The sequence below is a fragment of the Botrytis sinoallii genome, assembly GCF_014898435.1.
Source record: "Botrytis sinoallii strain Bc 23 chromosome Unknown BSIN_002, whole genome shotgun sequence".
Classification (NCBI taxonomy): domain Eukaryota; kingdom Fungi; phylum Ascomycota; class Leotiomycetes; order Helotiales; family Sclerotiniaceae; genus Botrytis; species Botrytis sinoallii.
Window position 1 is genome coordinate 968618 of NW_024066029.1, and position 143474 is coordinate 1112091.

Here is a 143474-nt window from a genome sequence, read left to right on the forward strand (position 1 = left end):
TATGATCTCCTAGACGGGGCAGAAAATGTCTATATAACCTCAGACAATCTGAAGCACTCAACTCAACTAGGAGAATTAATTCTTTCCAGATATTCCCGAGCAGGGAAAGTCCATGTGTAATATGGATATGGGTGATAGAAGCTGGGCTAATCTCTAACCCTTCTTGGGGGAGAGGGCGCCGTCTTGTTTTGAAAGGTCGCTTCCAACTTTGATATTAATGACAATAAAAATGAAAAGATAACAGACACAATCGTTAGAGACAGTAAGAATACTGGCGGTAAACAGGTAATGGGGACGATACAAGAAAATTATACAATTTTCCGCTGGCATACATCCCCTGGGACAGTTAATCTACGCGGTATTAACAGTAAACTTTCGTTCTAGCTCTTGTCCCATCTGTCTATTTATTGGAAGCATCTAAATGCTGCTGTACTGTGTAAAGTCTTCGAGATGATTGATTTATATACTCAACAGTTGGAGTTTAAAAGCACCGTACCCCGATCAAAGACATCGCATTCACATTACTTTCGACTTCATAAGCCATTTCCTCGATTCACAGAGAAGCTGCCTACTTATTAGTAGTAGCTATCTCAATTCACCGTTTGCATTTACACATTCCTATATGTACGGGCTCAGAATGAATGGTTCCTATCTAAAACTGAGCCTCTCGGATTTTCCATTCCCAGGTCTATATAAGAGAGAGATACAAGGACACAACTCTTCATACCTAAGAAAGAAAGATAGCTAACAATGCCTTATTCATGATAATGAGGAGCGTAGCAATTCCAAATAGCTAGTCTGTTGGTTGGATCAATGCCATACCATTTGATTTCGCATATATTCCTTGAAAACTCGGGGATCTAATATATATGATCTAGGATAAAGAACAATCATACTTACTTAACGACAATGAATACTCCACATACTCAACGACAGCAAAAAAACAAAGTGAAGTCCGAAAAGAAAGATGAGCACAATCGTACGTGTCATTTTGCTGGATTCCTCTGTACCTCGATGATCAAATGGTAACTAGACTTGGATGTAATCCCCAAACAAGTCGAATTTACTTCCTCCATCTGGGTTATTCTGATCGTGAAGTGCTTCTTGCCGGGTACAATGCGAGAATTCCTGCGAATTATGTAGCAAGACAAGAAGTCTGAAAGCCTGGAGTATTCACCGTTCTCCTCTTCCAACACACTGTCACATATTCCGTCATCAATATCATGAACAGTGCTTCCCTGATTTCTTCTCTAGACCAATCATTCTCTCCGTTTCCCCATGTTACCCCTCGTATAACCTCTGCCCTTTCATACTCCTCACTGATGATTCACTCACTCATATACCTCGAGCACCCTTACCTCGCAGCGTTCCACTTTAACCCCCTTCCCCCATCTCCAATTTCCTCACCTGGTCATCATATAAATATCCTCCCATTCCTTTATCTTCTCATTTAAACAGCTTCCATATTACTGCATACCCTGACTAGGTGCCCGAAATCATCGACACAAATTCTACAATATGTTATCTTATCCAAAACCAGTAACTTCACCCTCCCAATTTGAAACGTAAAATAAGAGAGACTACAACGATCAGAAGCCATACGAATCGACCAAAATCCTATATTAAACGACAAAAACTTCACGAATAAACCAATATTTCTCTCTCAACACCACATTGAAGAGTCGTATTTGGATTTACACCGTGCTTCATCCTAGCTAACAAGAACTCAGCAAACCACTCTCCCGCCCTCACAAGTTTCTTTAACTATCTACATTTTCTCTCACAATCCAAAGGTTGCGAAAGAAGCAAGACTTTCAATAACGAGACAACAGGATTCTCGAAGCCGAATAGAAAGCGGAGAAGAGAGGGAAAGAAAGAGTGAATAGAACGAACACGATAGATCTCAAAGACTCCAAGAAATCGATCTACTTAAAGCGCACGAATCTCTCCTTTTTGAGAATATTGCAAGTTGAATAAAGTTTGCGACATGTTCACATATGGAAGAGTTAACATACGTGAACCAGATACGATATTCGTATCCTCAATTATGTGAAAGGGGAATAAAAGCATGCTTACAACTTCAACAAATGGGCAAGAGTGCGAATATCCATACACTCACGGTTTCGACACTGTCGTTTAGAGTTTCCATTGTCAATTTTGATTTTGATTTTTTTTCATAATCTTTATGTCTCTGTCAGAATATTCAATGTGATCTCATCTCATCTCACATACCCTCTATCTCCCCCTTCCCAAACTCCCATAACTCACCTCAAATAACACAAGTTTCTCCCTGCGGAACGCCATAAGCAGCGAATAGCAACAGCAACACGAAGTCCCAAGATCCATGATGTGCTTGCGTCAACATCCCTATACTGTTCTAGATTCGAGTATCCATACAGATATCTTAAATACCAACTCAACGAGATTTCAAGAACGAATCCCCCTCCCCCCTCTTTAAAAAAGACCACGCTAAGAGAAAGGAACCGAGTGAATCGCGATATAGATCATTGAAGAAGGCTATGCCATGGATATTGAATAGCCCAAGAGCTCGACCTCGAGCACTCGGCGATGAAACCACAATTCCCACAAACCCACCTACCTCATTCTCCATAAAAGGGCTTCCTTCCTCCATCCTCCAAATATGAAGCATTGTAAAACTCGCAGAATGAATTACATAATCATCAAACCTCTTCTTCCCTCTCCCTCTCCCACTCCACTCCCAAAACAGAACAGAACAGAACAGAACAGAACAGAACAGAACAGAACAGAACAGAACAGAACAGAACAGAACAGAACAGAACAGAACAGAACAAAAACTCAACACCACCACACTCACATACACAAATTACCAGATTCCCACACTCTCATATTCCCACATTCATTCTTCTATAACCTTCTATATTCTCAAACACAAAAATGCCAAGCTAATAATTGACTCCACGAGGAGGATATACATATACACAAGTATACCTACCTACCTACACACAAATATCAATAGCAACCAACACTCTCAGAATAGAATAAAACACAATACAAATAAAAACATCGAGAACCTCATATATTCAAACACATACGGCTGGAAAGCTTGAGAATGGGGATTGATTCATGTAAAAAATGTGAGGTTACATCTATCGAAATGGAGATGTGAAGGTATATTGTTGAATTCACGCATGTATAATAGTGATTAATGGTTTGTGTGAGATGATATGTATAAGATTTGTATTGTAAGTATATATTATGTTATGATTAAATATTAGTGTTTCTAGAGCAAGAGAGAAACGGCATCGAAACGGCGTCGAAACAGCGTTTGCCTGTAATTATCGAGCATCGAGCAAGAAAATCGAGCATCAAGTATCTTGCGAATAACAACATAGAAATACCGATGAAGCAACAAAAATATCATCCTCATGAAAACCCCACTAGAACGGACAATGACGCTCTCAAATCCAACATCATCCAACCACACCTCATATCCCCCCACCCCCTCCCTACTGAAAAACATTCTCATCTCAAAGACTTTCAGAAAACACGAAGCATCTACTAAAATATTCGTCCAGTTCACATCACACATCAAGTTCCTTTTTGAAACCCAACATAAGCTGTCCCTATCTGGATATTCATCATATAAGCCTTTGAGAATCGAATCGAATTCCATCCATCTGTATTTTCTTCTTCATCCCCATGAAGAAATAAAGTTTGCACTAAACTAGCAATCTGAGCATCTAGATGTGAAAGTCGGGTCCCTTGCCCCTCCTCCCTCAGCAGTTACTTATTCCTACCAGCCAGAAAACGAACCACTGGTTCCTGAGAAAGAAATGAACAATATGCGAGAGAAAAAAAAAGGTAAAAAAAAAGTGAAAGGTGGGGTGAAAAGAATCCTTCTCAACAAACACACACACACACCCCTCCTTCCCCATCAAACCATTTTCAAAAGTAAGATGAGCTGTATATTCTGCACGTGTGATTGACACATGCATGCAACCTTCTTTCTGCATCGCCAGAAAAACGTCCGCAGTTATGCAGCATACCTTGAACGGTGATTCAACACTGCACTACTCGAGCCCAAATGTGGAATCGGGTATAGGATTCTTTGCTGGAAATTTTCTACGCTGAAATGGATATCGAATATCGTGATTGAATATGTGATTACCATATCAGCAGTAAAATATTTTCCATGTCAGATTGTGGAGGGGTGTGTGTGAAAACTTTAATCCGGTCTGGACGCGTTCGCTGAAGATTCGGTGTAAACTCGTGAATTCGGAGTTCGTGATTGCCACAGAGCATTTGTCGTATTGATGTGCCGAGATCGAGTCGAGATAACAAGGTGGAAGTTCGAAAGTATGGCACACGTACCTGAGTATAGACGTTTGTTGGTTGCAGATGCAGTTGTCGCTGTAAGATAATCGATACTATGAGGGAATAAAATGATACTTGCAGCATCAATTGCAGTTGCAGAGGTAGTTGCATCATCGACAAACGCCAATAACGAACAATGCAATGCACTGCCCAAGTTTCAGTATTCAGCTGGCTGTTTCTTCTTTCCTTACTATTTAGTTTCGTGAATTGGGTAGTAGTACAGTAGGGCTGCGTGCCGTGTGCTGCATGCATCTCGTTCGTAGCTATGAGCGCTGGTGCGAATCGGACTGAACTGGACTGAACTGGATGGGACGGGCTCAATTGAATGTACTCGTACCAGCAGTTAATCTCATTCCCATGCCATTACGGAGGAACGCCTCCTGTGTTCTTCGTCTTCATCTTTGTTGTATATTCGTAAGAATTTATGGCTTTACGACGATGTAAAATTGGTGTAATGAGAGACATAGATTGTTTCCTTCAAAGAACACTATAAATGGTGATATCGTAATAAAGAGAAGGATATATCATCCTAAAGGAACAATGATGCTCAAAATTGAATCAATCATGAATACAAGAATGTAAAGAAGTGAAGAAAAAAAAAGAGTAGAAAAAAAAGTTAGATGACGAAAGAAAATTTTCTTTTTTTCTCTCTCTTTTCCCTCTCGCTCTCACTCCACAAAAGAAGAAAAAAGAAAGAATTTTTTTCCACTCAGGCACTGTTCATCCAGACTTCCACCGTGGCACCGATGATGCGAGTCATTTAGGGGCTTTTTCATTTCTTTTTCTTCTCTTCATCATCATTATGACCTACGGAGTGAGTATTTACGCAGTACCGGTAACTCTATAGGAATATCATTACAACTTTATAAAATTCCCAGATAAATATCTGAGTAATAAATAATTCATAAATTATACTCGTATATAAGGTATCTATCTTAGGGGAAAAAGCCCAATCTGTTTTATAGTTTAAACATAATTCATATTCTATAAATAATCTTAAAATTATAAATCTATATTATTATTTGGACGTTATATTTAGAGTATTATTTTAAACCTTAGTAATTGAAATTTTTGAATAATATTATATCTATTAGTTTTTAATAATTAATTTTTATTAAATTATAAGTTTTAAATAAATAAATAAAGATTTAAAATTCCAATTAAAAAATAATAGAGAAAGTAGAATGAGTCTTAAATATAATAGTTCTTTTTTTAATTTATTATTTTCTTTTATTTTTACTTTCATTTCAATTAAATTTAATTAAATATCTTTAAATTCAAGAATATATAAATAACTAAAAATTATTAATAGGTATTTAAAATATTTAAAATATTATTTAATTGATTTAATAGATTCAAATTCATTTTATATATTTATTTAAACAAATATATTATTATTGAATTATAGTATACTATAATCATATATATATAAACAATTAATTTAATATATATATTCAATTAAAGCTCTTATCAAAATCTAATAGGAATTTAGAATTCCGATAAATGAATAGTAAATGATTAGAATAGTAAATCAAAAGTTTTGATAAGTTAATTTAATTTGATATTAATGATTGATATCTAAAAAATAAAGTCTTATTGATAATTAGAGGTTTAGAAGATTATTTATAGTTGAATTAATGTGAATCCCACCCGGATTTTTCCCTCAAGGTAGGTAATGAATAGATAAATATTTCACAAGTGACGCCGCTCAGATAAATATAAATTTCATTCGATGATTCGAGTCAAAATCAATAATCCCCCTCCCCCCAAGAAAAAGGTACAAAGTACTCCGTACAAATAGATTACCTCCCGGCTTACCTACCTAGTAAAGAAAGACCCTGACCCACGCACGGTAATGACTGGCTAAAGTGGTATAATAAGCATTTCTTTCCCTTCCTTCTAGAAGATCACTATTAATAGATGAGGAATGAGAGTATGTAGTATTGTAGCATGTCCGGAGCAAGTGCTTCGTAGAATCTAGGTACTGACTTGGAGGTAGTTCAGTACCTACTTGGACGATTAGTTCCCTCAATACGGAGTAGAATAATATCAAGAGAATAGGGGTAAGGCTATAATCATCCTCTTCTGTTTCTTCAAGCGATACCAAGGAGCCAGCTAACCAGCGTACACTATTCACAAAATGCCATCAAAGAAGACTTAGTTGTATTACCTTACCTTACCTGTGCTATACATACATACATACAAACAGACATACACACACATACATACATATCTACCTGCCAACCTACCTCTCCCTAACTATCAACCACCAGGTGAACTAACCAACTCTTCAAACCCTCATCGCTAGCTAACCCCTGAACATGAATCGAAAACGCAAAGAATCCCCCCCAAAAAGCGAAACAGATCTCGTAAAATTATTTAACCTTTCCATAGGCACCTAGGTAATATTAAAAATTTCCATCAGATGACCTTTCTCTCAAGCTTGTAAGTTGTATCAAGCCATTCTCCTACCAAAGCTTCCACGGATATGGTTCAGGATTCCGACGGAAATCGACGTCTGACTCTCATTCCAGCTCACACCGCTACCTAGGAGGTACCTACTCCCAATACTACTCCGCAATCGGGTTATTGAATGAAAAAAAAGGTTTCCTCTGTAAAGTGTGGGAAAATTAAATTATATGAAAAGTGTGAGTAACTTAAGCAAAATAGGGGACTGAGATTTATTGGGTCACAAAGACCCTTCAAATCCTTAAAAAAAAAAGTGGTTTGATCTTCGAGAATTTCATCATGAATTTCAAAGATTGACGAATGAAATAAGTTTGAAGTGGGTGGCAAATTTATGGGTTGTTGTAAATTGTGAGATCAAAAAATGATTTGGTATCCATCAATCATCAGTCAATCATCAGTATGGCATCACTGCCTCCAGTTTTACCCAGTTGAGCCAGTCCACAATTCAAACTATTTCCTTCGTCCCTTCGTATAATGGATCCAGAAAGACTGGGCAGTGTCAATCCGTGTTTTGGATGTCTCGACTCTCAACAGTAGTCTTAACCGTAGTGCTAAACTCGGAATTGCATCAGATTTGTGACTTGTCCAACTAATAAGCTCCACTAGTTTCTGCTGTGATTGCTTGTTCAAAATATTATTTCCCATCTAGAAAATAAACGTGGCCCTTAGATGGCTTCTAGAAGAAACATTAAACTTTTTGGGGAAGTTTCTCAAATCTCAATGCTCAATGTGGTCCATAAATAATGTTTCAATTGTTGCTCGGTACCGGCAGGGGGCTTAATACACCTTGTAAGATAGAAGAAAGGCGGGGATCTTTGGGATCTATGGCTCGAACAGCCAAGTCCTTACTTCTCGCCCAAATTTCCACTCTGATGAGACACCATCAATCAAGAGAAACAAATACACCCACAAACAAGCTTTTCAAATCTCCCATACTGATACCATCAAAGTATGAATGGAGAGAGAGAGGAGGGTAAAGAAACATTTTTTTCCAGTTGTCAAAAGATCTTGCCACATCTCATCCATCCATCATTTTGCATACAGTTTGCAGCAATCGACAATCATGTACCTTGTAGCAATCTGCACCTTGTGGCAATCTGCGTATAAAGCACACCGCTTCATGCTTTCCCACACCATCTGTACGGTTTGTATGGATTCTGGGAGCATCGGAGACAAGTATCCTTCCAAACGGTCAATCATCCCCCACGTCTTTTCGAACTTATCATGCACCGCTATGCCAACCTTCTGCTGCACTACCTAGTCACCATCCTGGACATGCCAGCCAGTCTGATGGTCACCCACCGCCGCCACCATGGAAGCATTCCTCTCTGCATTGATGTTCTAGCAAATATCCCGGCACTATAATCCTGGTTCCGGGCACTTCAATAGCGTTTTGAGTGGGACAAACTATGCAAATCAGCACGGACTCTGAAGGGAAGCTACCCTGTCGAACCCTGATCTGTAAGCTTGGGAGAAAGAAAGCTTCGGGGAGGCGCCGACGGAATTAGAATAGAAGGAGAAAAAATAGTCTTTGGCTTTGCTTTAAAAGGTCTTTGACTCTTCCAAACTTTTATCTTATCTCCCTTTCATATCCCCTTGATACCATTCTAGAAGACTCAGATTCTCATCATTCTTCCAATCCTCTCTACACTGCTTGTTTTTGCCAGACATCATTTCTGCTTTATATTCACATAGATCCTTTCGTCGACTTTTTGCAAATTATAGACCACTGTTTTTTGTTCGTCACACACATCGATAAATCTTTGAAAGGAAAACCAAGAGCTGGATTCCTACATACACAGTCAGCATTATTTTCTTTCAGTATTCTCTTTCCCTTCTGTAATCTCACCAGTTACAAGAGAAGATAAGAATCATCTCCGGTCCGAGTTTCTTACAGCATAAGCAAGTTCTGGTGTTCATCTGTGAACTCCGAATTCTGTTCTGAGACTTGGACCCTTAATGATAAAGATATCTCTTGTGGGGATTCTATGAATCACCCAATTGTTCTTGCAGATTCGCATATCAAAAGGGGCAATCTTCCAACGCTCTTTCTTCCTAACAAGTTAGCAGATTTTTGAAACTTCAGCATACATATAGTTGATATTGTTTTTGACTTATCAAATATATCAAAAAGATCTGTTTCCAAAGGTTCGTTCCATATTCTCATCTAAAGAATTTCCTGTTTTTGGATTTTCCACTCCCCACACTTGGACCAGGAAGAAGAGAAGCAAGACAAGGAGAGGAAGAGAAGAGTGAATTGTAAGAAATAAATGGAACTTGGCCAGCTGGTCAATACCTACCTAGTATTCACTCTTCTTCACTCTTTCTTGACTCCTCGAATCATTGCATCATTCTCTATCAGTCATGGAATAGAAAATTTGGGTCTCGGTCATTCGGCTTTACTAGCTTAGTTTTGTAAGAATTCACGCTAAGATTTTCTACTTTATTACAGACCTCCTTCTCGAAACAACTTTTCAAAACCTCCATACTTCCTTCTACATATACACAACTTCGAAAAAGTCTTCTTCAAGAGACAATCATCCTTTCGTACTTCATATTGTGTTTCAAGTTACTTTAATTGTCTACAAAATATACAAACATGTCTGCTATTCGATCTTCCTTCATTCGGGCTGCCGCAAAGGCTGGTCGCAGAACCACTCCCTCCATCATCTCCAGACAAGCTGTTCGAGCTTTCACAACCACTCAACAAGCCAATGACTATGAGGCTATCCACGAGAAGGAGATTCCTGCTACAAAGTTCCAACCTGGTAAGTTCAATTATCACTCCCTAATATTAAGGTTACATGGAGATTTCAATGCTCCATGTAGTTTTGATCCCAACTTCCAACTTTTTTTCCCCAACAGACTCTCCGGTTGTCAGTCAAATACTGACTTCTGGATGTCATAGGTTCTGGAGCAGAGAGAGTAACAATTCCAGTTGAGGAAGCCGCATTGGCTGCTGCAGCTGCAAAGGAGGCTGTTGACGTTGTCACTCCCCTCACACAAAGCGCATACAAGGGCATGACCCCAACTATGCAAAAGATGAGTTTGATGGGCAAAGTTGTTGTTGTCACTGGGTAAGTTTCTCTCGCTTTTCTTTAATTCCAGATATGTTTTTGTTGGGTTCCCGATCTACAAGCACATCTCTAGCTCGCACACAAAATCAATTTTCAACAATTATTTCAAGATTTGACCCTTATCGGTCTTATCATCTGCATTAGTTGTTTTGGATTGATTTAGTTCGAGCAATATCTTGTTTCGAAAGTGAACATTCAGGACTAACACAAAGTTAAAACAGTGGTGCTCGAGGCTTAGGAAACCACATGGCACGTGCGTGTGTCGAGGCTGGAGCCAAGGCTCTCGTCATTTTCGATGCCAACCAAGAGTTGGGTGATGCCTCAGCTGCCGAACTTTACGAATTGACCGGAAACAAGATCCCCATCTCCTTCTTCAAGGTCGATGTTCGTGATGCCGATGCGATTGAGTCTGCTGTTGCCAGTGTTGTCGCAGAACATGGTGCTCCAGATGTTCTCATCAACTCTGCAGGTATTGCCGAGTAAGTACATACCATGATCAATCTGCCACATATTTGTACTAACAAAAATTTCAGTTCCAACATTCCCGCCGAGACTTATGACCACAACATGTTCAGACGTCTTATCGATATCAACCTTACTGGATCATTCCTCATGTCTCAAGCCGTTGGAAAGGCTATGATGGCCGCTGGCAAGCCAGGATCGATCGTTCTCGTCGCTTCCATGTCTGGCTCCATCGTCAACTACCCACAAGAACAATCCTGCTACAACGCCTCCAAGGCTGGTGTCGTTCAACTCGGAAAGTCCCTTGGTGCTGAATGGGCCAAGTACAACGTCCGTGTCAACATGATCTCCCCAGGTTACATGGACACCGCTCTCAACAACGTACCAGCCCTTGATGCTCAAAAGGTCATCTGGAAATCCCTCACCCCACAAAACCGCCTCGGTGCCGTTGATGACCTTAACGGTCTCGCCGTCTTCCTCGCTTCCGATGCTTCCGCATTCATGACCGGATCCAACGTCATCATTGACGGTGGTTACACTTTGTACTAAGTGATAATGAGGAGCTTACTTTCATGAGAGTTCATCAACGTCTGGATACTTCATATCTTGGGTAATACCCAAAAACCTACCTGGTCGTTGGATGGTGTCTCGGGAAAGGGCTTAATGACTTCTAATACTCTTTGCATAAAGATTTCATTTTTCCAAAAATCGATATGATGTTTCTTTGGTGCACGGCATGAAAAAGGATAGCAAACTTCTCTGTAATTACTTTTTTTCTACAAAGTGGGGCGACAGAGATGGTCTAAAGATTTGTACTCGGGTACTTTGGTTTGGGCTTGGGCAATCTTTGATTTATTCGGCGTTAATAATATAAAGGTTGCATAAAATATGATCTACATGATCATGATTTGAGCAAATGGGCTCAGTTTAGAGGGAGATGTTTCATCACACTTTTAGATAATGTTATGGCTGGCTATGTGTAATGGTTACAGCGTAGCATGGCATTGGCAATGATGCGATCAGCAATGCACATAATATTGATATATCGATGTCTTTGATGTTATACAGTGATGCATGAAGTGAATTGTATCTGCATTTTCAACCTGTCAGACTTCAATCACTTGTTGGTCCCTGTTTACGTCTATATACCTCCCTTCTCCGTGCATTCCCCTCTTTCATCCCTCTTTCATCCCTCTCCCCCCATCTGCCCCACCTTTTCAACTACATGAAGTAATCAATCGAAACCCCACGCATTCGACCCATCGCATCTCATCGAATCTCATTCACTAACTCGACTGCATTGCCTTATCCATACATATATGGCACTTTCCACACTCAGAATCCATAATCCAGAACTCGTGTTATCCATACGCTGATACATACACACTGCCGAATCAGACAAAGTGTGAGGAGAGTAATGGATAGACATACTTACAATTAATCAACAGGGAGTGAGTGAGAATTCATCTACTTGGAACCTGGGGGGATTTGGATGGTTAGATGTATATGTATTATATATGTATATACAGATGATTAGAGTATTACTTTTACCCATTAGCTCTATATCCTCTCTATTCAATGAAGAGAAGAGCAGGGGAATTGAGTGAAAAGCGGATTCATGGAATGTCCACGGGTATTTGTACTCGTCTATCTCATGTATGTATAAGATTTTTCTTCTTGATATTTCGGATGAGATGGTGCTTTGAGATTTTCACTTTCTTTCTTTTTTCTGATATCTGTATGAAATCTATATTAAGGCGAATGGGAATGGGAATATAAATACGAATGTGGATACTGGGAGATGGATGGATAGGTAGTTTTTACCACGTATCTATCTGGCTTTGTGATTTAAAAATTATTTATTTAGTGATTCTTTTCAATGTTTTTAGTTTTTGGTTGACTTTTTACATATATGTTTCTTATTTCGTAGTTATCTAAGTGATGATAAGTAAGATTACATTCGTCGCTTATTTCTATTTCTACTTCTGTAGGTATCTCCCCATTAGTACCTCATCACCTCATCACCTCTTCCCTTCTTCCGCTCCCCCATCTTTTTAATTTACATTTCCTATTTCCTTCCCATCCATCCCTTCCCATTCCTCACTCCACAGATTCTCAAACCCCTAGAATAATCAATCACCTCAACCACTCAATCTCATCTCTCTCTCTATTCCCGCCTCGATTCTCTATTTCCCAGCTTCCTTTACTATCATATCATTCCATTCCATTCTATCCTATCCTATCTACATCGCACTCATTCACAAACTCAAATATACTCCCAACACTATTGATCAATTCCTCACTCCTGTACCCACGATATTAATCTGCATCTCCATCTCCATCTCCATCCAAACTACAAGCCTCATCATCATCCTATTCTCTCCTCTTCCCCTTCTCCTTCCCCCTCCCCATCCCCTCAAACAACCCACCACCCAACTATTCCTCTTCAAACACTCCATCTTCCCCCTCTCTTATCCTTTCAACCTCTATCTACTCCTCTACTCCTCTACTCCTCTACTCCTCTACTCCCCCATCCCCCATCTCCCCATCTCCCCATCTCCCATCTCCCCTTCCTCCCCCCTTCCCCCCTTCCCCCACCCCAACAACTCTACTCATAATCCCCAGCAACCCGCAATCTATAAAATCTATACCTACTCCCACCACACCATTCAAACCACCATTTCAAACCATCCTTACATCCATCCCATCCCATCCGATCCCATCCCCATCCCCATCCCCAACTTCCTTCTCTCCTCCCTAAATAAAAAGAATCAAGAAATTTCGATAGTTAGATATCTGCCCACTAACATGAGACACAGTACATAATACACAACAAAGAGTCGAACCTGATGTCCTATTGTATCTAACTTCTCATTGCCCTTAAGTAGGACTACTGTTATCGGCAAGTCAACAGGTATTCCCATAAAACATCCAATTTTCACAGTCACATATATACACATACAATCACAGACACACGAGAAAACAGACTTTAAGTACTTTTCAGTCAAATGCATTCAAGTAACACCAACTCCCATGATTTCCCCACTAATATCTTTTTACGATACGAAACCTATATGTTCTTACTAACTTTCCATTTTCCATCCGCCCCATCACCCCCCAAATGCACCCAGAGACCGCCCATGAAAGAAACATTGGCTCCGCATAAAACATGATAAATGCCTCTACCTAAAAATTCTCATAATGAAACGTGTCAACTGTCTGCATCTCCTATAAATAAACCTCTACCACCAATATCCACACGTATTCACACCCTTTATCATGCTATCCATCCTTGTCTAATATGCAATTAATATCTATCACCACCACGAGCAGGTTTATTCTTTCCCTCAGCAACAGCTTGAAGAATCAACTCCTTAGCCTTCTCAATGCCCTCTTCACTACCAACAACCTCAATTGGATCAGTTCCCTGTCCACGAGGAACAGTGACGTCGCAGCCAGTGGCCTTACGAATACTGTTAACCTTGCTGCCATTCTTACCAACAATTGATCCATACAAGCTAGGATCAACAAGAGTAAGGTGTCCAACAAAGTTGTTTTTCGATGCTTGTTCAATGGCTTGAGCTAAGATGGACTTAGCTTGCGCAATATTTTCGGTGGAGCCACGCAAAACCCATGGAATGTCACCAGTCTCCCCAGATTCAGACTTGTTAAAGACGAACCATTCCTCAACGTCATCAGTTGTATCCTTTTCATCAGTGATCAAAGCATCCTTAGCGCTGGCTCCTGATGGTGGTGTGGCTCTTGCTGGCATTTTAGCGCCTGCATGATCAACTGTGACTTGGAGATCATTTCGCAACTTTCGGAAAAATTGGCCATTGTTCGAAATGTCGTGATGAAGCTTTCGTGGAACTTGGACAGTTTCACCTTCTTGGCCTTTAACAAGTTCAAGAATATGGGCCTTTGCCTTTTCGACATCAGCAGGAAGGCCAGTGACGGTGATTCCAGTTTGACCACTACCCTGTCTAGGGATATCGATCGAGACTTTGAAATTCTTCTCCATACCCTTTTTCGTCTCACCACCAGCACCGATCAAAGGACGATGCTTGTCAGTTGGAACATCCACAGTTTCAGTTGTTTGGCTGTCTCGTTCCTCAACAATCTTTTGAATGGCAGAAACAATGTTATCAACAAGCTGTCGGCTACCTTCAACCTTGATAGCATTGCCCTCAGATTCGGCCTTGGGGAATTGCACAACCCGAGCGAGCTCTCGGCGGTCACCAGATCCACCGGCATTGACAATGATGGCATGGATGTTTGCGCCTCCAGCGCCGATCAAAGCTCTATGATGCTTCTTGTCGACGTCCAAAGTCTCGGTGACTGTCGAATCGAAAACACTCTTCTTTTCCTCGATCAATTTCTTTGCCTTTGCGACTTGAGATGCAGTTCCCTTGATCTGAATCTCAACTCGTCCTGATGCGTCAGCACTGTCGCGAGAGTTTGGAACATCAATCTTGGCTCCAGTCAACTGTCTCAATTCTTCCATGCCAGCTCCACGTTGACCGATAAGGGAAGGAATCTGGCTTTGCTGAACACTGACAGTAGCGCTGTGGGAATTATCTTGGAGATATTGAAACAAAGAGAGGATTTCATCTCGGGCTTCATCAGCTCCCTTCTTGGGTCCCTTGATAGAGACTTCGTCTGGGGCTTGTTGACGTCGAGAACTTTGTTGACCAGCATCATTTTCAGCATGCTCTTCATCTGTAGGCCGACCCGAGCGTGGGAAATGAATTTGGACCTTGTAGCGAGTTTGCAATCTGTTGATCTGGGTTCCCTTGGCACCAATGAGCTCAGGGTGGAACTTGGGGTCGATCTTCAGGGTGTACGTGGTCTCGTCAGCCCATTGTCTGCCAAGAGCCGAGATATGAGATTTGGCAGCATCTGCTTTGGCCTTGGGTCCCTTCACTTCGACTTGGCCATCCTTGAGTTGAATGTCGACGTCGAACTTTTCACGCAACTCGTTCACGTACGAGCCTCCCTTACCAATGAGCTGGTTTGCATGCTTTTGAGGGAAGTCAAAAGAAAGTGTGTAACCACGCTCTTTTTCTTCCTCAATCGCCTGTGCGACAAATTCTCTGACCTTGACAGCCAACTTCTCCACAGTAGGTCTAGGTCCTTGAAGCGTGACAATAGTGCCGTTAGCAACAACGCGAGTAGGAATTTGGAAGGCCTTGTTTTCAGCGGTGATGAACTTCTTGAGTTTATCGTGGTAACTATGGTTGTCAGCATTCAATCAAATTAAACATTGTTTCAAAGACTTACATTCTTGGAACATCGATCGATTCGCTGGTAATCTCTGCTTGAGAACTAATGACATCAAGAATGTGCTTGCGAGCATCTGCTAAACCACGTTTGAATTCTGCGATATCATTTTTTGAAGGTTGACTACGAGGAATACTGTATTCCGGTTCTCTTCCAGCAGGTCCTTCGAAAACAAGGAGTACATCGCCGTTCGGCCCATCTGGCAACACGACGTGCACGCCATAATCATTCTTGACCCTTGGTGAGATATCTTGTTCAAGGTGCTTATGATAAAATGAGTTTACTGGGATGTTTGCCATACGTGAGTGAGGGTGAGCATCCATTATGTTCATCAATTGTCCCTGTACTTCAAACAAGGCATCCGTTTCCTCGGAGAAGATCTCCCAGATCGAGCCACTGCCAACATTTGGTGTGTAAATACGAGCATTGTGAAGTCTCTCGAGTTTTTCAAGCTCACTGCGCTGGCGCAGATATCGTGCAAGGTTGAAAGCATGCGCTTTGCTGTCTGGTGCTCCAGTGAAATGTTGACTAATATCAATATTGGCAGATTGCGATTTAGTCGATAGCCTTCTGGCTTCCCGCACAGCTTCCTGAATCTTGTCAACAGGGCCAACGACTGTGATGGTGTTATCTTGTTCGTATTTGTCTGGCACAAATAGGGCACATCCAGTTCTGGCAAAAAAGTCCTCTCCTGGATTACCTTGTTCACCAATAATAGATTGATGGCGACCCTTGCTGATTCCTCTCACTTCCTGGCGAGTGAGCTCTTCGTGCAACTGCTTGGCCCGACGCTCAATCTCCGCGCGTGCTGCTAGAACGGCAGCACGGTCACCATTAAGAGTAATGCAATTGTCAGCAGCAGCTGGAACGAAATCTGGGCCTTCAGGACCATGAGGGGGGGTTCGCCAGATGTAATTAGACGGGATTTCCAACTCGGACAAGTTGTGGGTATTTCTCAAGGAATCGGCATGAGTGTCATGGGGACCAGCAATGAAGCGGTAGAATTCCGATGGGATACCACGCAGCTTGGTCTTGGTTGTGCCTGCTTTCTCTCCCACAATTTTCTCGATTGCCTTCTTAGCTTCTGCGACCGCGACTGCATTGCCCACAATAGTGACATCTACTGTAGCATCTTCTTCATCGTCGACAGGGCCAGCCTTGTTGTCTTTGGGCATTTGAATTCTAGCACCAGTAGCTTCTTGCAACTCCTTAATCTTTGAACCTTGTTTTCCAATGATGAAGGCTCGTGCTTTGCTGGGGATAGTGACGTGGATTTCTTGCTGATGAGAGGGTTAGATTAAATAAAGGCAAAGAGTAACGATCAGCTTACCTTTGCACCAATTTGTTCCATCAAAGCCTTGATACCAGTACGAGAAGCTGCAGGAGGGCCATAAGCTGTGAAGGTCATCTTACCTTCCAGACCAGTTGTTTGAGTAATGTTAGATCTATACTTCTTGTTGATCTCTCTCAAGATTTCTGGCAAAGGCTTCTTCAACTGATCGCGCTTGAGAATATGATCTTTGGCTAATTCAATTCTTTCTTGATGTTGTTGACCTGGTTGGTTGACCTTTGGTCGATTGACAGAAGACAATGGGGTTGCTGCGCCTGAGATGGGAGTAGAAGCTCGGGATGCTCCATTGGTTGGAGTTCCATTGGCATTGGCTGGCGATTTTCCGCCGCCCCAAATACCTTGAGCTTGAGGCTTAGGTTGGGAAGTGGCTCCGAGAGCTGGGAATAACTCGTGAGATTGTGTATCAATTGAGGGCTCCTTGCGGACATCCTCCTTCTGTTTTCCTGCAGCTTTTGTGGACACAGTGGGGATCCATCCTGGAGCGGTAGAGTCTCCATTGGCGTCCTCGAGCACGCTGGTAGAGGTAGGTTGTTCACCATGCTTCAAATCTTCTTCATCGGGGACTTCCTCAATACTGGGTTGATGTTCATGATCGTGTTGTTGCATGAGCTTCTGAGCCCGAGTGAGTTCAGGCCCATTGCCGTTAGCTTCGGCATGGCCATTTGGCACAGCAGTATCGACGGCAGACATGGTTGGAATGATTTAATGTTAAGATTGTAGAATATGGACGAGGTTGAGGTTGAAATCGAGTAGGAATTCTATGACATGGCAAGTACATTAGTATATGACGCAGTGAATAGTATGCTTCCCACAACAATCACAATCGAACAGAAATCAGAACCTACCTGAAGAATTGCTGAGGGATTGAGGGCAGGGTGAACGCAGATCAATTGAACCGGGAAGATAAGGACAAGTAAGGCCACGCAGACAAATTATGGGAGAATGAGCTCCAGGGTCTAGAAGACTGGCATAAGGGGCGATGCAGTAACAATGTGGGAAGGTCTGTAGAAATTGATGAAATGCAGAGCTCTTCTAGATTGAATAGGCTCTGTAAGTACAAGTTTCTTCTGTTTTCTGAAAATGTTATGTGCAACGACGTTGAAAGTTGTCAAGATGTAGAAAGTTGTACCGTGGGTGGAACGTATTATGGAACTTTCTTGAACACTTAATCAGAAGCTTGGGCGATAAAGTGAACCTGGTAAGCGAACCCCGATCTAGCCAAGTTGTCTTGGCATCCCGTGACCTTGCAAGGCCTCGAGTCCTCGAGTTATCCGAAGGAACATTGAATGAGTGAATGAAGCTGTTATCAAAATCTGCTTTTGAATTCCCACTGGTTCGGGTCAATGACATCAAACTCTGAAAATCATATGAAAGTCTTCTGTCCCTAGTTTATGAAGGAATCAACTAACAACGATCACAAAGAAACTTCAAATCCGTACTAAATCATAAAAGCTTGCATGTTGGATTCTAGTATTGCACTGAATTCACCAGGTTTAGCAATAAGGAATACATAAATATGACCTAGCAATGGTGTTGGTTCTACTCAATCGTCCCCACTGGTTTCCAATGCCAATGCAATTGAGGGGTATATCCACATACAAATTTCCTCTCCGCATACGATTGATGTATGAGACTAGATCAGACAACACTCGAAAGGGCCGACGATGATGCACCTGATGCTTTTGAGAAGGTAAAGCTGGAGTGGCTTCATCATGGAGAGAGCACTTGGGTATACATACATGTACTTACATGATATTCGAATGGGCAAGTAAAGTACCCTGAGACTCGAAGATATCTGCCAAGGCGAGAGCTTCTTGATGAATTTCTGTGCCAAGTGGCTATGCTTCATTCCTGTCTTGAGGAGAGGATTTTGAGTTCTGAGCGTTCCTTCTATGGTTTGTCACATAGTTGAATGGACATGGACTTCGAGTCCAGTTAGAAATTCGATTGAGGATCACCCCTCCTGTTGTGTAGCAGATGTGGTGTTTCGAAGTTTCTCGGAGTCAGCCCACCCACCTGCTCCAGGTAACATGTTACCACTTCATACAGAACAGTACAAGAGGTCCGCTGCACTATTGTATATCATGAGCAGGTACTATACAACATTGTAACGGTGCTTTCCTTTTGTCTATTTTGAAGTTACAGAACAGATAATGGTTACTTCGGCAACCAGGAGTATGACCCCACTATCTCAAGAGCGGGCGTAGATGAAGCTATCTCGTTTGAGATTTCGGGGATAAGAGAACGATTTGTATCAAGACTCAGTTGAAAGTTGCATTCAAAGGATAAGAATGATTCGGGCTGGTTGTAGAGAAAAGTGATAGTATGCTGTACCAGTATAATTGCATACAACGGCTGAGGATATCTCCTTATGTAGAAGCGAGAAAGATCCCGATGAATGATAAAAAAAAAATTGGCGATTGTAGATTGTTGTACCACATCGTGACTTTGAAATTTGAATCTATGAGTAAGGATAAGGAGGTGAAAGATCCTTGCTCTCGGAATCAGGGATACAGCTTCATATGTCTTTTCCCGGTGGTATCTGTTAACTTCATTCTTCTTAGTCCTATGATAATATTGTCACTATCGCTCAGGTGGGGAGGAAAATACGATGATCTTCAAGGGATCAAAAATCTAGAAGCCGGAAGCATGAAAGCTATGGGGGTTTTGATTCATTGCACCAACGGGGTTCAACAGTTTCCTACTGGGGACTTATTATCAGTTACGTACTTTGTACACTAATGAATATGAAGTTGTGGTATCGGATGTTGACAACCTCTGTAGGCATTTTGTCCGAACAAACCGTGGAACAAAGTGATGGTGTGGGTTGTTCTTTGGGGTGAGCTACGAGATAGCATCGCTGGGAAATACATGTGTAAATTAGTAGATAGACAGTCTCGAGACAGTTTAGATAGGGAATACAAGTGACGAAAGAAAATTCAATATAGAAGGATTAACCAACGAATTCATTCTGATTCGGCCAGCCAACGAGCGAAGTTCTAGATGAATAGCAATCAGGCAAGCAAGTAGGCAAGCAAGTAAGTAACACCTTTTGGAGAGTAGTAACAGTAACCTACTATAAGAAGCCATTCAGGGTCTTTGCATGAACCTTAGAAGGCGTTCAAGTACAAATATGATTGTTTGCAAGATAATTGGACAAGTAATGTCGTTGAAAGATAGTATATAGATCACTAGACATGCCAGTGAGAAAATGGGCTGCAGAGTTTTGGTAGGGCAACTTGATCAAACGCCGTGGCTTAAAGACCTTCAAATACAAATCATTACCTTTCTAGGTGTGATTACCTCCCTATTAAATACGTACTGTCGATGTACATTAGTGTCATGTCATGTATATGTTGTGGTAGTGAGGCTTATTTGAAAAGCTGTACGAAAAATGGAGCGACTCACTGGCAGTAATTACTGGCATTGGCATTAGTTAGTAGGTACCTAGGTAGGTAGGCTATTCGTAGGAGAAAACGGAATTGACCACTGGCGAAAGCCTTCCACGATCCAAAGGTTCGATTTCAATTCAGATAATGAAAAGTTTCAGCAGATGGTATGATGTATGATAACTGAAGGCTATCCAAAGGTTTGTTTGGCATTATTAAGTCTCATAAATTTATTTGTGGTTGATTTATTATAAGATTTATTGAGCTGATCAATTTAGACATCTATTTCTCCAACATAGGCAGAGAATGGGAGGTGGTATCAGAGAAAGAGATGGTGGTAGATACGACATCATCCCTTGGTAGATAGATAGATATGTGCAATAGTTTTGGTCATGAATATAGTACTTAGATATCGCTCGTCCATGAGTACCTACTACATAGCAAGTATGTCGATATAAAAAGTCGTTACAATGCCAATATCTCTGCCCTTCCTCTCTCTTCTCTCTCGTCCTAATCGTCTCCAAAATTGATTCACGTTCTGGTGTATGGGGGTTGAATGCCATCCATTGATTGATATACTCCAGACTCCTTCTTACCCTCACCCGGCTACCTCCCCTCCTTATATTCCATCTACCAGAATTCATTCAACCTATCCTATTCTTTCATTAAAAACCTGACTCAAATTACTCCATCTTTATATTACTTCTTCCCATTCCTTTCCTTCTAGAACCCATGGATCATTCCTTTCCCAAGATTTCATCACGATTCCAATTTACAAGCCAATTTCTGACCCCGTCATCCTCGCTCTATACCCAGTCACATCGGTTAAACTGACAGCGCCGACAGCGAAAAGGGTCGAAAAAAGGTCGGGCAGTGGAGAAAATCGAAAGTCTTTTCCGAATCCAAGTTCAAGTCCTTCAAAGTCAACAGGGAATGTAATCAAGGAATTTTAATCCTCTTGGTACCTTCCCTACCTTCCCTACCTTCCCTACTTTCCCTACCAGCCGAGCGGCCTACCCAGGACCTAGTACGGTCTGTACCTAGGTAGGAATCGGAATTATTGAAGGTTTTGTCTCCTGCCACACATTGGCACATCGCTCATCGCTCATCGCTGAGTCTCGGTCTGGCAACTACCGCCGTTGAAGCCACCGTATCATACACGGATCATTGGGCTCAAAGATTTCATAGATTCCAAAGATCGATAAAAAAGGTATTGAGAATTGGGGCAGAGAAGAGATGTCCATCGTCAGTTACCCTTTTGGAGAGGATCACAGTAATTCATTCATTCATCCGAGGAATGAAAATTACCATCAATCATTTTATATCGTATCAAATCAGATACCACATACATACACATCCACATCCACATCCACATACAACAAACATATCAGCAGCAGCACCACTCGTTCATATCATATTATACCTATCTAATCTATCATCCTCACTCATCCCATACCCCTCCCAGTCCCTCCCCTCTTTTTGAATAATCTCCCTCCCCTTCAATACCTACCTACCTAGTCCCCTCCTGTCCTCCTGTCCTCCTGTCCTCCTGCCCTCCTACCCACCTAGGTATCGCATTCATCACAAGCAACTGAAGAACCCAAGAATCTCTCGTGCGTCCCAAGCCACTCAAGAAGTCAAGAATCCCCCGTCATAGATTGATTCACCTCCATTCATCTCACAAAGATATTATTGTGGCCGCCAATTTTATCTACGAACCACCCTCCGATCATATATAGTGTTTTGGCTGCACTGTTCAACGAGTAGACACTCCGTACCCATACAGATTCTCTGGTAATTCCCGCCCGCTACCAAATAACAACAAGAACCATTACCTTGCCCTCTTCCCCCTTCATTGAGCGAAAATTGGGCTACACTCCCTCCCAGTACTACTTTCCTGTACCAATATTTATTTGACTTACACAAAGGAGATACAGAACAGACAGTGAACCCCGTCACTCGTTACCCTGTACCAATTTGATATTGCATGCAGATTTCATTTTTTGATTGGCTCAAGTGTCACGGCAATTTACGAAACACTCATCCTCCACTCAAAGCGGCGGACCTCCCAAAGTTCAAACGAAGGTCTGAGCAGTGACCAAAGATATGGATCGGGAAATCAAAACAACCAGCCGCAGGTTAACTAAGTTAACTAAAAGGCCACCACCATCCAAAGCTATAGCTTCATTCGAGGCAAGACAAACCGACAGCTCATCTTTTTCCTTCCACACTTCTTTACGAAGTCAGCGTAGCTCTGGAAGCTTACAGCGAGCCCCATCGGCACCTTCTTACCCCAGATCTTACTACGCTCCAGGTCATACCCGAAAACTTACCTCTCCCCATCCCGCATCCAGTAATTCGTCTCTGGAGCATCAATATTCAAACACCTCTCCAGTATTGGCCGGCTCAGAATTCGTGCTTCAGCCCATGGGCATGGGAGGAGCGAATGATAATCGCCGTTCCATTCCATCGCGACCAATAAGTGAGAAGAGTTCCGAAGACTTTATCGGTGCTCCCTTTGATAGTTCTGGTTTATTTAGTCACATCGATTCAACAAAGTCTTCTAGTACCCCAAATACCTTGCGGCGACCGCCACCACCACAGTTATCGCATACGAGTCCGGCATATATGCTAAGTCCACAGTTACGGCAATTCGCAAGTTTTACCGCAGGCGATAAGATGAGCGAAAAAGCCCCTCCACGCGTGGGTGAAAACCAGCTCATCAGTCCCAAGAGATACTCGGATGAGACCAAGGAGCCTAAATCTGGAATGCTAAGAAAAAAATCGGGCTTCTCTGGTTTCATGAGCAGCATAGGTGTTGGCTCACCTAGAGGGGTCAAGATCTCCGCACCTGAGAATCCTGTACATGTTACTCACGTTGGATACGATAACACAACTGGTCAGTTTACTGTAAGTACAATTAATGACGAATTGCCCCGCCCCAAAGGATTCTTCCGTATCTGACAAATTCTTAGGGGTTGCCGAAAGAATGGCAGCGAATGATCAACGAAAGTGGAATCACGAAAAAGGAACAAGAGCAGCATCCGCAAACAATTGTCGATATCGTCGGTTTCTATAAAGAGAACACGGATAAAGGTGGTGAAGAGATATTTGACAAATTTGATCATGCAAAGGTACCAGAGATGACGATGGCGCGCACTGCGCCGGCGCCATTGCCATTGTCCCCGAGCTTCAATACCCCGAATTATGGTTCAATGACACCGATGATGAGTCCTCCAGCTAGTCCTCGATTTCCCTCAAATAACGAGATGAATTTCGAGAACCCAAGATCCCCGCCTCCAATTCCGCGCGGAACTCAAGGTGTGGGTTCTCAGCCCAAGCCTGAGCTCAACGGGCTCGTTCCCAACAGGCCAGCCCCTAGGCCACCTATGTCGATGCAAGGGCCTACTCGAGTTGCACCACCGCCACCTGCCGCTGGTAAAGATTCTGGAATTGGAATGACCCGTCAAAGTGATGATTTACCGGCATTGGCATACGTCCCTCCAACTGTACAGGACAATGGCCCCATGCTTCCAGAAGAACACAGGTCAAGATCGAGATCAAATTCAAAAGTAAACGGCACACCACCATATGCAACTCCAGTACCAGCATCTCCACAGGTTTACCAACAACAGATTTTGCACCATCAAGAGCAGGCAATGCAACAGGCTCAACAGGCAATGAGCCGATCGATCAGCGTCAAGAAGCCCACTCAGCAAGCCACCCCGCCTACTCCTCAAGGTCAATTCCCAGCGAATGGTGTTTCACACCCAAGCCAACAAGCTAGACAAGTACCAGGTCCACGTCCCAGGCAACGAGCACGACAAAGCACTGGTTTTGATATCGTCACCAGGTTAAAGCAAATTTGCACAGAGGGTGACCCTCGCGATATCTACAGGGAGCTCACTAAGATTGGACAAGGTGCATCTGGTGGTGTCTACACTGGTTATGAACGAGGGACAAATCAATTGGTAGCCATCAAACAGATGAATCTCGAACAACAGCCAAAGAAAGATTTGATCATCAACGAAATTCTTGTAATGAAAGACAGCTCTCATCCGAATATAGTCAATTTTATTGATAGTTTTTTGGTTACTGGAGAACTTTGGGTAATTATGGAATACATGGAGGGTGGAAGTTTGACGGATGTTGTTACTTTCAATATTATGTCAGAAGGTCAAATTGCGGCAGTTTGTCGGGAGACTTTGAAGGGTTTACAACATCTGCATTCCAAAGGAGTCATTCATCGTGATATTAAGTCGGATAACATTCTGTTGTCTATGGACGGGAACATTAAACTCAGTAAGTTTGCTACCTTCCGAATATGTAACACTAATCCTAACATCTCTTGCAGCTGATTTCGGCTTCTGTGCCCAAATTAACGAGGCTCACAATAAACGTACTACCATGGTTGGTACACCATACTGGATGGCACCCGAAGTTGTCACACGCAAAGAATATGGACGCAAAGTTGATATCTGGTCTCTTGGTATTATGGCGATTGAAATGATTGAAGGAGAGCCTCCCTACCTCACCGAATCACCCCTGAGAGCTTTATACTTAATCGCAACGAATGGCACTCCTGCTATCAAGAACGAACAGGAATTGAGCGTTGTCTTCCGGGATTTCCTTTACTTTGCTCTTAAGGTCGACCCAGAAAAGCGAGCTAGTGCTCATGATTTGTTAAGGGTAAATACTTTCCTTCACCACATCAATATTGACCGAGGCTAATAAATCATCTTTTGTAGCACGATTTCATGAAACAATGCACAGACCTCATACAATTGGCACCTTTAGTACGATCTGCACGCAATGCCCGAGCACAAGAAAAGGCTCAGAAGGCACTATCATGATCTTCACAAAGTTGAATCATGAACGAATAATGAACTCAAAACATGATGTTGGCGCCGCAATCTTTGCATGGAGCAAAGAAATTGGCTTTATTCTCTTGGCGTTTTGGGTGAACATGGCAAGAAATGACCTTTTCTGCTGGTCGCATATGTTTGCTTTCGTTGATAGAGCACATGGAACCATTATATCACCTCTACTTTGGAATACATGTTCTTCTTTGAATTTGGGGGCTTTTCATAGATTAATGCACACACCTGGATATATGGTGTGCAAAGCAAAGCACAGCAAGAATTTCTGAATCGTTGAGCGCTTTTTGACCGCATCATATGTCAGCATTTGCAGCAAGCAAAGGTTGGTATTTGCGAATTGCGACCTTTGGCTATTTTGTTCTTCTATATTTTGAGCCATAGCACAACCCTTCTTTTTTTCAATTTACTTTTTTCTCTTCTCTCAGGTTAGGTGGAGATGGAAAAACTTCTTTACATATATGAGATGTAGGGCTCTCCGTGGAGGAGATTGGGAGGATTTGGTATCACTATTGGATTTGATAAGGATATCATGGAACACATTAGAAGAGTTGATGGGCGGTCGATGAATGGTTGGCGAATATATGATATCCTGATTGACTTCAAAAAATTTGCTTTTTCGCCTTTTACCCTTTATGTTTGGAGGATTGGATAGGCAATTAGAAGTTGAGGGTGATGGAACGGGATAGGGCATTTGTATTAATGATGGAGCCTTGTTCGGCCCCCCTCGCGGACTTTTTTTTTCTCTTGAGTGTTGGTTGGGGTGGGTTTTCTTCTTTAGGGTGGCATTTTGAGTGGGTGATATGGAAGGGTGGCGATGAGATTTAACTTTGGGGAGGGGAGAATGGATTAGATGTTGAATGAGTACAGTTGATAGTAGTTCAAAACGAAGAGGGATTTCACTTCATTTTCGTCTGATTTATTGGCTGATGTGTAGATGTGTGAATATGATGTGATTAATTGTCTTGATGAGAGGTAAGAAGGGCAAATGCAAGTGCTTTGCTTCTGTCTGTGTATTATTCCCTTTTCGTATCGTTTGCGGAAGTGTCGATAGGACTCGAGAATGCAATGAATGATGTGAAGAATCGCTATTGTACAGAACAGAGTAGCTTTCGAGTTGGAGGATTCGATAGTTTGTTCAAATACCTAGGTATATAGTAGTTGAATTAATGATAGATGATAATAGATTATAATAGATTATTATAACAAATTCCTATATAAAGCAATTAGATGAAATATTCAGCTTTTTTGAGATGATTTGTTTTATTTTGGAAATGGGAAATTTTGAAATGTTTTTGGATTTTGGATTTTGGATTTTGGATTTTGGATTTTGGATTTTGGATTTTGGATTTTGGATTTTGGATTGCTTTTATGATGTTTTTATGATGTTTGAAAGCTTGTGTTGTTTTTGGGGGGGGGGGGGGGGGGGGGGTATTGTTTGGTCTTGGGATTGGGAAAGGGAAAGGGAAGAAGATGTGGTGAGGGTGGAGGTTTGGAAAACTGGATGATTTGATGGTTTGATAAAGGGTAGGTTAATGGTGTATGTAGTTTTGTAGTGGTTATAGTTTTGTGGTGGTTGTAGTTGTGGTTTGGTTGTGAGTATAGGTGTGTTGTTCGGATTTGTGAGGCGCTTTTGGTTTTGAGGGAAGAGTTGGGGGCTGTGGTATGGTTGTGGTGGGGAGAAAGGTTGAGAGAATGGGGGGTAGGTACTAGGTAGCTTTTGTATTGCGTAAGTGCAGTGTGGAAGTTTTGGATGGGGGGAGGGGGGATGGAGGGATGGAGGGATTCGAGGGATTGGTGTTGTGGGTATGAATGGAATGCTGATGTGAAAGGAGTGAGGGTGGGACTTGAGGGGTCTGAGGAGTTGTTATAGGGAGAGAGAAAGAGAGACTTTTGTGGAAAGAATATTGAAGGGAAGAGCTAAAGATAGCACGCTGGTAAGGGGACGAAAAGCGATGGCTTGGGTCTGATTGTAGTTCTACACTTGAGAGAAGTGGGGGCGGGGAGGGAGGTTTATTGGATATCGTAGGGTAGATGGTCAGATTGTTGTATGTGGATACTATAGGTCGATATGTACTGTTGTCTTTTCAAGGATAATTGAGAAACAGTGCTGTGTATAGAATTCAATATATCAAGGTAGTAAGTAGTGTGTACGCTGAGTGTGTATGTGCTAGCGATTGAATGGGTTTTAACTACATACTGATCTTGGTGTTCGGTTCTCCGTGTATACGAATGCTATTTTGTGAAGATGATTATGTATGAGGTGCCTATGTAGGCTTAGTTTACTATATATGGTCTTGGCTTCGCTTTCTTGCAACCCTTTACATAGGGTTGAAGATGGTGGCTTATATATACTTACTTACGCTTAATATGTTAATCCCCACGACTGGGGTCATCCGGTGGTTAGTTGGAATTCACTCTTTAACAGATGACTCTGACTTGTACCACTATACCAAATGTGAAGATATATAAGTCGCCTTACTTCTCTCCATCTTTTTCTCTTCTGTGCCCCATCTGCAGGTCCCTGTTCAAGAATGAACAACAAGGGCATTCGGCAGTTGGTATCTTTTGAGATAAACCTGGGTATGTATAGTTCGGAGAATATTAAGTAAGTAGTCTTTCCGTAAAGCTGGTGGTAAAATTCGTCGTTTATGGGTTTTCGACAATGATTGAGGTTAATAGCCGAGGTTCACTCCTGGGGATTGACAATGAATGCATTGAGTAAATATGTTGATTAATGTGAATAAGTGACAACAACTTCACCGTATTATTAGTAGAATATATTCTAATCTTACCTATCATGAACATGAGAATATATTCCGGATCATGATCAGTTGAAAACTTCATAAAAATAGACAAGCAACATCTAATCCCTCCCCATCGCTAGTCTTGTCATGATGCTTTTGTCGTCTTGTCGTTCTTCTTATAGCACGCTTGCAAAAACTTATAATTATATGAATGTCATATGTCATACATAATACAGTAGTTAGAGAACTACGAGCCTAGAATATGCCCCAGCCGCCTGCACCAAAATGCAAAAACATTTTCCGGTACGGGGAATTGAACCCCGGTCTCCCGCGAGTTGATTGAAGCTCGAGAGCTTCGAATGAGAGGCGGAAATGCTAGCCACTACACCATGCCGGATGTTTAGTCGATTGACGAAAGTAGAGCTTTTTGTTGAGAATATCTTGTACGTTTTTAGAGTGGGGCGAAGAGAATTTTGATAGCAGAAATTTTAAGCGAGGGACGTGGGGGCTGGCTTGGCTTGGGTGGGGGTGAGATGAATGGAATGTTATAAATTGAGAGATGGAAATTTTGAGGTTGTAATTATTGTGATATCAATCCTGAACAAATATTGCTACATGGTCTTGAGGGGTGCTGTTTTGTCTCTAGATGAATCATATCGATTTTATGCAGAATCTTCGGGAGTGACGACTATGAAAAGGTCCATGTGTTTTTTTCTGACTTAAGAAACTACATTGAGCGATGACTTTTAAGCGCTGTTCTTCAAATTTGAGTGCCGTCCATCTAATCGTTAATGTCTGTGAAGAATTGACTATAAATGATGGTATTTGGATAGTATTCTCGCTGTTGTCAAATTTTCCCTCCCCAAACTCATCTGCCGAATTTACTCCGCCGTCGATCACTTCACTTAAGATATCGTCTGGCTCCAGTATCATTTTTTGATAGTGTTATAGCGATTTCGTGTTTAATACAGAGCACGAGATGTTGGAGCTAAGATGATGTTGTTTCGTATTGTCAAAGGAATGTACACTCCGTTTCTGATAAATATCTATACCCGCTTTGGTGTGTGGGTCATATCTGCGTTAAAAGCAATTAGAGCATTTTGAATACAGCAATGCTATATTTAATTGAGAACCTGATGATTTGAAGTAGGTATCTACAGCTATATCACGGGCGGAGAAATTCCCTATACCGGCTCGCCTTACTGGTATTCACTATCTCGATCGTGAATCTTTGTAATTCTTCGGACATAAAATACGCTCCAGAGGTCGAAGACCATACCTCGAATCTTTGTTACCATCATTACATAGACCTTAGGGCTTGTTGAACTACCATCCGAAAATTCTGTAAGAATCCTTCTGTTCCGATGACGTGAAAGCTGGGTCAACAGAGCCCCAAGACTGTAAGGTTCTTGTATTGTTAGTAACATCTCAAGCACCATAGATATTCGAAGTCTATTGTCGACAACAAGAATCTCCTGTTATTTCTTCTCATTCTTTTATTGTCGTTGCCAAACAAGAAGATATCTATCAATTTCCAACCTCAAAGTACGAGTACTTTGGCATAATCAATCTCATTCATTCTTCTTGAAATTAGAGATATCGAAGGAATTTCGCTCCCACAGAGCATTTTTTTAATAATTTCAAATCAAAACCACGTACTGTGTTGACTGGAAGATGTGCATGGATTTATTTATAACCTTCCTGTAGCTGCTGGAAGCCGAGGGCTCGGAAGAAGTGAATAGCCTCGTTTTGCCATTTGACTATGTAAGTTTAGCAAACGATACTTTCCCCTCACTCGCCCCATCTATTGATACCACGAAATCCACTGAATACCCTACTGCTCCTCTCAAGGTTCACTACTCCAGTACAAGCTAGCAAAATTTCTTCCTCTTTCGTCCCACTTGATGATTATTTAAGCTCCCTCTAGATTCAAGGTTTGGAGGGATCAAACAGGGAAAAGATGCTTATCTGGTTGGCTATAGGGCCTGGGCTCTAAGACCTGGCGAGAAGGCTCAAATGTTTGTTAACATTCCTACTAAATTGACCATTGTTAGTTGAGAGAAATATTGTGCAAAAATTATGTCTATTATCTCATCGTCTCTCGAAAAATGAGATTGACAACAGCAATCTTTTATTTTCATCGTCTCATCTTACAACCTTTCCGTCATCAATATCCTCCAACACTGTTTGTCCTTCCTACTGTTCTGTTTCTACTTATTGGAATTGAAGCTGTACGTACTGTTTTACATATTCTGGCTTGAAATATCTGTCGAGCTTAAGGCGTACGATCGATTCCAGACCTTGTTCTGAATATCTGTCCATTCTTTTCCTTGTAATACCCATGTAGGCAGGAATCTTTTCTCTTTTGCAGGTCTCCACGTAGCTCAACCCGCAGTGGGCGGTGCAAACTGTGGAGCTTGAATATAGATGATGAATTCAGCTGATTTGATCTTCACGCTCCTCATGCTCGTGCTCGTGAGAATCAAGAAGTGAAGCTGCATTTTGATAACTAGTTGATATCTCAATCACCTAGAACCAAGAATCAAAATTACTTCTGGTTAAGATACTCTCATTGATCCAGAGCTTCAAAAATGCAAAGCGGCCCTTGGTTATTGCGAATGCAGACGGACAGGACAGATTGATTTCTTCAGGACATTAACATGCAGCTGCGCTGCGATGATCTTGTCTGACTCAAAACTTGTGATACATTGTACAAATGCTTTCTCGACAACTAGAAGATGTGTATGATACAAGATGACAGTAACACACAATTTGTTAATATCATTTGTTTTCCCCTCTCGCTATCAAAGGTCAAACGATGATTCAAACAATACATATTCAAACACCCCCAGACGAAACCTTTTGACCTTCCATAACATCCAGTATAGAGCAGATTCCGGTGTAGGATTACAAGTTATCAGCACTTGAAATCCATAACAGATCACTAATAGAATACGTAGCTACTTAAGCATGATACCAGCTGGTTGTATTTGATCGACTTCTGTAAAGACTGAGAGAAAATTCTTCTTTGAGTCCTTACTCTCATCTCAATATATTTGATCTTTAAAGTCATTCACTTAAATAAATGAGCTATTCACCTCATATAACTAACATCTTGGAAGGTGCAGTCGGAATAGCTTCGTTTGGGGCCGGAAGGAGCTATTGACTATTTCAAAAATAGGAGGGGTTTACCCGATGCTGATTCTAATACGGAACCCAATCTTAATATTGTTTACAAGTGAATACCAAAAACCAAGATTGATGAAGTATCAGATTGACCATCTCTAGGACAAAGATTTGTGTGGTTTCGACAAAATGTAATTGAAATTCTCGGAAGCGGCATTCACTACTGCCGCTGTACCTACACATGAATGATCTAAGATAGTAAGCTTAGGTATTCTCAACTAAATATCTCTAGTCAAGAAACTCAAAATACGGCTATCTAGTACATCCTCACATATAAGGACGCCCTTCAGCCCCCTTCTGTCACCATCCATTCAAAATACATCAATCCTCCCAACATCTTCGACTTCAATAATATCTAAACCCATTTCCGAAATGGATAGTATTAATTCCCAGCTTTTTCTTTTCCGACAAAATCCATTTCGATTCAATCGATATCTTGCCGTCTCGAGGCCAAGTCCATCGGATGCCTTAAAAAACTCACCCTTGCGCATAGTTCCAAACGATGTGATGCAAATGATTGCTAAACATTTTACTCCTGCATCGGCTGGATCCTTTTTCCTCACTTGTCGACAAATTGGTTTGGTGATTGGAACGCAATACATCGATGGCTTGAAGACTTTGAAAGACGACACACTGGAATTTCTGAATCTTTTGGAACACGATCTTCAAGATCAAATCGCTTGTACTTTCTGCAGGAAGCTTCATAAAATACGAAATGCTGAGAGATCTGCCAAAAAGTCTTATTGCTGGGAAGGATACTCAACTGACCCAGAGATTTCTGGACTTCCAGAATTTGATACAATACCAACTTGTGTAAAAGATGATGAATTGCGCCGGGTGGGTTTGTATGCCCACAAGAATTTTGGCGTTACTATTTCCAAAATGGCAATAAAGCACTACCGACTTTTTGGTAACGATGCTCAAGCCCGGCGGCTCTTAAGACTTTTGTCGGCACCCGAGAACTACTCCGATGATAGATTTTGCAAAAGTTTGAAGACAGAGAAGAAAGGAGAATGCCGTATGAAGAATGGATCCATATTCACCCGGAAACTCATGAATTACAATTGGAAATGCCAAAGTCTTGAAATACCTAGTCACATACCTATTTGCTCTCATCTTCATCTCGCGAAAGTTGGTTCTAAGCTCTGCGCCAGATTATACTGTGCCTACAGTAGACCTGAAGAGATCTGGTCAGCGTTACAACTACCTTGTCAGAAATACACTGCCACCAACGAGAACAACATCTCCCGGGATATTCATTCGGGACTTTTGCAGTGTCGGTATTGTCTAACAGTATTCAACGTTGAATTGAAGCACCATAATCGATACCCTATCTCTCGCTGCACCACGGCACTGTCAATCGTTGTTTACAAGCAGTTCGAGTCGGAGGGAGGTTGGAAGACGCATCTGCCACTTTATGGTTCAGGCGACGGAGAAAGCGTACCGATTGAGTTCTCCAAAGAGAAAATCAGCTCTGTCTTTGAAGTGGATGATACTGGTTTTGGACCTATATTTACTTCTTGGAGTGAGTTTTATCTTGCATGGCACAAAGTGTTTCTGGATGAACTGGAATTGGTTTGTCTTGCAGTGATATTGTCACTATTGTACTGGCATCGTACATAATTCAGGCAACGAACACTCTCTACGACACTCATCTTCGGATAAGCTTCTCGCTAAAAACACTCAATATAGACATAATTCATGAAAATGTATATGATATTCCTAAGATTTCACGAAATGCAACAACCTAGGGAGTAATCTGGTTTCATCTTCCGGAGCAACATCGTCGGCAAGGAACAAACTGGTGTCAAGATAGCTAGAGCTTAAACGATGATTCTGATGTGAGTGTGATGTTAATAGCACTAGACTCGGAACTTTCGAGTCTATTAGAGGTTACAGCGGGGAGAAATTGGAGAAAGTTATGATTCTGGTTTATTGGTGTAGGTGAAAGAACAAGGTGTCTGATAGTCTGGCATAATAAAGATGATCAAATTCTCAAATCGGTTAGAATAAACAAGTAAATCATTTGAGAGAATACATTCGATTGAAATGTTGAACAATTTTCGAATTTCGAATTACTTTTAGATACTTAAAATCTTATATCATTGAATTACTGCTCAGACCATTGAATACTTTGGGAAATAGAGATACAGGGATGTCAAGAGCCCAAACTTTGGTATTATAACCATCTGCTTTTTGTTGTATCCAATCGAGTAAATAAATTCATTAGATGTTATGCTGCTTAGGAAAAAACGAGTGCATTATGCACAGTTTAGTATCCACCAAGTGAACAATTGAACACACTGATACCATAGGTGATACTAAGTTTTTGAAACTTTTACTCATCCAACCCGACCATCTTCAAAGAGTCCAACCACAGTCTACCTTCTTTTTCTTTGTCAAAAGCATGCTCCACATATCCCGGGATATTAGCAACATGATCAAGCTGACGATCAGAAGGATAGAGTCCTGCAACTTCGCAATTCTCTAGGTACACCCCGCCTTTATTCTCAAACTCCTTTCCAATCGCAGCCAACACTGTCGTCGCAGCACCTTGCTCTGGACTTTTCATCGTTTTCCTCATTATCTCTGTGGCATTGTACTCCGCTACGTCTTTCGGGTCAAGATGTCTACTAATTCCAGACGGTATTGCTCCCGGCATCAGCGACGTTGCATGTAACCCTTGCTGACTATAGCGACGATCAATCTCATTGGCCATGTAGATGTTGGCTGTCTTTGATTGCGAGTATGAACCCCATAAGTCATACTCTTCTGGTCTTTTGGTGTAGTTGTAATCATCAAGTCTGATACCCCCATTACGATGGCTGGCGCTGGACACCATAACCACCCGCGAATTAAATGATGGAGAAGCAGAAGATAGTAATATGTCCTTCAGCAGTTGAAAAAGTAGAAAATGTGCCAAATGGTTAACCCCAAATTGCATCTCGAACCCATCCACAGTTGTGTTATAATTTGGAATCGCCATGATTCCAGCATTACACACTAAAATGTTCAATCTAGAGCTTTTTCTTAGAAATTTCTCCGCGCCCAATCTCACCCCAGCTAATGAGCTGAGATCCATTTCCAGAATCTCCACTCGGCCGGGCTCCAAGATATCCTCGAGTACTTTTTCAGCAGTGGTGATGTCCCGTGCAGTTAGATACAATGTCGCACCCGTGGTAGACAGAGCTCTGGCAGTTTCGACCCCAATTCCTGAGGAGCAACCGGTGATCAGGATGATTTTTCCAGTGAGTTTGCCTGTTAGATCCTCATCCTGTACAATCTGCAAGGCGGTTGGACGTGCATCGCCCGGTCCATTAGTTGACTTGTGTGCCTCTGTCCACTTTGAAGGCATATTCTATGTGGTTGCTTGAGGAAGAAGCGTGTAAGGGATTCGAAGATGATGACGGTATTGAAGATGGAAATAAACTCATGCCAAGGATCAAAGAATGGATTTATGTAAGTTATCGCATATCTTTATCGCTTCTCTCAAGAATTGGAGGATGAAAGGAAATGATTATAGAGCCAAGGTTTATGGTACAGGTTACATTGTAAGCCATTGACTGCAATAATCATTGGTCAACAGAGCATCAAAATATGCAGGATTGGACAAAACGAGAAAATCCAAAGGTCCTCAATCTCCGAGGTACCATGTACAGAGAGCTGCCCCCCAGCACTGCCCAAACCAATCCCTCTTGACTTCTGCATCGAAAAGATGTTGTAGATTCTCAGAACAAATGAAATCCTAAGGGCCCATTCGGATCGATTTTTTAGGCAATATAGAGCTATATTTGTTGGTAATATAGATTTAAATAAATGTTTACTAAATACTAATATAATTTAACAATTTATATTAATAAAAAAAGTATTTTACCAAACACTGATATTAAACTACAAAAAACTACAAAATGTGAATTTACAAATTTTGAAAATTTGTATAACAATCTTATCGAGCCTTATCAAATCTGTAATATAACTTTAATCAGTATTTGACAATATTTGTTAATATTTATTACTCTATATTTTATAAATCTATATAATTTAGGCTAAATTATTAATCAACAAATTATTTTGTTAATAAATTAAAAAAACGATTCGAACGGGCCCTAAATTCTCAAGGTTATATCAAAAGACAAATCTATCTGTGCTCACTTATCATTCCAGAAAAAAACCACAATCACCCCACACTACCCCACTATCACCAAAGCTTCACAAGTTTGAACCCACCACAACTTCAAAATTTGACAACAAAACACATTCTTTCAAAAAACATATGAAGATAGAAAAGGCAAAACATTATTGCGTTCGCCGGGAATCGAACCCGGGGCCCATCGAAGTTGTTTCGCACTCGTCCTCTGAAGGCAGAGGTTGATGGCAACGATGGATTTTACCACTAAACCACAAACGCTGATGATTAATTAATAATGCTGGAGGGATTTGCATTATTTGCGTATATGTTATTATTATATTGGGTAGCCAGATAATACACTAGACACAGAGTTTACATTCGATGCTGGTCTGGTTGCATATGCAAGTAGTTGTGTTCCTGAGAAGGGGCGCGCAACTCCACAACTAAGGCATTGGAAGGAGTGTTTTTGGAAGAACTACTCAAATATATGTTCTACTGATGGTATTCGAATCGAGACTTAAATCAGTATTTGGATTTGGTTACATATCCTTTGAATCTATTCGCAAAGAGGAGTCTTTTGTCAATTATCTTAGACGAGCAACATTTTTTCTTCGGAGAGAACGATGAAGGTGACACTTGGTAGATTCTAAATATATAGATTTCGTTGGAACAGTCGATCTTTCTTCATATTTCTTCGTTAACTAAATCTAAACCTAAAAATAATAGTATCAAAGATAGACTCTCGGACCTAGGGTATTTTGTCATTGTCTAACAGACCCTAAACAGGCGGATCAAGCTGGAGAGATCAATCATTTGCTACAACAATGAGAATTTTCTTAGATAGCGTGCTATTTCTAGTTGATTCAATTCAACGTTCTTTGAAAATCAATCTGCCTCCGCGGCGCCGTCACTCATTTGACTGCGACAAACATCCCGTTCAAATGGTCAAGTTAGCTGGCCAGTGTCGTAGCGTGTCTTTCTTCCGAGTATAATCGTATAATCGTAGCAGACCGATCTCCAATCGGAGTCTCATAGACTTTCTGAATGCATGGCGCGTATCTGAAGTATTTACCTCGATTTAGACAACCTCGAATGTTTGGATGCCACTTTTAGTCCAAATAGATTCCATAAATTTACCAAAAGTAGAATCACCGATTCCACCACCGACTGCTATACCACCTTTATCAAACGTGGCAATACCCACTCTCTCATATACCTCTGAAGTTTCTGATTGCCTCAAAACTAGTGCTAAATGACGGTGATCATTACGCCTAACACCTTGAAATGAATTGATCCACAGGCAATGTAATTCTCCACAATCGACTCTATCTTTGATAATTTTTGACAACGCCAGTGGGATATCTGCCATCAGCTTCCCAAAATCTTGATTGTCTTTTATCGCTCGACGCTTTGCTTTGATATCATGGAAGAACAATTTGTAACATTGGAATTCCTCGTAGAATAATTCTACTTTTGTTGGTGTAACGGATCTTCCCTGCAAAACAATCTTTCCACTTTTAACACCACCGTATATGTTAGACGGATCGATTAGAGTTGTATAGCAATCCAAAATTTTAAAATCGGGGGCTATACCACCAGTACTGTAGTGGTTCCCTATGTTAACACCCTGACCTGGCTTCCCACTTGGTATAAATTTTGAATCCAGAGAAGCCCATGACCACGTTGGCGCATTGTATGGGACAATCCGAACTACCTCACGAGGTTCATTCTCCGGAAAGATCACACGCCACAGCAAATCATGATGCAGGTTGTCTTCCCAAAGACCAGCAAAATAGCGCGATGTTGTCGATTTCCCATTCTTTATCCTACGTTCATGGCTCTCGAAATGAGACGCAATCCCTGCAATAGCTGGGAGCCGATCTGCTGGCTTACTGAGATTGAGCTTGGAATATTCATCAATTATGCCCCACTGTCCGAACCATTGATCTTTTTTCTCTCGGTGGCTATAGTTGTGATATCTTGGTACTGTATCAAGGCCAAAATGAATATCACACGGGCATATACAAACGACCATGCTGCCGCATTCCCAGATCATTTCTGCTGATGTGAAGTGTACAGTTCGAGGTGCCAGGAAACGTTCTTGATATGCCCACGCTCGGGACATCTGGACAATGTTAGCCTAACTCTTCTGCATGCCCTTCTGAAACGCCTACCAGAGGACCTTCTATACGTAGTTCGGAATCGTGAAAGTGGCTGTGATCTATCTCCTGCATATATATCGAATAATCGCCATGATTTGAAGTACTTCCTGACCACCGAATCTCACGCGGGGTCCCCAAGAATCCATCCTCCTCATTCCAGCCGTCATAGAAAAGGCCAACAGTACTGTCCTTGCAAGCAGTTGCAGCTATATTCAAGAAACTAGAAGAGTAAATCTGTGCCATCCTGGAAGCTTCTAAATTCCAATCTTCTTCACTATCTTGGATGATGCAAAGTGAATCAATCCATATATAGTTTATGTTCAGGTGGTAGGTGATAACTACAGCATCTCGGAATGTTTTTGGTAAAGAGTCAAGAACAATCCCAGATGCTCTATCGGATACAGTGGCCTTTGAGGTCGTAATAGGCGCATGGTCTGCATCGCCCCAACAGTGACTTAGGGTTGTGTACTTTTGGCCTTTTCCATTGCTGTGAACCAAGTAAACTTTACCATCAGGGCCAACCCGACTAACATCTAGCACACGAGTAGGTAGCACTGGCATGATAAGTTCGCTGACTTCGTGGCATTGATGGCCTATAAGAGCGGAACTATCAAGGCTCACGCACTGGCTGAGCCACTTTTTGATATGGCAAATTGCATTCCACATCTCAACTCGCGGAGGAATATGTTGCTGGGGTGCAAAGCAAGGCCATGGTGAAGGTTGACCTTGGAGTTTCAGTTATAGAATTTCCAGTGTAAGTTATTGCAGAATTGTCGAGGCGGTCTTACCAGACAAGGTGCGGAGGCTGACACAGTACTCTCTTTGGGGAGATTCCTTCCCATCCAAAGAAACTACCGCAGCTAAGTAGCCATATTGGAAAGAAAATTTCAAGAAAGTCGCACATTCCACTTTGTAAGTTGCAACTTTCAAGAGGATTGAACACAGCTCGCAGCCTTCTGCTGCTGTTTTCCTCATCGTAAACACTCCGATATATCGATTCCCAGGCTTTAACTTGGTTGGGTCAAACGGGTGTAATACCGAACAGGTTTTACATGATCTTTGTGTCAAATCCTTACCTTGCGCATAGTGTAGCAGCGTATGGTTATCGGCCAAACGGTTGTTATCTCCTTCTCGTTCATGGTCGTCTAATGTTACGTCGCCCGTGCTCTGATGTTGTTGAAGTTGCTCAGAATTCTTCTCTTGCTGCAGTCTCTTGCGCATCATAATTCTGTTTATTAGCTTCATAATTTGTCTCCCGCGGCGAATTATCCAATTATCGGCTTGGTATTCTAGATTCAAATTCTGAAGTAGTTGTTGTTCATTTGAGTGGAGTCGCTTGATATTACGGACAACGCCAGGAGATCCAGCTCTCTCCAGAAATTCGGTGTTCCGGAGTAAGATGTTGCTGCGTTGTCATCTACCCGCTGGCTAGATCTTATCGAAAATAAAAGCAGCAAGCCATGCTGTCCTATCACGTGGTATACTAGTGATGCTCCACTCGAGTCACTCTCCTCTCTTCTCCTCTCTGCTCCACTCTTCGTATTTCAACATCCTCTCTGAGGGTTTTTTACATCTGCCGCAGGATCGTCTTTCACGGAGTATACTCCGTAGATAAAGCAAGTCGATATATGGTCAGACCGTATTCAAATACGATCGATGTTTGCGTTCGTAACGCAGCAACGCTTATATCCTTTTTCTCATTGTCCAAAGAGTTAATCTTCTAGACTTCGCAATGTTTTCGGGACAAACATCCTAAGTATCGAGATAAAAAGTTCTTTTAGTTCCAAGGCACACTGTCCATGAAACTATCAGGCAAACGACATCGGTATTTATTGGATCGCAGACAAGACAACATCGATTAGATCGGTGGGCCTCGGGATGATAGAGGTCGACGGCTTAACATAGTCTTGTGAACATCAAGCTTTGCTCTCGCTATTTTCCCACTATATGAGGGCCAATCAAGGCCTCCGAAAACACATTATACTTCTAATTGACAGTTACACGTACCTGCATCTGCCGAATTATTCCATCAAGTGGCTATGGTTACAATTAGAGGTGGGTACCCCCCGGACCAGTGCTTAAGCGAGCACACCTTTCACATACACAACGGGACGGGCAGCTCGATTCGGCAGTTTATTGCCGACCTGGGGCCCCGGATTTCAATATTGGGTTAATCACAATTCTTAAACACTCTGGCTTACCCCGCAGATCTAATTACCAAGATCAACCTATGTGCTGCCGATTGGAGCGCATGGAATATCTTTATACCTGCAGGTCTTGGGATCCGGTATTGGATATAAACATCTGCAGCTACAAGATCCGCTGAGTTAGTTCGGAGAACTAACTAATAACACATATTCGTTCTAATTAAACCTGGCACGGGTCACTGAAGTGGCGGGCATTTCCTCCACTAATTGTGGACATAGTACACATATTCTACTGGCAATACCTATGATTAGTTCTGCGGGGTGCATTCGGGATGACCCGAGTTCTCCATCAAACTGCTGCTGTTGTTTCTTTAGCACTGTACAAGTCAGACCTCGTGACGCGTATAATACTTGTTCCGCGAGCATCAGAGGTGGAATAAAAAGTTCCATATGACTCTTGGTCCTCGGAAATTCCGATGAGTGGCTACCTCAGAGTAATTGTCAATACGACTAGGTAGGTGCATGGTATGCGTACCAATCAGGAGCATGCAAGCTAAGCTTCACAAAGTTGATGAAGATAATTAAAGGCACCCAAGACGCCGACCTTACAGTTTTCAGTTCTACGTTAGTGGCCATCTAAGCTTCTCGTTAATGATCTGAGAACTTTCAAGCGTGCCTCACATCGTCGTTCCGCCATCAAAGTGATTAGATATGTTTTCACGTCAAAGACTTCAACGCGCTCGCGCACTTGCTCTAGGCCTTGTTGCCGCTAGCCCTCTCGTTGCCGCTGGACCCTGCGATATCTACTCCTCTGGTGGAACTCCGTGTGGTAAGCCTTCAATTGATTACTTCAGAGCTCGTTACGTTGTAAAGGTTCCTGATGACTGACCCTTCAATCTTACAGTTGCCGCACATAGTACTACTCGCGCTTTGTACAGTGCTTTCAGTGGCTCGCTTTACCAGGTAAGCAATTAGATGCTCAACATCATAGTCTTTGGTAAACAATTGCTGACTCTTCGATGTACTAGGTGAAACGTGGCTCAGATGGAACAACTAAAGACATTGCACCTCTAGCTGCAGGAGGAGTGGCCAACGCTGCTTCTCAAGACACTTTCTGCGCTAACACCACCTGTCTCATCACAATAATCTACGATCAGTCTGGTCGTGGTAACCACCTCACCCAAGCTCCTCCTGGAGGATTTGACGGTCCTGATGTGAACAGTTACGATAACTTGGCCTCAGCAATTGGCGCACCAGTCACACTCAACGGCCAGAAAGCATACGGAGTCTTCATTTCACCCGGAACAGGCTACCGCAATAATGCTCCTAGTGGAATAGCCAAAGGTGATGCAGCGGAGGGTATGTACGCAGTTCTCGATGGAACGCACTACAATGGTGGCTGCTGTTTCGATTACGGTAACGCAGAGACTAGCAGTACTGACACTGGTAACGGTCACATGGAAGCCATCTACTTTGGTGACAGTACGGGTTGGGGATCAGGAGCCGGCAGTGGTCCTTGGCTCATGGCCGATCTTGAGAACGGCTTATTCTCTGGTCTGAGCGCTGGTGTCAACACTGGGGATCCATCAATCACCTCCCGTTTCTTCACTGCAGTCGTCAAGGGAGGACCAAATTTGTGGGCCATTCGAGGTGCCAACGCTGCATCTGGCGGTCTGTCGACGTACTACAGTGGTGTGCGCCCAAGTGCGAAGGGATATAACCCAATGAGCAAAGAAGGTGCTATTATCCTCGGAATCGGCGGAGACAACAGTGTAAGCGCTCAGGGAACCTTCTACGAGGGTGTGATGACCACTGGATATCCTTCTGATGCCACCGAGAACTCGGTGCAGGCCAACATCGTAGCTGCTAAATATGCTACCACATCATTGACCAGCGGAACTGCTCTCACCGTTGGTAACTCGATCTCTCTTCGGGCTACTACCGCCGGGTACACAACACGCTACATTGCACACACCGGGGCCAGCGTGAACACTCAAGTCGTTTCGTCATCCAGCACCACCGCGCTCAAAAAGCAAGCTAGCTGGTATGTTCGCGCCGGTCTTGCAAACAGCGCCTGTTTCTCCTTTGAGTCAAACGATACCCCCGGCAGCTACATCAGACACTACAACTTCGGACTTTTGCTCAATGCCAATGACGGCTCCAAGGCGTTCCGCGAAGATGCCACATTCTGCCCACAAGCTGGTCTTAATGGCCAAGGTAGCTCGATCAGAGCTTGGAGTTACCCTACTCGCTATTTCCGTCACTACAACAACGTACTTTACGCTGCTAACAACGGTGGAGTTCACACCTTCGATGTTGCCGCCTCGTTCAACGACGACGTAAGCTTTGTTGTCAGCACCGGCTTTGCTTAGAGTCTTAACCTAATACCCCCCAAATGCTGAGCGTTTCATCGATTTTCTTCGGTATGAATTGGTCCACGGCTTGTTCGTTCACATCAGTCTATTGAAACATAATAGTATGTAATTACACACGTTATACGGCTAGTCTAGGCAGTATTTCCCACAAGGTTTATATAGTCATTGGTGTAAAAATCTCTCATAGCACATCTGTATATATATATATTGGTACGATACATAGCAACAGAATCCAAAAGTCAAATTCAATCTTTTTAGATCCCACATATGATACTACCAGATCTCAAACAGACTTTCCTCAAATAGATTTGAACGTGGGCTATGTTTAGAGACCTCGCCAACAATGGTGCCTCCTACCACTCCAGGCTTCAAATGCAAGATCTGGAATTGATCAGCCCCTAGCGGCTAGGAATACAAGAGAAAGCTGGAGATATCATGAGAAATTGGTTGACTGCGTTTGTCTTGGCACACGATTGTTTCCACCTTTCGATCTCGTCCCCGGACCATTCACCAAGTCTTGGAAAGTGATCTCGTCGCCGCCCCATGTGTGCGAAAGTATGGTATATTTTAGTACGTCTGCGTAGGACGTAGCCAGGCTGAGCCTGTCAGCGCTGATCCTTTTCAAAAGCCTGAAACCTCAACGCGCCTGTCTCGAAAATCCACTTACTCTTGCATTCCGTTCTGGCTGTAGAATCATGTGGCAATTGCTGTTCTGCAAGTCAATGGATGAAGATTCATCACTAATTGATTGAGAGGCAATATATATATATATACAATAAGCTTAGTGGTAGTAAATAGATACGAGGCGTATTTACATTTTTCCTAACAGTTTGTGAAAAGTAAAGTACCCAGGGTATACCATGACCATATTCCAATAGAATAGTCCCAATGTATTCATTCCAACGCGCCAAACCAATCATATCAATTGCAGGAAGTACAAGTATAAGATCACCATAAAGATGTCTCCAGGTCTGAAACAATAATCTACTCCTTCATGCCAGAGCTCTCACTTACACCTCTCCCATATTCAAACGCACCCATTTCTCCTCTCTCCGACCTCAAGGCCGATGTTCTTCTCTTCCTCCTCCATACTACCAGCACCACCTCCAGTAGCGCAATAACGGCATATACACCCGCCATGACAGCTACGTCAAGAATCTGGTCGCTAACTGGATATTTGCTCTCCTTTCTCCCATCGTAGCCATATTGTTGTTTCAATCCAATAACCTGCACAGCACTCATGACAATTCCTCCTGTCCAAATCAACATATTTATTCCCTGCCACCACCTCACACGTCGTTGTATTCCTTCACTCCAAAACAAAGCAGCCGAGAGAAGGATTCCGGCATAGGCGAATGGCAATAAACCAATGCCATAGTGAAGGTTAGTCAACCGCACGATTTCCAGAGTAAGCATGGCGATGTTTGCAAAAATGAGGAAGTAGTAAATGATAAGGAAGATGAGGTAGAGACATGAGGAGCGGGTATTGGAGCGCAAGTGTGCGGTGGAGGGGTTATAGTTGATTTTGCGGTGGTGTAGCCCTAGAGCAAAGAGGATAGGTACGAAGGCGAGAGCGAGCCAAGTTGGAAGGGGAATGAGGATAACGTCTGTGAAACAAGTTGTGGGGAGGGTTGAGGAATTGAGGTGGGAGGCTGGGCCCTGGAAAAACTGTCAGTGGATGCGGAGCTGAAGGGAAATGTATTGGGACGTACGAAGCCCTCGGGTCTGTTTGTACAGAGCATTCTGTAGAGGATTTCTAGTTGTGACGATGATAGATAATGCGCAATGAGTTTCCTGCGTCTGATTCAATGTCGCGGCTTTGATGGTTTGTTTCGAAGGTTCTCCGGATTTTCCGCAGGCACAAAATTCGTCCCAAGTCTCTAGGTACTTGTGTATCTTGTGTCAAGACTATTCAATTATTCATCCGATCTTCGAAACAATCAAGCCATATCGAGACAAGAATTCGTTCGTTTGTGTAAGATTTCGATCGTCGTGTTCGTCTCAAATCCTACCCGTCGTGTCTCACAGTGTCTCCTTCGTGTTGTAAACAATGGTTTTCTCTCGGAAATAAAGAGAACCTTGTGATGCTATCACGCAGGTATAGAAAAATAGGAGAAAGTAAAGTAGAAATAAAGGTATATTACCAAAAGTAAGGAAAATAAATGTCAAAGGAACTTGACCTACGCATGTAACTAGAGGCGTTCGGGATGTTTCTCTCCCGGAGGATCAACGACTAGTATGTCTTAGTGAAGGCCAGACGACCAGAGCTTAGGATATTAAGCTTATAGTGGTGCCGTGAGATATGGGACGTGAGGGTCCGGGGACGGCAATCCTATCAATTCATCGATTGATTTGTGTTTTTCGTCTTAAAAGCTCAATCCCTTGTGAATTCTCTGCAGTGTTCATAGAGAATCGACACGGTGCCCACATGGCCTTTCGTGCGAGAGGAAGCAATAAGAGCGAGGGAAAGTTGTCATGTGTTTGAAAGACGTCATGTTCTCGGCTATGAAGACATCCACCAAGATACTTATCGGGCTCGTCGGGGTGTCTTGTTGATATGGGTCAAACCTTATGATGTCGTTGGAAAGCATTTAGGGAGGAACAGTGGGACGTGGACAGAGGATCTTATTGATCATAATTTTAAAAATAAAACGGCGTCCGAAGTATTGCCTATGCGAAAGCATCATCTAAAAGCGGCGTCAATTACCCCGTAATTTACCCGTATCGGGTCAAGAAGAACCTTAGGTGCTGCTGCTCTGCTCAAGACTTTCTGAATAGGTAGATACCTAAGCAAAGTAAACCTATGAAAAAACTCATGTATTATCACAATTTCGAATTCACACATGTCATTCGTCTCGGGACCAACTTTACCTTCATTAAGCGGATCCAATTTCAAAGATTCATCGGTAATTTACTGTTCACAGCTTTCTTCCTTCCGACCCCTTCACTTGCCGAGGATGAGGAAAACAAGTCGCACCGAACCACATCATCAACTCAATGTTTCTTGAAAGCCGTGCCCTTTCTATCAGTCGCCTGCGTCCTTGTCCTTTTCCTGAAATTTTAGATCTTTCCATTTTCTTCCTTAAGCCTGTTAGACATTCTTTCGGCTCCTGATTGGCCTCTTCATGCTGCTATCGACAGCAAACGATGTTTAGGAAAACTCATGACCGTGTTGAGCTTTAAGCATTTCTATGAGGGTTTTTGCCTTTCTTCTAACTACCTAGCTTCGGCAATCTCCAGGACTACACCATTGCCAAAGTAAACTTCAATTTGGAAAATATTATCTCATTTCGACAAAGCGTCGGCCCTTCAACTCAATCTTTCGTGGGCAAATCATGACTGAGTATTCGTATACAGCAAAACCTCTCCGTAAGGATCCCCCTATAAAAATAACCTCTCTATAAGGATATATTTTTCGATCCCAAAAAAATTTAGGCCTAAAAAAGGCCTATATCCTTGAAAACTCTTTATTAAAATATCCTTATAATTCTCAATCCCAGAATCACATATATCCTTATTGAACCAATAAAATCATTAGAATCAACTATTATATAATAAACATATCTGGATTTTAAAAAGATTTCTTATTAAAACCCTAAAAATGTCACAGAACTTACCCAATCAAAACTAATCAAAAAAAAATTTACTACTATATCGGAATTAAACAAAACCTCTATACAAGGATACCTTTATATATCCTTAAAAAAGACTACAAAAACCGGCATTCTTATGGAGAGGTTTTGCTGTACCTCTCTTCTATTATCACCCAAAGGAACTCTTTTGACAAACCTTTCAATGCATAAAGGCTTTCCTAACTCCTTCATAGAATTTGCTTCTGGGGATTGGACCACAAGGGTTTTCACACCCCAGTGAGATCATTTGGAAACTTCCGATCGCGTAGTATCCAAGTAGCAATATTACGAACAACAGTTCTGACTTTATTACAACGACACTAGTGGTTTAATTATCTCTTGGAATTTTGCTGTGCAATCCCGAGTTCTCATATCTGCCTACTTATATTCTGCCACACTTCCCCATCATCTCCCCAAGTATGATGGGTCCTACCGTTTTCGATGGTCCGGGCTGCAGTTTGACATTCAGATTCTTCCAATATGTTAATTCGAATATTCTATTGGGTTGAAATCTCAAATTCATTTCGGATATTGGAAGGCTTAATATTTTAAGCTTACATTAAGACTGCTAGTTCCAAACTGTGGAACACTCTGATGGACGCTAAACGATTTTACCCCCACTACCTTGAAAAGCTTGAATGTTTGCAATTGCTTTCATCTCCACGCTTTCAAGCGTTTAGAAGTAAATGCCCAAGCCAAAATTTCCTTCAGTGTCACCAAGCAATTTTGGAGGCCCTTCTCCAGACGCTGTGTCGCTTAGCAGCGTAGACATGGGAGATAGTGGGGTCGTGAAAATGTCTTCGAGGCTTGGGAGTTTGTCTTGATGATTATTAATAGTGGCTGTGATGGTAGTCATGGGGAATAATGAATCGTCAGGGTTGGTAAGTCGGCGCGGATTTTGATCTTGATATTGAAGAAAGAGTTCTGCCTTCATAGCCATAGATTCCACGATTTTTTGGAAACTTGCTCCATTTCTCAATTCGCCTTCCATGTCTGCTACTAGCTCATCTGGTTCAAGAAACCAGACCAACTTCTTGTCAGGATTACAAGTATTAAGAGGAAAGTTGGCGTCAGTGAACTGGTGTTGACTGAATCTAGGAGTCTCTTCCTCTTCATCCTCCTCCATTCTCAACTGTCTTAGAACCTCCCCTCTCTCCCCGTTTCTCTCCGCCTTCCTTTCTTTTTCTTCTCTCGCCTTCCTCTCTGCTACTTTTGCCGCTATTGCTTTTGTGACACATGCAGGGCAGCGTTGCTTAAGTCTCAACATCTTAAATTCAGTCTTTTGACCATTTCGACCCCTTGCTTCGCTACATCTGTTGGTGTCTACTGACAGATCTTCGATCTCGCGGAAGAGTCCACAACGTTCTAGTTCCAATGGTTGTTTGGTTCCCGTCTTGCAGCTGGGGAAACAGCTATACATGGTGTAGTATAGGACACACATTTGGTAGAGAGCTTCGAGGACCTGATACTTGGCAAAGTGTTAGGTATATAGAGGTATGATTGGCTGGGACTCGACCAAAATGGAGATGCTCACAATTACTGTTGAAAACTGGCTTCCAGTTGGGTAGTGAATTAATTCAGGAACAAAGCCAAAGACGTCGAGTTTAACGTCTGGTAGGTCGAAGACGGGATGTATCAACAAAGTAGTAACAAATGTACCTCTTTCTAGGACAATAGCAGTTTGTTATGTTACGACTATAAGAAACTGGAGCAGCACCCCGATCACCGGTGTTTAGTGATCTTTTAAAAGGGCACAGTGTGAACAATAAATATAGTTCAAGAGTTGGATACGGTCATCTTGATAAATTATTATGGGTCGCCGACACATTCACTCTGCCGTATGATCAAAACAGAGATAAACTATCAATGTGAGTGAATTAAACACATCTTGACCTTGGATTCTGCCAACTTATATAGCTAGGATAGAATCATCGACACTGTCGTCTAATTTTCAAACATAAGAGTGCAGTTTGAGAATTGTACTGAAGTCTTGAATCACGAGACCGCGATAACCCATTTTCCTCGATATTAACAAGATGGTGAAGACGTAATGATTCCATTCAAGTAAAAAGCTATATGCGAGTGAATATAAAATTCTCAGAGCACATAATTCCTTAAAATAGCTGTGAGGTTTACAAGTAATCCTGCACAAAGTCGACACATTCTCCCGATCAACGTACGAATATTGCTCCAAAATGAAATTATCCTCGGCCTTCAGAAAGGAATAAGAACATTTGACATTTCAGTTCTGTGTTGGGGTTCATACTAGCAAATCTATCGTATCTACTGTAATTGTGCCGGTTTTGTGTCGGTTTTTGTGTGGCTTTAAATTAAACGAAAATTCAGTATTGTCCGGTAACCTGAACTGGATACCTTTTTGACGTGCAACTGTGTAAGAAACCATCGAGTTTTTATTGAAGAACTCAAAGTTTGTTACTTTGCAGAATAAAAGAACTCATTTACTGCCTTATTCCTTAACCACCTAGGGACAATGATCATTTTTACCCCCGCATAATAGAGGGGGAAAGCACGCAAGATTACTCTAAAATGACTAAGCGAAGCGTACATGATGTATTTATTTACCTACCGGTACTTGAAGATCTCCATTGCACTAATGTGTAATCAAGTCTGGGGAATCACATGCGCTAGGCTAAGTAATGACACTCTTCTTCTGAACAGTTACATCACACATTGTCCAGACCTTTTCCTGAAATGTGTCTCTTTTACAACATCATCGATTCCCACAACACCCAGCTCCAACCAAGATGGATCATTTTAGGATACGTTCCGCCGTCGTTCGATTTCTAAGAATACACTTTGCTCACAAACGAAACGCATTAACAAACTCATCGTTTGAGTATTTCCCTAAAGAATTGATCCAACAGATTGCTGACAACTTGGATGTCGCATCGGCCGCGCTATTCTCCATTTCGTGCAAAACAATCTATGGCATCATCGGATCTCAATACATAGTCAATCTAACACGCCATGAGAACTTGTTATTTCAAAGGATAATGCAATATGATATTAAGAATATGACCTTGAATGGTTGCTGCGATATGTCTTGTGCTCTGCAACGTTCGAGCCCCGCAAAAGGCGCCGGCAGGATTCTTCAGAAACTTTCAAAACTTTCGGTTGACCAAAGGAAAATGTTGAGTAGATCATATCACATCAATGAGATGGCTGCAGCATATCTAGCCCGGGATCTACATCACCACATCTGCTTCTTTGCCCCCTATAACCGAGATGATTTTCCCTGGACTGTCGAGAGAGACGTGTCTTGGAATGTTATCCGCGAAGGTAGTGAATCTTGTGGTTTCCAGAAGGATGAGATTACATTCGTTAAGAATAGCGGTTCTACATTAGTCCGCCAACATAGGGTTTTCCAAGGAAAATGTGGGGAAGTGATACGGCTACGCGTCGATATATGTGCCCATATTCAATGCTATTCGAATTCGATGCATATTCGTCCCCGGATTTGCCCAACGAGCCGGGATCAAGTTAGATACGTACGCCGCAAATATCCTGAGAGTTTGTGGTGGCTATACTGGAAGAAAGTCAAAGAAGAGACAAGTGAGATTGAACATTGTGTCGAGTGCCGGACTGAATTTTTAATTCGTTTCGTTCACGTGCGAGACTGTATTCCAAATCTACATTGTCGCATGGAACTCACAATCACTACTTGGAAAGAGCTTGGGCAAAAGCTTGATGACAAGATATGGAGAGAACACTTCCCTGGATCTCAAAAATACGTCCCGAAACCTAACCCGCGAGTCCAAGTGCCCAGATCTAGAATCGCTGATGCCTTCACTCCTTTGGCCGTTCTTAATCTACTACCATTTGTATGAGTCGACATCTTCTAAGATCCTTCCTCAGACCCGGCATACACCTTGATGTCAGTTTACGGCGATGAAGCGATGGTATTGGAGATATCACATATTTCTTTGTATGGCAACGTTTCAAACTTCTTCGGTATCTTATCGACAATTTTCGACAACCTCTAACATCGCGGAGAGGGTTCTATAAAAACTGGTTGACGTGGTAGAGAGCTGATAATAATGGTTTCTTCTACCTCTTGAATAAATATACGGACAACAATGGATAACAGCAAAAGGGATTTCAAAAGATATGCAGAACTTTCATTTAGGGAAGGTTATACAATGGCAAGGATTTGTCATGGGAGTCTGGAGAGTCGGTGCCACTGGGAGACTTGATAATAAATATCTTCTGTATCTTGAGAATAATCTTAATCAATACATGAAATGAAATCTTGTGACCTACCTTGAATCATTGAATCGGCCATATTGGAGTACCTGCCAAGCCGCCTCTAGAAAATAATGGACGGACTTGAATACCACTTCACTTACCACTACAAGGAAAGCAGAAAATCAACCATTAGAAGCTGAAAATTTATTCCTCTACTCGAAATAAATTTTGAATGGAGGGAGTAGTTAGTTCGATTTTATGAAGATGAGCACAAGATTTCTCTTGCAGTCAAAATGTATTGATGGCAAAGAACCAAATGAGATGTGAAGATTGTGGGGTTTTGTATCGTGGCTGTGATCCAGTTCATCGTCGGAGTCACAACTTTTGCGGCTTGATGTGGGAAATGGATACAGTATCTCTAGAGTTTTGAGGAAATGAGAGCTTTATGCCTTCCTGAACACTTTGGAATATTCAAATTTGGAAAGAATGACTACCGTGGCTCTTACTTTCATTGAGAAACAGAAAATTCAGCGTTCGGAGCGTTCTTTCTCTTGCTTTCTTCTCTGTTTGAGGGACTCCTTCTAAATGGGTTTCTGGACTTCTGGAACGATTACAAAGAGTAACACATCAAGAAGGAGCCACCTCTTCAACAGTAGTATGAATTTGATTTATTGATCTGTAGAAATCATGGGTTTTCATTCAGTTAAGATTCATTTTGGTTCAAGCCAATTGTTGGGCATCATGTTTTGAATACTATCCTGCCATCAAAGATACTTGTCTTTGCGTCAAAAAGGTACTTCACAGTTGATATCCAAAATATGTGACGGGGCACACTCGTTCTTTCCATGCTTCCTAACAATTACTCCTTCTCTTCTAGAGGTCTGGATAACCAGTTTTCACACACAAGTCTTTCACAAATCTCACCAGACTTCTTAATGATTGTTTGGTGTGAAGGGCAATTCAATCATGCAAGTTTTTTATGTTCATTTGTGCAAATTGTACTTTGGAAGCAGCGATCCATCTTTTGGACCTCTGTTCTGTCCCTTGTGACTTTTTATAAGCCCAGAAGTGAATCTGGACTATAGATACATGAGTAGTGTCACTCAACACACAGATATCATTCACCTGGCACTATGCAGGCTCCTTGAAAGCATGCAAATCTCCACCAGACAAGGGTGCTGATCTGCTCAAGAAGGATCTTATTGTCCACTGACATGCAAATTAAAGACCTCAACGGAAGGAAAGAAAAGTTTCTCTGTGGTCGTTGTGAACAATTCACTTCTGGTTACTCTTCAAAGTCAACAAGGCGAAGAATTATGATCAGATATTTTCTAAAGCCATGTGAAATGGAGAAATAGCTCAACATCAATATTGTGGAGATTTTCCACCAGTTGCAGATCAAGAAAATCACGACATCAACAAAACCATTGACCAATCATATTCGGATTTATTTATGGTCATCACTCGATAGTTCGCTCTTTGTCGGCATAAATAGGGGAGAGGAACTTTTTAACGATAATGAGGACGAGATGTTGAAACGCTCCGTAGTCGGACGGAAGGACTATATCACCAGTGCTGTGAGGTATTCTTTTGGGTCAATACTCAATAGGTAGGTATGGGAAGGCTTGATGTACTTTCAGTCAACAAGGTTGGAGTGAATCTAGAGTCAATATATTCAGGTTTGGAACTGCTTGTGTGTCAATGGGCATGTGTAGATGTAGAGTTTGATTCCATTCTCGAAGCACCTTGACAGGTATTGGCTTTTTGTTGAGATTCAGAATGATCATATAATATCATTCACTTGATGAACAACCCTCTCAAAGTCAACACAGCCTCTTTTTCTGTATGATTACCAGGTAGTCTTATATATTATCACTCTTTGTTTGTATACAGAAACTGGTAGGTCAGTGGAAGATCTTCGGGCATTCACTAGACAAGAATTTCTCTCAACAGCATTTTTCAGCCCGTGCACCGAATCCAATCTAACATCCTGGTTGAAAAATTGCCCTAAAAACTACTAGTTTGGTGTCTCGGAACGGGACAAAGCGGCCGCTGGTGACTCCAGCATCATTTTTTCCCCTCCACAAATTTATTAATTTTGTCTGCCCCGCGTATTTCAATCTTTCAATTCTTATCTCCTAACAACAACCTCTCCGATTCCTGGAAACCTCTTTTCACAAGACAGAAACATCAAATCACTCAGAATATACCAAGATCTTTGGGATAATCTATTCAAGATGTCTGCCAACGATATCTATCAAACTCCCTTGACTTCGCGTTATGCAAGTAAGTATCAGATTCTCTCCCCCAGCAGTTGATTGATAAAATCACAAACCCAAGTGTATTCTTCCTCTCGAGTCCATTGACTGCATCTCATAATGCGCTCTTCTCTTCCCTCAGTTGAATTTCATATTTGACAATTAATGTATTTGTTCAATCATACTTAAAGACTCAATGCTAACCATTTTACTTTCACAGGCAAGGAGATGAAGGAGATCTTCTCTGCTCGCAACCGTGCTTCAACATGGAGAACCCTTTGGATCGATCTTGCTGAAGCCGAGAAAGAGTTGGGTTTGGATATCAGTGCTGAGGGTATTCAACAAATGAAGGAAAATAGAATCATGACCGATAAGGACTTCGAGGTTGCTGCTGAGGAGGAGAAGAAGCGTCGTCATGATGTGTAAGTTCTCCAAATCCTCACTTCTTCGATTTGAAAGATGAATTTGCTAACTCCTTATACTTAGTATGGCACATGTTCACGCATTTGGCCAAGTTGCTCCAAAGGCTGCTGGTATCATTCACTATGGTGCCACTTCCTGCTACTGCACCGACAATGCCGATCTCATCTTCCAGCGTGATGCTCTCGATTTGATCCTTCCAAAATTGGCCACTATCATTCACAAGTTGTCTCAATTTGCTCTTGAGTTCAAGGATTTACCTACCCTGGGCTACACTCATTTCCAACCTGCTCAATTGATCACTGTTGGTCGTCGTGCATCTCAATGGGTTCAAGATCTTCTCATGGATTTGGAGGACATCAAGAGAGTTAGAGCTGATCTTCGTAAGTCTTTCTGATATTTCTCCAACTTGAGCTTGATTTGCTCTCATCTCTTTGTACATTTGCTGATTCTTTCTGAAAATAGGTTACCGTGGTGCCCAAGGTACAACTGGTACACAAGCCAGTTTCATGGAGATCTTCAAGGGCGATGGTGCCAAGATCGACCAGCTCAATGAAATCCTTTGCGAGAAGGCTGGCTTCCCAAGCTGTTACGCTATCAGCACTCAAACCTATTCCCGCAAGGTTGATCTCAGAATTGCCAATGCTCTTTCCAGCTTTGGTGCTACTGCCCAGAGAATCTCAAGTGACATTCGTCATCTTGCCAACTTGAAGGAGTTGGAAGAGCCATTTGAGAAGGATCAAATTGGTTCATCAGCCATGGCTTACAAACGCAACCCAATGAGATCCGAGCGTATTGCAGCTCTTGGTCGTCATCTTGCCAACCTCAACAAGAACGCCAACGATACCTACGCTGCTCAATGGTTTGAGAGAACTCTCGATGACTCTGCCATCCGCCGTATCACCATCCCCGAGATGTTCCTCTCAGCTGACGCTGTCTGCATGGCTATGGATAACGTTGTCTCTGGCTTCGTTGTTTACCCAAACCGTATCCACTCTCGTGTCATGGAGGAATTGCCTTTCATGGCTACAGAAGTCATCATCATGAGAATTGTTGCCAATGGAGGATCAAGACAAGAGGCTCATGAAGAGATCCGTGTCCTTTCTCACCAAGCTTCTGACGTTGTCAAGAAGCAAGGTGGTAAGAACGACTTGATCGACCGTATCAAGGCCACCAAGTACTTTGAACCAGTCTGGGCTGATCTTGACAACATGATGGACCCAAAGAACTTTATTGGCCGTAGTGCACACTCGGTTGAGAAGTACTGTGGACCTGGTGGAGAGGTTGAAGCTGCTCTTGCAGAATGGTCTAGCCAGATCAAGTCTAGCAAGGCAGTTGAGTTGAGTCTTTAAATTAAAACTTGATGACTTGACAATTTCTTCCGTTGGATGATTTTGAAATGGTTGCATATGGTTGGGGGAGCATTGGTTGGAGTTCATGGAGTTGGGAAATTTTCAAAAGTAACTTTACGACTCATACCCATTCTACCTAGAAGTTATTGCTTTACGCGATACGAATAATCTTGATAGAAACATCGGCTGGTATTTTAGTTTTCTGGAGGTGCAATATTGCAACTTTAACAAGTATGTATGTAGCCTTGGCAGGGACTTAATACAAACCTGTATTACATATTCTTTCTGTCCCTTAAATTTGCTGATTGAAATGAGTGAACCTAATGAAGAACTAACTAACGGAACATATTGATATAATGATGGATGTATTGAATGTCATGCAGATTGATTTTGTTTTGAGGCATATGGCCTAATCTTTATCAATATTCCTGCTCAAACATATCCCACAGGTCAACAAATGGATACTCAAGTCCATTCATCAAGCTCTCGGTATCCGCAAGAAAGGGTACATTTGTGGGATCCCCTATACTTTCACCTACCACTCCCAAGCCCGGCTGTTCAGTACTATTTTCTCGAACATTCGTTGCCGTTGCACGCGATGACACGTTCAATCTTTCAATCGGTTCTGCGCATTGCGCGAGACATATTTCAGCGAGATCCCAATGATGAGAAGTGTGTGCCCAATCTAACCATTGCTTTACTTGGAATAGACTAGATTTGCACGACTCGGCGGTTTCGATATCAGTGGTATCGATGGCGCAGCGAAGGAGGATGATGGTTGCGGAACAGATGTGGTATGCGCTATCTTCCATGGGTTTAGTTATTGGTACAGTGAGATGGAGAGTACGACATACATGGCATCCAGAATTCGTGGAGATTCTGTTCTGTTAGAGAAGAGAGGAAGGTTGTTATTGCTCTTGCGCACTCGCGTAGCATTGCTTGGTGGTATGTTTTGACTTCTTTTAGACATGGCTCGGGAGAATGCGTTGTACTCTGTGTGGTGATTAGTATTCAGCTTTATGTAAGTGTGGATAGTGAACTTGCATGAAAGGCTATACGGCAAAGTAGCATTTTGACCGAGAGAAATCCGAGCCGTAGGCTGCTGAGACCCGAGACTTGCTCGGCGTTAGATTCATTTGTCGCCCATTGTGGAAGAGACTCTTCCCATTCGTCAAGATTGGTTTCGAGTTGCCGCAAGAGTTTGTTGGTTTCGGTGATTGGTCTGCATCGGCGATCATACAGGAGTGGAAGGATATCGCCAAGAACTTCGGTCAGCGTGCAGAGTAAGATGAAGCATTCTGCTGGGCGAATGCGTGAAGTTTTGTGATTGCCTTCTGTGAGAAGTCCCTCGAGTGTAGGCAGCGGGACATCATATTCATTTCTTCGGATGTGCGCAGGTACACCATGGGCGAAGCTCGACCTAGAGGATTGTTTTAGTAGGAAATTGTGATCATTTGTAATATGACACATGATACTCACCAGCGATCATGGATTAAAACACCCCACCAAAGACGAGTTCGTAGACTCTTTCCATGATCGGATATTCTCCATCTGCTAGGATCACGATTTAACCCTAGACTATGAGCGAGAGCAACAGATCTTCCACTAGTAAGCGTATTGCCTGTAATCGAGACAACAGGTCGCCCAGACAAGTCAAGGAGCGCTGCATAAAGGGTCGAGAGACCTGGTGCGAGAAAATCTCCTTGAAGTGATTCTACGGCCAGATTCCAGCAATATCGCTGGTCTGGAACCGGAAATCGTTTGAGGTTTGGGGAATGCCTCCAGTATACCAAAGATGAAGCTAATATATCACAAATAAGTGCGGGTGATAAGCTTTTATCGCCCTTGGAGTATAATTGGTTGAAATTATGCTCGTCAATGATAGGAAAGCTAGGATGAATATGGCGAAAGTAACTGAGAAGTGTTCAGCATACGCAATGCGATATTGGCATGGACCATACAGATTAACAACTTCTCTGACATTTGGCCCTAGGATTTGTTCCAAAATTTCCTTCTGTTTTTCACCTGCTCGCTCACTTGAAGAGAGCCCTTCTCTTCGTCGAGAAACGCTGAGATAAATCACTGGGTCTTTTGGATTGTCCGATACAGTGTCATATAAGCGTCCCCTGTTAGATCTGTCAGGGCGAGCTTGAGATTCCATATATTGCTCCAGTAACTGGACATCCTCTGCAATGATGGGACCGATAATCATAGAAGATTTGTCGTTGACACTTGGCCTTTCCTGTCGACTATAGTCGGGACTTTGAAGACCAGATTTCTCCGCGGTACTATCTCCTGGGAAACGGTTTTCAAGTCTTAGCGAAGTAGAAGGGCTTGGATCAAGGATTCTGGGACGTTTCAATGAACGCACTGAAGGCACTTCTATGCTATTTGTGTTTAGGGTGGTGTGTTTCTTCGTTCTGGAGGCTTCCGACCTAACACAATCGGCACCTTGCTCCCGACAAATACGACATGGACCATTTGATAAGTCGGCTTCACATCTTAACTTACGCTTTCGACATCGATCGCAGGCTGGAATTTTGTGGGACCGATATGGTCGGGATTCATTCAACGTGGAGGGAGGATTCATTGGTGTAATGAATCTTATTGCTGTAAACCACTCGTAAAAACACGGTTGATCACCCAAAATGGTTAGTGTTACCAGTTGTCCGAAGGAATTTGTGTCTAGATATCAAAAATGGTGGGATGGTTCAGTTTTCCGAAGTGACACAAGGTTAGAGGAATCGGTACAATATCGGATGTGGATTGACTTGGACTGTGCACTTCATTTATATTGACAGGACAGGCATTTCCATAACGTTTGCGCCCGGGCATTCAACATGTTTCAAAAGATTTGGAGTAATTAGGCTTGCTTGAATTAAGTAACGAGTTTTGCAGTTTGAAGAGGTACTGTCGGTCTCTTATATCTAATCAATCGGCATTGTATCAGGAGTAATCCTCAACGCCTCCTCAAATATTCTAAGTCCAGCCATCAACTCTTCATCAGTAATAGTGATAGGAGGAGCTATACGAAACACCCCACCAAACGACTTCATTGTCGATAGATTTGCAGATAAACCGAGTTCACTTAGTTTCTCTGTCAATGCTGCTCCCAGTTCCGGCGCTGGCTCTTTAGTAGCTCGATCCTTTACAATTTCCACTCCTGCCATTAAACCTCTACCGCGAACGTCTCCAATACAACCATACTTTTCCTGTAATATTTTCAACTCAGCGTTCAACTTCAAGCCTGCTACGCGAGAGCGCTCGACAAGATTATCTCGGACTACAATATCCAGAACCTTGGCTCCCACAGCAGCAGGTAACGGGTCATTTACATGAGTTGTGTAGAAAAGATAACCGCGATCGAAGCAATTTTCTTCAATTTCCGCCGAGGTGACAACGGCTGCAAGTGGAAGTCCATTGCCCAATGTCTTGCTGAGAGTCAAAATATCGGGGGTGCATTCATCGTGCTCAATTGCAAACATAGAACCGCATCTACCAATTGCCGTTTGTGCCTCGTCGACAATAAGAAGCATGCCGCGGTTTTCGCAGTGTTTCTTCATCGCTTTCATATATCCTTTTGGCAAGACATGCATACCTCCGGAACTGAGGATAGGTTCGAGAATTACTGCGGCTAATGACCCCGTCGATTGTTGATCGATCAAATTCCACCCATAATTCAACTCTGTTTCCCAGTCATATGAGCCATCTGCATGGCGGAAAATCGAACGATATGCGTTTGGAGATGGTAGAACGAGGTTTCCTGGCATCTTTTTGCAGTTAGTATTGTCATTCTATGTAAATTCATACAGCAGTGGACCTACGCAAGGGCCATAACCCGTTCTCCCAGAGTGGTAGGTTGATGCAGTCGCACTTCCCGTCATTCCATGCCAACTCGCCCCCAAACCAACTATCTCATACTTTCCAGTATACAATTTAGCCATTTTGATAGCAGCTTCATTTGACTCAGCTCCAGTATTGAGAAACATAGCACGATCAAGTCCGGGTGGTGTCAAAGACGTCAACTTTTGTGCGAGTTCTACCACTGGCGGGCTTAGCATGCCACTGAGTAAATGATCCAGTTTTGCAGCATGTGCAGTGATTGCCTCAACAATTTCAGGATGTCCATGGCCAATGAGACAACTCATTTGTCCGGAAGTAAAATCTAGTATCTTTCTACCATCGGCAGTGTAGATGTAAACACCTTCTGCTCCTACAATGATTTCAGATGAGAAGTTTCCTCCATATCTTATGAGAAATGAGTTTGCGTTTTCTCTCATTGCTTTACCATCAACGTTTTGGTAAAGAGGTACACTTTTTGAGGTAGATGCTAGCATAGTAGAGGCTTGAGATTGCGACATCTCTATCGTAGTAATTCGTAAGTTGTGAGTATAGAAGATGAAATTTGAGTGTTCAATTTGGATAAATCATGAGAAAACCAGAATTGTATACCATTCACACGGGAAACAGCGTCTCTTATATAGTAAAGTAATCATCGCATATTTTCTCCTATTCATCTCGCATCACCTATCAGAAGGTTTTCACATGACACATTCGTATCGCCCAGAACTTACGATAGCAACGATAACAGCTGCAATAAGTCCCACGGTGGTGTGATTCGATTGACAATCTATTTCCTTCGCGCTCTTTACAAGCTGGATGCTCGATATCTCGGAAAACTTGATGCGGGGCACGGAAAACTAAGCTCCGCACGATGACAAGTTTTCCGTGTGGGTGTTCGGGAAACTTGGTGGATCCCGTCTACCCCATATGTTACACTGCATTTGTAAACGGATGTTATCTATAATTTTGGATAATGGGGGTTATCTTCTCTTTCGATTAAGTTTATTAATGATGAAGTCTAGATCAATTGATGCCGGTCGACTCAGGTATGTTTGTCGCTTTCTATATTCTGTTGATGAGTACATGCCAAGATATCAAAAACTGAATATCTCGAACGAGATTTCAATGTAACGCGGTAAATACCTTCGGCATCGTTTGATGCCTCAGAAGAACCCCGATTAAATCCTTGAAATTCAAACATCATACTCCTAAGATTCAATATTCATACATCTAACTCATGTGGGCGTCGGGACAACTCCATACTTTGATCATACACCGACAAAGTGATATCAATAAAGTCCATGAATTGAAAATTGAGACAAATATTGACTTGGAGAGAAAAACCTGCAAATTATTCACATTTAGCCGAGAAATTTTAAACCACAACTATTATCTCAGATTCATTCAGATATTAAATTTTCCTGGTTGTTTGTTCGGTCTCTACAATTCTATACATCGGCATTCGAGTGGAATTTCAAGCGCTTGCCATACCCCATAATCCTCTAATGAAAATACTTGTAAACTCCGGAGATGTGTTTCCAGCACTTCTCCAACGCCTCTACTACCTCTTCCGGCAATTCTCCCTTCTCCAAATCCTTCAAATTTTGCTCCAACTGCTCGGGACTACTAGCTCCCACAATCACAGCATCATTCAATTCCTTCTTCATGGAAGAGTGATGCGCCATCCACCTCAATCCACATTCCGCCTCGGTAAGTCCATGTTTCTTGATCACAGGTCGAAGAATATCCTCCAATGCGTAGAGATTTCGATCATTAATGTAGCGACCGTGATGCAATTGTCCTTGTGGCTTGGAAGGATCGAAGCGGGAACCAGCTTCGTATTCGATTTGATCGCGATGGTATTTCGAGGTGAGGAAACCGCCGGCTAGTGGTTGGAATGCGTAGAGAGACATGTTGTAAAAGCGGAGACAGGAAATAAGTTCTGCTTCTACAGAACGATTGAAGGCGTTGTAAAGACCCTGGTAGACAGATGGTTTTACCCAGCCGTTTTTTTCGGCAATGTCATAGATTCGAGCTACTTCCCAGGAAGTAAAGTTGGAAATTCCAAAACGCTCGAATCTTCCTTCTTGGTGGAGTTTGTTGACTTCACTAAGGGTATCTTCGAGGGGGGTGCTGCGGTCGGGACCGTGGAGATAGAACATCTCTATACGATCTGTGTTCAGCGCTTTCATACTGTCTTCGAAACCACGACGGACATCGGCAGCAGAGAGAGAGTATGAATCTTTTGTGAGCCATGACATTGCTCCCTTGGTGGGATAGAGCTTGGTTTGCATAATGAGGCCACGTGATTGCCAATCTATTTCTGCGAGTCTTTCTTCGGTCGAACCGCCGCCATAGGTACGAGCAGAGTCGACCTCTAAATGATCATGTGCTTGGAATACATCGAAAATTTTCTGGGCGCCTTCAACGGTTGTGATACGGATTCCATCACCTAAGAAGAGAATGATGAGCTTGAGTTGAAGGAGTTCAAAGGGGAAGATATATACCTGGTCTACCGATGGTCATTGACCCAAAGACAACCTTAATTGCACTTGTTGGAGTAGGCATCTCGATTCTGTATTAAAGGTACGGAATGAGATAGAGAAGTATAACCTTTTCTGTATAATCTTGTTTGTTTGTCTAGTATAAAGTGAACGAGCGAAGATGATATAGTATTTCTCAACGGACTTTACGGGCATAATAGCCAATAAAACCAAAACCATCGTTCTATTTTGAGCCAGCGGTCGACCTCTCCCCCACTTGGTAACGGGCATAGAACAGCATCGTCAGGTACAAGCGAGACGGCTTACTCTGATAGGAGGTAGGTATCAGCATCAATGAGCAAATACTTCAGCACAAATTCTCAAGTATGAACGCATTATAAGCATTTTCATGCATGAAATCTCTAGTCAAACTTGAAAGTCATGTAAGAGCGCCATATATTCAAAACCCGAATCGGTAGTAAGAGCCTCATTTGATTCTAGCACAGAGAACATTGACTTGGAGGTAGTTCCTATAAAAATAATTTTCGGCCGAAATAATTCGATCGGAGTGGCTGGTGAATGTGGCTTGTGCACCCACCTCTCGGATTTATTATTATTAAAGGGATCCATGGATCCATCTATACGACAGGCCGAATTTGAGTAACTCAATCTTGTGCATTAATTGAAACAGTGATTTGAATGTAATGCAGTATAATCACTTCCTCGCGGCCACCCATTCTTCAACCCATTTATGCATCCGTTCCACTTTAACAGCATCTAGCTTTCGCATGGTAGGGCTTGCTTCGAGAGCCTTCTCCACCACCATAGGCTGCATTGGCACTTTCTCAGTATTTGCGTGTATCGCCCACAAGCCTTCAAAGAAATAAAGTAATTTAACAGCCGGGTTCGCCGCCATATCCTCATAGTCTGCCTCGCTGCTCGCTCACAAACTAGCCAGCCATGTCGCAGGCGACACTATTTGAAGCGGCTGTATTGCCACAATAACAGGCAACAACTTGCTCCAAGATACCAGCTGCGGATTCCGCAGATTGAACACCGTCGCAGCGTTATAGGCTGTTCTGCCGTTGCAGCCGTAGCTAGGACGACTAGTATATGGCTCAACAAGTCCACAGGCACAAAATCGACATTGTCAAATCCTGGACCAAGGCTATCGGAGATATGTTCAAAGTGCAGGGAACTGAGCACTAAACTTGGTAGCTACTCCCGTGGATTCCATATACCAGGGTTGTGCACAGAACCTGCGACCTGACCCACGCGGATCACAGTCGTAGGTACTTTGTTTCCGGGATGCCGACCACCAGCGTCGACAAGCAGCTCTGCAGGGAATTTGGCGCGGCCGTAGCCAAAAGGTGCAGGTGCTTCGAGGCTTTCGAGGATTTTCTCGGGAGCTGGACCGTGTCTATGTCCCTCCACAGCGGCTATTGATGATATGAAAATGAACCGTACTGTATTGGAAGCAGCAGAAGCAGCTAGAGTGAACAAGTTCACCAACGCGGCAAGCTGTGGACGGAACGCAGATAGTGGCAGGTTAAAATTGACGGGCCATGCTGTATGGAAAATGAGATTGACCTCTGAACGGAGCGAGTCGTATAAAGTACTATCTAGACCTAGGAATTGTGACTCGACATTGACTTTGATAAAAGTGACACGTTTGTCAAGTTGGCTTGTAGGGATTCCAGCTGCAACAAAATTCTTGCATTGTGTGTCTCTCCCGCCGTCTTTGCCACGATCCAAGCAAAATACGTGTGCGTTTCTATCGCGGCTAAGTAGTGCTTGCAATAAATGATACCTACGATGCCTGTAGACCCGGTCAAAAGGACATTGACTTTCTCAGATGCCTGCTTGGGATGCTCAGCTGTCTGTTTAGATACTGGTATATGATGTATGAGTTTGCGGTATGTAGCAAGTAAACCTTCCATAGACCCCCGTTCAATTTGAACAGTTTCGTTAGGTGTAAGAATGGCGGCTACCAGTGGGATACGGTGGGATTTTGGTAGACAGTCGAAGGGGCAAAACCAGGATGGTGAAAGATACGTCGTAAAGTACGCGTAAGCTGGAGACCTTGGAGTGAATCTATACCACGATCGAAGAGATTGACATCATTGTCGAGACTTGGCCAACCTGTTGCAGCAAGGATTTGTTGGCGGACAAGACGCGTAGTCCCGTCAAGGCCTGTTGGAGCGACATGTTGCCTTGTATCGCCAGTCAAATCATCGTTGTTAATCGACAAAACATCTGCATTTTTGTAAATTTTCTCGATTTCTTCGGTGTACTGGCTGATATTAGCAGCACGCATAAAAGTTCCCTTGGGAGCGCGAATTAGGCGGCGGTCCATCGGGATGACGAGAACGAAAGATTTCTCAACACGTGCATGAGCGGGAGCAGTACGGTTACTTTCTTCAATACTCGGCCATATTCGCTCTATAAGAGCAGCCTGTTCTGCCCTGTGGTGGCAGAATCCGTGGTTGACGAAAGCATTATTTCATCAAGTATAATAAAAGATTTAATCTTTAATATTGTATTGAAAAAATAAGTCATACAGTATTAATGTAATTAACTTTTATATATATATATGATTAGAAAATTTTACTTTAAGGGAAATTAGAGAAATTTTCGGAAATTTTCGATTTTTCGAAATTTCTTGATTTTCGAAAGTTTTAGTCTAAAACTATTTGCAAGTAAAAAAGCTTACTTGTATTGAAATCGATTAATAATCGATTATCAATTATAACTATATAGATTAAAATTGATTTGTATTCTTGTTTAAATAATATTACATTCTATACTGTATAATATAATAGTAAAGCTTCTGCTTAAAGAACAAATTGAAAATAAATAGCAAAGTGTGAAACCCCCTCCCCTTTAGACTTTCGGCTAATACCTTTTCCCGCCCTCTAATATCTACACTCGCTCCCCCACTCGCTCCCCTTCTCCTCCTAACTCCTATACACATACCCTTCCATCCACTCATTCTAAAAATCATAAAGGTCCTTCAGCTGAAAAGCCTTTATTTTCTTTTTTTCTATTATTAAAATGTCAATAATAAACGGTTATCATTTTGAACTAGAAATATTCGTTGATAACGAAAAATGTGTTTCGTTAGAGATGAAAAAAGTTTGAATTCAATAATGTATATATCAAATAATTATATAGGAATTTATACTGACATTTTATTCGTACATAGATATTAACTTTGCCACCACAGGGCTGCTGTTGTAAGAGGTAAATCCGAAAATGGCTCAATCAGGAGAGCGGCCTGGAGCTTTTGGGCTCCGATGCCAAGTGCGCCGCTTACTTCAGGGTTGCTAGCCGTGATATGTTGTTCCATCTAAATGGGGTTTGTCTTTTCGCCATTCAGGAAAACAATAATATCGTCTGACCGAGCACGCCAACACCACAGATCTGGGATACTAGGGTGCGGTTCAAACAAATCCTTAGTACGATATTCTTCAAGCTGCTGCATTCATCAAGCGAAGCCGATCCGGTTAATATCATGTCTCCTGCAGCCCATTCTTCGGGCCTTAGGGCTCTTGTACTTTAGGAAACCTTGTATCATATGCCCTTGATATTAGTACTGCCGAAGATGTTATTACGAGTGTTCGGTTGGTACAGAGCAATATATACGGCTCACTATCAAGAATGCCGGAGATTATTACCTGGGAAGATCGGCAGAAGCAGGCTCGCTACGCTTATGGATGCGTAATCTTGATAATATTGACTTCTTCAACTACAGCAGTCCCTCTTACATTGGACCTGTAGTTCATATTGGTGTTAGAGTTGGCTATGCTGACTTACATACAACGGCGCCAGTGCAGAAGGTTATCGTGTCGTCGGTGTTTCATGTTCAACAATGGGAATAATAGGAGGCTTTAGTCAAGGTGGCGGCCACGGGCCTTTTACTTCGCAGTATAGACTGGGTTTAGATCAGGTACTGGAATAGGAGGTAGTGATAGTGGCAGGTTATCACCTGATCACATCGCTGATTGACAACGCTGATTTATATTGCGCATTGAATAGTAACAATATAGGAAATTTTGTGATTATATTTTCAACAACCATTCAAATAAATGTTAATAATTTGATAATTAATGTGATATATTTTTTACTAATATTATAATTATTACTAATATTAATATTATTATATGAATATAGGTGAATGACCTTAAGTCATCATACTACTCTAGTATTAAGCGAAGGGGCTAGCTTCGTAGTATATAAGGATTGCTTCTTTTAGTAATTGACTAGCTCTTTAGATAGAATAGAATATTGACATTCAGAACCTACTGCCGTAGGTGCTACGTCATCTGTATCCTCCTTATCAAGATTATAGGGAGCTGTTGTGAGATAATAACGACAAACTAAAGCGAGCTGCAACTCTGAAAGTCAATAAAAAACCTGGCTGCGGCTCGAAGCAATACACTATCTGCTTCCACATACTAACCATCTCACACAAGAATAAATCAGTCAAAAGAGGAATTGTTTCTCATAGCAAAGAAACTTTCAATTTCTTTGTTTAGAGTTTATAAACTCCTTAGGGGATTGTTAATTTTTAATATTAAAAGGCCTATTATTTAATAGTATATTGTGGTTATATACTTAGCATTTATTACTAGCTTTTTGAAGGACAATATTAGATAAATAATCTTCTTATGGATTTTCTAATAGTTTATCTATAAAATTTACAAAGTATAAGAGAAGAAACCTACTTCTACTATAACAAAAATAAATGTTAAGGCCGTTCTGTTACAAATCTAACATTTCAAGCCCTCTGTCCCTTCTCATTAAGGATCAAGCACATCTACTAGGTATGCCTACCAATTCCAGGTTTTGCCATATTTTGCCAAAAATTCATCAGGCTGCCCGTCCCTCTTGCCCTCGACGATTTCGACAATCCCAGCGGCACTAGTCTCCGAGCTTTCAGCTCCCTGGTTTATCCTGTTTTGTCTGTCCTTCTCGCCGGTCAAGTTTGTGACAACATACCCCGGACAGAAAGCCCAGACCTTCGCCCCCCAGCTCTTGTAATTCACAGACATGCACACAGTCGCCATGTTCAGTGCCGCCTTGGACATACGATATCCCTCTTCCGTCGCGCCATAATACTGAAAATCGGGGTTTAGCCTCTCAGAAACGGAGCCCAAACATGAGCTAACGTTAATAATCCGAGGGTCCTTTGATTTCTGGAGAAGCGGCACCATAGCTTCAGTCAAGAGAAGGGGACTGACAGAATTGGTGTTAAGAGTCGTGATATAAGCGGAACGGCGATCGATAGCATCTTGAGGGATAACCCCAGCGTTGTTCACGAGTACATCGAGCACACCGAAATCGGCGGTGATCTTGGCCACAGCAGCTGCGATAGATTCGTCCTTTGTGATGTCGAGCTCGATCAGGCTGATCGTCCCCGCCGGTTTGCGAGCTTCAATCTCGGCGAGGGCTTTGCTACCCTTCTCAGCGCTGCGGGCGGCGAGAATGATGTGGTTGTTAGGACTTGTGCTGGCGAGCGCGTAGGTGGTGTCAAAACCAATGCCCGTGTTGGCTCCTACTATTGGGTCAGCGCATATCTAGGCTCAAGATATTCTGGTCCTTCAACAGATAGATTTATTATACTCCTACAGGCAAATAGATCTCACTGACCAGTAACAAGAATTATTCTTTTCGATGCCATAGCGTATTGACGATCAGTGATAAAGTTTGACTCTGTGTGGAGTTGGGATGAGGTCAGTGATAAAGTTTAAGTATTTCGAATTCGATGTCGGTGTAAGTAATAGAACTCATAACGCGGGTGTGAAGAGTACGACTATATGTTAGCAAAAGAAAAGTACCCCTGGCGTGGACTAAATTATCCGTAACGTCATACGTCTCCATACTTTCAATTAATTTGGCAGGTGGTGTTCAAGCTGTCACACTGTTTTCGAAGCGAGGAGGCAATTCCGACATTGGTCTCAAAGTGGCAAAGTCTGGGGCTACGCAATTGTTAGGTTCACAATAATCGCAAGTGCCCGGCCCGGTACGCTAGGTGGAAGTTAGATTTTCGCTCAGTAATGGAGAGCGAGCCCTCCAAGCAATGTAATTTGTTAAGAAACTACTGTTATAAACAAATCGCATCTATCTAGTGTCCGGTCCGATTATACAGTGGTGGAAAGCTGAAGCTGTAGTGATACCTACTTTATCATTAATTCAGCTGCAGGGCTACTAGTAACTCAAACTTAATTATATGGCCAAGTCAAAGAAGATCCTGAATTCTTAAATTTCCTCCGGGCTTAAGTAAAAACCGATTATTCGAGCGGTTCTTTTGTCTGATTAGGAGATATACTAGAGTTACTAGAGTGAAGTTTATATTTGTGGAGAGTTATTAGTAATTTTCCTCCGGGCTTAAGGTTAAGTAAAGACCGATTATCCGAGCAGGGCAGCTTTTTCGCCTAATTAGCAGACATACCGAAGCGAAGTTTACATCCATACAGTAAAACTTAGCTATAGTCAAGTCGCTCTCAAGAACTCACCTGTCCGGAAGCACTATATTGTTTCACTAACTCCGCTGATAGGTTCCAAATATGTGGAATCACCTGTGACGGCCTTTGCCAAGCAGGGTGTCCAAATGGTGACTGTAAGTACTAGTGGACTCTTAATCCGTCGAGGAACTTACTTACCCTTTACCCAGGCCGACTTGAATTCGAAGTTTTCAGTCGCAGAGGCGCTCAAAGGCGCACACTCCGACTTCCTTGTAACAAATTACTGGGAGACCGCCACCCCAGGCGTCGAGCGATCCCAAGGCACCACCGTCGCAGACGCAGCTAAAGTAACCTGCATTTCTCATCTCATCTATTCATCTCTGCTAAATGCCAGCAAGGCTACTAATGGTAGATTGAAGGAAGTCAAGCACTTTGATGAAAAGGCCGATATCGAGGAGCACATTCGTGCCAGCCGTGTTCCTTGTTCGTTCTTCCTTCCAGGATACTTCATGGCCAACTATACCTTCATGATCCACAAAGAGGGAGATGGCTCCTACGTGCTTGCCTCTTCTGTGAGCTGAAACTCAAAGTTTTCTTTGATTGATGCTGCTCAGGATACAGGTAAGCGAAGCCCGTTGACCATGAAAGACGGCAAGCATCATACCAACCACTCGTATAGGCAAGTGGGTGAAAGCTATAATTAAAAACCGCGAGAAGCTTCTAGAAAAGCGTATCTTGACTACAAGCGACTTCTATACATCTGAGCAAATCGTCACCGAGTCGGTTTTTGTTTTGAGGGCTTATCAGTGGTCTTATCGACATGTCTCTCGTTCTCTGTCAGGGAAGAAAAGACGATTAGATATCAAATCATTTTCAACTCTGAAGTGAATTGAGTGTAGAAATTAAATCATGTAGGTAGGTAGGTATGGAAAGATATATCGTAGGTTTTGGAACTACCTAGTATGAAATCTCAGCGCTTTGAGTAATGCGGTGCGGTGTCTCATCGGCTGTTCGGGAAAAGGATTAGTCATCCAAAAGATATTTTCTGTGAATCGATTCAGAACGCATCTACCTTCTACTAGACAATAAAAAAAACTGACTGGTCATTCATTGACGTTGCTATATCTTATGCTCAAACTTATTAATATACATACCTACACAGCTTAGAATCTCATTCTTAATCATATAAGAAACATAGTCCAATAAGGAGTGGCATTCCTTAATGAATATAACCCATTCACATTTATCCCTTTGCGCGCTTTGTGCTGTTTTGAGAGTTTTTTGCGGTTTGCGCTTTTTGTGCGGAGGCTCGCCACCTTGACAACAGTCATACAAACTTACTATACAATACCGTGGGATATCTAGTTCCTTCGAATTTGGAATAAAGTTTCTACAATCTTGACTTTTAGTAGAAGTCGCTTTCCACAAAACTTATAAGGTTAAGTAAGTATGGCTTTAAAAGAAGACATGACGTCCACGACCTGTCCGACAACAACAAACAACAATATCAATTCTGGTGAGAAGATGGAGAATATCTCAACTCAAAATTCAGTATTGATCACAACATCCTATCTATTATCAAATCTTCATTGTCCCTCGTGTGTTTCAAATATTCAAAAGTCCCTTTACGCATTAAGTCCTCGGCCAAAAGATGTTACTCCATCTCTCATGTCTTCATGGGTGACTGTCCAACACGATAAAAGTCTATCAACTAAAGTTATTCGGAAGGCGTTGCAATCTGCTGGATTCGAAGTGTGCGATGTTACGTCTGAGGAGTACGGTAGTCTTGCAAGATCGCATATACAACATGACACCGATACAGGTTACCTAGACCAAGTGCTTCAAAAATGGTCAGCTACCAGAAGACCCCGAAGACAATTTTCATCGTCATACTTTGATTCGAACTATGAACGGCACTTGGAGAATTGTGAAATTTGTCGCCAGGACGCCACGGGAGCGAATCAACAAAATGTTTCAAAGAATTTGGGACAATCAAGTATACTTTCAGAGCCGCCATATAATAATACAAGTGATGGTAGGAACGATGGTACCACAGAAAGTTCCGGCAAAAGAATGGAACCTTTGGTAGTCGTTGATTCCATCGATTCAGTTCCTCAGACATTTCGAGCATCGTTGGCTATTGGTGGTATGACATGTGCTGCTTGCGCCAATAACATCGTGATAGGACTAAAGAAGAAGTCCTGGGTGAGGGATGTTGTTGTTAATCTCATCTCGAATAGCGTTACAGTTGACTACGCCGATGAGAAATACACATGTCAAATAGTTGAAGAGATAGAGGATCTTGGCTATGATGCGGCCTTGGATAGTGTTATCAATTTGAAACCCGAGCCTCAAAAACAAAAAGTGACGAAGACGGTTGAGATCATGGTAAATGGCATGTATTGTGATCATTGCCCTCCTCGAATCAACAACAGTCTGATCAGTTTTGGCGATCTCATTATCCTGGACAGAGCCTTGAGTTTAGAGAACCCAATACTAAAAATAACTTACGCCCCATCGGCACCTACTTTCACAATCAGGCAGATTCTTTCCAAAATCTCCAACGTCGAAGAAGGATTTGTACCGACAATATATCATCCACCGACTATCGAAGAGCGGTCTCAAATCATCCACAAAAGGGAGCAACAAAGAATATTACTTCGAGTTATCGTCACTTTTATCATCGCCATACCAACCCTACTTATCGGTATCATTTTCATGAGTGTGGTACCGCCATCCAATACAATCCGACGGTATTTTATGCAACCTCTTAGAGCCGGCGTCGATCGTGCGCAATGGTCTCTCCTCGTCATGGCTACGCCGGTATACTTTCTTTGTGCCGATGTCTTCCATAGAAGAGCTCTGAAGGAAATACGATCGTTATGGAGACCTGGCAGCACGACACCAATTCTTCAAAGATTCTATCGTTTCGGAAGCATGAATATGCTCATGTCACTAGGTACTACGATTGCCTACGTATCATCTGTGGCTCAATTAATCGCCGCTGCATCTCATCCGACTGCTATGGTGGATGATAGCTCTTTCTATTTTGATTCAGTTGTCTTCTTGACCTTGTTTTTACTCGTTGGCCGTCTTATTGAAGCTTATAGCAAGTCAAGGACTGATGACGCTGTGACTATGTTAAGGAAGCTACGGCCTACAGAAGCACTTTTAATTGTCCCGAATTCATCAAACGAACCGGACGGGGATTTCCTTGTTCCATATTCTGATGAACATTCAGGAACCTCCTCAGGTGAACAAAGTTCTATCAGAAGCGTCGACGTTGATTTACTTGAGTTTGGTGATACTATCAAGGTTTTACATGGTGGTTCTCCAGCATGTGACGGAAAAGTTATCAAGGGAGAGACTAAGTTCGATGAATCGAGTTTGACCGGAGAGGCAAAGTTGGTCAAGAAAAGTGCGGGAGATGAAGTGTTTTCTGGAACAGTCAACAAGGAATCCCCAGTAACAGTCAAGATTACTGGAGTCGCTGGATCTTCAATGCTCGATCAAATCGTCATGGCAGTTCGTGAGGGACAAACTAAAAGAGCACCCATGGAACGAATTGCAGATACTCTGACCGGTTACTTTGTACCTGTCATTACCCTTATTGCCATACTTACTTTCATTGTTTGGCTATCTCTTGGACTTTCAGGAGTCTTGCCAGACGATTATCGTGGCTCTAGGGGTTGGGCTGTTTGGTCTCTTCAATTTGCTATAGCTGTTTTTGTTGTTGCATGCCCTTGTGGTCTAGCACTAGCCGCTCCTACTGCACTATTCGTTGGTGGCGGTCTTGCAGCACATCATGGCATTCTAGTAAAGGGTGGTGGCGAGGCATTTGAGAAAGCTAGTAAGCTCGATTGTGTGGTATTCGATAAAACAGGCACCTTGACTCTAGGAGGCGAGCCAACCGTCACAAACTTTGAATTTGTCTCAGACAACGAAAACAATCTGATTGTCTCAAGCGGCCAGAGTAGCTCAAACATTCAGATTGTTCAAGGCGATGAGAACCTCACAAACAATGACATTATCTCAGGTAATCTGATTGTCCCAACGAACAACAAAGAACAAGATCTTTTAAATTTGATCAAGATCGCCGAAGAAAATAGTAGCCATACCGTGGCCAAAGCCATTGTCTCATTCTGTGTCAACAACTCAAAGCCATCCTTCAAAACCTTCACAGACATCGAAGAAATGCCGGGTCACGGCATGAGAGCTAGCTTTAGTAGCGGGAAAATGCTAATTGGGAACGAATCGCTTATGACACAATATGGAGTCAAGATTGCCCCTGTTCAACAATCTCGCTTCGATGTATGGAAACAGCAAGGCAAATCGGTAGCACTAGTAGCTTATTCTACGTTGAATGAGCCCTACAAACTTACGGCCATATTTTCAATCTCTGATCCTATTCGTCCAGAGGCTATTTCTATTATCTCAGCCCTGAAAGCACGTGGTACGGCTGTCTGGATGCTTTCCGGCGATAATCAAACTACGGCCAATGCTATTGGTCAACAGGTTGGAATTCCCTCGACCAATATCATAGCCGGAGTTCTCCCTTCCGAAAAAGCAAACCAGATCTCCTATCTTCAAAAGTCTCTCCCTCCTAAGAAAAATTCATCCTCCAAAAGAGCACTCGTAGCAATGGTCGGCGACGGCATCAACGATTCTCCTGCGCTAACCACTGCCGACGTAGGAATCGCTATAGGTTCTGGTTCTGATATTGCTATCTCCTCTGCTGAATTCGTATTAGTTTCTAGCAATCTCCAATCCCTAATTACGTTGTTGGATTTGAGTAAAATGGTCTTTCGAAGGATCAAATTCAACTTTGGTTGGGCTCTGGTTTATAATTTGATAGCGCTGCCGGTAGCAGCAGGTATATTCTATCCAATTGTTACGGGGGGAGGAAAACACGTCAGGTTGGATCCAGTCTGGGCAAGTTTGGCAATGGCAATGAGTAGTATTAGTGTGGTTTTGAGCAGTTTGGCGCTGAGGAGTAGAGTACCGGGACTGGGGTTCAAGGCTAGGAAGATGGAGGAGTGATTTCATAACTTAAATGGCCCTCAGTTGTGAGTAGAACAATGGGAAGCGTGGATATTTCCTGGCATACTACATGCACCCTCTTGAAGTGAACACGCATCAGGTGACAGAAATTTGTTGTAAAGGTCTATGCTGCGATCTAACTTACTATATATACAAAAACTGGCATGGGCAACCATATCAAAACAAACATCCCTCGTGGCGCAATTGGCTAGCGCGTTCGACTGTTACTTGAAGTATTCAAATAGATAAATCGAGAGGTTCGTGGTTCGACCCCACGCGAGGGAGCATTTCTATTTTGCTTTTATTTTGCTCTTCTGTGGTGTTGTGAATCACCAATTCGTTGCTTAAAGAGGTAGCTTTTGGAAGAGGAAACTTTGAGCACAATGACTGACACGTTGGCCCGTGCACTCACATTGGAACAAGCCCGATGTCTTCTTCACATCTTCATTCCCCTTGCTTCCCTTTTGCCCTTCCGTCAAAAGAGATGTGGATGTGGTGGGGTAATACCAAAAACCTTGTGGAGTTATATCTTCTCAAAGTGGATCTGATTGGATAAGAGAAAGCTCCGAGGTGGGTGCTTCATAAAACTTTTTTTGACGTGCATGAAAATTTTGGTTCAGCTGAAGCTCCATGGACTTCTTCTCCCATATCAAATTTTGAGCAAAAAGGAAATGTTTTGAATTTCTTCCCTCCTGAGCATAATGCCAAGTAAGCCAAGCGTCAGTAAAGAAGCTGCTCAAAAATGTCCAAAAAATCCAGAAGGTATGTTGATGAGAGTGGGATTCGAACCCACGCCTATTACTAGACCAGGAGATTGTAAACAATCGTCTGTTAAGAGTTAATCACCTTAACCTGGCGCCTTAGACCAACTCGGCCATCTCACCTATTTCTTGAAAGACTCGGATGGCGTTTCTATATATCAAGCTGTTTTCAAGCGGGGCAGAAGTGTCAGAGGAAGAACTTTCTTCTCCACTTCATACTCAAAGAATGCCCCGCTACATATCTGATTTCAAAATGGGTAAATTCTTCCTTGCTCTTGACTCATAGAGCCCAAGGTGTGTCTTCACAGCAAGAAAGGCAATATAATGATGGAATTTTGTAGTGATTTCTCAATTCATTTGTTCATACAGAAGACCTTGTCCCCTGGAACTTCCTTCCCTTTAGATTGACAAAGCCCGTCTGCTATTCAAAATCGATGTACCCCCACCGTAACGCCTCGCTATTCCTTCCTATACCTTTAAGATATTATGATTCCTATTCTGTCTTTCCCGTAGTCTTTCCATACGCTCCACCTGCCGCTTTCCTCATTTCAAGAGCTCTCTTGTATGGAGGTGCTGTTGGAGGTTGTACAGGATCAAGTGTAATACGATCCTTTGGTAAATGATATGAAGCATCAGCATCATAACCAGATAAATCTCCACATGCCAAAAATGGAGCTATCCATCTTCCTGATTTTCTGGCTTTAGCTTCATCACTAGGAAGTTTAACTTCCCATACTCCATCTTCTCTACGTGTCGTTGTTTTGACTTGATTTTCTGACGATTTGTTGTCTTCGATATTTTGTGAATCGATAGGTGAAACTATTGGCTCTTGACTAACAGCTGTATCGACCATTTTGGCCAGTCTATCCCCAACACCCATAGGATCTTCCATGCTAGCTTTGAATCCCTCTGGCGGTTGGAAATTCAAGCAGACAATGAAAGCTTCTACACTGCTTGCACGGCTTGACCTTGGTTTTGCAACAACCACCCTTTCGAAGAAGATTTTCAATTGTGCAAATAGAAGATCAACATTTCTTCCTCTGAAGATCTTTGCAACAAACTTTCCACCTGGACGGAGGACACAAAGTGCAAGATTTAAAGCGGCGAAAAGTAATTGTGATTGAACATAAATGTCTAGATCATGAAGACCTGTAACATCAGGGGCACCGTCACTGATAACGAGATCCACGGGGTTGGAAGCTTGCTGGGACAAGGATTTCGGATCATAAGAAGAATCGAGAGCACTTAGAAGTAATGGAACGGTTGCGGGATGTGTAATATCTGCTCGAAGTGTTATGATTCCTTGCAAAGGGCTCATGGGTTGTAAATCGATAGCCACAATTTTTACATCTTTCTTAGGTTTCAATTCAGTCTCGTTTGATGGCTGCTTCTCTTCTGTTGAAGATGGGATGTTGATTTCAAGTATGTTTTGTCGCATTCTAGCCTCCTTGTCTTCCCATGCTGCCCGACCGAATTTCTCTCCTTTGATCAAGACTCGGGATAGGACTTGAGACCAACTTCCAGGGGCAGCGCAAAGATCTACGACGCGAGTAACATCGGAGAAGAGGTCGAATTCTAATATTAAGTTAGTCAAGGTACTTTGCGCAATACAACACTGCACAGAGTAATTATATAGTGGGGTTAATGCCTTCATCGAGTTGTAATAATTTGAAAGCACTTCGAGCTCTCCATCCTTGTTCTTTTGCGAGCCTGTAATACGCATCACGCTTATCCTTTGAGGATTTTCCCATCTTGGAAACGGAACGATTATGAATGAACAAAGCTGTGGAGAAGAATTGAAGTTGTCGATGAATGATTGATTTTTACGACAAGGCTGAACCACTAATCTAGCGCGGGGCTGAAAGGCTAGATCGACAGGGGTCTCCAGGAAAAAAAGTTATCGATATGCTTTTCTGAGAGAAACGAGTTGATTTGATGCCACGAGAAAATTCAAGAATATCGACCTCGAGAATTTTCAATACAAAATGGATACTAAGCAGAAGAAACGCTCTCATTCAGAGACCAATGGCTCACAGAAAGCCCCAAAACGTCAAAAGATCCAAAAACAATCCAAGAAACAAAAGAAAGATGCGCCGAAGAAACAAGTTGCGGTAGATTCTTTGCCATGGAATGAAGTAACAATGCCAGATATGTTTGAAGATGCCGAGGGTTTCTATGGATTAGAAGAGGTGGATGATGTCGAGGTAGTGCGGGATGGAGATGTTGTCACATTTGTATGTATATCCTTGGAGGAGGTATGGAAGGATGCTCATTTCTCTTAGGTATCTTCCAAAATACAGCCTAAAAAGGACGACGACGAAGAATTCGAAGGCTTTGGAGACGACAATGAGGATGATAAAACTGTAGAGGCGAATGATAGTCGTGAAGTGAAGCCAATTCTAAAACCCACGGAAGAGAGCACGGAAAATGAAAAACCGGAAGGACAGAAAGAGAATATAGAGAAAAAACCGAAGCCCGAGAAGAAACAGAAGAAGGACAAGCTAGATACGAAAGACCAGGAGGAGAAATCACCAAATAAGAAGGAGAAGAAGCAGAAAAAAGAGAAAGCGCAACAACAGCCAATTGACAAAGATACCGGCCTTAAACAAGATCCTTTGAAGAATGTTTTCGAAGCACTCGAAGAGGATGCTGCAAAAGAAGTTGATGTTTCAAGCTGGGAAGAGCTAGATCTTTCATCAAATACTCTATCCGCATTATCTAAAATGGGCTTCTCGAAGCCAACTCCAATTCAATCAGAGGCTATACCAGAAGTGCTAGCTGGACACGATGTTGTTGGAAAGGCATCTACTGGTTCTGGAAAAACATTGGCCTTTGGAATACCGATAGTGGAAAAGTGGCTTGAGGCATATGGAGAACTCGATGAGGACGAGCTTAAGAAAAACACAAGACCGCCAACTGCATTAATTCTTTCGCCAACAAGAGAATTGGCACATCAATTGACTGAACATATTACAGCTTTATGTAAGGGTATGCCTACAAGTCCGTGGGTAGCTGCTGTCACCGGAGGTCTTTCCGTTCAAAAACAACAACGTCAATTAGCCAAGGCAGATATCATAATTGGTACACCTGGTCGCCTCTGGGAGGTTCTAAGCTCTAGCAATGAATTATCAGCCAGCTTGAAACAGGTTAGGTTCTTGGTTATTGATGAAGCAGATAGACTCTTGACCGATGGTCACTTCAAAGAAGCAGAGGAGATTTTAAATGCTTTGGATCGTACGCACGGTGATGAAGACGACGAAGAGGAAGATACATTACCACCCAGGCAGACTTTAGTTTTCTCGGCAACTTTCCATAAGGGTTTACAACAAAAGCTTGCAGGAAAGGGCAAGCAATCTTTCAAGGATGAAAGTCAATCTATGGAGTATCTTTTGAAGAAGCTCAATTTCAGAGAAGACAAACCCAAATTTGTTGACGTTAACCCAATCTCGCAAATGGCAGCCAATTTGAAAGAGGGTATGGTAGAATGTGGCGGAGAAGAAAAGGTAACATTCCATAAACCACAATTCACATGCACACTACTAACAAATCACAGGATCTCTACCTCTATTCTCTCCTCCTGCACCACCCCAATCAGCGAACCCTCATCTTCACCAACTCCATCCACTCAGTTCGCCGCCTAACCCCCATGCTCCAAACGCTCAACATCCCCGCCCACTCCCTCCACTCCCAAATGATCCAAAAAGCCCGCATGCGCTCCATCGAAAAGTTCTCGCGCACAAACAACACCGGGTCCGTCCTCGTCGCCACCGACGTCGCAGCACGTGGTCTCGATATCGGAGGCGTCCAACTAGTCATCCATTACCATCTCCCCCGCACCGCAGACATGTACGTACATCGATCCGGTCGCACCGCGCGTGCCGCCGCCTCCGGGTCCAGCATCCTCCTCTGCGGCCCCGAGGAAGTCGTCGGAACCCGCAGATTGGTCGCCAAAGTCCATGCCCAAAATGCGCTGAATGGCGAAGGAAAGAAATCGAAATTCTACATCCGCAGTCTAGATATCGATCGCAGAGTCGTCGCGAGACTTAAACCGCGCGTGACGCTCGCGAAGAAAATCGCAGATAGTGCATTGGCGAAGGAAAAGAAAGGTCACGATGACGATTGGGTTAAAAACGCAGCGGAGGAATTGGGCGTCGAGTATGATGAGGAGGAATTTGAAGCGTTGGGCGGAGGGAGAAAGGGCAGGGGAACTGGAAGGCGCTTGAAGGAGAAGGAAGCGAGAGGGATGAGCAAAGCGGAAGTGGGAGCGCTGAGAGCGGAATTGCGAGCGCTGTTGGCGCAGAGAGTTAATGTGGGGGTGAGCGAGAGATACCTGACGAGTGGCACGGTTAATGTTAATGAGTTGTTGAAGGGGGCGAAGGGTGAGTGGTTGGGAGAGGTGGAGGGCATTGGTATGGAGGATGAGTAATAGATGCAGTTTGAGAGGTGTGGTAGCGTGTACTGTATGTAGTATACTGTAGTAAATCGATCTCTTCTTGACGAGGATTATTGGCAATGAATAAATATAAATATTACCACACTACCTACCTACAGAGTATGATCTAACCTTTTTGGTCCTCATTCACTCATTCACTCACTCACTCACCCACTCACTCCATGTACACAATGATTATTTAAATTATGTATTCCTACAAGCCGACTACCGACTCTGACTAACCAGCTAACCTCACTCACTCACTCCATACACTATGCATTATCCACTATCCACTATCCACTATCCGCTATCCTCGCCCCCTCCAAATCAATTCTCCACACCCCTCGATTCCCACAAAACAATCAAAAAGAACTGCCTATGCATGCATCATCATCATCGTTATCATCATCGAAGAAGACCACCGATCACGGCACGTATAACCACGATATCGATGACCAATGCATCTGAAGCCCCTTCCCATTTCTCCCCGATCCAGGTGCAAATTCCTCGCATCTGAAATTTCTGCACACTACCACTACCACTACCAGTACCACAATCATCCATTCCACAAACCGATAAAAACAAGAAGAAAAAAATACACACAGAAGCAAAGCAATACACCGCCGCACCCCCCTACTCCACAATCACCACAACCGAACCTCCTCCCCTTCCATTCCATTGCATTCCCAACCCCGTTCCTCGCCTCACAAACCAGAACACAAGCACAAACCCATAAAACTAAAGACTCAATCTCAATCTTAAACCCAAGCCCAAACACCTACCAATATGCAGGGTATGATATGCAGCATTTTCCCATGTCCTGAATCATTACAAAAATAAAAAAGCTGGGAATTGCCTATACTCCTAACGAATGCAAACGAGTAAACAAGCGAGTAAAAGCTTGAATCAAAAATCCCGAGCCCTTTCTTTCCTTTCCTCATCCCATCCATTCTGATAGAAAGAAAGAACGAACGAAAAAAAACTTCGACCGGGTATACGATAATGAATATAATTTAGTTATTGTGATCCCAACAACTGCTAGGTGTAATCTCTCGGCCACAGACCGATAAGTTAGTATAATGAGGAAGAGCATCGCGAAATCAATAGCTCAAATTCGCCTCATCCTCATCATACGCATCCTCCAAATCAATCTGTCTTTGCTCATCATTCCAATCCCTCGTCTTGATACCCATCTTCGCCCTAACATCTCTCTGAATAGCCAAGAAATACTTCCTCAAACTTTTCAATCCCCTAAGGAATCCCAGATCCGGTTGATCAGGATGCCGAGGTGGACAATTTCTTCCTGGTGCTAAACAATCTTCTCTGATTGCACAATTTGCGAAATCTGCCATCTTGAGATCGATTTCCCTTCTTCTGCTTAAGGGTTCAAATGCATTACTATCAGACTCTTCCTCTTCGTGCGTTTCGCCATCATAGAACAAAAGCAAGCTGGCAGCGTAGAAACGGTATCCTGGTAAGCTCCTGATCAAAACCTCAAGTGTAGAAAGCTTATGAATGAGAGTCGGAATGTGTCGTAAAATACTTCCATCGTCGACGCCATCATACAAGAACCGAGTAAGAGCCTTTTGAAAGTCCGGTCCGGCTTTGAGATCTCTTCCGAAATACTTATCATGGAAAACGTACCCCTGAGTCTTCACATCCCAAACTTGCAGACCACAAACTCTGACACCTAGATCGTGAGATGTTGTCGCCTCACACTTCGTGCGTTGGGATTGTTGTTTCTTCTCCACTGCATCGATACCATATTGACGAGTTCCCATCTTGAGATCCATAATACAAGGTTTCTTCATGCCAGCCGTCAAATCCTCCAAGAGTAAGAAATATTGAATTCGTTGACCTTGCGTCTGGGCTTCCTTGGGATTGACAGGTCGAGGAGGGATTATAAGAGCGCTCGGTGTTATCTTTGGGGTGACTGGATGTTTGATCATAGTATTAGAATCAACTGGCGTCAATTTAGGAATCTCGTTGACATTCCCAAGCTTAGGTGTCGGCTCTTCCTTCACAGATGATGTCACCTTTTGTGCGTCAGCCGGTTCGGGATCCATAGCAAAAACGTCTTCCTCATCGCCTTTGTAGCCAGCATCATCTGCCTCTTCAAAATACTTGAGATTTCCTCGATCATCAGCTACTTCCGTAGGCCTACGGCGAAGTCCACCACTGGAGAAACGTCTCTTTGGCCGTTTAGGAGAATCTTGACGTCCTGCAATCTCAGGTTCAGGAGCACTAGTGCCAGCCATATGATCGAATTCATCATCATCTTCTCCATTTTCGACATGGCCGTGTCCGTTCACCTTGGAATCATTGGTCGATACAGGCGGGGCAGGCGTAACAGGTGTCATTGGCGAGAGTCCAGTCTTTTGTTCAGCCGCAGATTTGATAGCTCTTGTGCGCATTGAGTCCTTAGGTTGTTGGCCATCGACCATCTTAGTTGATTGAACTTTCAAGCTGGATTCCGAATTGGCATTCCGTAGCGAGGCACCGTTTCGAATTGCTCGGTTTTGTGTTCCTAGCTTCTTATGTCGATGAATGGGGATTGGTTGCTGTAAAAATGCTTCTCCAAAAACTTTGTTTCGAAGTTCCTTGTTGATCGTGGTTGCGCCCCAGCTGACTGCATGCTTGTCTGATAATTTTGGACGAAACGTGAAATCGCCGCTGGGCGGTGGTTGACTTTGACTTTGACCTTTTTGCTGGTGAGATTCCTTGGTACTAGGGGCCTCGACGGGGTCAATTAGATGAGGATGGGGTTGTAGAAAGCTTTTTGGTATAATGTGTCTATTGTCGGCAAAATTGACAGTTGCTATAGGAATAGAAGATGTTTTTAGTGACTGGCTGATCATTCTTGTTGGCTCTGGGGTCTTGATAGAGTTTGCCTGCCCATTCGTGCCGGTCGAGGTAGCAGCATCGTCTTTTGTTAGTTGTCCGTCAGTACCATTGGATTCGGCCGTGGCATCTTTGTCATCCTTGGGTGGTACTTTTGGTCGCACATGCTTCTTCTCCAAAGTCACATTCAAAACACCAATATATCTAAAGATCAATCAAAATAAGTACATTAGTTCAGGTTGAAAATGGTGCCTGAGGAAGGGCTTGGTATGTTGTCTTGATGAAGACTCAGCTTCGATGCCAGAAGCGGGGATGAGTCAATGAAATACACACGTACCTTGGAAGAAATTTCATAAGCTGCGGATGTTTCTGCTCGCATATCTCGTAAAACTTGTTTTCACCATTATTTAATTCCTTGCAAACGGCACGGTTTGAAAATCTCCACATGGTAGTGTGACCACCGACTTGATGCTTGTACGGAATTAATTCAACAGAGCCTTTTGATTTTCTAGCTTCGTCTTGGTCTTCGCTGACATGTATCTTGGGTGTCGGCACCATGAAGCTACGACGACGCCTTGAAGATGTAGGTGTTGCCTCAGGATCATCAGTTAAGCTTGATTCTTCATATGCCGTGGATTCTCCTTCATCGTACGAGTCATGATTTGGGTCATAAGTATCTGTAGGAGTGATATAGCCATTGCTTTCTGCTGCTGGCTCATGCTGCTTAGGAAGACGTGGCGATGGTAGTGGTCGTGATTTACCTTCTTGACTTTCATAAGTTTTATCTACTTCACAAGATGGGACTCGATGTTCTTCAAGCCACTGTTGTGGGTCTGAATCTTCTGATTGGACTTGATCATTACCCCCAGCCCTTGCGACAAGGTCTGCTCTGTCTCGCGGGCCCTCTCCCCTCCGTTCAGATGTACCATGAGGGGTCTTGTGAGGAACGAATAACGCCGATGAAATCTTCTCCTCGCCGGATTCATCACCGTCATCACGACTCTTAGTCTTCATTAGTTTAGTGCCATCCTCACTGTCTTCTCGATCTAACTGAGGTTTGCCTAGTGAGTTCTCCTCGCCCGAATCCGACTTCGACTTCTCAGATTCTGGAGCAGGTATGCTTCCTGAGAAGGAAGATCCTTTCGCATTACCGGGTGTTAAATTGTGATGCTTGCGTATATCCGCCAGTAGCTGCGAAGGCATTCGTCTTACTTTGTCTGGACGCAGAGTTTCGATACTGTGAGATGGATCAAAGTAATCAGTTTCGGTAGCTAGTCCCTCGGTGGGATTGGGAGTGGATTCGTAACCTTTGCTGTGGGCGGATGACTTGGTAGGCGACTTCGGATCTGGAAAAGGTGACAACGGCTCACTTGCAATGCCTCTTGTATCTATTGTCCCACCTTCTGGTATGCTACTGATCCTAGCAGAAGAATTTGCATCTTTTGGATGAGCTCTGTTCTTGTTTTCGCGCTTCTTTGTCTTATCCTCTGGCAGACCTTCTCTAAAAAATCTCAAGCTGTGACTTGCTTTTCGACTGCGGTTGTTGTGCTCGACTCCCGATAGCGCTTCCGCAATAGCCTTTTCGACTGAACCACCTTGATCGTCATCCCCTTGTTCGCAGATGGACCAGGCCTTCTCCACAGGTGGACTTGCCCTGGCATCTCTCCATGATCGATAGCTAGCTCGAACTCCATCTACAGGGGGGTTATCTGAAAGTGACCGAGCTGGTTCTTGCATGGGTGTTGATGGTCGTGTTATTATGGCAGTATCACCTGGGTTGGTAGAGAAAGACCCTTTTGGTAAATCCTGGACTCTCTTCTCTTTTGCTGTTCGCTCCAGAGAGGTCCCTCTTCCTTTGGCGTTTGAAGTTCTGAAGGAGTCCCGGTGACCGGAGAGAGCATGATTGACTTGATCCATATCGAAGATCAATCCTGTGGAGACGAAGGGCGTCGCCCCGGCACTGACGGGTCTGTTAGACATGAAGCCGTTTGGATTGAAGGTAATCGAAGCTGTAGCAATGACCGCGTCGTTCAAGTCCTCTGCCAAATTCCTAGCTCTCTCATTCTGGTATTGATGGTTCGAGGAAGAAGGGCGTGGCTGTCTTATGCTGGAAAGTGTATGTCGAGGTGTGCGAGGAGTCGGATCGATATTGGTTGCCGCAGATTCTTGAAGATTTAAGGATAGAGCTTGAGTTAACAAAGAGGATTGATTTGCACTTGATGAAGTTGGTGGCGCGTTGGCCCTTCCTTGTGCTTCATTTTGATCGCCATGCTGAGAGATCTGTTGACCTTGCTCAGTACTCACCGGAGGGGTGTGTGCGGCATTTCTGGAGTCAGTAGGGGAGTTTGACATGAGGCGCACATTTATCGAATCCAGTGACAGTGTGAGAAAATGATTCGCAGGTATTGAACCTTCTCTTTTTTTTTTTTTTGGTCAATGGCTGGATTGAGTCTGGGAAGAATGAATTGAAAGCCAAGGATCAATCAGGCAAGGATTTACGATGAGGGAAAATGTATGTTTGATAGAAGAATAAATTCTCTAGGAAACAACAATAGAGATCTCTTGAAGCTAGTAAAAACACGTGGAATTTCTCTTCTTGATATAGAAAATAGGAAATTCTATGGAATTGGATGAATTGGATGGAATTTCAGTGTTTTGTACTTTCTTCTTCTTCTCCTTCTTTCTTTTTTTCGATTTTCCCTCTTGTGTTTCTTTGATAAGATTAAGAAACAACAACAACGACTGATTTTCCTCTTGTCTTGTTCTTTCCCGATTAATTGATAGATTGTTGGATGAGCTTGATATGTTATCTGTGTAGTGTAGTGTGTGTGATGTAGTGAAGCAGTGAAGCAGTGTTGTTGTTGTTGTTGGGATTGGGATTGGTGTTGATCAATCAATTGGGAGAAAGAGGAATGGAATGGAGTGGAATGAATAGTAAGAGTAAGGTACAGGTACAGGAACGGGTACGGGTACGGGATGGGATGGGATGGGTTGGGTTGAAAGTTACTAATAAGTTACTAGGTAGGGAGTAGTAATAGAATTTAGAAGAGGCAAGAGACGTTAAAAAAGTGGGCAAGAAGTGGTCACACAGAGAAATAGAGAGGACAAGACAGGACAGGAACAAGAAGAACAAGAAGAACAACAAGAACAAGTAAAGTCAAAGTTTGGATTCAAAACCAGAGTGAGTCCTTGGTACCTGGATACTGGTGGTACAACCAAGCAGAATCAAATGTTTATCACTCTTCTAAAGAAATGAAACTCTTGAAACACCACCAACCCGTGGAGTTCGAGGGACCACCAGACACAGGACGAAAAAGCATATCACGTTCAGCTGGGCACGAATCCAAGAAACGTAATTTGGGCTGCAAGAGCATCCATGACGAATGAGGGAGAGTTGAATACCTAGTAATACCTAGTAAGTGACAGCGGGATCAAGAGCAAGAGTGAATACGTGAGTAATGCCATAAACATCCATGTGCATATTTCCTGGCATCATTTCCCTGCGTCGATATTGCTATCCGTATTGGTATTGGGACGATCGAATTACCTCTTGCCTATGTAGGTAGGTAGGTGGAAGGGCATAGGGCTGTCATACACATACATAACACATAACACACAACCTTCCACCCATACCACGTAGGATGACGGGAGACGGTAAGGATCGATGACCTGCAAATGCGACAAGTGATAGAATTCCATGGCCATTGATCAGCCTTGAGCCAGCTCCCCAGGTAGTATCATATGAGAATTCTAGAAACTACCTATTGCTCCAACCTTGTGGATATGAACTTTCCTTCTTACATAGCACACGGGACTTTATCAATAACGCGGGTCCCAATTAGATTAAAGAACATCCATTCCTTCTCCAGCAAAACCCATTCTCCACTTCCACTCCATTCTATCTATCGTCATGCTTCTCTCGGGCTTTCTGCATCATCCTTATCAATCATCAATGCCAAGTAACGATGGTACTAGGCAATCGAAATGGAGATTGAAAGCGTGGCTTACTAGGTAGGTACCTAGCTACTAGCTAACTTATCAGAATCCAGATAAGCATCGCATCTCCCCAAATCCCCCATCCCCAATCCCAACCTCTTATCCAATCTATCACACCGACGATACCTCCCTAGCAAAACCCCAAATGGAGATACCGGTACTCCCGATAACCCAGAAATCTACATGATTATTCCATTATCCCTACCAGTACCTCGAATTTAGCCATTCTCCATTCTCCATTTACCTACACTCTACGACACCTACACGCTACAAAACCCCAAAACCCCAAACCCCATCTACATCTCACCACCCACTCACTCACCCACCCCCTCACCCCAACCATCAGATTCACACCAGATTTACCCCTTCCTACTATCTATCGTAAATCTATTCCTGTACCTATCCCCAACACACCGCACCGCACCGCACAACTCTATCTACATCCCCAATCCAATCCAATCCAATCCAATCCAAATCCAATCCAATCCAATCCAATCCAATCCAATCCAATCCAATCCAATCCAATCCAATCCAATCCAATCCAATCCAATCCAATCCAATCCAAATCCAATCCAATAACCATCCCCCCTCACAAAACGTGGGAATCATCGCCAACTTAAATCTTCCAGATCCCTCCAGCTTGCGACCACAAAAATTCCACATTCCCTCCACGACAACATCAACATGCATTCCATTGGCCCCAGTAATTGGCCCCAGTAATTGGCCCAAGCAATTGGCTCAAGTAATCGAAGCGGTCAAAGTTTCAAACAGTGCGAATAATGAATACTGGTAAGTAATTGACTTCCAAGCTTTGCGGGGAAAGGAAAGAAATCGGATTTCCTGCCGGTGCCTCGAATTATGGTGACAAATCAACACGACCTACTGGTGTACCTAACCTAACCTACCAATCCAAGTAAATGCAAACCCATAAAATCACATTCCAAACATCGAATCACAAAAGACGTTATGTAATTATTTACTACAACTAACTAGAACTATGACTATAACTTCATCATAAGATCATTTGTCCTTGTCCAGGCTATGTAGGTAAGCAAGGGTATTCTATCCATCTCGCATCCCATCCGTTTCATCCGGTATTCCATCCATCCATCCATCCATCCATCTATAACACCAAAACCCAAACAATTTTACACATCAACTCGACATCACGCATAATAATCCCTTTCGCTACAAGACCCTACCTATCATGTCCAAATCTTCTCAACAGAAAACACACCGCGTGAATGTAAACCACTATCCCGTTTCGGTGTTGCCAATTCAAAATCCGTGCTAGCTTTATTCATCTCTCCCTCTACCGACCAACCCCCTCCTAAGAAATCTTCCGCTTCATTCAGAAAGTCTCCCAATATGTGGTCTCCCAATTTAGCATTACTAGAAGTTTCATTCAGAGCTGTGTGTGTAGATAAACAAGAATTTGAAACTTGGCTTCCCAAATCACCTTCATCTACATCCTCAAAAGTGGTATAACTTTGACTCCTTGCTTTCCGGCTTCGTGAAGGACTTAATGTGAGACGACGTTCTCGCTCTCGTGAAGAGTGGCGATCAGCTGAGATGAAGGCCTCTGCCATTGCATCAACTGCTGGGCTACTGGCAATCAGGTTGGTCGCACCCGAAAGGGTGCTCTTGTACTTTACAATCGGAGAAGGGCGCTGAGTGGCGCTGTTAAATTTCGGTGTACAATCACCAACAGATTTTCTACGAATTGCGGAGAAGTGATTTTGGAAGCTGTCAATATTTGTGATGTTGTCGTCAAACTCAGCTCTTTTACTTCCGAGATCCCCGGGGCGATATGAGCTCTCCGGAGACGGTGACCGGCGTTGACGCTGCGAGCTACGTTCAGATTGAGATGGATCTTCTTCATCCAATATTCCGAATGATACTCGCTTGCGTTTCGTACTCTTTTTCTTGGAGCCATTTACCCATGGATTTAGTGTAGCGGCTTCTACGAGAAGCTGCGTGTTTGATGGCCGCTGGTCGATTTCTGTTGTATCTAGTTCTTCTGGTGGAGGACTTGGTGTCATGAGATCGCGGAAAGGTCGAATAATATCATTATCTGGCGTGACTGGGCGCTCTTCTCTCTGCCAACCAGAATTTGGAAACTCGTCATCAATCTGTGGTTCGACAATTTCAGTAGTTGCAAGTAATTGAGGTGCAATTATCAGTCCCGCTTCAACTGGTGCCCAGGGACTCTGTGGGCTGTCATTTTGAACAATCATTTGATCTTCAGACTGTAGACTGGAGACAGGAGCTTTGATGGGCCCACTATCTTCGGTAGGAATAGCTACAATGTCTTCCCTAACAGCTAGAGATTCGGAAAGATCCTGGTTGCTAGCTGGTGAGAGGACTTCTTCTCCGCTAGGTATCAAAGGCGCAAATTGGTCCGACATAGTGCTTTTAGAATTTTGGTTAATGCTCCTGGGTTTTTGAGATGATGTGAGGTTGTTTGTTCGTGCGGGTGATGATGACGTTGATGTTTGGCCGCTAGAAGGAACCGAATTTAGGGCGTCATCGGCATCGGCCTCCGCCCGCATAACTTCCTGCACCTCTTCCAGCATATCCTGAGCCACACCTTGCATATCTCCTTCATCCTGAATTTTTTCAGAAGCGGCTATTGTATCAATATTAGAGTCTTGGTTAGCTTGCAGTTCGGTAACCTCCTTAATTTGTTCGCTCTCAAGCGCAATATTAATTGCCGAAGCGACTCCTTCTGCCTTGGCTTCTTTATTGTCATCCAATCTCTGGACACGTTCCGAGTTGTTATCTTCAAGATTTTCCTCCCGGGTCATTTCGGTGGCTTGTGAGTTAAGTGTAGTTGCGATGACATGAGGAGATTGCTGATTGTCCTTCAAATTTTGTGTCGGATCGGGGGCTTGTGAAGATTCACGGATATTCACTATTGACTTGGCGGGACTGGTAATATACGATTGTGTGCTAGACCCATCGAGATTTTTGTAAGGTGTTGGTACATCGATTTGGCTGGAAATTTTGGAGAGAGTCGGTAAATGGGGCGATGATGAGACAGGGCGTGTAGATCGTGCAGGAGAGGGATTTCCAAGGCGCGATGATTGTAGACTACTTTTATACTCGTAGTCCCCAAACACGGGAGCCTCTGTATGCTCAAGAGGAACTGGCCGTCTCAGAAAGTTTGAACTTTGATAGATCTGCGTGATGTCCATTGAAGCGGATGATTTTAGAGCATGATTAAAATCATCTTGTGTTGTAACCCAGCTATCATCAATATCTTCGTGTTGTGGACGATATTCTCCTCTAATTGTTTTATCAGAATGCATTGTCGATGGAGTAAATCCAACTTCTTCTTGGGTAGTAAGCCAGCTTTCATCGGCCTGAGAAGTTCTGCGAGATGAACCTTTCGATCTTGAAGATTTTATCCGCTTTGCTGGAGACACCGAGGTCGCTTCCGCCTTCTCGGTTGAGTGCAGAACCAAGGGGGTCGAGAGCATTGCATCGCTCTGAGGGTTCGGGTTGGACCTAATTTCTTCAGATAATGACATTTCGCTACCTTTTCCTCTAACGGTTATGGGCTGTCTTGGGACCTCTGGGGAAGCAGTCTTGCGTTTAGACTTCTTTCGAAACTGAAATTGCTCCAAGTTGACAGAAGAGGGTGCAACATCAGTGACAAAACTGATATTTCCAGGAGTTTCCTGATTTTCATGAGATACCGCACCAATTCTCGAATGTGAGGGGAGTCGCGGAGAAGCGTCGGATTTTGTTGGCGAAGGCTGCCGGGTGCAAGCTTCTTTGCTATCTGGGCTTTCAGATGGTAGAGGAGAGCTGAGCCCAGGTGAGTTCTCGTACATAAGAGCAGATTTGCTACAGGATTCCAAGATGGAAGAGCTGCGCAGTTGCTGTCCTTGTTGTCCAATATTAGTGTGAAATGATACTTCTGTATCAAATGCGTCGTTGCTTGGTTGTTGTAAAGATGCATAGCTCTCCGGGGTAGCTAGCCTTTGTTGTTTGGCCTCTAGAGAAAGAACGGATTGCGGATGAATTGTATACTGAGTCCGCTTCTGAGCAACAGTTGTAGTGCCTGTGACCTTTTGTTGGAGTCTCTCACTGTCTACATGAGGTAATGGAGTCGGTGATGAAACTGCCGGGTCTTCCCAGCGAGCTCGTTTCGAAACATGGGAACCTTTCAACCAAGCTACCTCCACAGGTCTCTTGACAGCAGTCCATGTTTCCGACCGTCTACCATAATCATCTTTATTTGAAATCGAGCTCCCCGTGGTTGGTGCATGTTCAAAGCCCCTTAGTTGCCCAGATGTAGGAATTGATGATTTTGGAACCTGTGGTAATGATGGTCTGATTATTCGCTTGCCTTCAACTATCCTACCTCCTTTTTCCATAGTTATATCTTCGTGTATGGTCTCCTCCACCAGCGTTCTATTTGGGCCATCCGAGGACTCACTTCCCATCTCCATATAGTCATTTATTTCCGTTTCTTTCGCTTGTCGTTTAGCATCTCGTCGACACCATGCAAGTGCTTCTGTGGGACTCATATCCTTTCTACCATGTTCCTTAGCTCTTCGCATAACATCCTCCTTTCTAAATAGCATATCTTTTGAGCCAGGTTTCCACCAGTCCCCCTCTCGATGTCTCCAAGGATTTACCCAATCGTCGAGAGGCCCCCTGAGTTGCGCAGATTGTATAATTGGCAGTTGTCCACGGTCCACCCTTTCTGCACATTGTTCGTATTGCTGTCTTTTTTTGATTATTGCTCTTGGATTCGCCTCGGAATCAGAACCCTCACAAATAAGGTCTTCTGGCTTGCATGCTGGTGTAAAGTAAAATGGCTCGTCATCGTCATCGGAGGTGAGCGAGGACCTGCTCATGTGGAGAGACATTCCTGCAAATAGTCCATATGCTACATTCCAATAGTTGGGTTGTGTCTCAAAGTGTGAATGTGATCACAGAAAGTAATCAGTTATCGCATTTTGAAGTGGCTGACCAGGCAACTCTTTTCGTGTTTGCGTGTTTTGGCGAGGACTCGAAAACACGTGATAAGTGGCACAGATTTAAAGTGGTTTTTAATCACTAACCTTCTCCTACAGCACACATTTTGGGTTCCATTCAAACCTCTCGAGCCTTTGATGGTAGATTATTCTTCTTTTCTAATTCAATTCGAATATTCAAGATCTTGAAGTCACACATACCTGGGTAGTGTTCGAGTCAAAATGAACAATTGAACAATTTAAAATGCAATCATTGGCCATGTACTATCGAGAGCAACACAATGAATGCTCTTCCCTTCGTACCCGTATATTCAGCCCCGAGAAAGGATATGTACGAATCTCATGCAGAAACATTTCGGTAAGTACGAGGTCATCCTCCTGCCAGAGCTACACAGGAGGGGTTAGATATCTACTTTACTTGCATTGATACCTCAACAGTCATGAGTAGGTCCCGTACCAGCAGGTTCCTTTCCCAATACCTATTCAAAACCACTTTGGCTAATCAGTCAAGGTTTATATTGGCCAACGATATACTTCCAACCTTACGATCCGCTTTAATAAGGTTATCGGAAGATTAGAATACTGGAACAAATCAACACACCTACGTAGGGATAAACTTTGAGATGAACTGATTTGGGACTTGGTAATCAAGAGGAGTAAATAATATCTGGAATATCTGCATTGCCAACTCAATTGAGCTCCGCAATATATCCAAGTATTTCAGCCCTTAATATAACTTGACAAATGGAAGAGAGGTATCTTACTCGGAACTGACATATCGAAAGACTTTCGTAGTATCGTCGAGCTCGAGCTGTAGCTGTAGGTACGAACGAGATCATGAATCTTCATCTCCTCCATACCTAGTGCCATACCTAGTACCACCCCTTCCCATGCTCCATACCCTTTTTTCGTCTTTCCTTTCTTTTGGTTTTGTTTTAGGATCCATCCATTCGACGTGGGGTTGAGGCTGTAGTGGCTTGGAAGATTAATTACCGTGATTGTTTTTGTTTTGATAGGCCATTTCCATTGTTTTCCTTGTTCCTTCCTGCACGACTTTTAGCATTAAAATTGTCCAAGTGCCAACCCCCAGCCTAGACCACAATTCAATGTTTCAATCCCACTTCGCGACCATCTCAATTCACCACACTCTATTCCACGGCTCTTAATAAGTATGTTAAACAACCAATAAATTCTATTCTACGCACCACCTTGTGAAATGTATACTGTCTCAAACCTCATTTATACAATTAACATTGCATACGCTTAGACGCGACACTATTTACGCGATCATTCACTTCAGCAACAACAATAAACAACAAGCATTCAGCATAAGACAAAGCCGAATTCATGCTCACTGCCCATAACCTTGCGAATCTATCAAGATGGACCAGGCCTGGTTAGATTCTCTCTCCGAAGACTGGGTATCGCAACCTCGATCTGAATCTCCACCTCGAACCGAATCGCCAGAGCCCGAACTCCCATCTCTCACCAATGGCACATCTGATTCTTCAAATTCCCGCCCAACAACTGCTCCGCCTAGTCGCATACCGAAGTTTAATGCAGAGACGAAATCTTGGTCGAATCCGCCGGATAGCAATCCACTGAGCGAAAGGAGTCAGAGCGAGAACAACATTCCCTTATCCCAGCGAAACCATCAGCCATCAAAACTACGAAGTGAGATACCGCAGAGCCCAAGGAGCGGGAAAGTCTCTCGCCCCTTGTCAGCTTGTAGCACACATACAACAGAATACAACACAATACAGCACAATAAATCTCTCAGCGCATCGCCCAAGAAGAGCTCAAAAGATACACCGGAATGGAAGAGGAGGCTGCTCCGAGGAGATGTCGGTTATGGTGAACAGCGCGATCTATTTAGCGCCGCCGGTCTCGAGACGATATTTCAACCACCGCCTGCCGAACCTTCAATAAAGAAGCCACCTACTTTTGGAGAAAGTAGTATCATGCCATCCAGTCCCCCCCTCTATCGCACAAGATTGGAGCCCCCACAATTTGACGACAGCGAGTTATCATCTGAGGATTCTGTGCAAGGAGATGGGAACGTTCTACGGGGTATGAGATACAAAGTGACGGAAGATTTTGGCAGTGAATTTTCTACCAACGATTTGAGTCGAGGAAGCGATTTCAGGCCTACGGTATTGAATACTCTGAGCCCCGTCAAGGAACACTTTTCTTCGTCCGATTCTGTTTTTAAAAACGACAACCTCCACGCCAAAAAAGAATATCTCGACGTGGGACGAACTATAAGCGGACAAAGCGATACGCACAACGAGTTTCTCTCTCCGATATACTTAGCAACACAGAGTACCTTGCCTGATAAGGCCGGGGTTTCACCAATAGATATATCACCTGCTGAACTTCAAGAACGTCTAGAAAAGCTTCGCGCCGACGACCCAGATGTTGATGAAATGGAAGACCCCCAAAGCGTTTCCCGGCCTATCACGGGGGATACGGATGATTTCAAACACAACGGACAATTTGTCAGTGCTCGAAGAGGCGGTCATTCTGAAGAAGGTTCTTTCCAAAAAAGAATGCTGAGTTCTTCTTCTTCCCTGCCACAAATCGACGAATCAGCCCTACCAGTTGATGATTCTCGACACGATGCCTCTGAGAAGAAACTCCCGAAGATACGAAAAACAAGAGCCTCCAATGAGCTTCTAGAGCCACCTGTAAACCTACAATCTCCCACCATCGCGCCAATACCGCATCCTAGCCCAGTTAAATCTCCCGTCAAGAGCAATTCCGGTAGTCCCTTGAAATTGTTTGGTACTCATGATACGTTCACAAGTCAAAAGCTTCTACGTAGACTCAGTCAATACGAGGAGGATCGGGGAAGTGAGCTTGAACCAGACGTGCCACCAAATACTGCTCATGAGCCCAACCATCCCCATATAGATAATGCAGATGATAGCCGGCCTGTATCGGAGGGTAGCTATTTCCCAAAGGAGCGCAAGACAAGGCGATATAGTAGTTTTGGAGTTGGCGACTTAGATACTTACCGGTTCAGCGAGGATGCCTCTTTTGAATCGAATGGATCTATCTTACACAACGACGATGTAGAAAAACTCGACCTCCCTGTTCTAGATCCGAAATCACAAACAAGATTCAGTTTTCGACTAGATTCTTCACCGGGCGTCAAGGAAGGTGAAGAAAGAAAACCGAGTGGCAAATACAGAACTGCCAGCAATAGTACCAGCAGGCGCCGCAGCTTGAGCGTTAGAAAGAGATCTAGCACTGGCTCTACATCGCCATCTACAGTCTCGCCCTCGTTTCAAATCAACGAAACCCTCAAGACACCCAGGAGATCAAATGGTGAGGCGGAAGGAAAACGACTTATGAGATCCCCAGCGAAAGATTCAACACCAAAGAGACGTCGAACACTGCACCGGGCGGACATTTCACTTCCACTACAACCTGAAGAACCGCTGGTCTTACTTCCTGGTCCTTCGCGTCCATCCACACAGCCAGCTATGGGTAAAACACGCCAATACAATGAGCGAAACGTTCAAGCCGCTGATCCGAAGATACTTGCAATGCGACAACTACTTCGCCCTCGGACCCCCACTCCTAGTCAGCGTAATAGTCAACAGCACGAAGAGGCACCCTTTGCTGAGTCAGGTCTCACATCGGACGAACGTGCAAGACTCTTGCAACAGCAAAAGATTGCTATGATCCAAGCTGAGCTTGATCTGGCCAACCCTGATAGGCCTCTCAGCGCCAGTCAGGAATCTCAGGAGAGTCGAAAACCCTCTGTAACTACCCAGGACTTTTTAGACGAAGCTAAGAAGATAATGGCAGGCATTCGCGGTAAAGCAAGACCTCGCAGTGGTCTTACCAGCGTAGAAGAGTCGGAGTCCGAAAACGATCGTGTTCCATCAAACAATGCAGCAGATGACGAGCTGGAAGATTCGTACCAGGAATCAACTCAGGAGTTATTTGAAAGGCCACCAAGTCGCGAAGGAGCCCCAGTATCAAGAACGCCGCCAACTCAAGATCCAGAGCTTTTAAACCACTTACGTAAATATGAGGAGAACAGTGAAATGGATGGCATCATTGCTTCATCCATACAGTCTATGGCTATGGCAAAAGAAGTTGTCAGAAATGCGAAGGAAATTGACAGAATGGCAGACGAAACAATTTCAAGATCACTTGGTCACTTCTTGGATCCTATAAATGCAGTTCAGAGCGAACCAGCAAATATCCGCATATCTAACAACCCAGATATTCAGCGAAAACGCAAACACTCTGGCTCTTCGCGACAACTGGACGAAGAATATGATGATCCTGATTTTTTTACACAAGGTTCGAACAATTCCATACCCACAACGTCATCCAGAGGTTCGGATTCGAGGCGTGTAATTGCTCCGCATACAGTATCTCATCTGATACCAGAACAACTTGCTGGCATGGTTTTTGATCGAGATCGGAATATCTGGGTAAAGAGGAAATCTACCAAAGAAAACGATGGGCAAGATTCCCCTATTTCCGAAGGAAGTGAAGAAGATCCTTTTGAGGACATTCCTGATTTGTCATTTGATGAAACGCAAGAGCTCATGAGGCTGAGGGCTGTTGCTGCCAAACAAAAGGAAGACGCACGGTTACGCTTGGCTGAATATCTCGGCAACGAAGGACAGCAAGGTGCCTTGAGTGGCCAATTCTCGCCTCAAAAGACTTCGAATATGAGCGTTCCGCTGGTGGATAACAGACCCCGGTCAGCACCGTCAGAGCCCATCCAAACTGCCGTAGATAGTCCTGTCCCAGAGATTAAAGTTCGATCCGCCTCTGTAGGTGAAGATAGCATCCTACGTCCAAAAAAGACCCGGCGTGGGAATGTAAGCAAGTCTGCTTTTGGAAGTCACAGCTCGACTGAGGGCAAAGCCCCCGAAGAGAGTAGGGGACTGGTCGAAGACGATGTTTTTATTCAACCAGATGGAGACCTGAGTGCCACAACTCCAAAACGTCAACGAAACGTTACAATCACTTTCTCGTCTCCTATCGCGGAGCTTATCGAGCTGCCTACTTACAATGACGATGATAGCTCAGCACAGGGGGGAGCTTACCAATCCGACGATGACAGTGTCAACGAATCGGACAGCGATGATGGAGGGAGTATTCGAGTTAGAAAGGGGAAATCTAGACAAGGAAGTGGAAATCGTGGAGGATATAGAAACAACTCTCGTAGGCTATCGGTAGGAGGGCAACAATTCATGCCACGTCCAGTATCACGAATTGATGAGCAGGACGAAGAGTCTTTCAATAAAGAAAGAGGTGGCAAGAACAAATCTGGGAACAATCTTCTCCCAACACCATCTATCTCGCCAAAAAGGGTTAATAGTATAGTGCTCGCCACACCACGGCCCATTCACGAGATCGGGACTCTTGAACTTACTCCACTCTCGGAATTTACGATGCATCAAGCAGACGAATCTTATGGGATGGACGTAAGCTATGTGGCAAACGGGCAAAAGCATAATGCAGGGCCTTCTTCAAAGACAACACTTTCTCATTCAATCAAGGAAATGGTTGAAAAATTGACTGAGATAGAACCATATGAGCCATACTGGGAGCATATGAAGAGCGCCGATCTGCATAGGAGGAAACTAACAAACCTCCATAAACTCGACGAGTTTTGTGAGCACCTGGAGGAACTGAAGGTTTCCAAAAACGAAATTAGTCAACTGAACGGCGTTCCTTCATCACTTCGCACGCTCATTATTAACCATAATCGCCTTTCCGATCTTACATCTTGGGGCCATCTGTGGAATCTTCAGGAAGTCGATGTCTCCAACAATGAGATTGAAAGCCTTTCCTGTTTCAAAAACTTGGTGCACCTAAGAAGCTTACAAGCAAACAATAACCAAATCGCTTCGCTACATGGTATTGGAACTCTTGATGGCTTGATTACACTTCGGCTTCGAGGCAATCCAATTGAGACACTGAACTTTGAAGGAACAAACCTCAAACACTTGGAACATCTAGACCTTAGAGGTTGTCAAATTTCAGAAGTCAAGAATATCGGACATTTACCGAATTTGTCGAGCCTCGATTTGGAGAACAATAAATTGGTCAGTTTCATGACATCGGACGATACATGCTCGGCTAGAGAGGTCAGGTTGAGCTTCAACAACCTTGAATCTTTCGATGCGAATCTCACACCCGAGATTCGTATTCTCTATCTGGATTCCAATCGAATCAAGACTATCACTGGCCTCCTCCACAAAAGAAATCTTTATAGTCTCTCAGTGCGTGAACAGCAATCTGGCACGGTTCTGGACAAATCGTTTCTCCGCGAGGCTTTCGAAGTGAGAAAGTTGTTCCTGTCCGGTAATCACTTGGGAACCTTCGATCCGGGTGTCGAATATCTCAATTTGCAATATCTTGAACTTGCAAACTGTGGTATTACTTCTCTGCCAGATGATTTTGGTCTTATGGTGGCAAATGTAAGAGTTCTAAATCTCAATTTCAACGGGCTGCAAGAGTTTCAAAGTCTGCTTGGTATCGTTCGTCTCAAGAAATTGCTCCTTGCCGGAAACCGTTTGTCTAAAGTGGAGAGACTCACAAGAACCTTGAGAGCATTTCCTCATTTAACTACTGTCGATATGAGAAACAATCATGTTAATCACAACTTCTACCCAATAGCATTGGAAAGATGCTTAATCAAAGATGGCGGACTCGAGAGAAATGACCTGGATGTTATTGATCCATATTCTCTTGGCAATGCAGATCCAGTAAGAGATGCTCATTATATCTCGTGTTCGGATATGGCAACAAGATTGATGCGACGTGTATACGAAATGCTCGTCTTTGGAAAGAAAGGCGACAATCCCAAGCTGCAGAAGTTGGATGGTCTTCCGATCAATAGAGAGGTCTCAAAAATTCGGGATGACGTTTGGGATAAGCTTCTTGAGATGGGTTATATAAAATCATCGGGAAAATCCAAAGGGAAGACAAATGGTGGTCCAACTGAGGATGAGAAAACAGAAGAGAGCGTGTTAGGAGGAGATTTTCACCAGGCCACCCCTAATAAAAGTTCAATGGATGAAATAGCTAGGAAGACGGAAGGGTTGCAACATCACCAATCCAACAGTAATGACTCTGGGCAAAGAGTTCGAGGCTCACATGATACAAAATCTAATTTTGAAAACATCGAAATGGGGTTTGAAAGGCCACCTGCTGGCAGTTCTGGCAAGAATATCGCGGAGCCTAAAGCTGATGTAAATCCAATGACCCGAAAGAGCGCCACACAAAAATCAACAGGGTATGGTATTGCACAGGAGAATACCGGAAATCATTCTCAAAGTGGGCAAGCATTTAAAATCTACAAACCCAAGACACAAGTTCCGGTGGACCTCAATTCCCGGGAGAGTGAAAATGCTGAAGCAGCTGAAGTCGACTCGGCGCCAGGACCATCCACAAGGAAGAAGAATGAAATAACACGCAATATAGAGAAAATTATCGCTGAGAGTCAAGCTACTGTTGCAAAACACAGGGCCTTAGTAAGACGTATGGATGATGAAGTTGGAGAAAGCGTGTCCGGACCGAAGCGGATGGAAACCAATAGACCTAAGGCCGGATTTCCACCTCCAGTGATTCCGCTCGCCGATCAGGCTATTTATCAGCAACAACCATCACAAAATTCTGGAGCTGGCCCCCCAACAGCTGCCCAATTGAAACAGGAGCTGGAGGAGATGCTGCAGTCATTCGAACGCGAGACAAAGTCGAAAGAGGCCAAACTGTTGAACCGAAATCGGTATGACCATGGGTCTCCTATTCGACAGAGCAGCCGAAGCAAACCAGCTACGAAGAAGGGCGCTAAGAAGGTTGGATTTGCTGAAGGGAGTAAGGAGGCTTATGCAAGCAAAGATCCGCGCTGGCCAGCTGAGGATAGTTTCGCTTGAGTAGCGAAAGTTACGAATTATGGATAATTACGAGTAATGCGGTGGGATGGTTGGGCTGTACAAATAGGATAATCATTAAGGTATGGTGTTAGTGGTTCTACAAAAGAGTTTGGGGTTTGTGGGATTCTTTGTATAGTATTATTACAGTATTGTTCGGAAGACCACGGAGTGGTCAAGTGATACCTTTCGGCGTATACAATTGCTTGCTACATATAAAAACATCATTTTTCTATAATTTCGACGTCTTCTTTGCTTGCTTCTCCCACTCAGCAACTCTACCCGCAGCCTCTTCTTTCCTCTTAACTTCTCTATCCATATTCACTCCGTCCCTTTCTTCGTTCTGTGCGTGCCCTTCCAAATATCCCAAAGTCTCTCTCCACATCTCCGCCTTCAACACGCCATAAACACCAGTCTTTCCTTTCTCCAATAATTTGCAGTCATCAACTAGCTTTAACACTTCTTCCCATCCACCTAATACATCTACAAGTCCTCCTTGGAGCGCTGCTTCGCCATTGAAACGTTTTGCTTCTAGAACGAGGGAGCGGTAGGTAGAGGGAGAAGGGAGTTTTTGGCGGAATATGGAGGACATGGGGGGTTTAAGAGGCGCGCCAAATTCAAGCTCGTTGAGACAGAGAAAGCCCCGGCTTGGGTTGAAAACGCGGTAGTCGGTGTACATGGCGGTCATGAGGCCGCCAGCAAATGCATGGCCGGGGAGGAGGGAGATAGTGGGCATGGGGTAACTTTATTTTGTCAAGATGTTAGAAATGACTCTATTAATTGAGAAGCTGGAATGTATAGAATGAAAGAGAACTTACGTCAACAGCCTCTTCCAGAGCGCATAGAGGCTCTTGTCCCAAAATCCTTTAACCTCGGTAGCATGATTCAAATCTAAACCATTGGAGAAGAATTTGGGAATAGCAGAAGTGATACAGACGGCACCGACGGGATAGGAGACTTCGAGGATATCGAGGGCGTGCATGAAAGTTTGGCAGAAAGTAGTGGTGAGACGATTATCTGGGGGCGAAGAGAAGGTGAGGAGGTAAAGATTCGGGTGCGCAGGGGAGGGTGTGGTACAGGTTAGGGTGCCGGGTTGGGATTGGAGGGGGGAGGATATGGGTATGGGGAGGGTAAAGAGGGGAGTGGTGGTGGACATGGTGTATGATTGAATATTGAGATAGGGATATAGACTGAAGGTAGAGAAGTATTATCGGATGAGATCAATATATCTATCTATTGAATACTCGAGTAAAGATGCGAGGTCGCGATTGTGAGAATGTAACAATCGGTAATCACCTACATCATGCCGAGGTTCAAAAAAGCCTAGTCTTCTGGTAAAATGCCGTCTGACCTCTCAGATCCGAACCTTGCGATTCAACAGTGGATAAATAAGTCTAAGATTACTTATTACTATCGCGAATACCCACACGTTGAAAGTTTCTAGATCAAAAATGATCCTGGGTCTATACTTCGATTATCTCGCCGATAGCATAGCTCTTTCCTTAACATGTGAAGGTAAAGCTGGATAATTTTAGCACAAGGCTGAAGACCCTGGCCACATCCCTGTCAGCCTACCCACCTTTATTACCAAAGAGCTTGCGACAGTCTATCTGTCACTTCAATGATCAAACACAAAACACAAATTTTTGCACGACGTGTGATGGCTATCGCAGAAAAGCAGAAGACCATTGTGTTCTTCCATCCTGATCTAGGGATTGGTGGTGCCGAAAGACTCGTTATAGATGCCGCAGTAGGATTACAGAATCGGGGGCACAAAATCGTTATATTCACCAGCTATTGCGATCCTAAGCATTGCTTTGATGAAGCTCGAGATGGTTAGTTGGAAGATGGAGCTTCTACTATACGATGCCAATGCTTAATCTGTATAGGTACACTTGATGTGCGAGTAAGAGGAAACTGGCTTTTCCCATCCTCAATCCTCTCTCGATTCTCCATTATCTGCGCCATTCTTCGACAGTTACATCTAATTGTCCAGGCGTATTTTACCTCTGAAATCAGCAGCCTAAAACCCGATGCTTTCTTCGTGGATCAGCTCAGTGCTGGACTACCGTGGCTACGATACTTTTATCCCAATACTCGCATCTTCTTTTACTGTCATTTCCCGGACCTGTTACTCGCACAGGGAAGAACCCATTGGGTGAAACGCGCATATAGAATACCTTTCGACTTCTTGGAGCAATGGAGTATGAGTTTTGCGGAGTCAATTGCGGTCAATTCTGGATTCACAAAGGGTATGGTGGAACAGGTATTCCCTGAATTGGCCAGAGAAAAAGATTTACAGATTGTACATCCTTGTGTGGATGTAAATCCAAAGAAATCTGAGACAAGTGATGATGCTGTTCCAGTCTGGCATGACAGGAATATTTTGTTAAGCATCAATCGATTCGAAAAGAAGAAGGATATTGGTCTTGCAATCAAAGCATATGCAGGATTGGGCAAACATGGAAGACAGGGAGTGAGATTGGTACTTGCTGGTAGGTCATGTTTCGCTATTGGTGAGAAGCATGCTGACACGATTGACAGGTGGATATGATAACCGAGTGATGGAGAACGTCGTATACCATAAGGAGCTCGTTAAACTGGCTACCGACTTGGGATTGAAGACAGCTACCACACGGACCATCGTCACAGCATTAAATGTACCTGATGATGTAGATGTTTTGTTCTTGTTATCAGTACCGAATACTTTAAAGGAAATGCTACTAAATTCAGCACGGCTTTTGATATATACACCTTCTAACGAGCATTTTGGCATTGTACCCCTGGAGGCGATGTTGGCTGGAGTACCAGTGTTAGCTGCAAATACAGGAGGGCCACTCGAAACAGTAGTGGAAGGGAAGACAGGCTGGCTCTGTCCACCTGATGATGTTGAGAAATGGACGGCTGTCATGGATAAAGTCCTAAACAAGATGACGGATGATCAGGTTAAACAGATGGGAATTGACGGTGTAAAGAGGGTTAAGAATGAATTTTCTGATGTCAAAATGGCCGAGAGAATTGATGGATTGATCGATGGAATGGCAAATACGCCCAGGAAGAGTGCTCTACAACTCTCCGCGTTCTTGCTAACTATTATTATGGTTGTATTGGACATTGCATTCTGGGGCTTGGGTCAGAACAAATCAGTCAACAAAAAGCTGGACAAGTTTTTGTTGCCTCCATTCATTCTTACCCTAACGTCATTGATATCATGGGCTGTGTATTTTGTAGTCAATTCCCAGGCCAAGTCGAGTTCGCGGCAGCCGATTAGATGAGGAAAAATAGATAATTAAATGCATTGATAACATCCCACTCTGTAGATCTTGCGGCAAGGATACATGTATGAGTATTATTGAGAAAAAAGGGGTGTGATGAAATATGATTGGCTGAAACCCGCCGAGGCGAATGGGGGTTTTCCAGACACCACGAACCTCAATATTTCTTACAAATTTCAATGTAGCACAACATACAGCATACAATCCTATATGTACTCTTTGGCATTCGTTTGTTGTTTTTAATATTGAAACAGTTCTAGATACTAAGGTTCTTTGGTCTAGTAAAGGCAGATTATAAATTGTATTACTTGCTATACTTCCCTAAAAGCCTGGGCTAGGCTACTCAATCTTTCATCTTGAAACCTCCAAAAATCGCAAATTTGCCCCACCACCAGTCAATATAACGCGTGTTTTGTCTCGACACCGCTCTCTTATCATTCATTCATTCATTCACAACTGGGTGGAACCGTATCTTCAAACACTGTTACCAATAAACACGCCAATCATTACCACTCACTTGGTTTCCCAAATAGCCAAACCCGACAGATAGTATCCGGAGCTACAAGCCGCAACAACTTTACACTGCAAGAAGTTTGCGAGGTACGAAGCAATTCTTGAGTCATCCGCCAACCAATCGAGCTTGTGGCATTCCTGACGAGTGCATATCCTGGTGTCATTGAAAGGCTGGGCATAGTGAGATACTGGGGTAGTGGTAGTATCCGTCGATATCCGATACCGTACCTGAACGTTTGATCTGTTTGCGGGGAGCTACTTCTACATACGTATAGCCATACATAAAGATGTTGTTGTTTAAAAGTTCTCGCTCGCCCATGGCGGCTGGGAGGGTCTCGACACGCACTCTTTTGCATGTCTTGAAAAGTGGTAGATTCAGCAACGCGATGGGAGAATTACAAGCACCATTGTTTAATCACGTGTTACGGAAATCATACAGTCTCAAGAGTCTCAAGAAGGTAGAGAAGTTCGGCTCTGTAGTCGTGGGCACTGGGCCAGCTGGACTTGCGGTTGTGGGCAACCTTTTGGAGCAGAAAAAAGGCCCAGTTTTATGGGTTGGAGATGCTCAACGTTCGGGGGGTGGCAGATTAGACCGAGCGTATCGAGCTGTGCCTTCGTGAGTTTTGTCCTTCTCTCTATTGCTTGAATCTTGAGTGCAAATCTAATGATCTTTTACCATAGCAACACGAAAGTCAAGTTCTTTTCTATGTACGCAGATGCTTTAGAACCTTTCAAGCAAATCACAAGTGAAGCTGCTACTCCTAACGCTTATAGCGTTTTGCAAGATCTTGATCAGGAAAAGACTTGTCACATTGCTGAAGCTGCTGATTTAGGGCTGATGTTGGGCGCCGGGCTTCTCAAAACCGAGGGTGTTTTTGGAGTCAGTAATGGCACAGTTGAAAGTGCTTCTTGGTCCGAGGTAAGTTCATTGTCTAGGTCGGTTATCTACAAGCTAATGCCAAATAGACCAAGGGCTGGAATGTAAAATTCAGTGCCTCAGGGAGTAAAACACGTTCAGTATCCTCCGATCTCCTTTTTTTGTGTACTGGTTCTCACCCCAGTTGGAACCGCCTTGAACTTGATCAATCTAGTAAACGGGTGCCTAGCATTAGTCTTGATAAATGTTTGAAGCCTTCACTATTAAGGCGAAGCATCCGTTTTGCTATAAAAAAGAATCCAGACCCAACTAAGCCTATCACTATCGCCGTCATTGGTGCATCTCACAGTGCAATTCTCGTACTGAGAAATCTTTGCAATCTCGCAACTTCCCCTGACCAGGAATTCCAGAACCTTCGTATCAAATGGTTCACTCGCCATGAGCTTCGATATGCCGAGGAACGTGATGGATGGATCAAACGCGATAACACGGGTCTCAAGGGTGAAGTCGCTACATGGGCAAAGGAAAATCTCGAGGCCGAGACATTACCCACATCTGACGTTTCCAAATACCTCGAGAAAGTAAAGACCTCGACAGAAACCGAGAAGGAAGACTACGAGAAACATTTACCCGGATGTAACTGTATGGTGCAGGCTATCGGGTTCACCAAGAACGAGCTTCCAACTATCGAGAGGGATGGCACGCCATTGGAGATTACTTATAATCATGAGACGTCGGAATTTGTGGATGCTGAGGGAAAGACAATTAGGGGGCTGTATGGCGCTGGAATTGCGTTCCCAGAGAAGGTTGTGGATCCTGAGGGAACAACGGAGTACGCCGTTGGCTTGTGGAAGTTCATGAAGTATTTGAAGAGGGTTGCGCCAACGTGGACTGCGTGAGGAGAGGTGCTGTGACATTATCATGGTGGTAGGAGATGCTGCATGATCAATGATGTAATGAGATAGACTTTTTTTGGTGCCTGCAACTTCCAATTATACATACCCTGCTGCAAGTTATGTACTTATGATCGCAAGTATAACATGGTGACGAAAGAATATTGAAACTCAACAATGCACCCTCGCTTTCATCGCACAGCTATGATGGGCGCTTTTTACTGATGTGCTGCTTGAATTCATGCATACTCACCTCGAACTTCGAAATCATTGCATAGATTGAATCTATACTATACATACCTCGAATTAGTTTCAGACATCGAACTTAATATATCATATGGTAAAGTCACTTCACACATCGAATCTGAGACGTGTACCTATCCAACCAGCCACACCTGCTCCAAGCAGTACATTTTCCTTCCATCCTCTCTTTACCGCCATCAAATATTTCTCAGTGCTCACCATGCTCATCGTCAGCTCAATCCAATCAACAAATCTCGTTCTCGTTTATAGAGAATCCAAACACGTTAAGCCTAAATACTAGAGACGCCGGAACTTCCCTTAAACCTTTCCACAAAGTGTGCTTCTAGCGTGGTTGTAAGCATGACGAGAAAATAGTACTTCTTTTGGGTTAGTCGTATTAGAATGTTTTACTTAAAAATCGTTTGCTAGTTCATTTATCTATTAGCATCTCCTCCGCTGTAGGGCTGAAGTATATCCGTTCTCTCACATGGATGACCCAATAATGCACTAGCTCATTCTAGTAGCTTATTTTTGCCGCGGAGCCGGCGCTTGCTTCGTATTGCATGAGACGAGAGAGTTCCATGTTTCATACCGATTTCTGCGTGTTTATGTGCATGTACATGGTTCATGCCCACGAATGCGAATCTCATTGTCATAAGACTGTGTCTATGGATCTAATGGATTTCAGAGTATGGGCATTGCTCGGTGACGCAGTAATTCGATTACGAATGGTGATGGTCGTCGAGTTACTAAAGATTACTTAAAGTCTTCCATTGTCGAGAGTCTCATGACGCAAGCAGAAAGTTCTGGGGAGGATGAAAGAGATTGCCATCGTTTGGATTACATTACAAGTTAGTACATTCAAGAAGAAAGGGAGGGAATAGCCCGAAAGTACTTGCTTTGAAAGGATAGATGAGAGAATCGCATCTTCTCGCTCTCCGTGCGATCCAAAGGGCCAACGTCGAAATCTGGAATTAAGCAAAAATGTAGCTGAATGTGGGATCAAAAATAGATTCGAATACCATGCAATACTCTCACGATCGACAGTGGATATTGGGTAGTAACGATGATTTCGAGGGGAAGTCGAATAAGAAATGTGCAGACTCAAGCGCATTTGAGTGTGGAAGTGTTCTTTCAAGTAGGAGGATTTCATCAAGCGCTAGGTTTCATTCAGTGTGTCCTCGCAAGAAAAGATCAATTGGAAAGGAAGACGATCGAAGCAAGCGAATATGGATGGAGAAAAGAGGAAAGGAGCTAAATTACTTTAGCTTGATATTCTTCTTTCCTCACAAGATGATGAAATTGTAGAAAGTCAAAGTGCTTTTCTGCATCAAATCCTGCTTCATCCCCTCGATATTCTCTTATATCGCTCCCAATTACCTTTAAATTTCATCAACGTCGTTAATGATTCTTCGTTATCCGATCTAAAGACTTCTTGTTACTACTACATCAATTGCTCAACAAGTGTAGATGAATGTTATCAATTTATTTCCCAAGAATTCCCATTATTTTCATGTCTTCATCAAAGCTTGTCGGTACAAATGAAATCATTCATGTTCACACCCCAACAGAAAATATTGTTTATAGACACTAGCATTATGCATCATGACTACACCAAGTCACCAATGGAATGGCGCTATGGTAAGAAGACCAAATTTACTCAAAAGTCTCTCTTATCATCCCTGAGAACAATAATACAGTTTTCCTTCGATTTCATTAATCGCGCATACTCCATTACAATTGGAGATGGTGAGGAATATCTAAATGACATCAAATCAGCCAGATGTTAGGTTGGCAGACGGAAGTTAAAGAGAGTGGTTACTAGCCTGTGCCATTGACATCAACGAAATACTGGGTACCAGAAACCATCAATTGTGTCATTATTTCTTGCTATTTGAGCCACGAGGTATTAAAAAATGTTCAATCGTCGTGAAGGGAATTCATTCAGTATCTGCGTTTTCGCTGAACGTCGTTTTTACCTTTAGCTCCACGGGCTCCTGCTTCTGTCCTCCACCACAAACATATGGGCCATTTAGTGGGGCGTTTTGGGGCCATCCTCGCGAAGTCGCAATTTCCCGTTGGAGTTTCTATCAAAGTGTTAATAATGTCTATTTCATTCTAATACCATCTTGCCTTTCTGTTACAACGAACTCTTATGTGACCCAGCTTCATTCCGAGTATTTGCCTATCATTGTTAGTACTTTCCTCTACCCCAACTTCTACTCTCAGTCTACTCACATGTCCTTCTCGGTGATGTCCTTCACCGCCTTCCAATTATCAAATCTTGCATCCATCAAGCGATTCAGATAGTGTAGCATCTGAAGTCTGTTGAATATCAACTGAAGTTCTATGTCTGGAGGATTCATGTCTGGCAGATCAAAGTTTGGTAGATCAAAGTTCGAGGGATCCATATGAGGAAAATCCATCTTTGGGAGTCATTTATTGCGAAGTTCTCCAAGAAGATATTGAAGAACAAAAGTCTAAATTGCGAGAAACCTGGGGAATGGAGCTCCGTGCGCCTTGCTTCAAATGCAGTGAGCAGGATAATGCCAACTTTGGTTGCGCGATGAGATTCAAGCAACCCAGTCACCAATTCCATATCAGGCCTTTATATGGGGTTGGATACCACTTTCGGCTTATCTTCCTATTTGACCTGCGCACCTCGAGTGCAATGCTTGACCATGATATATAACCCTTGTATTAACCCCGCAGACGCGCTGGTTCTTGGATACACTTCAAGGCCATGGTATGGTGCTACGTCATCCAAATAATTGACAAAGACTACCAGTGAACGGAAGCTTTTCTCGAGAAAAGTCCCCAAAAGCACACATAGAACAGCGTATCAAAGGACATTCCCTCAATTCATCATGTGTAACTACCACCCCTACCACCTGTTACACGACCTCGTTTCAACGCCCTCGAAGCAATCAGAATCCCGGTAGAAGGCGCAATGTCGAACCGAACCAACCCTTCCTTCAGAGATACGTCTGGTATTCGCTTCGTATAGGAACGAGCCACATTCGAAATGCGGCATGTTCAAGCCGGTACGGGAGTTCGACGTGCGTCTTTTCACGACGTCTCACTGGACTGCTCCTCTGAAAGCCATGTCGCGATCTGAACGTTTTCTCATCGAGCATTCCGAATCGCACCTCTCTGCGAGTTGGGAAAAAGCCACGTCCGCGACGGGTTATGTGACGCGGGTAGTACAAAAGGGGGGGAAGTATTTGAGGTCGGTAGGTGGCGCGAATAATCTTTTTCATACTATGTATGCATTCATTGTCTGATTGCGAGGAATTCCTGTTGATGAATGACATCCCTTGGTTATCATTTTATTTTTCGATAAAGTGTTTGAAATCTCTCTGGGACAGAGCTTCTTGTTTGAAGAATTTGTGAGAGCTTTGAAATGTCTCACATGGCTTTAATAGACTGAAACTCCCAGATGTACTGCATCTCTGAACTGTGTCGAGTCTCTTCACGATACAGTCGTTGCCACGCAAACGCGGCGAAAAAAGGAAATATCAACTAATTTTACTTTTTGTCATATCAAACAATGGCCCTATCTCAGGGGAATTGATTGGTGTGATACAGCACGTGCCAACTGCTATCAGCCAAAACTCATTTTCACACCAAAAATCAACATTTTACTATATTTTCAATTTCTAAAATCTTTGTGATTTATAAATAAAATTCTTTTAAAATTTATTTTTATAGAGTTTTTGTTAAAAGATCATATAGGAGTTAGTGGAAAAGCCTTGATATTATTAAGTTCTATATAGAGATACGATATATATATATGGACTTGATAGAGTTATATACAGGCTAATCCCGATACAGCATAGCGTGATATACGATATAAGTATCTTTTCTAATACTCCTCTATACTAATATCATATATCTGAAGCTATATAGTCTATTGAAAGCTATGGGATATTATATTATAAGTCGGGGCTATAATTGATTTCAATCAAGCTAAATAGTATAATCTATATCGTATAGATATATATATAGCATTTGATTATTCTCATTCAGTAAATCTCGAGAGTCGCTAACAAATGCTTTAGAACTAGCAAATTGATTCCAACAGATATTAGAAAGCACTTTGAGATTGTAATTATTAAAACTACTATAAGATCAATAGATCAGATCTTATATACTATCAGGAAGCGCTCTCGAATCAGCAAGTAATATTATTATAGAAATATTTAATTACTAATAATATCTTTTTCAGGAATCAATATCTTTAATCAATTTTTTAAAGAAAATCATTTCCTTTAGGATTACCCTGTTATATGGATATATATATAGTAGTAAGGGATACAATAACTCTCACCTATACGTGGTATATCCTATAAACCTTCGATCGTACGATCGGAGAGCTAAGTAGAGTCAGCTGGAGCCGGGTGGTGGTTGTATACTAATCGGAGGTTATACTAGAAGTGAAAGTATACGCAGCTGATCACTAAAGGGTAATTGCGAAGATACTTGAAATAAAGAATTATTAGTAAAACGGAAATGAAAACCATTTGATAGTGAAAGGGAAATGAGAATAGGATTGATATAAAACTATATCTTTATAAATCTATATAGAGAATAGAGCCAGAGCATATTACAGTAAAGCATTTACAAAACAGAACTAGCCTTTGAAATAGCGGATAATAAAACTTCTATAATATAATTGAGTCTAATTAAAGCCTGTATTAGAAATAAAACCGATATCCTTAACTTGACAAATGAAAATCGATAGAATATCTCTAGAATATTAATATATAAAGTTTTTATAATCCAATAATATATATGATCTATAGGTATACTGAATTGAATATTTATAAATAGTAAAGGGAATAATAGAAAGTATATAAAAGTTAGAATAATATTTATTAGAACTAATAAAAGTATATATAAAGTAAAAGAAGGAATGTTTTTAATATCTTATCTCTGAGTATATAAAAGCAATATGACAGCGGAAAAGCTTTAATATAGAAAGAATGCTTTTAGCAAGCCACACTCGACAATGCTTGATCGATATTATAGTAATAGAGGATCTCAGGTAGAGACTAATTCTACAATATATATATACAATACATTCCTAATACTCTACTTTCAATTACAAATTATACATTAAGGGAATAGATTTTACAAGCAAAGCTTTAGTTAATAGATTAAAAACACTATAGAAGGGCTACCTAGCTAAAGATTTGAAATAACAAGTCTACAAGATATAGTTGGCTTTGTTGTGTAGAAGAAATCTAATAAGATAATACGAAACAACTATTAATTGCAAGGTATAGCATATAATAATAGCGATAGTAACACTATCTATATAACTTGAAAGGACGGATGCATATATTAATCTATAATCGGATATTATAAGACAAAGAGTATAATAAAGATATCAGATAAACTTAAGAAGCAAACAGGAATGGAGGTGTAAAGGAATAGTTTTGGTTCTGACCAGAACTTCTGAAGGTAATTATGCAATAAATAATTTAATGTAATCAGAAGATTTTATAAAAGCCTAGTACTAGTGGTTTTATTACAAGTAAACCGGGAAAGCGTTTATAGGTGTAGCGAACCTACTTTGTATTATAATATATTCTAGAAAGTAGTTATAATTGTTGGAAATCACATGTGTAGCATATGTGTAACACGTGCACATTACTATAAAACTCCTTTTTCGGACTTCCCGGATATATAGATCTGATATATATATTTCAATATATCACTTCTTATGTATAACTTGCTATTTATTTTTGATAGATTATAAGCACCGCATTATTATAAGCTTTATTTTATATCTCTATATCTCTTAAGTCTCAAGTTCTTATTTCCTTATAGCTATTCCTATTCTTAATATTATAACAAGTAAGACTATTATCAATATAATTTAAACAAAATAAAAAACACTAATCACTTTTAATAATTATAACTAAATAGACTTCTATAAAGTTATTCAAACTATTTATTTATTTATTTATTTATAGTGATTAACGTCTTGTGGGGGACCTCCCTAGGGGTATGAAAGACGTGGCTAGATCTAGAGTTACAAATACAGAAAGGCGCTGATACGTACGCTAGTAAAACCTTATAGGGTAAATCCAGTTCCTTCTATATATCCTAGACAAGCCAATATAATGTTCGCAAATAGGGTTATTTGATTGGCTCTATATTTTTAGCGCTTTCTACTACTCATAGAGAGGAGCGCTCTGATTGTATAATTACTCCTGTTATAAAACCATATGGGCAGGAGCAGTGTATACAAGTGTGTTGCTTCAAAGAAGCAGGTGTATATATAATAGTACTCCATGAGAGCAGAGGATTCGGCTATTGGGCCGCTCGAGAGGAGTAGCCGGAATGATGATTCCGCTGAGTAGTGGAGTGGTGTATAGGCACAGTAGTAGTAGCTGAAGGGGGGATCAGTTCCCCCTCAGTATTCGATCGATCGCTTTTGCGGCCTATAATAAAAAAGCTCTATTAGGGTTAGCGATAGATTGTCAAAACTTAATGGAGCTGTATCAAGAGGTCTACATTAAGGTGGCCTATGAGGCGGTATATAGGGTGAATCCATATGGATCAGATTGCTATAGCCTTAAGTTGTAGAACAATGGGAGAGTGGCCTGATCACTCTACCACTGAACCAGCCGGGCTCCTTGCGGAGGACAATAGTCTTTTTGTCAGTTATTCAAACTACTATAATAGCAGTATCTGTATTATCCCTATATATAGGGAGAAGTGTAAAACTAGTAAGTAGTTAAGCCAATATCATTGAATAGAATAAAAAAACAGAAATTATATTCTCTATTATCAATTCCTGTATTATTCCTATATACTGCTTTCAATTTATATATATAATTGATGTAGAAGATATTACAGAAATCTAAGCAAAACTCTTAATATTCAATAATAATGCAAATCTTTAATATACTTAGAATTTTTAGTAATAGTTTATTCACAAGCAATTCGATTCTAAAACAGAAATAATTCAATTCTTTTTTAATCGACTTCTCAATTATCAATATAAATTATCTATAATAATATAATCTCTATCTGAAATAAAGATCTACTTTTATTTTTTGAATACATTATTAGATATAGAAATCTGGCAAATATAGCAAAACTTTATTATATCATTAAATATGAATATATAAGACGCATTATATGCCCTATAACAAGCTGAGAGAATTCCTTGAGATATAATAAGTTATTTAATAATAACTAATACTATATAAGGAAATATAAAAGGAAAAGATAATAAAAGAGCTCAAGAAAGGAACAAAAAAGGATATGGAGAATATTATGAAAATAAAAGAAAATATGTATTTGAAAAAGGTAATAATACTTTATTAAATTCTGGTAAAACTATTAAGACTGGATTTTATACTTATAAATTCTATAAGAAAAAAGGATATTAATAAGATATTTGTTGAAAATATAATAAAGTCAAAAAAGCCTAGTATTCAAATAAAAATATTGAGAATAATAGTTTTGCACAAGTAGTTATAGTAAACAAATATACTAGTTTCTTATATCCTAATACTATAATACATGCCAAAATCCAAAATGATATATGGATTCTTGATTCGAAAGCTTTTTATCACTTTACTGATTTTATTGAAAATCTCTTTAATATTATATAATAAGATATTTCACAAAAAGTCAAAACTACGAATAATACATATTCTATGAATATTACATACAGAATAGTTATTATTGGAAACTTTACACTAAAAGATATCTGATATATTAAGGACTTTTGGAATAATCAATTTATTTTAGTTAGAATATTTATCGAAATAGATCGAAAAGTCATTTTCAAAGGGGGTTTAGTGTTATACTAGAAAAATGATTAGCTAGAAATAGCTATAAGATATATTAATAGCAATTATATTATTCGATAACCATTTATTCAATAAGTATATATAATGAATATAGACTCAGAAATAGAAGAGATTGATACGAATAACAATAAAGCTAAGATTATATATCAATGCTTAGATTATTTTAATTATAATTAGATGGATAAGCTAAAGAAAGCTTTAAATAAGTTATACTATATTAAAAAAAAGAAAAGTACTGATCGAAAAGCTTGTGAGTCTTATTTTGTAGGAAGAATGAATGAGTATTTCAATAAATATATAATTATTCATATATCTACAAAACTATAATGCTTATATATAAATCTATTAGGAATTCAAGAACCTTTTGAAAATAGAAATAAATACTTTATTATAATTATTGATAATATAATAAAAGAAACTTGACTTAGATTTATAAAAAAATAAATCTATAGAGATTATTATACCTATACTGATGGATTTTATTAACTAGATTGAAAAAGAGTTCAATTGCAAGATTATTATTATTAGAATAAATAATAAGAAAGGCAAATTTGGAATATTCTTTCAAATAGAGATTGGAAAGAGAGAACTGATATTCGAACCCTTATCCCCTAGAAAGCACTTTATAAATAAAATAATTGAAAAGAAGATTTAAGATATTAATACTATAATGAGATTGCTATTAAGCAAATTAAATATCAAGCCTAATATATAAAAACTTATTATTAAATATACTATATCTAAAAAACAAATTATTTATTAAAATATTACCTTTTAAAAAAATAAGAATACTTTTTATATCAATAATATTATATAAAACTATATATAGCAAATAGCCTGATTTTAAAAAGCTCAGGATATTTGATTATAAAGTATAGATTAGAAACCCCTAGTAATTAAATCTGATAATTAAGAAATTCGAGTTTAGAATACTCAAAGAAAAGTATATTATAATTGGAATAGATAGAAATAATATTTGTTATCTCCTCAATCTTTATATCAAAACTATTATTAGAATAATAAATACTGACTTTAATAAATATAAATATTTATTAAAAAACTCAAAGAAAAAAATATTCCAAAATCGCTTAGGATAAAGAGAAAAAGAAAACCTTATTCATATAATAAGCAAAAGACTATTAAAAAAAGAATACAATTAGTAGTACAAAAAGATGTATAAGAAAATGTATATATCAATGAGCAAAAGGAAACTCAAATCCAAAATGAGCAAGAAGAAGCTCAAATCTATTCTTTGCAAATACTATAATAATAATAATTATAGGGAATTGGATATTTAGTATAAAATGTGTAAATACCTTTATTTTCAAGATAAAGAATACAAGTAATTATAAAGATTCCAAGAGCTAGACTTATTCCGATAGCTATTCTAGTTCGAAATACTCTAAATAAAAGTTGTAAAAAACAATTAAAAAAGATTTTTAATAATTAGATTGTTTAATATATAATTGTATTATATATTGTTTTTATATATTCTGAAGATCTTCTAATTGGTAATTATAATTCAATATTTAAGAAATCAATAGAGCTTAAAGATATTATATAAAAAGATATTCAAGTATAAATAGAAATAATCAGAAATGAATTGTAGAATCTTAAGGATAATAATATCTTCGAAATCATGAATAAAGCTATATCTATAGATTGAAAGTTATTAAATAATAGATACATTTTGAAAAATAAATTAAATTGCTTTAATAAATTGATTAGAAAAAAGTAAGACTAATAATCAAGAAGTATCTTCAAGAATATGAAATAGATTACTAAAAGACTTTTGCTAATATAATAAGGTATTCGATATTGTATACTTTATTAGTAAAAGCTATAGTAAAAGATTTAGAGATTGATAATATGAATATTGATATTGCTTTCTTGAATAATAAACTAATAGATATAGAAATCCTTATAGAAATATTAGAATTTTTCAAAGAAATCTTTCTTAAAATTAAATTTAAAAGTAAATTATATTTCAAACTAAAAAAGTCACTTTATAACTGTCACGGCGCCAACTACATGATCTGTAGTTGCCTTCGTGCCTCAGACACAGCATACTAGCGCGCCCTACTTCCTATAAGTAGGGCTTCACTCTTCCATAGCTTTTCTACCCTTATGGTATAATATAAGTCTTTACCTGTATCTTGATAGTTTATATTATCTTTAAATAAGCTATTACAACTTTATTTCTTATTTTATTTCTAAAGTCTTACCAACATCTTATTCCGATTATGCTGATTGTATTTATTGTTGATTTATTGTATACCCTATTACTGATATTTTGAGTTTCAAAAAGTACTAAAGATAAGTGAATAAGTACCTATACCAAAAGCACCTACATCTAGCTTACCTTTACAGTTTCTTTTCTTGAATTATATTCTCAACTCTATTAAAGCTAATATCTTTTCCTTTATAGATTTATTCAATAATCTAAATGCTGTATATTTCGCTATTGTTCAAATTATATTTGAATCGATCGAATTGATTATAAACTTATTACAAGCCTAAGCTATCGCTATTTAGATCTAAGCTATTAATATTTAATTAAAGATTGTTGAATTGAAAGATACAATTGAGATATTAAAGATTGTTGTTTACAATAATTCGCAAACTTTATCTCGTTATAAGTATCTTGCTATCCCCAAAAAGTTTAATAGTAATAAGTAAGATATTGTAAAACGCTAAAATCAATATATAACTTTTCGTAATATAGTTAATTACTATTTAACTATAGATTACAAAAATGAATTAGAATTTCAGAAAATTATATTTCTTGTTAGTCTATTTTCTGACTCTATTTATATAAACAATTAAATATATTTTAATATAATTACAGATAATATGTATAATTTCGATCTTTAGCCCTCTGAATAACACATTATAGTAGATATCTGATATGAATTAAACAAGCAATATTAGATTCTAGATCTTTTATACAAAGCTTTTATAAATTACAATAAATATAAAATGAAGAAGACTCTATTTGATAACTTTATTACCAAATTCAAGTAGTTTATTATTAAATATAAAAAAACTATCGAATAACAAATTGCTAATCTTAAACTCAAAATCTTATAAGAATTAATCGATGCTTCAGTTAATCATCTCAATAAACCTTTTGCTGTTAATATCGATGTGTGGGTAGTCTGGTGATAAGGCATTTATAATAATTTAGAGGAGAAGATTTATCTTGATAATCAATGTAAGAATCAAAATACTAATTTCAGTAATCAGAAAAAACCTAATAAAAAGAAACCTGTTATTACTACTATAATACCTATACCTAATCCCTCTAAAGATCCTATACAATTAAATACTATTCGCTAAGGCTAATAATCCTTATTATATTACAATAAAGAATAATATCTAGATTTTAGCCTCTATCTTTATTACAAAAAGCCCAATTATATCAAATTCAACTATAAAGAAAAGCGATGTAATAATACAAAATATAATACTAACTCAAAAATCATATAATACCTTGATTATCCTTTTATCATAAACCAATATATTCTAAATATTCATTATTTTCCTGTTATTGATTATTATTACAACCCCGGACCCTATCGCAATGCTTATAGCCCTACTTATCAGAATATATTTCTACCTACTAATTGTTTCCCAACTACCACAGCACTATTTCGATACACCTCTCCAGTCCCTACTAATAACAGAAATCTGAGCGGATTTGTTGAAGGCTTTGTATATTCGGATAATAGCAGAAATTCAATTTTCTAGTTAAGTATATTAAAAGACTAATCTCGATTTATAATTGCAAATCGAGATTCTTTATAAAAAGTTTGCTTTTATAGATTAAGAGATCGATTATATTTAGAGATCCTTTGTATTTTAAAATAATAAATAGCAAATCTCTTAAAATCTCAATGAAAATTTTCCTTGCGCTTAATATAATCATCTTATTTATTGGTTTAGTAGATAGTGGAGCCGTGGGATATAGGTTTATAAATAGAATCCTTATATCCAAACTTAGTATCTCTATACATCCCCTCCCTACTATCTGCAACCTATTATTTACAGATAAAAGAACTTCTGATATCCTATCTCAATATGTATTGTTAGATCTACGGATTAATAATTATAAAGAAATTGGCTTATTCTATATTACCAATCTTTCTGATACAGACCCTATAATTTTCGGTTTTCTATAACTTCAGTGCTATAACTCTACCATTAATTGGGTAATAATGACTCTTAAGTTCATGTTCACATACTGCTCCAGATATTGCTGCCCAGTTAACTCTACTGTAACTGTTATCCCCGATTATAATAATATGCCGATCCTAGTAGACACAGTGCTTAATCCAATATTATGTATACCTGTTAGGAAGTCTATTTTGAAGTCTACTTTGAAGAAATCTATTTTAATTCTATATCATGCTTTTACTGAAAAAGTTATCGATAAAAGTTTCCAAACTCTTTCCTTTTCACCCCAAAACTAGTTGATATTTTTGGAATACAATTCTTTGATTTTAATTGTGAAGAGGAATACTGATAAAAACCTTTATAATATAGATTCTATTAATTCAATGTTATTCAACTCAAATTGCTATTATACTTATCAAATCAATAAAAAAACAAAAACCTATGCCAAGATGATATTAAACCGGTTGATTCTGAAATCGGCTTTAGTATAAATTATTACAGGCTTTAGGATATATAAAAGACTATTATAAAATCAAAATGTTTTATTCCTATTGAATCTTTTATTATTACAAAAGCCCTCTAAAAAACCAATTAATATCTTATAAAATATCTAATAGAAAATGAACAATATAAAGTTCCTTATAATTAATAGCTTTATTCAATTCTGTAAAGATCAGAAAGTTTATATTACAAAAATAATTTGGAATGAATTAGATAAAGCTTATAAGTTATATTGTATAATAATAAACAATTCTATTCAATTATATTATAGTATTATAGAAAACAATATCAAAAAGTTTATAGAAAAGATCAATTAACCTGTATTATTTATAACAAAGATTCAGAGTAAGCTATTACTCTGGTTTTGCAATTTGTTTACTGGATTCTTATTCTCTTTTGCTAATAAGCTTTTGTTATAATATTTTTGGAATTACAAGATCGAGATTATACTAAGCAAAGAGTTTCTGTATAATAAAGATTACCCAATATTCCTAGTTAAACTCTAAGTTGTTTGTAAATAGTTTAATAATAATCTAAATAAAGGATTTATTCATAAATCCTATTCCCGATTAATCGCTTCATTCCTCCTAGTTATAAAGCTCGGGAAGAGTATTTGAATTTGTTAGAACTATTGTGGACTAAACAATGTTATTATTAAGAATTATTATCTACTATTACTAATTAAAGAAATTCTTGATATCTTATATTATACTAAAGTTTATATCAAATTGAATATTATCGTTATATTCAATAAATTATGGATCATAGAAGGTTATAAATAGAAAATTATTTTTATAATTTGTTTTGGTTTATTTGAATCTCTAGTAATATCTTTCAATCTTTGTAATACTCCTATTTTATTTCAGAACTATATTAATTATATTCTTTTTGATCTTTTAAATAAAAATTGTATAGTATATTTAAACGATATCTTGATTTACTCTAAAAATGTTATAGATTATCGAAAGCAAGTTTGCAAAGTTGTTTAGAGATTTATTAATACTAGATTATAAATTGATATTAATAAATACAAATTTAAAATAAAGAAAACAAAATACCTTAACCTGATTATTACTCCTAATGATATTGAAATGGATCTTGATAAGGTTAAGATTATTCTTGAATAGAAATCGTTAATTAAACTAAAAGACCTTTAATGCTTTTTAAAGTTTGCTAATTTCTATTAATACTTTATTTACAATTTTTTTAAAATCATAAAACCTTTAAATTGTCTATTGAAAAAAAAGAATATATAGAATTAGATTACTAATTAAAAGAATACCTTTAAAAACCTAAAGTATATCTTTACTTCCACTCTAGTCCTTGCAATATTTGATTATCACTGCTATACAATTATTGAGATAGATATTTCCGATTGGGCTATAAACAGAGTACTCTTTTAATATAATAATAAGGGCTGACTATACCTAGTTATATACTTTTTCTCAAAACATAATATTATTGAATATAATTATAAAATCTATAATAAAAAACTATTAGTTATTATTAAGTTCTTAGAAGAATGGAGATCTGAATTATATAGAACTCAAGAGTTATTCGAGATTATTATTAATTATAAGAATCTAGAATACTTTATATCGATAAAGATATTAAATCAAAGATAAACTAGATAAACTGAATTTCTAATTGATTTTAATTTTTGTATTATATATAAACTGGGTCTTAAAGCAATTCGCTCCAATATATTAAATAAGAAAGCAGAAGATCGCTCTGTATATACTAACTCTAATGATAATCGAATCAAGAATCGCTTACAAACAGTTCTTCTAAAAAGAGTATTCGATATTACTATATTCAAAAACCTTATTTGATAAATAAAAAACAACATCGATCTTATCATAACATTTATAGGTATGATTATCCCTAATACTGAAAAGCCGATCGACAATCTTATTGATAAAGTATATAAATCATTTGAATTAATCACTATTATATATAAAACACTTCAGAATCCAACTGCTCGCTATTAGCTACTATCAATCCGAAAAGACCTTCAAATTACTCTTCAAGATTGTAAATTAATCAATAATAAAATTTTCTATTACAACTACTTCTTTGTTCCCCCCTTCGCAGAGTTTCGTATTTAGATTATATACCAAACACACTCCACTAGTCCAATAGGACATCCCGGTCAAATTAAAACTATTAATCTCATCTCCTGCATATACTAGTAATCCAATATATTAAGGGAAATCGAAATTTATGTACAAGCCTATCAACTCTGCTTCCGAACCAAAACTTTCTGTCTTGCTGTACCCAGATTTCTAGAATCTCTATCAATACTATTCCGCTTCTGGTCCGATATCTCTATTGATTATATTATACTGCTATTAATCAGTGAATATTATAGCAAAAAGTATTAATATATTGTTATAGTTGTTTGCTGTCTAACAAAAATGCATCATTTCATTCTGGTTATAGGATTGTCCGTAGAGGAGCTTGCCGATTGGTTTATCGAAAAAGTCTACTGTTTATACAGTATACCTAATAATATAATATCCAATAAAAGTTCACAATTTATATCAGAATTCTGGAAGCACTTATCCAAGTGTCTATTGATCACTTTGAAATGATCCTCCTCGTTTCACCCCGAATTCGATAGATAAACAGAGAGGATTAATATCATAGTAGAACAATATCTTCGGGCTTTTATGAATTTCTATCAAGATAACTGATATGATTGGCTTTCACTTATAGAGTTTGTATTTAATAATATTATCTCAGAGACTATTAGCATATCCCTATTTTTCACTAACTACAATTTTCACCTACACCTCGGTATTGAGCCCTCTTCACCTATTCCCTTAAATCTATTATATTAATATAAATGTAAGTTTTTAAAGACTAACGAGATTACAGATCGATTTGATATTATTCTAACAAAATTGAAAGCCCTAGCTACTCAATCTATTCAGAAATATAAAGATTATATTAATAAAACTTGTACTAATACTTTTCTATATAAAAAAAATAATAAAGTATAGATTAATACTAAGAATATAAAAACTAATTACTCAATAAAAAAAGGTAATAATAAATAGAATAGTTTTTATAAGATTCTAAAAGTTTATAAACAAATTTATCTACTCCAGCTTTTCATTAGTTTTAAGATCTTTCCAATATTTCATAATTCATTACTCCAACCATTCCATTACTTACCTAAACTAGCCAATCAAGAAGCAATCAATGAAACCAAATCCCGCTAAAACCAAGATTGTATTCTAGAAAGAGATAACAAAACGAACAAGAAAACCGAGTAATAGGAATTCGATAAACTATTTGATTGTTATAACGAGAACAGATTTCATTATTAAATCAAATAAAAACATCATCTAGTATCTTAGTAACCCACCAAAAACCTTTGCAGTTAAAAAAATACAATCATTGCTTTCCATTTAACAAATCCAAATAAACCAGAACCGCCTGCTTAGATAAACTTCAAAAGATCTACTACTTCTGATCCTCTACTAATATTTACACCAAGCGCACCCCTGAATTGAGGCTGAAGCAAATCTAAAAAGCTCTGGCAATTGATTACTACTCCTAAGAAAGTTCATTTTAATTCAATAATAGAAATTAGAGTATTTTAATGTTATTTTGTTTTCTAAAAGGTCAATTGATATTGTGATCGTAGATTGATCGCCTTAAGTAGGGGGTACTGTCACGATGCCAACTATATGATCTGTAGTTGCCTTTGTACCTCAGGTATAGTATACTAGTGCGCCCTATTTCCTATAAGTAGGGCTTCACTTTTCCATAGCTCTTCTACCCTTATGGTACAATATAAGTCTTTACCTGTACCTTGACAATAATCTAAAACAAATATCAAAAGTTTAATAAACTATAATTCGAAAATTCTTTAAAGAGATTGGATTTGAAAAATCAATAGCGAATTCAAATCTCTTTATAGAAAAAGGAATATATATCCTATTATATATAAATAATCTATTAATAATAGGAAATCGCATTAATATGAATTTGATGAAAAAGATAATCAAAAGTTAATAGAAATATAAAGACTTAAGTAAAACCAATATATTCCTAAAAATTCAAATAGAATAATATTAATAAAATTGATTATTTAAAATATACCAATCAAATTATATAAAAAAGATTTTGTAAAGATTTGGAATTGATTTTATTAATATAAAAGATTTGCTCTTACCTTTTAATATAACTATATAAAAAATAACAAAAAGACCATTGTTCTCCGTAAGGAGTGACTGGCTCAGTGGTAAAGTGATTGGTGCCCACTTCTGCTCAGAGCCATATCCCGATCGATATCTGTCTTTTCGAAGCCTAGTCACCTACAAATCCACAGCTCATTATCCGCATACAATCAAAGAAGAACGTCGTGCCCCCTTCCTGATCCTCTAACCCCGATATAGAGGAGTCTCTGCTCCACCGCTACCCCACCTCCCCACTAGAAAAAGTGGTTCCACCCACACCTGAGCGGTCACAACATACCTCCCTCTCTCGACAATAATGATCGTCTGCTTACAGCAGCCTACGATCGCCTTGACCTTCAACAATCCGATCACTCCGGCCTTACCAGCCTATGATCACCCCAGCCCTTACCAGCTGACATCCCCTGCCTTTTCACAAAGGCCCCGAACAACCCCTGGACTCTTCAGCATGAAGTGAGTTGGACAGCCTGAACTTGCAAGTTGGAGTGGAGCGGCAAGAGCGCTCGTAGCGTGGTTGCCCTGTTCGCTACTAGCATCATAGCCGTAGAAGAACGGAACGCTTGGCTATGCCAGCAATTGTATGTATATAGAATTGTTAGTTTAGTCCATCCCTAGTACCCCCTGGGAGGTCGTGGCGAGCCCCTATGGCTTGCCCCCCGGATGTAAAATAATAAATAAATAAATAAATAAATAACTATATAAAATATAAATGAAAATGAATTCTTTTATTAAAATAATATAATATTATATCTTCAAATTATTAATAGTATTATCTATTTTTTAAATTATATTCGATTTGATATAGTATATACTATTAGCTAGTTTATTTATATTATATATATACTAAAGAAAAGTTATTTAATATTTGCAAAATACTTATTTTAATATCTTGCTGGTATATATTCAATAGATATAATTTATTCAAATCAATTAAATATGCTTATATACAAATATCAAGTTTATATAAATTCGATTTAGGAATCTATAATTAATAAAAAATCTATTTAAAAAATAGCTTTTATTAAATATAAAGAAACTATAGTATAGTTTTCAATAAAATAGAAATCAATATTTCTTTATATAATAAAAACTGAAATTATAATAATAAATAAGAATGCAAAAAAATTAGTTTGAATAGAAAAACTAGTAAAAGACTTAGAAGAATATTTTAAGAAAAAGCCCTTTATCCTAACTTTATATTATAATAATATTAATGAAATTGATTGAATATAAAAGAATAAGTTCTATAATAAAATAAAGCATATTGATATTTGATAGCATTATATTTGAAAAGATATGATTGATATCAAAAGACTATATATTATATAAATTCCAGAAACTAAATAAATAGCCGATATCCTTATAAAACAGTTCATATACCCTAGCTTTATAACTTATAAAAAAGATCTAGAATTAGATTTGGAATATTAAATACAAATATATCAAAGAGAGTCAATAATTACATTTAATCAAATCAGTTATTTTAGTCAATTTGGTTGATTTAACCCAAATTGACCAAATTAACCAAATTAACCAAATTAACCAAATTAATAAAAATTATCAAATACACCTATTTCAATAATTTCATTAGGTTCATCAGATTCACTATATTCACTAGATCTATCGAATTTATTAAAAATTATTCAAATTAGTCGAATTGATTAATTTATTATAAATTAATTAAATTGACCAAATTGATTATTTTAAGAAAACCATATAAAATAACAAATAAACTGAAGATTTATTTACATAAAATTGGATTTGGGTTATTTACTATACTAAAAAGATAACCCTACAATCCGAAAATAATAAATCCAAAGTAATCCGTTAATATATATATAAAAAGGATTTTATAAAAATAAATTGATATTCGAATTACTAAATAGATTAGATCCAACCTAATATAAATAGGGAAAATAGGATTTAGATAAAGAATACTCTTATACTATAATATAATATTAAATTATAAGGCTATTGAACTCTACTAAAAACATAAACACCATAAATAATTCTGGAATATTAATATTATTACAGAAGTTAATAAGGCTTTTTACAAATATATATATATAAAGAGTTTATGTGATTTAGATAATAGATTTCTATTATAGAAGAGATATTGGAAATCACATATATAGCATATATATAGCACATGCATACCTGTCAGAAATAGACAGTAAGTTATGCATAAGGAGTAATATATTGAAATATATATATTAGATCTATATATTCGGGAAGTTCAAAGAAGGAGTTTTATAATAATGTGCATGTGCTATATATGTGCTATACATGTGATTTCCAATATTCTCTTTATAATAGGAATCTATTATCTAAATCATATAAACTCTCTATATATATATATTTATAAAAAGCCTCATTAACTCCTACAACAATACCAACATTCCAGAATTGCCTATAATATCTACATCTCCAATAAAGTTCGACAGCCCTACGATTTAATATCGTATTACAATACAAGAATACTCTTTATCTAAATCCTGTTTTTTCTACTCATATCAGATCGGATTTAATTTATTTAGCAATTCGAATATCAATCTGCTTTTGTAAAATCCTCTTCATATATATACCAACGGATTGCTTCGGATTCGTTATCTTCAGATTGTAGAGTCATTTTTTTAGTATAATAAATAACCCAAATCCAATCTTATATAAACAGATTTCTAGCTTATCTATTATCCTATATAGTTTTCTTAAAATGATTAATTTGGTTAATTTGATTAATTTATAATAAATTAACCAATTCGATTAATTTGAATAATTTTTGATAAATTCAATAGATTTAATAAATATAGTGAATCTAATAAATCTAATGAAATTATTGAAATAAGTATATTTAGTGATTTTTATCAATTTGATTAATTTAATCAATTTGGTCAATTTGGTTTAAATCAATTAAATCGATTAAGATGACTGATTTGATCAAATACAATTATTAACTTTCTTTGATATATTCATATTCAGTATTCTAAATTCAATCCTAGATCTTTTTTATAAATTATAAAATTGTGACGGAAACGGTGTTGTAGACCACGTGGATCAGATCATGTGATGGTCAGGTATTCATTATATAGAATACTCCGGAGCGGAACAACGATAACCGGATCGGCCGCAGGACCGATCACCGCTCCCGTGATCGGTACCCGAAGATCACCCAGTATATAATCCGATCTCTTCTCTACGAGAAGAGATCAGTTCTAACTGTAGATGAGGAGATATACACATTCTTATACTTATACCATTATTGTCCAATCATTCCCCTCCATCGTGATATGCTATTGTCCTGTACGATAAAAATTAAAGTATATAAGCTGTTTTGTAAGGATATCAACTATTTATTCAATTTCTAAAATCTATATAATATATAGTCTTTTAATATTAATTATATTTTTTCGAATATAATATTATCGAATATCGATATACTTTGTCTTATTATAAAACTTATTCTCTTATATTCAATCAATTTTATTAATATTATTATAATATAAAATTAGAATAAAAGGCTTTTCCTTAAAGTATTTTCCTAAGTCTTTTATTAGCTTTTCCATTTAAACTAATTCTTTTGTATCTTTGTTTGTTATTATAATCTTAGCTTTTATTGTATAAAGAAATATTGATTTCTATTTTATTGAAGATTATATTATAGCTTTTCTATATCTAATAAGAATTATTTCTTAAACAGATTTCCTATTAATTATAAATCCCTAAATTGAATTTGTATAAGCTTAATATTTATATATAAGTATATTTAATTGATTTGAATAGACTATACTTATTAAGTATATACTAACAAGATATTGAAATAAGTGTTTTACAAGTATTAAATAACTTTCCCCTAATATATACATAATACAAACAAACTGGCCAATAATATATGCTATATCAGATTAAATATAGTTCGAGAAATAAATAATATTATCAATAATCTAAAAATATAATATTATATCATTTTAATAAAGGAATTCATTTTCGTTTATATCTCATATAGCTATATTAAAAGGTAAAAGCAAATTTTTTGTATTGATAAAATCAATCCCAAATCTTTACAAGATCTTTTTTGTATAATTCGATTAATATATCTTAAATAATTAATCTTATCGATATCATTCTATTTGAATACCTAGAAATATATTAGTTTCACCTAAGTCTTTATATTTCTATTAATTTCCGATTATCTTTTTTATCGAATTCATATTGATGCGATTTCCTATTATTAGCAGATTATTTATATATAATAAGATATATACTCCCTTTTCTATAAAGAGATTTGAATTCATTATTGATTCTTTAAATCCAATTTCTTTAAAGAATTTTTGAATTATAATCTATTAAACTCTTAATGCTTGTTTTAGACCATAAAGTGACTTTTTCAGTTTAAGATATAGTTTACTTTTGAGTTTGATCTTAGAAAAGATTTCTTCAAAAAATTCTAATATTTCTATAAGGATTTTTATATTCATTAGCTTATTATTCAAGAAAGTAATATTAATATTTATATTATTAATTTCTAAATCTTTTATTATAGCTTTTACTAATAAAATATATAATATTGAGTATTTTGCTATATTAATAAAAGTCTCTTAATAATCTATTTCATATTCTTAAAGATATTCCTTAATTACTAGTTTTGCTTTTCTTCTAATCAACTTACTAAAGCAATTTAGTTTATTTCTCAGAATATATCTATTACTTAATAGCTTTTAGCCTATAGATATAGCTTCATTTATGATTTGAAGGTATTATTATTTTTGAAATTCTGTAATTCATTTCTAATTGCTTTTATCTATATTTGAACATCCCCTCATATAATATTTTCGAGCTTTACTAATTCTTTAAATATTAAATTATAATCACCAACTAAAAGATTTTCAGAGTATATAAAAATAATATATAATATAACTATATACTAAATAATCTAATTACTAAAGATCTTTTTTAATTATTTCTTATAACTTTTATTTAAAGTATTTTGAATTAAAATAATTATTGAAATAAATCTAGCTCTTGGAATCTCTATAATTATTTGTATTCTTTATCTTGAAGATAGAGATATTTGTATATTTTGTACTAAATATTTAGTTCCCTATAGTTATTATTATTATAATATTTATAAAGAATAAATCCAAGTTTCCTTTTGCTTATTTTGAATCTAAATTTTCTTTTACTTATTGATATATACATTTTCTTATATATTTTCTTATATTATTAATTACACCCTTCTTTTTATAGCCTTTTATTTATTATATAAATAAAATTTCCTTTTTCTTTTATTTCAGATAATTCTGAAATATTCTCTTCTTTGAGTTTTTTAAATAAATATCTATATTCATTAAAATTAGTATCTACTATTCTAATAATAGTTTTGATATAAAGATTAAAAAGATAATAGATATTATTTCTATTTATTTTAATTATAATATACTTTTTTTTAAATATTCTAAATTTGAATTTCTTAATTATCAGATTTGATTATTAAAGGTTCCTGGCTTACACTTTATAATCAAATATTCTGAGCTTCTTAAAATTAGGTTATTTACTATATATAGCCTTATATAACATTATCGATATAAAAAGCATTTCTGTCTTTTCAAAAAATAATATTTTAATAAGTAATCTGTTCTTCAGATATATAGTATATTTAATAATGAATTCCTATATACTAAATTTGATATTTAATTTGTTTAATAGCAATCTTGCTATAATACTAATATCTTGAATCTTCTTTTCAGTTATTTTATTCATAAAATGCTTTCTAGAAGGTGAGAGTTCGAATATCAATCCTCTCTTTCCAATCTTTATTTGAAAGAATATCCCAAATTCACTTTTCTCATTATCTATTCTAATAATAGCAACCTTACAATTGAATTCTTTCTCAATCTGATTAATAAAATCCATCAGTATAAATATAATAATCTCTACAAATTTATTTTTTATAAATCTAAGCTAAATTCCTCTTATTATATTATCAACAACTATAATAAAATATCTATTTCCATTTTTAGAAGATTCTTGAATTCCTAATAGATCTATATACAAGCATTATAATTTTGTAGATATATAGATAACTATATATTTGTTGAAATGCTTATTTATTCTTTCTGCGAGATAAGGCTTGTAAGCTTTTTAATTAATACTTTTTTTTCTTTTAATATAGTATAATCTATTTAAAGCTTTCTTTAGCTTATTCATTTGGTTGTAATTGAGATAATCTAAATATCGATATATAATCTTAGCTTTATTGTTATTCGCATCAATCTTTTTTGTTTTTAAGTCTGTATTCGTTATATATATTTATTAAATAAATAATTGTTGAATAATATAACTGCTATTAATATATCTTGTAGTTATCTTTAGCTAACCATTTTTCTAGTATAACACTGAATTCCCTTTGAAAATGACTTTTCAATTTGTTTTAACAAGTATTCCAATTAAAATAAGTTGATTATTCTGAAAGTCCTTGATATACTAGATATTTCTTAGTATAAAGTTTCTAATAGTGGCTATTCTATATACAATGCTTATAGAATATATATTATTCGCAATTTTGATTTTTTGTGGAGTATTCTATTGTACAATATTAAAGAGATTTTCAATAGAACTAATGAAATAATAAAAGGCTCCCGAATCAAGAATCTATATATTATTTTGAACTTTAATATATATTATAATATTAGGATATAAGGAACTAATATATTTGTTTACTATAGCTATTTACATAAAACCATTATTCTCAATATTTTTATTTAAATGTCAGGCTTCTCTGACTTTATTATATTCCCAACAAATATCTTGCTAATATCCTTTTTTTTTATAGAATTTGTAAGTATAAGATTTAGTTTTAATAGTTTTACTAGAATTTAACAAAATATTTATTTATTTATTTATTTATAGTGATTAACGTCTTGTAGAGGACCTCCCGAGGGGTATGAAAGACGTGGCTAGATCTAGAGTTACAAATACAGAAAGGCGCTGATGCGCACGCTAGTAAAACCTCACAGGGTAAACCCAGTTCCTTCTATATATCCTAAACAAGCCAGTGTAATGATCGCAAATAGGGCCGTTTTTGATTGGCCCCATATTCCTAGCGCTTCCTTCTGCTCATGGAGAGGAGCGCTCTGATTGTACAATTACTTCTGTCATAGAACCATGTTTTATGGACAGGAGCGGTGTGTACAGGTGTGCCGCTTCAAAGAAGCGGGTGTGTGTGTGATGGTGCTCCAGAGGAGCGGAGGATTCGGCTATTGGGCCGCTCGAGAGGAGCAGCCGGAACGATGGTTCCGCTGAGTAGCGGAATGGCGCATAGGCGCAGTGGTGGCGGCTGGAGGGGGGATCAGTTCCCCCTCAGCATTCGATCGATCGCTTTTGCGGCCCATAATAGAAAAGCTCTATTAGGGTTAGCGGTAGATTGTCGGAGCTCAGTGGAGCTGTGTCAGGAGGTCCACACTAAGGTGGCCTATGAGGCGGCATATAGGGTGGATCCATGTGGATCAGATCGCTATAGCCATAAGTCGTAGAACAGTAGGAGAGTGACCCGATCACTCTACCACTGAACCAGCCAGGCTCCTTGCGGAGGACAATGGTCTTTTTGTCATTAACAAAATATTATTGTCTTTCTTAAGCATATATTTTCTTTTATTTTTATAATATTTTCTATATCCTTTTTCATTCCTTTTTTAAACTTTTTTATTACCTTTTCCTTTTATATTTCCTTATATAATATTAGTTATTACTGAATAACTTATTATATTTTAAGAAATTCTCTTAGCTTGTTGTAAGGTATATAATATATTTTATATATTTATATTTGATAATATGATAAAGTTTCATTATATCTATTAGATTTCTGTATCTGATAGTATATTCAAAAGATAAAAATAGATCTCTATTTCGGATAAAAGTTGTATTATTGCAAATAATTTATATTAATAGTTGAGAAGTCGATTAAAGAAGAATTAAATCGTTTCTGTTTTAAAATCGAATTACTTATAAATAAATTATTACTAGAGATTCTGAATATATTGAAGATTCGTATTATTATTGAATATTAAAAGTTTTGCCCAGGTTTTTATAATATCTTTTATATTAATTGTATATATAAGTTGAAAATGATATATAGAAATAATATAGAAATTGATAATAAAGAATACAATTTCTACTTTTTTATTCTATTTAATAATATTGATTCGATTGCTTGCTGGTCTTATACTTCTCTTTGTATACAGGGATAATGCAGATACTATTATTATAATAGTTCAAATAGTTTTATAGAAATCTATCCAGTTATAACCGTTAAAAGTGATTAGTGTTCTCTATTTTGTTTGGATTGTATTGATAGTGATCTTATTTGCTATAATATCAAGAATGGGGATAGCTATAGAAGAATGAGAACTCGAGACTTAGGGGATACAGAGATATAAAATGAAGTTTATAATGACGCGGCGCTTATAACCTGTCAGAAATAGATAGCAAGTTATACATAAGGAGTGATATATTGAAATATGTATATCAGATCTATATATCTAGAAAGTCCGAAGAAGGAGTTTTATAGTGGTGTGCATGTGCCACACACGTGCTATACATGTGATTTCCAACAATACCATTATAAAACTCTTTCTTCAGACTTTCCGGATATATAGATCTGATATACATATTTCAATATATCACTCCTTATGCGTAACTTGCTGTCTATTTCTGACAATAATATAATTCATTTCTATCAATTATATCACCCTCCTACAGGTCGCAGGGGAGGCTGAGATGGATATTATCTGTGTTCAAGAGCCCCGCTTATATAATAACTCGGCAATCCAAAATTATATTGTATATAATTGATATCAGCCGATTGATATTTAGAGGGCAATTGATAGCTTTAAGTGTAGACTTTGAGTAATTATTTATATATATAAAGGAGGTGATTTGAAGATTAAATAAATAAGATAGACTGGAATTAGAGATTTATTATATTTATTTATTTTATTTATTTATATTAATTAACGTCTGTTTTGGACCTCCCTAAGGGTATTTAGATGTGTTAAGATAAGAAACTATTTGAGCAATATAATTGTCGTGATTGAATTTAGCAATTTAACTTCAATATCAGGGGCTATTCGCTTCTCTACAAATGTGATCTGCTTTTATTTTCAAAAGGGAATATCTAATCCGGGTTGTTGTTGAGGTAAAGCTTGGTTTCCGAATGGATAAACTTATTATGGGCTTCGATTCTTATAATAAAGGAGAAGAAATGAGAGTGGATTGTTATTTGTTTAGTTAAATAGCAGGGCTTTTGTATTATATATTGAATTTGTAGTTTTTAGGGTGTAGTATATTCAAGTAATTAATTGAATAATGAGTTTATAAGGGATAAGCAGTAAACTTTATTAAAAAGATTATTGCTTTTTAAGAATTCTTTAATAATTAGAACAGATCTGAATATAGAACTTTGAGTTAGTGATTAGTTAAGTAAGCTTGTTAGGTGTGTGTAAGAGTTTCTTGATATATATAATTGTTTATTTGTTAAATTGTATTTCTATAAAGCAAGGGGCTAGTCTGAATACTTTAGATTGTTTATAATATATTTAAAGAAATAATATGATTTCTTAATATTATTATATAAGTAGTCCAGCTTATTGTTTTAATAATCAAATTGCTAATAATAAATAGTATAATTATTGTAGCTTGTTTTTATAACTATTAATTAATATAAAACTACTTTTAATAAAATTAATTCCTTTAATTCCTTTATATTATATCTAGGAGATTACTCCTTATAGCCAATAAAAAAAAAGGAGTTTATTTCTTTTTATCAAATAGATTTTATATGTAAGTATTTTTGATAAATAATTGTTCGGACCCTACTAATTGTTAATAATTTATCGATTGTCTAATTTATAAATCCAATTATATTTATATTTGCTAAGCAATTTACTTCCTCATTATCTTCAATCTTTATATATCCAAATAATCACTTTATCCTAACATCGAGTTGTTTCATTACTTTGTAATACTTATGGAAGGCCTATTATATTATAAATAATGCATTTTCGCATATACTTTAAATAACCGATATACTATCAATACATATCCAGATTCAATTATTCAAGAGATCTTTAAGTATAATAATTAGATACTTCAATCCATACTATACTCCTATCATTTCTGTATCGAATATATATAAATCACTTTGGATTTACTTAAATCCAAAGGCTATTTGAATACCATTACGATATATTGCATATTCATAGCCAATATAATATTTACAATCAATAGTTTATTTTGATCTGTTAAAAAAGATCATATAGTCTTCAGGTAGGAATTGTCATTATTACTCTTTAAAGATTTGAACTGCTTTTTCTTTAATTAATCCTTTTATTGAATCTATTCTATAATTATTCGAAAAGTGTGGATAGAATAATTTCAAGTATTATATTTCTGGAATAAAACAGCTGAGCCGCTAGATTCTTATAAGAAGCCCTCTTACTATACCTGCTCCTTATCCACATTTTTGTATTACTAACTTCAAACGATTTACTAGCAAATATTGATTATCGATCGTTTTTAACCAGAGTACGAATCACAGCTTAGTATATTCTAATACAACTATCCCCAATAATAAGCCTGCTTCTTTGATAAGAATTGCGATCGATATAATCTTGTATATTAGAATTGCTTCTCTTGTAGTAATATTGATTACTCTATTAATATAATAAAGATAACCTTTTATGCCTATACTTATACTTAAATCGCTTTGGCCTAGACTAGGCTTATGTTTACCAGTATACTATACTTCCATGTCGAATAGTACTATTAAGAGAATACAGGTGATCACTGCTTTTCTTAGAAAGGAAACTAGCGGCTTATATATAATACAGGCAATCAATCTGATATACAAGGCTACTTTCATAGCTTTCGCTATATATGTTTTGATATATTATAAGAATAAAAACTAGCGATCAAAGAAGATGCCCAGTCATCTCAGAGTAGGCTGAGTGCTTTTACTTGTTACAATCAGTATTGAAGTGATTATTAAATCTGGATTTATTATCAATAGTAGATTAGTGATATTATATTATCTAGTAATATAAAGTAGTTCGAATTTCTCAGAGGCGAATAGGATTCTATTCTCCTTATTCCATTTGATAATCTATTATACTTGTTATTATAGGATCCTAGTATTTGTAGAGAGATATTTGGAAGAGTAATAAATCGCAATATCATTTATATAGCCAAAACGGAATTTCGTATCTCGATTGAGGAGCTCAGCAAGATAGAGTATATAGAGTATAGATGATAATGAGAATCCCTAAGGGGTATTGTATACTATTAGATACTTCTTAGTTGTAATACTTTCGAGTTTTACTTTAACTTTTCTGTTTATAAGGAATAAGTTTATCAGCTTGAATAGCAAAGTTGGTTACTCTTGTTTAATTATTTGGCTTAAGAGTTAATATTTCAAGAGAGTATCAAAAGCTTTTTATATATTTATAATAACAATCGAAATTATATTACTAATTACTAATGCAAGCTTTGCATTGTGAGTAAAGGCAGTTATTAGATTTATCCCTAATCTTCTAAAAAACATTTTGCAATATTGTAGGCTGATTATTTTATATCTTAAAGCTATTTAAGATATTTGGCTGGTTATATATTATTCGAAACCCTTTCCAATATAAGAGATCAGGACTATTAATCGTTACAATTGCAGTAACGTTTTATCTTTTTTGTTTATCTTGAAAATCATTATTATCTTTATTAGCTTTTATCTTTTTGAATAATAGTTTAGAGCTAGGTATAATGCAAATATCTCTCGGATCAGTGATTTGACGTTTAGCTAGTATACCTTAAGGAGGCATACAGTGGCTCGATCCACTTCTAATACAATATATAAGACTTCTATAATATACTTTTCTATCTTTTTAGTTAAGATTGTTTTTTTTAGGGAAGGGTTTTCTTATATATTTGATTATATAGTAAATTATTTGAAAGATTATTATTCACTTTAAATTAATCTAGAATCGCTATAAATAGAGTGTTCGCTTTCTTTCTTGTATTACAAATCTTCTGTTCATTGATTATTAGGGAGAAGGATTTCGCATTACTTTTGGGAATCAATTTATACTATTCTATAATTCGATAGAGTTCTTTATCGTCCTTAACCCCATCTAGATACATAATCTAATAAGATCTCTTAGCTTGTTATATTACTTTTTGTAAAAAGTATATAATATAAGTCTTTCTTTTTAAATCCGTTTTTCTTTATATTTCTATATATACTCGATAAGCTTCTCTATACTTATTCATTTATTATAGCAAAACTTTCCCTACCTTTCAATTAATCTTGTTAACTACTTGGATCAATTTGTTTAGCATTTTTGCAAGCTTATTAATATAAGTCTTAATCTCAGTTGTGATCTGGATATCTATATTATTGAGGTGGGCTAGCTGATTGGCTATTAGTTTATCCAATCTCGGCAGATCCGCCTCTTTTATCCGGTAATAATACTAATCCCATTCTATTATTCCATAGTTCACTAGATTGATAACCTGAATAATATAATTAGATTCATAATAGAATCCTTTTAGTATTTCTATATAAGCGAATAGTATATTAAAGAAGATTAGATTTAGTATATACCCTCTTATATAAATGGGTATACCTGGGGTATCTATAAACTCTATACCCTGCTTGTTTGCTTATATTGTAAGCTGCGCTTCTTGATTAACTGTGATTACCCCTGGTTCCTATAGCTTGTATTTTATATTAAAATCCCTTTCTATAATTGTACACTCATTTAGAATCAAATATATAATATAATTAATAATATTCAAAGTGTATAGAGTTCTATAAATATTTAAAATCAAGTATTTATTAATTTGTATCTAGAATAGATCTCTATTTTCGAATTAATCTATTTGTTTTACTTTCAAATACACACCTTTTTATATATATATCATAACTCGAAAGCCTTATTCATTCTCCTCCAAATCTTTCTGGAGGTTTTAGTTATCGATTGGTTGATACTGATTGTATATATTGTGATTTTGTATAGTTGAATTTCAGTATAGTCTTAGCTTCTATAAACAGATTATATTCAGCTAAGCTTTAGCTATTAGCTATAATAATGTAATATGATTTGTATATCCCCAGTCTATATTTGTTCAAGCGATAATAAGACTTTTGTTTCTTTGAGTATACTTATTAATTATACTATTTATAAAAAGGATCTAAATATAATATTTATTGTTATAAAGATCTTTATATTATTTATTTCCAGATTTATTAAAGTAAAGGCTTTTTCTATTAAGACTTTTATATTAAGATTCCGCTAGCTTTAGCTACAAGCTGGGTGTATATATAGTATAGTTAATGTGATTAGCAAACTTGTATTAAGTCTATACGAATATTTACTAAAGTGTTCATTTTCATATACTATAATCCTCGCTTTTAGAATAACTAGGGTTTCTGCGATTGTTATTCTAGAAGGCAGAGATAGTTCAGGAGTATGATTCGTTTTGTCTATATCTACTTTATATAGCGTTTTATAATCTTTTCTACTAATAGTTCTGACTACAGCCAGTTCCTTTACGATTAGAGCGATTCGTTGTTTAATATAAACCCTAGAAGCAGCTGGACAATTAGAATGGCTAATGTGAAAGAGCCTATAACAATTAGCGCATTAAGCTACTCTAATATATTACTGATATATAAATACACCCTCATACTTAATGTTTAGTTTATTATATGTCGAGTATCTTAGGGCTTTATTATAGATAAAGAGGTTACAGTACTTTAGGCAGTTAGTATTGTGAAATTGAATTTTCTGGGGTTTGTTTAGGAGAATTGAATAAAAGCTGTTATTGAATAATCGAAATCGCGATATTACAATATTGAAGCCAATAATCCAAATAGCTCTTTTAGTAATCGGGTTGATCCCGCTACATGCCAATTTGTAGTTGATTGGCTGCTTGCCAGTTTAAGCTGTGATTTTCTTCTTGATAAGCTTAGTGGGTATAGAAACAGAAGCACTTTTGATATAATAGAAATTATATGATATTTGTGGGATTATATATATAAATCATTTTTTTAATTTATATATACTTATTGCATAAAGGGTTTTTAAGTATCTACTCGACATTTTCTGTTTTCATAATCTCCTCCCGACTAACATTAAAGCTATATCTTAATATCCAGCTTGTATTGTTTCTTTAAAGAAAGAGGATCTCTGCTAATATGATCCCAGCAATTATCTCTTTTATTCTAAATCTTAATAGGAATGGGCTAGTCTCTGAAAGCAGAGCTTCCTCATTAGTTATTATAAGGATCGTTTTCTCAATCCGATTATTCTCCCTTTTGAATCTATATACTCCTGAGCAATTAGTATTCATACTTCCACTAAAAGCAGAGCGCATTATATTAGTAAAGCTTGTAATAGGGTTTATTGCTTTAGGCCTTATTTGAGTTTTCAGTATATCAATATAGGTTTTCTGCGTATTGCTTTCTGGCTGTAGTTGCTTTGTTGCAGGCTTTCTCCCTTGATTAAGGGTAGTCTTCGTTACTCCTAGCAGAGCAGAGATGATCATACTCTTAAATTTCGCAGCGAGTTTGTATTATTAGCTTTGGAATTCTTATACAAGTTTATCTGCTAGTATTACAAATGTCTCGATTACTTTCTATCTCTCCCCTTTTATCTTATCAATCCTTTCAAATTGTTCCTTAATTGTATCAAGGGTAGAGCCTGTGGGCAATCTTATAATTGGTGGGGGCTATATGCCAGCCCCTAAGGTGTTGGTGACTACTTAGGAGGAAAGCGTTTCTTAGGTTGAGGAACCGCTCGGCATGCTAGGGGCGCACATCGCCATCGGCATAATGGGAGCCTCCTGTGGTTATAAGGTTTGATAGGATTAAGCCTGCCGGGGCAGGGGAAATAAATAAGGAGTATATGTGAATCGTCCCTTCCTCGATTTTGCAGTTTTGGAATCGGCAGTATAGGTGTGAGAGCTATTGAATATACTAGTATAATTGCCTGAGAGATTTATTATAGATCAATATTAATAGGTATTTGATTCTTAATATTTATTATATTCTACTCGATTTAATAATAATAGACTATATACTTAGATTAAAGATTATTTTAGAAATTGGTATGGTTATCAGAGGTGATTTTAATGCCAAGTATGATTTATGGGAATTCGGAATAATAATTATTAATTAAGGTGATATACTTATATATTGGATTGTTGAATAGGGAATGGAGTATATCGAGACTTCCGGTGCCTCTATATATACAAAAGAATATATCCTGGATCTGACCTTTTCCAATCTGATTACTACTACAATAATAATCGATAACAATCTGTATAGCGATTCCGATTACATTACTCAAATCACCACTATTCTGAACAAAGGAATCTCTAAATACAAATAAGTACATACCCAGATACATGATTCAGATTTACTTTGTCTAGCAGGCATAATGGCTAACCGTTTAGTGAATCTTCAAAACCCTGATCCCTGGTTTATCTACAATATCGATAAACTAATCGCCAGATTTATAAATGTATTGAGTGCCTTTATAGAAGCTATGAGATAGAAAGACTATAAACTTTATTGATTATCTTTATAATAGATTGATAAATATAAAAAGATATATTATATATATATATAAGCTAGGGAGACTACTATAACTAATAGTATAGTAATTATTCAATAAGATTTATAAAAGATCATACAAGTATTGAAACGAGTTTATTAGATTAAGTATTTGAATAATATATAAAACAATCAGGAATTATACAAAGTTATAAACTAGTACAAGCTAATCTTAAAAGCAAACCTCAAGGTTCTCCTTTTGGTAATCAAGGATTAAAAGATTACTGATATCAGAAAGAAAGCCGAAGTATTCTTTATAACAATATTCAATCACTTTAAAGCATTGAATAATCTACAATATAATTTATTATAAAAAAAGAGCTATTAGATAATTTTATTATAAAAAAGAATAATTATTATAAAGAAAATGGAAAAATATATAATAGGAGTTAAAAGCATATCGCCCAAAATCGATTGGATAATTATTCATCTCCTCAAAATGTACTAGCCTAGTATTAAGAATGTGATATATAAGATCTTTATAGCCTACCTTAAACTCAATTATTACCCTAACAAATAAAAACTTACTGAAATAATTATACTATCTAAGATTAATAAGAAAGATAGATTGTTCTCGAGATTGTAAAAGCTGATTATATTGATATTATATATCAGAAAAGGATTAGAAAGGTATATTACCAATCAAATTATATGGACAGCTATAAAATATAATATTATTAACCCTTAATACTATAAGATACTATCGAAAAAAGCTGGTATTAGTCTTATTTATTTTATTTATTTATTTATTTATAGTGATTAACATCTAATATCTAACCTCCCAGAGGGTATTCTAGATATACTAAGAAGCAAGCCTACAGGCCGCTAGCGTTCCAGCCGCTCATAATAATATAATGTTAGCTAATCAAAAGCTTATTACCTCTAGTATTCCCCTATTCAATATTGCTCATAGCAATCCTATGGCTATTCTGTCTAAGGATTTGTAGTCCTATTTCAGAGGACCTTGTTTTATATACTATTCAAATATCAGTGAATGATTAGATTGATTGCTATCGATCGGGAGAGCGCTTGGAACATTTATAGCTGTTCAATGCGGATCTTAGATTGATTAGAGTAGAAAGCTTATCCTCAGAGTATTAAAACAAATTGGAATTCATATAGTTTCGTGTAATTTAAGTATATCCTAATATAGAATCTGGATTTAATAAAAAGATCAATAAAGCTATATTATATTTACAGGATGCGGTTGACATATACTATCACATCCTATTCGGATTGAAGTCGATTTGATATAAGCGGCCAGTCGTTGCGCATCTGATTATTGATTGAATATTGAAAGAAATATAGTGAGCTTTTCTCAATTCCATATATACAGATATTTATACTATTTTTGTAATTGAATTTAATATGATAGACTGCAAAGTCATCATATCCGATCCGCATCGCTATAAATCTATATAATACCTTACAAAAGAGTTTAAGGCTTTCCAGCTTTGAGGTATTATATATCGGTTTTTATATATTATACATTTCGAAGATCAGGTCCCTTTTTTTCTTTTACTATTTACTTTTGGAGCATCGATATTTGGTATGTAGAATAAAATGGGAGCTATTGATTGTAGGGAGACAGGATGGGTTAGGGTTAAGTAGCCCAGTTGTATTTTGATTAGCAAGATGATCGACTACCTTGTTGCCCTCAATCTCAATATGCCCAGGGGATTACTTAATTACAATATCGTAGTATTGTATTGTTTGATAGCATTTGTAATATGCCTATTGAGAGAAGACAGCAGTGCTTCCTCGTATTCCCCAGATTACTGAAATACTATTAATGTATAACCATATTCGTCCCTGGTAGGAACAATTAATAATGCTTAGGAGGCATTCTAGTTCTCGTTATATACTAATCGCCTCAGCATTAAAAACATATGACTATTTGTATATACAACCATAACCACTATCAATCTGTTGCTTGCCACAATAGATTGCAAAGCCATATCTTATGTGATGACTGTGTTTATTGTATTGTTCAGATCCATTTAAAATACAGAATAGTTTTCTTAGGGGATTAAGTTCTATTATTCCTTAAATACTTTCACAGTGTTCTTTTTGTTTATACTATTCATTAAATTAATATGGTATTCGGGAGAGAAGTGAGGCTATAAGAATCTGGGGCACTTGGTAACAGAAATCGCTTGTTCCATTCTTTATAGTTTTATATTAGAATTTTTCAGAGTACTTATATCTTGTTCTTTTTTCCTGATGTATAGCTTTAATTGGTTTACAAGTAAATATTGTATATCCATTATTTAAAATCGAAACGCGAATCTCAGTCTGACTTACTCTAATGTAATAATTCTAATTGGGAGATTAGCTTTTACAAGGAATGTGGTTATTGGGATTATCTTATAAACAAATAAAGCTCCCTGTGTTATATTATAAATTGTCTTACTAACTAGATTAACATATTTCTTAATCCTAATGCCAATCGGAATATAACCTGTATTTGGGCATTATTTGTATAGCTCATCGAATTATATTTTGAAGCCGAAGAGAGTAATAGGGAATACACAGATAATGATTGCTTTTTGCAAGCAGGCTGCAGATGGTCTGTAGATTATATAAACTATTGATTAGATATAGAATACAATACACATAGCTTTCGCAATATACGTTTTGATATACTGTAGAAATATTAGGTGTTGATCAAAAAAAACGCTAAGCTAATATAAGATTGGTTATACTCCATTGGTAAGCCCTAAAGGAATCAGTGTAATAACTAGATCCCGATTTATCCTTATAACTGGGTTTGTAATTTTATATTTCCTTGATATATAAAGTAGCTCAAACTTTTCCAAAACAAAAAAGACCTTATTCTAATCTCCTTATTATAAAATGCATCGAATAGTTTGGTAGAGCATATATGTATTTGTGGATAGATTCTTAAATATATAATATATAGCTATATTATCAATATATCCAAAACATTATACTCTATCTTGATTGAAAAGCTCAACAAGATAAAGGGTATACAGAATAGAGGAAAGTAGTGATCCCTAAGGGGTACCACATGTAACCAGGAAATTCTGTATTGTAATCCCCTCAAGTCTTATACACACATATCTTCTAGTCAGAAATGAATCAACGAATTGCAAGAATGTTATAGGCCAACCCTACTTCTTTATACATTATAGAAGCTATCTTTTAAGAAATACATCATAAACATCTTATATATCCATTATTACTAATATAACTACTTTGCCAGCTGCTAAAACAAGCTTAGCATTATAAGTGAAGGTAGCTGTAAGATCAATACCGGCTCTTTTCGATAGCGCTCTGCAATGCTGAGAGCTAATAATATTATATCTTATAGCCATCCATATAATTTAACTGGCGATATACTTTTCTAGTCCTTTTTCAATATACAAAATCAATACAATCAGCCTCTACAATCTCGGGGATGTCCTGTCCTTTTTACCAACCTTGAATAGCATAACTACTTTAGCGAGTTTTCACTTGTTAGAGTAATAGCTAAACTTAAGGCAAACCGTGAAAATCTTATATATTACATTCTTCATATTAAGCCAGCACACCTTGAAGAAACAAATAATTGCCCGATTGACTTCGGGTAACGTACTTCTGACTTCTATTATATATTTTTCTATTTCCTTTATAGTGATTGTTCTTTTTCATAATAAGATTGTCTGATAACTCTATTTCTATAAAAGGTTGTATTATAGATTATTCGATACTTTGAAGCGATCGAGTATTATTATAAAGAGTGCTTCGGCTTTTTTCCTGATATTAATAATCTTCTAGTCTTCGATTATTAGAAAAGAAGTTTTGAGATCTGCTTTTGGGATTAGCTTATACTAATTTATGATTTTATATAATTCCTGATTGTTCTATATATTATTCAAGTGCTTAATCCAATAGGCTCGTTTCAATGCTCACACAACCCTTTGTAGATCCTACTGGATAATTGCCATTCCATCAGTAGTTCTAGTTCTCCTGATTTGTATATATATTCGATATACCTCCTTACACTTATCAATCCACCACAGGAATAACCGGTAGGGTTTGTGGCCTTTCTGCCCTATAACTACTACAAAAGCATTTAGTGCACTTATAAATCTGGCGATTAGTCTATCGATATTGTAGATAGATCGGAGATCCAGGTTCTGGAAATTCGCTAAGCGATTGGCTATTATACCTGCCAGGCAGGGTAAATCTGAATCGCATATCCGGATATACGCTTACTCGTATTCAGAAATTCCTCTATCCAAAATGATAATAATTTAAATAGTATAATTGGAGTTGTTGTATAGATTATCATCGATTATTATTATAGTAATAATCAGGTTAGAAAAGGTTAGGTTCAGAATATATCCCCTTATATACATAGGGGCACCAGAAGTCCTGATATACTCTATTCTCTATTCAGCAGCTCATTATACAAATATATCACCTTGATTGGTAATTGCTATTCCAGGTTTCTATAGATTATACTTAGCATTAAAATTACCTTTAATAATTATACTAGTCCTTAGGGCAATCTCTAGTCCAAGTATATATTCTATTATCAGCAAATCAAACAGGGTGCGGTAGGCATTGAGAATCAAGTACCTGTTAATATTAATCCAAAGTAGATCCCTGCTTCCAGTTTACCTCATTTATTTAACCTTCAAGTTGCCTCCTTTTCGTATATAGATGATTATTCGTAGTTTATACTCAAGGCTATCAGCCGCTCCCTAGATATTGATTGGCTGGTATTGGTTATATGCAATATAATTTTGGATTGTCGAGTTATTATATAATCAGGGTTCTTGGATACAAATGATATCCATATTAGTTTTTCCAACAACCTATAGAAGGATAATATGATTAGAGTGTTCACACCCCACATTCACCTACACAATTATGAGCCCCCTTCTCTCTATTGAGTTCATACTAGTTATATAACTTATATAAAGGTGGTAACAGCTTTGTCAGCATTTGACTCATTTCTCTCGCTCATTTCAGAGTTGGAAGATGAGAAGGCTTTTTCAGCTATAGCTGCTACATTATAATTTACCTCTTTATTAATATGACACAAAGGGTTACAGCCCGGGGTATAAATTGAACTATTAAAGAGACCCTTCTCTGATCAGGCTTATTTGAGTGATTGATTTATTAGTTGCTATTCATTCTTGTAAGTAATAATACGGGCTCCTGGTACAAGGGGTTTAGAGATAACCACTTAAGGCTGTTTGGCTGGTATTAGAGTAAGTACCTTTCCCTTGCATATTTCCTGAGTTTCTTTTCAGTCAATAATTCTGATTTCTCTTATTTATCAGTAGATAAGCCTAATCAGTTTTCTATTGATTGATTGTAATACTGCAAGGCAATTGTTATACATAGATCGAAAAGGTTCTAGATATTCTGTATATTGAATATTGTTTTGGTATTATTCATAAATCTTTCTATTGATATGTTTAGTAGTCAATTTGCTATATTTAGAGTAATAAGCCGGGCGATAATATACATATAGGTTACAGTATAGCTGGCACCCATTGGAATGCTGTTATGGTTAAGGGTATCACAACCTATCAAAAGACTTCGAATATTTATTAACATTAAATAGCCAGAATGGTTTTACTATCTTCTTGAAGTTAACAATCCAGTTAGCTCTCCCTGTAAAAGGGTTTACCCTGTACTTAGAGACTCTATATTGTATTAGTTCCTCTTCTGCCTGTACCTTAATCTTTTTTCGAATAATTATATCTGGGAGTGTTGTAAGTATGCCTAATATATTATGAAGGATTTAAGGTACAATATAATTATACTAGATCTTTACAACTTGAGTATTATTTATATTAAGCATAATGATTAATTATATACGATTTTCATTTTACAAGAGATTCTTATATTTCTCTAGTATTTTATATTCCAAAATCCATCTTATCCTATTATAATAAAGCAAGGGATTAGTTTGAGCCTTAATCTAGGAATTGCTTCTATAATCTTCAGTTATAGTTTGAAGGGATTATTGGTGATCATTTGTTGCCCACTTCCTATTTTTATAAGAATCGTATGGTTATTTCGCTTCTGTTGTTCACGCTTCTATATTGTCTTTATCGTTTTGAATATACTTGCCTTAATACTCTTCAATACCTGAGGCATCCCTCCAGTCTTGAGCATATTAGTATAGGATTTAGTAGTCCCTTTAGGATTGCTTTTATAATTGATATAGGGGTTTTCTATATAGGCTCAGCTTATCTTATAGTCTTGATTATATTATTAATACATATAGATCTTAATACATCGGCATAGCTCAATTCTGTTTTGCTTAGGGTTTTAATATACATATCGATTACATTTGTAATCTTTAGAATTACTTATCGCTTTCTATTTTCCTTATAGAATTGATTAGTATTGTTTTATAGATAGACTATATATTATCATCTCCATTTATTTTAATTATCGATATAGTTGTTATTGTTGTTGTTGAAGCAATTGAATCGCAACCCGACATATTTGGCGATATAACAGGTTGCTTACAATCGCATATTAACAATATCATGGTATTGTAAGATTCCTTCAATATGATTTGTTATAATATAGCTAGTATCCGTTGTTAATAGAGTTGTCAATCTCTTTGTTGTATTATAATATGCTGATATTATGTATACTTGTTTAGAAAATCTATTTTGAAGTTTAATTTGAAAAAATCTACTTCAATTTTATATCAAGTCTTTTGGTATTAATCTTATAATTGTCTTTATTTATAATACCAAGCTTATATTAGTAATGGGCAAAGTAGTTATACTAATAATAATGGATATATAAGATATTTATAATATGCTTTTTAAAAAATAGCTTTTATAACATATAAAGAAATAGAACTGATCTATAGCACTTCTACAATTTATTAATTCATTTCTAACTAAAAGATATATGCGTATAAGGCTTGAAAGGATTATAATAAAGGACTTTCCGATTATATACAGTACCCCCTAGGGATCACTACTTTTCCCAATCTTATATATCCTTTACCTTGCAAAGCTTTTCAATCAAGATAGAGCATAGTGTTTCGGCTATGCTAACAATATAGCTATATATTATACATCTAGAGATCTATTCACGAATATATATATACTCTATTAAACCATATAATATATTCTAAAATAAGGAGACTAGAATAAGGTTTTTTTTGCTCTAGAAAAATTTGAATTATTCTATATATCGAGAAAGTATAAAACTACAAATCTAGTTATAAGGATAAGTCAGAATCTGGTTATTATACTAACCCTTTTAGAATTTATTAGTGAAGTATAATCAGTATTACGCTGGCTTGATGTTTTCTTCAATTGGCACCTAACATTTCTATAGCATATCAAGATACACATTGCAAAAGCTATGCGTATTGCATCTTATATCTAATTAATAGCCTATATAACCTATGGACTCTCTACAGTTTGTCTGTAAAAGGCAATCATTACCTATATATTCCCTATTGTTCTCTACAGCTTTGAAATATAGTTCAATGGATTATACAAACAATATACAAATGCAGGCTATATTTCAATCAATATCAGAATCAAAAAATATATTGATTTAATCAATAAAACAATTTACAATGCAATACGGGGAGTTTTATTTGTCTATAAGATAATTCTAATAATCGCTTTTCTTATAGAGATTAATCTTTTAATAAGGATTGTTATATTAGAACAAGCTAGATTGAGATTTGTGTTTCAACTATAGATAATGGATATACAATATTTACTTGTAAATCGATTGAAGTTAGATATTAGGAAAAGAGGATAAGGTATAGGCACTCTGAAGAGCCCCGATATGAAACTGTAAAGGATAGAATGAGCAATCCTTGCTATCAAGCATTCTAGACTCTTATAGCTGTACTACTCTTCTAAATGCTATATTAATCTAATAAATAATATGAATAAAGAGAATGCTACAAGAGTATTTAAAGAGTAATAGAATTTAATCCTTTAAGATAATTATTCTATATTCTTAAATAAATCCGAATAGTATAACGAAAACAATTATTGTATAGAATACGGCTTTATAATATATTGTGGCAAGTAATAAATTGATAATGACTATAGCCAAATATGCGAATAGTTGTATATCTTTAATACTAAGGTAATCATACATAACGAAGGCTAGAATGTCTCCTGAATACTATTGATTGCTTCTATCAGGGATAGATATGGTTATATATTGATAATACATCAATAATCTGGGGAATACAAGAAAGCACAGCTATTTTCTTTTAATAAATATATTATAAATACCATCGAGTAATACAATATTACGATATTATAATTAGGTAATCCCCTAAGTATATTGAGATTAAGGATAACAAGATAGCTGATTGTCTTGTTGATCAGGATATGATTGGGCTATTTGATCCTGGTTTCTTTTGCTTCCCTATAGTCAGCAGTATTTGCTTTGTTCTATATACTAAATATCTACACTCCAAGAGCAGATAATGGAAGGGAAAGAGAGGCCTGATCTTCAAGATATATAATATATAGAAACCAGTATATAATATCTCGGAACCAGAAAACCTCAAGTTCCCCTATAGGATATTCTATAGACTTATAGTGATGAGAATCGAATATAATGACTTTACAATCTATTATATCAGATTTAATTATAAAAATAATATAAATACCTGTATATA

The 143474-nt window shown here is 39.0% G+C and overlaps 27 protein-coding genes across 27 annotated transcripts; 12 read left to right on the plus strand and 15 right to left on the minus strand.

Moving 5' to 3' along the window:
- Window positions 1-9424: 9424 nt before the first annotated feature.
- On the plus strand, window positions 9425-10913 carry EAF02_001459 (uncharacterized protein; the record flags this gene model as incomplete). Its single annotated transcript, XM_038897507.1, has 4 exons — window positions 9425-9593; window positions 9734-9902; window positions 10124-10381; window positions 10436-10913. 4 exons carry the CDS (start codon window positions 9425-9427, stop codon window positions 10911-10913), a joined length of 1074 nt encoding a protein of 357 aa, XP_038762482.1.
- A 2443-nt stretch (window positions 10914-13356) lies between these two features.
- Window positions 13357-18097, minus strand: EAF02_001460 (uncharacterized protein). The gene is made up of 4 exons (XM_038897508.1): window positions 17841-18097; window positions 16975-17753; window positions 15645-16924; window positions 13357-15595 (listed from the first exon to the last, which is right to left on the minus strand). The coding sequence occupies exons 2-4, from the start codon at window positions 17683-17685 to the stop codon at window positions 13672-13674; spliced, it is 3915 nt and encodes a 1304-aa protein (XP_038762483.1). The 5' UTR covers window positions 17686-17753; window positions 17841-18097; the 3' UTR covers window positions 13357-13671.
- Window positions 18098-22490: 4393 nt separating this feature from the next.
- EAF02_001461 (uncharacterized protein) lies at window positions 22491-25237 on the plus strand (the record flags this gene model as incomplete). Its single annotated transcript, XM_038897509.1, has 4 exons — window positions 22491-23294; window positions 23360-24686; window positions 24739-25073; window positions 25133-25237. 4 exons carry the CDS (start codon window positions 22491-22493, stop codon window positions 25235-25237), a joined length of 2571 nt encoding a protein of 856 aa, XP_038762484.1.
- Window positions 25238-31566: 6329 nt separating this feature from the next.
- EAF02_001462 (uncharacterized protein) lies at window positions 31567-32817 on the plus strand (the record flags this gene model as incomplete). The annotated part of the gene is made up of 1 exon (XM_038897510.1): window positions 31567-32817. The coding sequence occupies one exon, from the start codon at window positions 31567-31569 to the stop codon at window positions 32815-32817; it is 1251 nt and encodes a 416-aa protein (XP_038762485.1).
- Window positions 32818-33532: 715 nt separating this feature from the next.
- Window positions 33533-34549, minus strand: EAF02_001463 (uncharacterized protein; the record flags this gene model as incomplete). The annotated part of the gene is made up of 1 exon (XM_038897511.1): window positions 33533-34549. The coding sequence occupies one exon, from the start codon at window positions 34547-34549 to the stop codon at window positions 33533-33535; it is 1017 nt and encodes a 338-aa protein (XP_038762486.1).
- A 1449-nt stretch (window positions 34550-35998) lies between these two features.
- On the minus strand, window positions 35999-38730 carry EAF02_001464 (uncharacterized protein; the record flags this gene model as incomplete). The annotated part of the gene is made up of 3 exons (XM_038897512.1): window positions 35999-37448; window positions 37498-38210; window positions 38274-38730. 3 exons carry the CDS (start codon window positions 38728-38730, stop codon window positions 36402-36404), a joined length of 2217 nt encoding a protein of 738 aa, XP_038762487.1. The 3' UTR covers window positions 35999-36401.
- Window positions 38731-40343: 1613 nt separating this feature from the next.
- Window positions 40344-42004, plus strand: EAF02_001465 (uncharacterized protein; the record flags this gene model as incomplete). Its single annotated transcript, XM_038897513.1, has 3 exons — window positions 40344-40461; window positions 40537-40595; window positions 40661-42004. 3 exons carry the CDS (start codon window positions 40344-40346, stop codon window positions 42002-42004), a joined length of 1521 nt encoding a protein of 506 aa, XP_038762488.1.
- Window positions 42005-42803: 799 nt separating this feature from the next.
- On the minus strand, window positions 42804-44604 carry EAF02_001466 (uncharacterized protein). Its single transcript, XM_038897514.1, has 3 exons — window positions 44192-44604; window positions 43720-44041; window positions 42804-43666 (listed from the first exon to the last, which is right to left on the minus strand). Exons 2-3 carry the CDS (start codon window positions 43747-43749, stop codon window positions 42992-42994), a joined length of 705 nt encoding a protein of 234 aa, XP_038762489.1. The 5' UTR covers window positions 43750-44041; window positions 44192-44604; the 3' UTR covers window positions 42804-42991.
- Window positions 44605-46315: 1711 nt separating this feature from the next.
- EAF02_001467 (uncharacterized protein) lies at window positions 46316-47059 on the minus strand (the record flags this gene model as incomplete). The annotated part of the gene is made up of 1 exon (XM_038897515.1): window positions 46316-47059. One exon carries the CDS (start codon window positions 47057-47059, stop codon window positions 46316-46318), a length of 744 nt encoding a protein of 247 aa, XP_038762490.1.
- A 1345-nt stretch (window positions 47060-48404) lies between these two features.
- EAF02_001468 (uncharacterized protein) lies at window positions 48405-49487 on the plus strand (the record flags this gene model as incomplete). Its single annotated transcript, XM_038897516.1, has 1 exon — window positions 48405-49487. The coding sequence occupies one exon, from the start codon at window positions 48405-48407 to the stop codon at window positions 49485-49487; it is 1083 nt and encodes a 360-aa protein (XP_038762491.1).
- A 2595-nt stretch (window positions 49488-52082) lies between these two features.
- EAF02_001469 (uncharacterized protein) lies at window positions 52083-53875 on the plus strand (the record flags this gene model as incomplete). The annotated part of the gene is made up of 4 exons (XM_038897517.1): window positions 52083-52131; window positions 52324-52525; window positions 52590-52906; window positions 52989-53875. 4 exons carry the CDS (start codon window positions 52083-52085, stop codon window positions 53873-53875), a joined length of 1455 nt encoding a protein of 484 aa, XP_038762492.1.
- Window positions 53876-54294: 419 nt separating this feature from the next.
- On the minus strand, window positions 54295-56465 carry EAF02_001470 (uncharacterized protein; the record flags this gene model as incomplete). Its single annotated transcript, XM_038897518.1, has 5 exons — window positions 54295-54680; window positions 54730-54868; window positions 54920-55295; window positions 55355-55789; window positions 55837-56465. 5 exons carry the CDS (start codon window positions 56463-56465, stop codon window positions 54295-54297), a joined length of 1965 nt encoding a protein of 654 aa, XP_038762493.1.
- Window positions 56466-56802: 337 nt separating this feature from the next.
- Window positions 56803-58236, minus strand: EAF02_001471 (uncharacterized protein; the record flags this gene model as incomplete). Its single annotated transcript, XM_038897519.1, has 2 exons — window positions 56803-57645; window positions 57700-58236. The coding sequence occupies 2 exons, from the start codon at window positions 58234-58236 to the stop codon at window positions 56803-56805; spliced, it is 1380 nt and encodes a 459-aa protein (XP_038762494.1).
- Window positions 58237-59220: 984 nt separating this feature from the next.
- On the minus strand, window positions 59221-60286 carry EAF02_001472 (uncharacterized protein; the record flags this gene model as incomplete). The annotated part of the gene is made up of 2 exons (XM_038897520.1): window positions 59221-60170; window positions 60226-60286. The coding sequence occupies 2 exons, from the start codon at window positions 60284-60286 to the stop codon at window positions 59221-59223; spliced, it is 1011 nt and encodes a 336-aa protein (XP_038762495.1).
- Window positions 60287-60916: 630 nt separating this feature from the next.
- Window positions 60917-62557, minus strand: EAF02_001473 (uncharacterized protein; the record flags this gene model as incomplete). The annotated part of the gene is made up of 4 exons (XM_038897521.1): window positions 60917-61136; window positions 61259-61406; window positions 61461-62020; window positions 62193-62557. The coding sequence occupies 4 exons, from the start codon at window positions 62555-62557 to the stop codon at window positions 60917-60919; spliced, it is 1293 nt and encodes a 430-aa protein (XP_038762496.1).
- Window positions 62558-64857: 2300 nt separating this feature from the next.
- Window positions 64858-65981, minus strand: EAF02_001474 (uncharacterized protein). The gene is made up of 2 exons (XM_038897522.1): window positions 65854-65981; window positions 64858-65758 (listed from the first exon to the last, which is right to left on the minus strand). The coding sequence occupies exons 1-2, from the start codon at window positions 65882-65884 to the stop codon at window positions 65034-65036; spliced, it is 756 nt and encodes a 251-aa protein (XP_038762497.1). The 5' UTR covers window positions 65885-65981; the 3' UTR covers window positions 64858-65033.
- Window positions 65982-66814: 833 nt separating this feature from the next.
- Window positions 66815-67556, plus strand: EAF02_001475 (uncharacterized protein; the record flags this gene model as incomplete). Its single annotated transcript, XM_038897523.1, is given in 4 exon segments — window positions 66815-66823; window positions 66878-67240; window positions 67259-67289; window positions 67348-67556. The coding sequence occupies 4 exon segments, from the start codon at window positions 66815-66817 to the stop codon at window positions 67554-67556; spliced, it is 612 nt and encodes a 203-aa protein (XP_038762498.1).
- Window positions 67557-68117: 561 nt separating this feature from the next.
- EAF02_001476 (uncharacterized protein) lies at window positions 68118-71708 on the plus strand (the record flags this gene model as incomplete). The annotated part of the gene is made up of 1 exon (XM_038897524.1): window positions 68118-71708. The coding sequence occupies one exon, from the start codon at window positions 68118-68120 to the stop codon at window positions 71706-71708; it is 3591 nt and encodes a 1196-aa protein (XP_038762499.1).
- A 1254-nt stretch (window positions 71709-72962) lies between these two features.
- Window positions 72963-74220, minus strand: EAF02_001477 (uncharacterized protein; the record flags this gene model as incomplete). The annotated part of the gene is made up of 2 exons (XM_038897525.1): window positions 72963-74044; window positions 74118-74220. The coding sequence occupies 2 exons, from the start codon at window positions 74218-74220 to the stop codon at window positions 72963-72965; spliced, it is 1185 nt and encodes a 394-aa protein (XP_038762500.1).
- A 234-nt stretch (window positions 74221-74454) lies between these two features.
- On the plus strand, window positions 74455-76895 carry EAF02_001478 (uncharacterized protein; the record flags this gene model as incomplete). The annotated part of the gene is made up of 3 exons (XM_038897526.1): window positions 74455-74703; window positions 74752-75972; window positions 76023-76895. 3 exons carry the CDS (start codon window positions 74455-74457, stop codon window positions 76893-76895), a joined length of 2343 nt encoding a protein of 780 aa, XP_038762501.1.
- Window positions 76896-78001: 1106 nt separating this feature from the next.
- EAF02_001479 (uncharacterized protein) lies at window positions 78002-82094 on the minus strand (the record flags this gene model as incomplete). The annotated part of the gene is made up of 2 exons (XM_038897527.1): window positions 78002-79946; window positions 80080-82094. 2 exons carry the CDS (start codon window positions 82092-82094, stop codon window positions 78002-78004), a joined length of 3960 nt encoding a protein of 1319 aa, XP_038762502.1.
- Window positions 82095-84943: 2849 nt separating this feature from the next.
- On the minus strand, window positions 84944-88621 carry EAF02_001480 (uncharacterized protein; the record flags this gene model as incomplete). The annotated part of the gene is made up of 1 exon (XM_038897528.1): window positions 84944-88621. One exon carries the CDS (start codon window positions 88619-88621, stop codon window positions 84944-84946), a length of 3678 nt encoding a protein of 1225 aa, XP_038762503.1.
- Window positions 88622-90111: 1490 nt separating this feature from the next.
- EAF02_001481 (uncharacterized protein) lies at window positions 90112-96645 on the plus strand (the record flags this gene model as incomplete). The annotated part of the gene is made up of 1 exon (XM_038897529.1): window positions 90112-96645. One exon carries the CDS (start codon window positions 90112-90114, stop codon window positions 96643-96645), a length of 6534 nt encoding a protein of 2177 aa, XP_038762504.1.
- Window positions 96646-96781: 136 nt separating this feature from the next.
- Window positions 96782-97964, minus strand: EAF02_001482 (uncharacterized protein). Its single transcript, XM_038897530.1, has 2 exons — window positions 97461-97964; window positions 96782-97385 (listed from the first exon to the last, which is right to left on the minus strand). Exons 1-2 carry the CDS (start codon window positions 97796-97798, stop codon window positions 96875-96877), a joined length of 849 nt encoding a protein of 282 aa, XP_038762505.1. The 5' UTR covers window positions 97799-97964; the 3' UTR covers window positions 96782-96874.
- Window positions 97965-98263: 299 nt separating this feature from the next.
- EAF02_001483 (uncharacterized protein) lies at window positions 98264-99917 on the plus strand (the record flags this gene model as incomplete). The annotated part of the gene is made up of 3 exons (XM_038897531.1): window positions 98264-98477; window positions 98532-99137; window positions 99187-99917. The coding sequence occupies 3 exons, from the start codon at window positions 98264-98266 to the stop codon at window positions 99915-99917; spliced, it is 1551 nt and encodes a 516-aa protein (XP_038762506.1).
- Window positions 99918-100717: 800 nt separating this feature from the next.
- EAF02_001484 (uncharacterized protein) lies at window positions 100718-102206 on the plus strand (the record flags this gene model as incomplete). The annotated part of the gene is made up of 3 exons (XM_038897532.1): window positions 100718-101046; window positions 101112-101349; window positions 101397-102206. 3 exons carry the CDS (start codon window positions 100718-100720, stop codon window positions 102204-102206), a joined length of 1377 nt encoding a protein of 458 aa, XP_038762507.1.
- A 2058-nt stretch (window positions 102207-104264) lies between these two features.
- On the minus strand, window positions 104265-106021 carry EAF02_001485 (uncharacterized protein; the record flags this gene model as incomplete). The annotated part of the gene is made up of 4 exons (XM_038897533.1): window positions 104682-106021; window positions 104595-104628; window positions 104423-104530; window positions 104265-104333 (listed from the first exon to the last, which is right to left on the minus strand). Exons 1-4 carry the CDS (start codon window positions 104867-104869, stop codon window positions 104265-104267), a joined length of 399 nt encoding a protein of 132 aa, XP_038762508.1. The 5' UTR covers window positions 104870-106021.
- Between the last annotated feature and the right edge of the window lie 37453 nt (window positions 106022-143474).

Coding starts and splice junctions, on each gene's coding strand:
- EAF02_001460 (XM_038897508.1), bottom strand. CDS start 17,685: ATGTCTGCCGTCGATACTGCTGTGCCAAATGGCCATGCCGAAGCTAAC. Junction 16,925..16,974: donor TGGAACAAATTGGTGCAAAG/GTAAGCTGATCG, acceptor CCCTCTCATCAG/CAAGAAATCCACGTCACTAT. Junction 15,596..15,644: donor TCGATCGATGTTCCAAGAAT/GTAAGTCTTTGA, acceptor TGACAACCATAG/TTACCACGATAAACTCAAGA.
- EAF02_001482 (XM_038897530.1), bottom strand. CDS start 97,798: ATGTCCACCACCACTCCCCTCTTTACCCTCCCCATACCCATATCCTCC. Junction 97,386..97,460: donor CTCTGGAAGAGGCTGTTGAC/GTAAGTTCTCTT, acceptor GACAAAATAAAG/TTACCCCATGCCCACTATCT.
- EAF02_001466 (XM_038897514.1), bottom strand. CDS start 43,749: ATGCTCTGTACAAACAGACCCGAGGGCTTC. Junction 43,667..43,719: donor CAAACAGACCCGAGGGCTTC/GTACGTCCCAAT, acceptor CAGTTTTTCCAG/GGCCCAGCCTCCCACCTCAA.
- EAF02_001474 (XM_038897522.1), bottom strand. CDS start 65,884: ATGGCATCGAAAAGAATAATTCTTGTTACTG. Junction 65,759..65,853: donor AAGAATAATTCTTGTTACTG/GTCAGTGAGATC, acceptor ACCCAATAGTAG/GAGCCAACACGGGCATTGGT.